At 49.2% G+C, this 140,885-nt stretch overlaps 4 protein-coding genes across 6 annotated transcripts; 1 reads left to right on the top strand and 3 right to left on the bottom strand.

The window, feature by feature from the left end:
- Nucleotides 1–27,974: 27,974 nt before the first annotated feature.
- Nucleotides 27,975–80,865, top strand: RIMS4 (regulating synaptic membrane exocytosis 4). Of its 2 annotated transcripts, none has more exons than XM_069872080.1 (6): nt 27,975–28,227; nt 62,545–62,686; nt 75,291–75,403; nt 76,018–76,119; nt 76,377–76,516; nt 79,309–80,865. In XM_069872080.1, the coding sequence occupies exons 1-6, from the start codon at nt 28,131–28,133 to the stop codon at nt 79,444–79,446; spliced, it is 732 nt and encodes a 243-aa protein (XP_069728181.1). In that variant the 5' UTR covers nt 27,975–28,130; the 3' UTR covers nt 79,447–80,865. The 2 variants fall into 2 exon arrangements, with proteins under 2 accessions (XP_069728181.1, XP_069728180.1); XM_069872079.1 differs by having other exon boundaries at nt 78,227–79,454.
- Nucleotides 80,866–88,188: 7,323 nt separating this feature from the next.
- KCNK15 (potassium two pore domain channel subfamily K member 15) lies at nt 88,189–93,473 on the bottom strand. Its single transcript, XM_069872068.1, has 2 exons — nt 93,151–93,473; nt 88,189–89,351 (listed from the first exon to the last, which is right to left on the bottom strand). Exons 1-2 carry the CDS (start codon nt 93,431–93,433, stop codon nt 88,438–88,440), a joined length of 1,197 nt encoding a protein of 398 aa, XP_069728169.1. The 5' UTR covers nt 93,434–93,473; the 3' UTR covers nt 88,189–88,437.
- A 14,204-nt stretch (nt 93,474–107,677) lies between these two features.
- LOC138728474 (P2Y purinoceptor 1-like) lies at nt 107,678–109,044 on the bottom strand. The gene has a single exon (XM_069871862.1). The coding sequence runs from the start codon at nt 109,042–109,044 to the stop codon at nt 107,989–107,991; it is 1,056 nt and encodes a 351-aa protein (XP_069727963.1). The 3' UTR covers nt 107,678–107,988.
- A 1,769-nt stretch (nt 109,045–110,813) lies between these two features.
- On the bottom strand, nt 110,814–117,118 carry CCN5 (cellular communication network factor 5). 2 transcript variants are annotated; one of them, XM_069872073.1, is made up of 5 exons: nt 116,816–117,118; nt 114,319–114,535; nt 113,702–113,953; nt 113,328–113,521; nt 110,814–112,798 (listed from the first exon to the last, which is right to left on the bottom strand). In XM_069872073.1, exons 1-5 carry the CDS (start codon nt 117,101–117,103, stop codon nt 112,775–112,777), a joined length of 975 nt encoding a protein of 324 aa, XP_069728174.1. In that variant the 5' UTR covers nt 117,104–117,118; the 3' UTR covers nt 110,814–112,774. The 2 variants fall into 2 exon arrangements, with proteins under 2 accessions (XP_069728174.1, XP_069728173.1); XM_069872072.1 differs by having other exon boundaries at nt 110,814–113,521.
- Between the last annotated feature and the right edge of the window lie 23,767 nt (nt 117,119–140,885).

The raw sequence follows: 140,885 nt of genomic DNA, 5'->3' as shown, positions 1-140,885 counted from the left end.
CATGTGATTTGTGATCGGTCACAATTAAGCAATAAAGCTCATTTTTTGGCGTTCATTCCTGGTAGTAAGGATTAAAGAAAAAAACATATTCCTGATTAGTTTTGGAGAACGTAAAGGAGTCTGCAACCTACTCACAGAGAGAGGAAGGCAAATTAATCCAGAACATATTTTTTTTAAGCTACCCATGGCACTGCTGGATGAGGAGGGAGAAAGGGCCATCTCCTAGTACTGAGGTGCTGCCACTTGACTCCTCCAAACCATCCCTACTGGAAGGTATAAAAATTTTAGGAGACAAGGCTGGATGTGGTAGAATAAGGTTCTTGAAGTACTCTGATCTCTTGTTTCATTCTCCTCGAATACATCAGCTACTAAGCAGTGTGAGATAGAGATGGGTGTTTTGAGGGGGGTTGGAGGCAGGAAAGTCTATTCTGGTGCAGAATGGGTGGTGTCATTTGTGCTTAGCAGGTCCTGAGGATGAATGAGAGAGGACTAATGAGAACATGAGGAAAAAGCCATCTATTAATGTTTCCCTTGGTAGGAAAATCCATCATGTTCTTCTGTTCTTTCTACCTTACTTACAGCTCAGTGACGCTGGGTGATATTTTTTAGCTTAGTCATTTTATCAAGCCTGTGGGATAAATCACTGCCCAGTGAGGGAAGAGAGCTCAGCAACATTTATAACACTGCGGGGTCTCATGAAATCTTAATTTAATGACCTTTGACTAAGAATAGAGGCAAGTCTACACCACTTTCAGGGGACTGTATCCCATCCTGCCTAGGAAATGGATTCAATCAAATCCTGTCATCTGCATCTCTGGCTGTTCTGAGCCTCTACTGCAAATGGGCCCAGGCTGTAAATATTCCTCTCATTTAGTCTAATGAAAATGCACAGAGAGCTCATTTCTGCAGCCAAAGCAACAGACAGAGGGATAAAGACGTTATCCCAGGGTGCGGGCAGCACTGCTGAAAGAGATGTCAGTAGTTCAGGACAGGCACAGGCTTTTAGGTGGATGTTCTAATGTCATCTAAAAGCAGGCAGGGACAGGAGCAGGACATGTTCCTGTTGCAGCACTAGCAAGCTACATTCACCCTGAAAAGCTGTCACTTTTCAGCTCAGTCCTGAAGAAGCTGTATCAGAGGCAGGAACGCAGCCAAGTCTCCATCTTCATATGAGGTGACAGCCCCTCACAGCCTAGGAACCTCCTGTGGGCACATGTAGCACTGTGGTTCATGATATTAACCCAGGCTGTAATTGTAATAGATCAAGACAACGCAGAAGCACAGCAATGAAGAATTTACACTGCAGCTGCACAGAGCTCATGAACAGAAGGCAGCAAGACAAAGCGCAGGGTGAGCTTTTGAGCAGGTGAGCTCAGAGTGCCCAGGCTGTTATGCTCTTCCAGTCTTCAGAGGACTGATGTTACTGTGCTTCATAATATATTCCTTCAATGCTTCTTCATATGCCTACTTCTTCTTTACACGGCCACACATCTGTGGTCTTCTCTGCACATATGTTTAAACAAAGGAAGAAGAAGCTGTGATGCCACCATTCCCATGATCATCATCATATCTACCATAGGTTACAGCTTGCTTTTGCTGAATTTTATGCAGAAACATGGGAATAAGATATTCCCCACTGGAAGGAACACACAGTTTAAGGTATGATGCAGCAGATGAGGGTGGTCCAGACTGGCAGAAGATCATCACTCTCCGTTGAATTGCATGGATTTTGCCATGGTGGCAGATTCCTCTGGTCCTGGGCAGAAGGCAGCTCCACCAGCCAATGAGCCTCTCACCTGCAAGAAAGCAAGGATAAAGCGTTTGATGCTGGCTCTGCCTGGTGACAGGGAGGGGAGCACTCCTCAGAAGTGGAGAGATGGCTTTGCCAGAAAGCTGAACTCCTGGGGAGTGGAACGCGGCTGTCGGGAAGCCTGGCCAAATGTCTCAGAGAGCTTGTGACGTGGCACTGCTTCGCCATCACACGCACACCATCTGCCACCAGCCGTCCCCAAGCACAGCCTGAACACAGAGCCGCTCTGCAAAGCAAGGCTGCAAATTAGCTCAGCGAGAAGGCGGCCGGTAATGAATGCCACCCCACGCAGGGGGACTGAGTGTGGTCTGTGGAAAGTGGCAGGCGAACTGCACAGCATCCTACAAACGCTGAGTGTCTCCCACAGCTGAAGCCGCGGGCTGCTTGGGCTGCCCAGCACACAGCGTTCACACAACTGCCACCTCCATGGAGCAAAGTGGCTTCATCTTCTGTGGCTTTCTCACTGCCGAGGGTTTGAAGAAACCTTCAAAAAGAGAGGAGGCAGCCAGGGCTGTTTTCTGGCTCCCAGTCACACAATAAGCTCCGCGCTGTGTTGGCCTGATGGAGCACATGCATGTGCTCGAGTGGGTTTGGGGCACGACCCTCTTGCCAGTGAGGGGTCGATCAAACTGCTGACTCCTCTGCTGACCTTGTTCATAGAATCATAGAATCTTAGAATAACCAGGTTGGAAAAGACCCACTGGATCATCGAGTCCAACCATTCCCATCAAACACTAAACCATGCCCCTCAGCACCTCGTCCACCCGTGCCTTAAACACCTCCAGGGAAGGTGACTCAACCCCCTCCCTGGGCAGCCTCTGCCAGTGACCAATGACCCTTTCTGTGAAAATTTTTTTCCTAATGTCCAGCCTAAACCTCCCCTGGTGGAGCTTTAGGCCATTCCCTCTCGTCCTGTCCCCTGTCACTTGGGAGAAGAGCCCAGATCCCCCCTCTCCACAACCTCCTTTCAGGTAGTTGTAGAGAGCAATGAGGTCTCCCCTCAGCCTCCTCTTCTCCAAGATACATTTTCCATGGCCCAGATACCCTGGTTCCCCATAAGACGCTGTAGGACTAAGCCTGCCTTCCATCCACAACATCACCAGGAAATACACACTGGTCCCTCACGGGTGCACAAGAAAACCTGGAACTGGTGTTTGTTTCTTACAGGGTCAGTCTCCCACTTACAGTCTATTGCCTTCTTCACTGCTCAGTACAGCTTCGTGGAGCAGGATGAATTTGTCATTTTAAGAGGGCACAGTTACTGAGGAATGCTAAGAGAGTTTATTCTCCCCCATCTTCTCCCTCTCCTCTCCTCTCCCAATTTTCTTGCTGCTGAAGTCAGCCATCTGCTCTGCTCGCCCCAGGGCTCAGCCCTTGGGATAATAATATCTCCAGCAGTCCTGAGCACAGGGAAGCCATGAGCCAGTGGTGTCTGTGAGCACCAGGATGAGGAAGGCTGGTGAGGACTGAGTGAGAAAATAGCAAGCCCAGCCTAATCATCCTCTTGGAGCACTCCCATCGCTTGGAAGGCTGAGATGGTGGAGAGAAGCTGCTCTGGGCTATCATGGCTGCACACGGTACAAACCTGTGCCAGGCATCTTTCTTGATTCCCAGGCTGCTGGCACCTGCACACCACCCAACTTAAATTCAGAGACTTTGCAAAGTAAGAATGCCGATCTTATGAAATCCTTACTAGTCAGTTCCTTCCCAGGAAGCAAAATGTAGCTTTATAAAATGCAACTCTCACATCCTCTAGCGTTTTACAGTCATCAGCTGCAACCCAACAGCACTGTGACGATGTCAGCAAAGCCCAGAGCCGTGCTGCAGTCAGCACGAGCTGGACAGAAGGAGCTGGCAGCTGTAGGCTTGCCCCTTGCCTGGCCCTCTGCAAACTGAGACTCGAGTGCAACTGCATGAGGCTGATAACATATTGCATTTCTTTGTGTGCACACCACAAAGCAGAAGGCATTGAGTCCCAGGACTCTTCTTATCAAGAAGCTGGAATGTTAAGTCCAGCCTGGCCAGCAAAATTGATTCTTTCCTCACCGAGGTCAGGGTGTGCTTAATAGGCTCTGCAGCGGTCAGGGAGCACAAGCAAAGGTGGCTCCTTGCAGCACAGGGTTGAGTTCCACCATCCAGGGATTTTCCCCTCTACCCTCAGGAAACAGGACTGTGCTCCACTTTTTCTCTAAGAACTTACTTCTTTCTTCCTGAAGTGCTGCAAGCCTTTAGCTAATGAGACATCCCCGCTCTTCTTCTTCTTTCTGAAGAAGAAAGCAAATTGCTGCCAACTTTCTGTGAGGTTCCTTTACAGGGAATCCAACAAAGCACAAGAATAGATCTGATCTTCTGGAAAGTAGGACTTCTTCCTCCCTAGAACTTGTTCTTACTGCCATGGAGCAAGCTGCAGCACGGTGATCCACCCGCGCCCAAGAGCGGGATAGAAACAAGCCCAGAGGAAGGTGCAGGATCATAGAATCATAGAATCACCAGGTTGGAAGAGACCCACCGGATCATCGAGTCCAACCATTCCTATCAAATACTAAACCATGCCCCTCAGCGCCTCGTCCACCCGTCCCTTAAACCCCTCCAGGGAAGGGGACTCAACCCCCTCCCTGGGCAGCCTCTGCCAGTGCCCAATGACCCTTTCTGTGAAAATTTTTTCCCTAATGTCCAGCCTAAACCTCCCCTGGCGGAGCTTTAGGCCATTCCCTCTCGTCCTGTCCCCTGTCACTTGGGAGATCTCCAGCTCCTGCTCAGTGGAGCTCCTGGAGTGCAGAAAAGGGGCTCAAGGCTCCTGCTCTGTTTGTGATTCCCTGGCAGTTTTTAAAGCAGGGTGGACATACATTAACTCCGTTTTTCTTACCCTCCTGCCAGGTATCTGCTGTAAGTGCTGGAGATCGCTCTGTAAACAGCCTAAATGGGAGGGAAAATTGATAGCAAACAAGAAGAGATGACAGGTTGTGGGCCACAAATAGCTTTTTACAGAGGGATCTGGGAGACATGGGGCTTTCTCAGCGAATCCAGGTTGAAGGGGGTCCTGCTGAGGTGGGGAGGAGGCTAGTGCTGCAGCTCCACACCCGTACAGGGCACTGTGTCCAGCTCAGGCAGTCCTACAGCCCAGCTGGGCTCCCTGGGGATGGCATCTACATAATTCCATGTTTACAAAATACTCACTTAGTGCTGGAGCACACTGGGATGACTGCCTTTGCCAGGGAAATATGCTCACTCGGGGCGACAGGCTGCCCGCGGAACTGCACAGGCGTGTAGGGCAGGAAATCAGGGAGAACAAATATCCTGTTCAAATACCAGAGGACAGCATGTAATTACCTGAGCTGGGAGCCAGCCAGGACTCCACGAGTAATAGTGCTGCGAGAGCAAAAGAGCTGAAAAGCGGGAGGGAGGCAGGGAAGGTAGGGGAGATGGGTACCAATGAGCCAGGAATGGAATTTGACTCTTTTTTAGGAGGTCAATAGCACAGCATCCCTGCATTGTGCCCCTCGCTGGGGCTTTGATCCAGCATGGATGGAGAGAGAAACCAGCATGCCTTCCGCACCGTGTCTTCCCCAGCCACTCCACTGCCCTGCAGAGCTGGGGATCTGCCCTGGGATGCTATGGCCCATGTTCTCCTCATACCACCCCTCACTGCTGTGACCCAGCTGTAGCCCCTTGTCCTAGAGTCCACAGGAGCTCCACCAGCTTCTTTCCACTGGGCTATTCTATAATCCGTGCGAATCCCAAGTTTTCACACTGGCACAACTTGTAAGGACTTGAGCCCAAACCAGCCCCAGAACCCGATGAGGAAGATGGAGATAGGTTAGAGCAGTGCACCATGAAATATTCAGGGACAGAGCAGGGAGCTGTAAGTTTCAGCTGGTGGCCAGAACCTGCTGTGGTGGGAGCAGCAGCAGGAAAACATTGCCAAGGGCTGCTGTGCATGCAGAGACCGACACACAGTGATTTCAGCCTCACAGCCATGACCTTCTCAGAGCTGGATGGGTCCTGCTGAATCCATACTTCTCCAGGCTCCTCAAGGCTGTCAAGCACTGGGTCAGGCTGTGCTCTTTAACTCAATAGCTGACAGCTGTGGGCTTGAAGATGGGCTGGTGTGTGTGTGCATCAGGAAAATGGCACTGCAGGACTCTAAACCAGGAGGGAAACCTTTGTGCTTTCTGAAGAAGGTGGTACTGGAGTCTCTGCTGAGGAGCTTCCTGAAATTGGGCCAAGTCCTCCTGATGTGATTTTGTGCCAAATTGAAGGAATCTGCATGCACACAGGATGATGATTTGCCATTTTCTCAGGACTCTGCTGGGTTGCCTTGTGTGGCTTAAGCCAAACTTCAGTCCCTGAATCTCTACTGACAGCAGCTTGATTTTTAAAAAAGCAGCTGTTACATGGCTGGTGGAATCAGACTGAGAAGCAGCCCCAGGTGTCAGCCTCGTAGGTCTGACCTAAGTGCAGCCTGTCTGGTGGACCAGGCTTCTTCATGGAGGAGCTCCTCAACCCACAGAGCCTGGTCTTACCACTTGTATATGCTTTTCCAAAGACTTCTCTCTGCTTGGTGCTTCTGGACCTGATCTACAATCCCCTTGGCCCAGTGGAGTCACTGGCTTTGACTGAGACATGGGACCAGAGCCACGGCTGGGGTTGGAAGCAGTGCCTGGGACAGGCAGGTGCCTGGTTGGCATCAGGAGATGTGTATTGGGGATGTGCCCTGAACTTCTCTGTCTCCCTTGGGCTCTCACAGCTGATCTTAAAGTAATTCAAAGACTAGCCTGGTCATGGGAGCTGCATTTTGGTGTCCCCTGGAGCACTGGGCTGAGCAGTTCTCCCATCTGAGAAGCAAGCAGCCATCACCATCTCCTCCTTCCCATCCATATCCCTGCATATCCCATCACACTTTTCAAGAAAAATTTTTCTGCTTAACCACCAGCCCCAACTTTCAAAGTTAATTGGGGCTGGTGAGGTATAAATAGATGCTGGGCCAGATGGAAACTCTGTCGTGATTTGTAGCTAGCTGAGCCATCACATGTTCCACTTGTACTCCGAGCAAGGGCACTATTAATTATGGCACTGCCCAGGCAGATCGTATGGGAGGTTACGACAACGATATTAAAATTGAGGACTTAAATATAACCTGGCTGTGACGTTTGGCTGAGTGAGCAAGATGCAGAGAGGACCTGCCTGTTGCAGCTGCACGCTTCTCAGGGCGTTTCTCCAGCAAGCTCCAAGGATGCAGGTGTTTTGGGGAGCTTTGGATGGAGAAAACCAGCGTGGCTGCTTCTTTGCAGTGACTGTTCCTTTGCTTTTGTCCAGGCAAAGTGCAACAAAGCTGAGGGATGTTTTCTCCATGCTGAGGTTGTGTTTAATCACTGTTCCCCAGCAGCTGCTTTGAGAAGAGCCCATGTTACAGGCACCCTCTTGCCGATGTAGTCAAAACCTCCTGTTCCAAACAGGGAATTAGGATTGATCTTCACTCACAAGGCTTTCCTTACAGTAATTTCCCATTCCTGTGCTTCTGCTTGGGGCCCCAGCAATGTGATTCTGGATTCTGAAACATTCTGAAACAAGAAGGAAAAGGGTCCTGTTTGAGACCTCAGGAAAGGGAGGACTGGGATAAAGTAGCAGGAGATAAGGGAGGCCAAGTCCTGACTGTGGCCGGCCTCTCCTGCAAGCTACCCTCACTGTACAGGGCACACTAAGCCCTAGGAAGCGAGCATTGCACGTTCCTGGTCTGGGGAAGCCCATAGAAACCAAGTCAGTGTGAGCATCCCACCCCACAAGCCCTGTACCCTTCGCTCTGCAGCTCCAGCTGGATGGGGAACATCATCCTGCCGGCACCGAGCGCATGCGTCACCCTGAGGGGCTGCGGTCCAGGCTGGCAGGAATGATGGAGAGGGATGGCTCCTTAATGGGGTTTCCAGAGGGGGTACAAGGATCAAAAGACTTGCTGGAGGTCATCTGGGAGAGCATGGCGCTGCACCATGTCTCATGAGTTTCAGGCCTCTTTTCATCACTGCCAGTTTCTCCTTGTAGCCCACACTTAAAACATCTATTCAGTTACCCATTGTGAATTGGGATTTTGCTAATTACTGGAGGAAAATGAAGCCCGGGGCAAGTGGGGGTGACTATATCTGCGTTTTCCCAAGCCATTTCTGCCTGAGGAACAGGTTCCCCATCATTTATGAAGCGTTTCCAGAACAGTTTGCGAATGTCCTCGTTTTTCTGGGGCCTGCTGCTCAGTGATAAAATGAGAACAAGACCCACAGCCTCCTCTTGCTTTCAGAAACCATCGACCTCCTGCATCCCCCACACTGCCTAACTTTCAAAATACGTCCAAGTGTCACACTGTACTGTCAGATACGAAGAAATCTTTGCAGAAGCTTCCTTAGGAACTCTTTGCATGACAAACTAAATAAGATGTGCAATTACAGAGCCATGATTTAAGAACTTAAAACCCGGCTAAGCTTGATGGGAGGTATCAGACTTACAAACAATATGTAGGGGGAATTTAATCTTGCAAAGACTGCAGTTATTTGAAGGGAGAGATTGTGTTTGGGATTAAGAGCCAAATTACTCTACAAGTTTTTATTAAATCTTTATATTTTCAGCAATACATTATTGTGGCTGCTTCGGGACAGGAGCTTGGTTTTATGATGGGCATAAATCCCGAAAAATAGTTCAGATTCTCTGAAACAGGCAAAATGGGAACAAAATGGACTTGGACCTTATCTGGGCTGCTGGCTGCTTAAAGCTCACACAGGAGATATTTCATTAAGGCACACGATTTTCCAGAAAACTCCAAAAGGAGACAAAAGATATCTAATTTTTCCTGTATTCCTGAAAAACCCAAAGAAGTTCTGAGTGCATATAGGCACCCCTCACTGGGAATCTTCCTTTTCTACCTGCACTCATGCTGGGAAGTGCATCTCTGAGCATCCCTATTTTGAACTGATCTCAGTATTAATGCACCACAGAAACATTTATTTGGGGAAGCAACATCCTCGTTATCTTAGAGCTCAAGGGACCAAAGCCCAGCTCCTCTTGTGGGTTGCTGGATGGGCATTAATGCTCTTTGCAGAGCTCTGCCTGTGCCTGAGTGGCTGCAGCCCCAGCTGGACACATGTGGTGGCTTTGCAGCAGCTAGGGCAGGTGGGGAATAGGGGGTTGGGGGCTGCTGGGGTCTCACGCCTGTGGCTGAGTCCCCAGATGTGCATCTTCCACCTGACAACTAAATCCAAACACACTGGTGCCACATCTTGGTGGGCAAGATGAATGGTTAGAGTTAGTATCCTCGCTGTAACAGAGGAGGGTAGGAGCTAGGACAAACACTTTTCCCCCTTGATGCCTCAGATTTAGGTGGCTTTATGCAGCTGCCAGCCGGCTTGAGGACCGGGAGCTGAAGTGGGAGCTGAACGGAGCTGGTTGTCCCCAGCAACAACACAGCATTCCTCTCCTGCTGTGTGATGGGTAATGCCGTGTTATTAGAATTACACTGCCTGCAAAAATACTTGGGGATGCAAATCGGAGTGTCCCTGGCTTTGCTGAAAGTGATGCTGGGTCCTTTGTCCCTGTGCAGCAGCTCCCTGCAGCTTGTCCTTGGTGCCAGTCACCCAGGTTTGAGTGCACCGACCTGATGTGGGTAGCAGGGAGCTGCACCTGCTGAGAGCATCGCAAGCACCACAGATGTTTGTTTTAAATCATGTAATCACAGAATGGTCTAGGTTGGAAGGGACCTTAAAGATCATCCAGTTCCAACCCCCCTGCCATGGGCAAGGACTCCTCCCACTCAATCAGGCAGCTCAAAGCCCCATCCAACCTGGCCTGGAACACCTCCAGGGATGAGGCAGTCATGACTTCTCTGGGCAACCTGGGCCAGTGGCTCACCACTCTCATCACGAAGAAGAATTTCTTCCTAACATCTAGTCTAAATCTTCCCCCCTCCATTCCCGCTTGTCTTCTCACTCCAGGCCCTTGTAAAAGGTCCCTCCCCAGCTTTTCTGTAGCCCCTTCAGGTACTGGAAGCTGCTCTAAGGTCACCTGGCAACTTTCTCTTCTCCAGGATGAACAACCCCAACTCTCTCAGCCTGTCCTCATAGCAGAGGTGCTCCAGCCCTCAGATCATCCTTGTAGGCTTCTCTGGACCCTTTCCAACAGTTCCGTATCCTTCTTATCATGGGGACTCCAGAACTGGACACGATACTCCAAGTGGAGTATTGTTAAACACTATTTGAGGAGTAATACGGTAACATAATGCTGTGATAGTGCCCTCCCTGTCACCACGGTGGTCACCTGCCACCGATCCAGGCAAAGTCCCATTTCTGTCACCCAGCTTTGTGGACACTGGTTGCTGCTCCCAGGCCAGCCGGGCTCACCTGCAGCATCCTCCCAGGACCAGCACCGTCCTCCCTGCCCGCTGCTCTGCCCAGGCAGCAGGGAGACAACGGGCAGGGCTATATTCAGCTAGTTCAGGGCTGGTTTCTTATTAGAAAGCGGCCTGTTTCTCTTGGCAGGATGAGTGCTTCTAATTTATTGTGACAGGGGGAAGTCATTTGATGTTTTCTGGCAGCCGCACTCTCCTATCAGCCATAACTTAATCCCCGTTGTGTGGAGCGCTGGCTCTGTGCATAGGGAGCTGCCGGATGAGGTTCCCTGATGGGAGATGGCCCCGCTGAGGCTGAAGCCAGGTTCTCTACCAGGACACAGAGGGCTCGGTGCTGGCTCCCACGCACCCAGTGCTGTTTCCCCAGCACTGCGATGCAACCTCCGCAGGGATGCAGCACCAGACCACCTCACCCATCTTACTGTCACCCCCTGTTCCCCGTGCTCTCCCAGGAGGGAAAACCAGCTGTGTGCACCGCTGTGACCTCTGAACGTTGCACACAACTCCTGCCACAGCTTGCACCTTGCACAAGCCCCAGGTCAGCAGCAGAGGAGGCAAAGCCATGGCCCTCCAGCGCCTTTGCCCAGGCAGCATCATCCCTGCTGCAGGGCTGCTTCCCCCTCCCCAGCCGCCAGCTCCTTCCCCAGTGACCCTGGCTTCACTCCCACTGCGGTTCTGCCGTTCTGGGTGATTAATTCAGTGTGAGTAATTTTGGAGCAGATGATCTCATTCACGTGGTTCCTGCTATTTCTCCAGCAGAGCAGAGGGAAGGAGAGGAGAAGAGAGGAAAGGAGAGGGGAAGGGGTGGGAGGGGAGAAACACAACATCCATGACAGGTGCCCCTCCATGCATGCTCAGGAAGCCTGACACCAGCCTGCACACCACTTAGTGCTACAGGCGGAGCAGAAGGAAATTTGCTGGCAAATTGGTTTCTCTCAACAGAGGGCAATTTAATCATTTAAGCTAATAAAGGCTCACTTCTGGCTTTGCAACAGCGCCAGTGTCTGGGGCAGCAAGTGGCTGCTGTGGCCAAGGAGCAGACTGGCTTGCTGGGTTCCTGGGGCACTGGGAAAGGTTCCTGATGTGGGATGTGTCACTGGAGAGCTGACCCATCGGGCACTGCCGAGCTCTGCAACGGGGAGGCTTTGTGAGGCGTGGAAGGGACTCTCTGCTGTCCCCACCTTTCCCCTTCCAATGGAAAACCCCAGTGGGTTTGGCACCCTCTGACTGCCTACAAAGGGAGTTGAAGACATTAAAGGACCCATGTTTGGAGGAATGGGACCTGCATGGAGGTGGCCACCCCACTGTGGGTCCCTGGCTGATGGGAGGACAGCCATCAGCCAGTAAGGGCAGCAGCATTGCCCTGTCCCAGCCTGCGCTGCAAGGAAACTGGAGGGAACCCCGTGAAATGAGATGAGATTAGCAATGCAGCTGAATAATTCTAAGCTAATAAAGTACCTGGTCCAGATGGCTCCCACCATGGATACTATTAAAGAGAAAAACTCAGGGTAAATTAGGAGATTTGAGGCTAAGGCAGAAGATGGTCTGTGGGGTGGGGAGCAGACCTCTCGCCGCCGGATGCCTCCAGGGACAGAGATTTGGTGATTCCTTGCTGCCCTGGAGAGATGTGTGTGCTCCTTCTCACCCAGTTTCTCTTTCTTTCCCTCAGAATCCCATGCTGCCCATACAGGCACCACCAGACTTGGAGCCCTGGAGATACTTTCCTGCCATGTACGTGCCCACACAAACCTCAGCTGCTTGGAATCCACTTGCAGAATTATTTCCCAGCCCTCAGGGTTCTCCGAGCCCCCAGACACTTTCATGCTGGCCCCCTCCCACTGTCTGATGGGAGCCCACGCTAAGATTCGACTAAGGGAGCAGGCAATGTGAGTTTGCTCCTTAATTTTGGTGCTCGAAATAAGCTGTAAGCAGCAATGAGACCTGCACTGTGTTTGCTTTGCAGAGGGCTGAGCTGCAACCCCAGATGCAGAGGGGTTCAGGTTGAAGCTGCATTTCAGGGCTAACTACAAACTGCAGCGTGCCAGGTACGATCCATCGCTCTCTAGCCCCGGGAAATGGGTACCAGAAGTGGTAAGTGAGGTGGTGGAGAGCAGGGACCGATGCAGCCCTGTCTGGGATCCAAAGCACCTGGTACATCCATCCACGCAGAGGAGAGGCACAGCTCCTGACACAGGCAGCGCGGGGCAGGGAAGCAGAGCAGGCAGGACCCAGAGCGCGCTTAGAGGCACAGAATTTCCATCCCAGCAGAGTATTTGGCTGAGGATGGACATATAAAGCACATCCTTACTCCAAGAGGGAAAGGGAGGAATTATTGCAGGGAGGAAAGAGTTGGTTTTACTCCATCTGCAGGAACTGGGGTGATAGATGACCAGTGTGTTTAGTTTTTGAATTATCCTGATGAGATGTATAAGCTTGTTATTTGTTTTAATTAATGTGAAGGAAGCTGTCAGTGTGCCAGAAAGTGATGAGAGAGGGGGAGCAGCGAGGGGAGATGGGGACATTTGGAACTGAAGCTTTCTATTAATATCCCCAGTGTTGTAGGAGAGGTCTTTAATGAAGCAAAGAAAAATGAGTGGGGAGGGAAACGAGATTTGAATTGTTCTCTGCCTCCTGCTGTCTGTGCTGCCACCAGGACACCTTCCAAGTGCTGCTGAGCCCTGCTGCCCCTTGTCCCATGCCTTGCTGTGCTGTCTTTAAGCTGCCGGGGGAGTCAGAGCTGGACAGGGTGGGAGGGTTTCAGGGAAGATGAGAACTGGTATCTCATCACACTGATATGAAGCCGCTCAAAACTGCACCCATCTGCTGGTATCCGGAGCAACATCTCCTGCCTTTGCCCCTGGACCTCAGTGGGACCCAGACTTGCACCTGCAGCGCTGTGTTGAGCAGCAAGGATGCAAAACGCCTGCTGACAGCATTGAAACCCCAGCCTTGGAGCGATGCTTGGCAGGAAGAGGTGCTGCAGCAGGCAGTAAAACCTCACTCGGTTTATTTCTCTCATTTTTTCTGCTCTTGTGGAGGTTAACATGACTGTTGTGTGTTCCCAGCCCTGTGCTGAAGCTGTGCTTTCCCAGGAATTGATTTGCAATGCTTGAGATAGAAGAAAACAAAGATTAAATTTAAGCTATTTGTTCAGTATCTCAGTTACGCAACTGGACAACGTGGATTTACGAAGGTGACCTCCTGTAGCACAGGGGGATTTACTGACATGTCCGAGCAAATATTACACTCCCTGGGATGCAGCACAGCTCAGGATGGAGGAGGAAAGGGTTCCAGCCCAACTGACCCGCCTGCATGCGTTGCCTCCCTGCACAGGTGCCCAGACCCTGGTGATCTCCATCTTCCCCTGGAGGACCCAGGATCTCTGAAGCAGGGTCAGCCCTGCTGCCTCCAGCAAGGAGGAAAGAGTGGAAAAGGAAAAGGAAGAAATACAAATGGGAGGAAGGAGGCAATGAGCTTTTGCAGGATCTCCACCACCTGCTAAGCATGACCAGACCCAAGAGGAGGAGGATTTTGTCCTGGTGACCATCTCCTACATATCTTACCCCTGAAGGCTTTGTGGTCTTGTAGGAGCTGAGGCTTTGGGCTCTCAATTGCTGCAGGGAGGTGGCTTTGGGCCAGGACTAGTCCTGAGGGCTGTGACAGTGAGCAGGCAGAGGAGAGGATGCAAGACTAGAGACGGGGGGAAGGTTCTTTTGCTCAGGAGGCCAGCAGTGGAGCAGCAATTTAAAATCTAAGTCTGTGGGCTTAGAAAAAGAGTAGAAGGGAAAGAAGCTTGTCTGGGATTGGTATTTGCATTGCAAACTGTCACTGTCTCTGTTTATGAAAAGGCTTTTGACTGACAGCAAGTTTTGTCAGAGGCGTCTGACGTCAGAGCTCCGCGCAGCGAGCTGTCGGACTGACAGTTTGCCAATGGCAACAGCAGCATCAGCCGCCTCTGGGTAGCTTGGAGCTCTCCTTCTTCTCCTCCTCCTCCTCACCAGGCTCTCAGAGCAGACGAGCAGGCTGCCCTGGCATCGACCTGCCGGCTCCCTGTGGAATTCCTGGGTGGGTGAGGAAAGGAAAGATGCTTTCAGTCTTACGGGATGCCACATGGCTATGGAGCATTTGTACCACCTCTGACATGACCTAGATGAAGCGAGGGCTCTGCCTGAAGAAAACCATCAGGAGATAAACCCAGTTATTGCATGCTTTGAGACTGAAACTGTAGCTCTGGCAGTGGCAGGGTGAGGCCAGGGCAGAGATAAGGACAGGAGGATGCTGGGGCGAAGGCAGCAGGAATGGCTCATGTTTGCTCTCTCGATGTGAGATCTTGCAAATGGAAATGAATCTCTAGGAGAGCATCTGTTCCTCAGGCAGGGGCTGTACCACTGCAAGCACCCTCCAGAGACATGGACGGCCCTTTGTATGAATAAATAAATCAATAAAAGCAGTGGCTACACTGAGGGATTTGGTTGTCTAGGCTTGGAAACTCCTGAGACATCCAAGGTAATTGCTCTGTGGCCATGGACCGATGGGTTTTCTAAGTCATGGGAGACCTGCTTGCTGCTGAAGTGGTTTAGCCCATCAGTTTAATGCTGTGCAAGAGGCGAAATTGTTTCTCTGCTTTGGCTTTAAATGATGAACTGTTGCCTGAAAGATTATCCTTTGTTTATCTCTCTCTGTTCCAGTGACTCCCTTTGCTGCCCCTCCTCTCACCTCTGCTCTGGTGCTGCAGGAGTGACCACTGAGGGCAGAGGGGGCAGGAGAGGTGATCCTTTCCAGACCTGAATATCAGGCTGCTCAGCTTTCCTCCAAGCCATCCATCCTGTCCCCAGCTCAACCCTGTCTCTGTCCAGCTCATTCTCCAAAACGCAGAGCGGGTCTGGGACTCCTGAGACTAGAAAGGAGCATGAGAAATACGTAATAGCTGGGAAGAGAAAGGTGCGGAAAGGTGAGAAAGAGCGACCTCCACACCTCACCCTGCTCCTTCAACTCCTGCCTCTGACATCCACTTCCATGGAGAGAGCACAGGGCTGCTCTCTGTGCTTGCACAGGAAGGTCTGTGTGTGCTCAGGGATGTGGCTGTGGAGGCATCACCTTCCTGCTGAGATGTCCAGGGATGGAGGGACACGTGGATGGTCCAGCCTGGCTTGACTCAGCCAAACTCTGGTGGGATTGAGCCAGGCTTTTGACGTGCTCGGCTGCTGCTGGTGGGGCTGGGACCGGGTGAGATGATCTGGGCTTTGGGCAGGCTGCGAGACCCTGCATGGGTGCTCCCCATGTCACTCCAACACCCCAAACCCCAGAACTATGGGCACCCAAACGCCCGCAGGGTGATTCCACCTCTGTGGCTTTGCTCACATGACATCCTCTGCTTTCCATGACTCCAACAGAATGATTTGTAGAGGAGGAATTTGCCAGCTTGATCTGTGGTTTGGATAATTTCCCTCAGAAAAGTCCCTGGGCCGTAGCTCTCTTAAAACAGCCAAATATTGTCGATTGCTGCTGTCAATGCAGCGTGCGAAGCTGTTGAACACCCTAAGCCAGCAGGGGCCCCTACTCTAATAGGAGCAGGGACCTCAAGCCTCAGAACCCCCTGTGAGCAGCTCCTCTTTCATTTGGGTGTTTCTGAGAACTGGAGCCTCAATTCCTCTCCATTCCCTGACAACACAGACCCACCACTTGGGAACTGGGCTTTCATGCAAATGGATTCACAGAGGAAACAGAGCTGTTATAAAAGCAAGTTGAATCTCACTAAGGAAGCTTTGCAGCATGAGCCCAGCTCGGTGCAAGAGCCAGGATAAAGCAAAGAAGTGACAGGATGGATTCATCTGTAATTTGATTTGAGCTGGCATGAGAATTCTGCAGAAGGTCACAGTGACACTAAACAAGTGTCTTGTATTAAACCCAGCTCAAGTTTTTGTGTCTCAGTAAAAAAGATGGAGCATCTATAACTAGTAGCAGGTTATTTTTGGCACCCCAACCTATTTTGTAGCTCCCAGGAGGACAAAACTGCTTCTCTTTGACTTTGCAAACCTGGATTTCTTTTTGTGTCTGCAGGATGCTGGGATCTGCATTTAAATTCTTCTGACACTGCCTGTCTTTAACAAAAACTCACAGGTCCAGGCAATTACTGTTCTTGCTTGCTTTGCACAGAGCAAAGAGCCCCAAACTAGATGAAGGCTGCGTTGTTCAAGCTGCTGTTCAAAATAACAATGCAAATGGGCATTGCAGCCTTAAAACACCTAAATTCTCAGCAGACAGAGAGGTCCGAACGGTCACACGGTTATTGTTTTCTTACGGATCACTGAGCCAAACACATTTGCTTGAGGTCACTTGGAAAGTCAGTGCCAGAGGCTGGTACCAGAGCCAGGCCATCAGTGGTTTCCTTGGACCCATCATCAGACAGGTTTCCATCACTCTCCCTCTTCCTCAGCGTGTCCGTTCCCGAGCCCTGGATGCACCCACACCATGTTCCCACATTTCCGAAGGCTGTTTGTCAGCTGGGTGCCAGATCTCCAGTTCTGTAACACGTAGTAGGACATCTGGTCTGCTTTCCCTCCGGCTTCTCCAAATGGAGACAGCCAGAAAAATATTTAATCCAGCACACACGGACCCATCAAAATCAAAGTACTTCACAAAACTGACTACATTTAACTGGAATTTTGTTTTGAATCGAAACAAACAAACAAAAAGATCTGGCAGCATCAAAACATCTTGTTTCAGCATTTTCAGGACAAAGAAAACCTTCCTTTTCTATTCTGAAAAGGCTCTTCACTGATGAGATTGTTTTAGGAAATAGCTAAATCAAGCAGAAAGCAAATTAAAAAATCAAAGTCTTTTTGGACACGGATCCACTTTCCAGATTTTGCTCTGGTTGGCAGCCAAGGGGGGTCACCTCTGGCTCCCTGTGTCTGCACTAGGGGGACAGCAGAAGACTGGGGAGGTGACCAGGGCTAACTAAAACCTAGGAAAATAAGGCAAAATCAGGGAAACCCCACTATCTGTGAGAAGATGCTCCTCCTCTTATCAAGGGCCAGCCCCCAGAATAAAGCTGTTGACCACAGAGGGACAAATAGGACTTGTGATGTGAGGTATTGACACCATCTCTGCCTCTGTCTCCTGCAGGAGGAAGAACCGAGCAGGTTCTTTTGTTGCATCAATGCACCTAACACCCACAGCATGTACCCAGGCACAGGAGTCCCCTGCAGCTCTCCCTGCACGCCACAAGGCTCACAGGCACATGAGTTTCTGCTGCCAAGTTCATTATAAGAGCTCTCAGGGGATTCAGAGCTTTGTGCTTAAGCCTCATCTTCAATCACTTCAATTACCCAAACATCTCTTCTCTTCATGAGTCAGTATGTCACATTTCCTTCAAACTCTTGGATGCACAAGGCCACTCTAACTCTTGCTGGAGCTCTCGAAAGTGCCCTTGTTAAGGAGTAGAGCACAGGGAAGCTGGGCAGATGCCTGCAGAGCCATCAGCTGAAGACTGAGAGAAGTGTGAATGGCGGAGCACCTCCTCCAGAATCCATCCAGGGCTCCAGCATTGAGTGGATTTTACCTTGAGAAGCAGAAATAAGCAACTGCTCCAGTAAGTGAACTCACCCAGGGCAGCAACGCATCTGGGACTCGATAATCCGGTGGGTCTTTTCCAACCTGGTGATTCTATGGTTCTATGATTCTGGAGAAAGCTCTTCTGTGCTTAAGCTAAAATCGGAGCAGTCAGTGCTGCGGAGAACCAGAGCGCACCCAATGCACCAGCCCTGGGAAACACTAGATTTCCTGGGTGTGGAGATACATCTCTGTCAGAGCAGACACATGACGTGAAATCATGGCACATACAGGTTTATTTAGACAATTTGCTCGAGACAGGAATGAATGTGTTACCTACTGGCTAACCCCAGCGAGGTGGTACGGATGCTGAGAAGCATGTCACCAGTGCACTGGAGACCTTGAGCAGATGCTTCGAGATAAGCAAAACTCCCATTTCCTTAGAGATGTGAACTCTAGACAGGCAAGAGGGAGGAAAAAAAGACACAGTGTTTACAAAACTAACCCCCACCCCTGCTTAAATCTGAGCTTCCAGGATGGGTACTATGCTGTCAGCCCAGCCCACAAGAGCTGGTAGAGCACGTGCTGATGCACACTCAATGGTGAATACCTCCTTCCCATATTTCTACATCCTCCACAATTCTATTGAAATAAACTAAAAGCAATTCTGGGACCTTGTAAGACAAGGTAGTTATGTCTACAGCCAGCCAGCAGCAGATTTATTGACCTCTGAGATGCTTTCAAACCATATTTTCTTTCATATGACAAGTATTCTGCTTTATTAAAGCAGTTTTTCAGCAGTCCCGAATCACTGCTGCAACTCCATTTGGTCAAAAGCAAATTGAAGATGTTTTCTGCTAGAGCCAAGGAACCTGAATGCAGCACCTTCGTGAAATGGGGAACATTAAGCCTTTAATATTAAGAACTAAAGTAGAACAGGACAGGTTTTCAGGCAATAATGCTAAACGCTTTAATAGTTGAACTTGAAAATGAGGGAGTCTTTTTGGCAGCAAAAGTAAAAAATCAGGGTAAACTGTTTTTACTGAGTATTTTCACTGAGTATTTGAATGAACAGGCCTAATATTTTGAAGATTTGAAGCAATTTGGATGAACTTGAAGAATTCTTCATGGCAAAAACTGTGAAACTCACTCTGAATTGTATTAGTGATTTTCACAATGATGCCCCCCGAAAGGTTGACAAAGGCAAATGATTTAATGACTTCACAAATATGAAAAAAGTTGAAATTAAATGTGAAGAGCGGAATAAAAATAAGACTAGTGAGATAAGAAATGGAGTGAGATATTTAAGTACTTGGTGTGGGATATACTCTCAGTAAAAACATGAAAACATTATCTGGGTTTTTACTGATAGTACCAGAACCAATGTGTCTTTAGAGACAGACGATAAGAAATGTAACAGCTCTGTGACTGCTAAAGCAATCAATGTAAAAACACATTTTCAAGATATCTTGGTAGTGAATTTTAGCATATTCTTCTTTCATTTTAAACTTTCATAAGATATACATTCTTCCCAGTACAAGATCCCTCATATTTCCTCCTATAGTTTCCTATAGTCAGAGCATTGAGAGAGGAATTACAATCATAGGATCATAGAATCACTAAGGTTGGAAAAGACCTCTAGATCACCCAGTACAACCATCAATGCAACACAACAGTGCCTACTAAATCATGTCACAAAATGCCACATCTATATGCTTTTCGAACAACTCTAGGGATGGAGACCCCGCCACTTCCCTGAGCAGCCGATTCCAAAGCTTGAGTGCTCTTTCAACAAAGAAATTTTACCTAATATCCATTCTAAATCTCCCCTGGCACAACTTGAAGCCATTCCCTCTTGTACTGTCACTTGTTACTTGGGAGATGAGACCAGCACCCACCTCGCTTCAACCTCCTGGTTGCAGAGCGATGAGGTCTCCCCTCAGCCTCCTCTTCTCCAGATTAAACAGCCCCACTTTCCTTAGTCTTGTGCTCCAGACCCTTCACCAATCTCCTTACCTTCTCTGGACACGCTCCACCAGCTCAGAATCTTTTTTTGTAGTGAGAGGTCCAAACAGAACACAGTATGAAAGAGCAGTTTGTTGACAACATACATAGATAAGGCATTTTGGAAGGTAAAGCACATTATTTTTGGTTTTAGGATGACTTATGTCAGAAGACAGGAGAGAGTCATGATGCTGAATGGGAGCGTGCTGGTGAAGAGTACAGCAGGTTATTGAGATCTCTGTTTATTTTCAAGTTGCTGCAATGTTTTAGGGTAGTATGATAAAACTTGTGTTATCACTTGGTTGATCAACACTGGTCTTGCCTCCAGTTTGTAGTTATACAGTCTGAGTCACAGCTTCAAATTATTTGCCTTGTACAGCCTTCTTTAAACAATCTGTTAGGGGCTCCTTATGTAACATTCCTCTCAAATTCAGCGAAAAATGTGCTGCATCGTGAAAAATGTGCATAATGTACAACAAATTTAGTCCCTTTGGAAACCACAGACTAGAGAATCTTCCTTTCATTTTGGAGCTTGGCTATTGCAGCCTGGAGGAAGGAAGGAGGGAATAGGCAAGGCAAAACAAGAGAAAGGATAAAACCAGACATTGTGGCAGTACGTAAAAATCACAAACGCATTCTGCTAAACTGTTTGTGGTTTTGAGGTGAAGAAAATACTTTTTCAGCAGGACACAAAAGCCATTTTTGGCTGAGAGCAGCCTCAGCACAGGTGCAGACACAAGATGGCAACACATTTGAAGTATCCTCAAGAGTTTGCAGTGATTTCTCCCTCTGAGATGCAATTTTGCTGTGGCAGCGATATTGCATCACCTCTCATTCTTTAAATCTGTCACCGTCTATCCAAGCCCGGAGCAAATCCATTTGCTACAACTTTTACAAGTACTAAAGCCCATCTGTAGGAAGCCACATGCAGGATTATTTCTGTCCTCTTCTTATTACAGACTCAGCAGACTCATTTAAAAAAAGATATTTCACAAGCCTGTTGCCTCCCAGGCTGAGAGCGTGTGTTCGAAAGCCACCAACTTCAGCAGCGTTGATGACCCCAATGTGCCACTCCTGCAGAGGGAGCAGAAATGCTGCAGCGAGGAACATTGTGTCTCCACGATTATATGTTCCGGCAACTAAAGGACTCAAATCCTAAGATTAAATCTGAATCAAATTACCGTTCACTGAGCTGCTGAGAGGTATCGGCTCCAAGGGAGGGTTTATGGCACAGACTGCAGCAAAATCCAAACAAAATCAGCTGCCAGTTGCCTCAAGCACCAGCACGGAGCTCGGATGCCCTTATTTGCTGGGTGTTTCGGCCTCTTGACGAGGGGCTGAGCTACTCAATGTCTGTAAAGCTGGCTCAGTGCCTTGAGGCTGCCCAGGGCATGGGACGGTCCGAGGTATGGGATGGTACTCAGGGGAGACTGGGAGCTGTTATCCCCTCAGGGCTGCCAAACTCTGGCATGTGGGGGTAGCCCACGAACACATCCATAGCTAAAAAGCTAGATTCACAGTTTCATAGAATCATAGAATCGAGGTTGGAAAGGACCCACTGGATCCTCGAGTCCAACCATTCCTATCAATCACTACACCATGGCCCTCAGCGCCTCGTCCACTCATCCCTTAAACACCTCCCTGGGCAGCCTGTTCCAGTGCCCAATGACCCTTTCTGTGAAGTATTTTTTCCTGATGTCAAGCTTGAACCTCCCCTGGCGGAGCTTGAGGCCATTGCCCCTTGTCCTGTCGTTTCAAACTCAGAAGAAGGCTATTTTCTGCATTCCTTCCTGGAAATGGTTTAGTCACACAGGTAGCAGAACTTCCCAGTCTTGGCACTGAATATTGACGTTACAACGCATTTAACATTTACTCTCCTTCCACACGTGCAAACATAAGCTGATGCGTGTGCACAGGGGATTCAGGTGGAATCAGTGCTCATTTAATGTTAGTGAGAGAAGTAAGCCTGAATCTTTCTAAGTGTGACCTGCGATGAGTGTCTTACTTTTGCTATGTAATTTGGATGGATAATTCTAAGCCATTTTAATCCTCCAGCCATCATTACTTTGCTTGGTTATCATTCATACATTCCTATATGCTAGTTTGCTTGGAGGAAAGAGGTTGGAAATTTACAGTGGCTGAGTCTATATTTTTGGAATTGGAGCTAAATCACCCACCAGTTGAAGCATTTTTGTGTTTTACAATAATTGCTGATTAAAATTCAAATGCACTAAATTCCAACTGTCATTCCCAGCATTGCCTCCGCTCGTGACAATGCCAAACCATAAGTGGGTATGAATGAAAGGACTGAAGGAAGAGGTTTGTCTGCACGATTCCATGCTTTTATTCAGCCACAATCTGCTCAATCTCCTCTCCAAAACTCTTGGGATGATTTCCACAAAATATCTGCTCTACGGGATGCTCTGCTGAATGAAGACACTGTGGTTCAGGTTTTCAGAAGCAGCCTCTTTGTTTCACACCCAGGCAGGACAGAAACCCTCCCGCTTGAGCTGTAGCCCTCTAGCATTTGCGGCCACTCAACCTGCTACTTTAACACACAAATATTTGTGACTACTGATGGGGTTTCCAGGTAGGCTTTACTCTTATGAAGCTTTTTAGAGGAGCTCTTAGCTGGGGCTGTTCCTGCATATGAGTCCTGACTTAGTGTCTCAGTTTTGCTCTTGGCCATAGGATGTGCCCTAAGTACATTTCTCCAGCTCTCCTGAACTTGCTGTAGCTGCAAAACTCCCCAATCCTTTCCTTCTCCTCTTGCGCATCCTCTAGTTCAGCATTTTTTGCCTCCTTCTTGCTTTTGCCCTTCCATCCTCTTTCTGCCAGGTCTCTCAAGTTTTTCTTCACTGTGCCAGGTATTTCCCAGCCTGGAGAGCTGGGGAATAGCGAGGAGGTTGTGTGTTTGTGATAAATCAGGGAAGTGAATAAGCAAGTACCTGCTCTTAACAGCATTTTTTTTTAGGTGCAGGTGTTTCCTCTTCCTTTTTGCTTGTGGCTGGATAATGCGACAGACAACATGTGTCTGGAAATTACCGCTACCCTGCACTTCATCAGTCTGGGTTCACATTTTAGTCATTAGAAAACAATCAGCCTGATTTAACATCCTTTTATCCATCCTGTCTGTCCGAATAAAGAAACCAAAAAAACCCAACAAGCCGAACAAGAAATGCAACATTTGGGAAGGTTATTGAAGCAGAATATGGTCTGTTGAGCCCAACCCATTCCCACACTCCTGCTTCCAGGGGTTGGAAGTCACTGAATGGGCTGAACCAGTCCACATTAAGTGAACGCCAACAGTAAAAAGCAGAGTGCAGCATGTGCTGTGAAGCCTTGAGTTCTCTGAACCCTTGGGGAAAAGATGGCTAGACGAAGCACGGCTAGCAAGAGGCTCAAGGCTGACAGCTCAGCATCTCATTACTCAGCCCCTCTCGTGGTTTAGCAACTCTGGAAAGAAGGAGGGAGAGAGGTGACTGCAAGACAACAGGAGAGAAGGGTGGAAGAACAGCAAGACTGAAAAAAATCTGCTTCTAGATGGGGTTTTGGGTGCCAGTAAGTGCAGTGTTATTTTGAATTACACTGCACACAGGAGCGTTCTGGCTGAGGCTTTAGGGCAGCGCTGGTTGTGCCCCAGCAGGGCGTGTGTGCGGCGGGGCTATCAACAAGCCGGAGTGCTCCTGGTTGCCTGGATCCCAGCTAGCAAAGGATGCTGTAAAAGCCTGGCTGGTTTACAATGCAATTTTGCTATGGTTAGAGCGTTGCTTGTATTAGTGAAAAGCAGAAGGTTGTCTGGAGATTAAGGCAGGAAATCTGTATTCTATTCCTAGCTCCAACAGAGACTTTGCTTATGTGGTCTTGGGCAAGTGAAGTAAAACTCCCTTGCTTTGTATCCTGAACTTGCATAAGAAAAATTATACTCACTTCTGTTCTTTGTCTTGACTGCTTAGACAGTGAACACCTGGGGAAGAGAAAGGCTTTCACTCTTTTTATGCTTTTCCCTCTTTTCACTCTGTTTATGCTGTGCCTGGTTTTTCAGGGCATCAGTCAGCACTATTCCCTCAATACAAATAACAGGAAATAGTAAGTTAAAATCCATATTGTCATACAAGCATACAACAACCAAGCCCAGTAAAACTGTGGTGCTCGATGTAGCTGGGCACGTGAGTCAGTACCTCCCAGCATCATCCTGTATTGCTGCAACGGCACAAGGCTGGAAGTGGCAATGCCAGAGCACTCTGGAGGTGATTCACTGGCTGAGTGTATCCATGCCCAGCATGTAAAGACCAAGAGGAACTCAAATCAGGTAAAGGAATCAATTAGAACCCTGGAGAGCAGGGATGATCAGATTTGTATTTGCTTTTGCGTGCTGAAGAGCCTTCATACTACCAGCTATGAACTGCCTGGCTCAAGCATCAGCTTCGCCAAGAAAAGAAAGGGGAGCATGAGACAGGGAGGAGCTCAGTTCTCCCTGCCCTCAGGGATGCAGTATTTATTCCAAGTAGATTAATGCATGAGGTGTGTTCTCACTAGCAAGGTTTGCTTCTTTGCTGCATTCATGTTCCCAGCACGTGGACTATTTATTTTTTGAGCAAGCAGTGGGCAGACAGGGCAGAGACAGCAATATACACAAACCAGGGAGCCTGGATTTATTTCCAAACAGACATACACAAAACTGTAGGGGAGTACAAGAGGGAGAGGGCAGCATATCCTCTCACTCCAGTGTATAAAACCCAACTTCCTATGCTGACCCAGACACCTAAGACTCAAGGCAAAAATATAAGCTACGTGACTAGAGGGAAGAGAAAGACCCAGCAGGAAAAATCTATCAGAGCTTTCCATGGTTCAATCAGTCAGAGCCTGCTTCACTGGGGAAACAATCAATTAACCACTTCCACTAGAGCAGCCACAGACGTGCTGCTCTGGAGGTAGTAAATCTTTGAGTTTATTTGTTCTCGGTTGCACTTTCCGCTTATTTAAAACACCACATGAAAGTTCCTCCTTGCTTACCCTTACTTCTCTAAGTTTCTCCCAAGGATCTTTCTATCCATGACAATCAGTGACAAAGAACACATATGGACTAACAGTTTCCAGCTTCACTGCAAATCCTTATTTCACTTACACATGGTAGCCAAACCAAACTGTTTCCTCCAGGCATCTGGAGGTCATTAGCCTTTAACTGTCCATCTGATTTCCAGCTGTCAATGCGTTTTGCCTCACTTGAAGGCAGATGGTTTTGGTTTAGGATGCTTTGGCCCAACCAGTGGTCGAAGAGCCCTGTGGTACAGAAATCAGGCAGGTCCTTGCCCTGAGGAGCAAAATGTTGTAGCAGGCAAGTGGGAGGCAGAGGACAAAAGCTAAGGGCGCTCAGCCCAAGCCGCTCTGCTGCAGAAGGGTGCGGAGAGGGACTGGGGCATGGCCAGTCCCACAAATACAGTAAAAAAGGAGGTGTGAGACAGCTTGGGAAAAAATTCACAAAAGGAGCATTGAGAAGATGTGAGCAAGTGGTGAAACTGCAGGCACAAGGGGTTTGAACTGCACCTGCAGAGGGAAAGGAGGCTGAGAGGTGGGTGGAGCATGGAGAAAGGTGCGTCTGGTGAGGCGGGTGGTGGTCTTCCTCAGCACCTTGTAGGTAGATCTGGAAGCACTCTTAGCAGAAGGGTCTTCAGTCCTGGTGAAGAAAGCAAAGGACAGAGAAGAGCTTTGGGGACAGGAATCAGCTATCAGCTATCCAAAACACAGGCTTGTGCTGCGCATTAGGCACTGGCACCTCTGCCACCGCTGTGCTTTCAAGCTGTAGGGAAACGAGAGACGTTTAGATGACCGCAGCATAAAGCCATCATTAAATTTCTATTCCCCATTTAAATTTTTCCTTGCGTGCTTTAAATGAATAGAAAGCAGCTCTCAGCGCTTCTAGGTAACTCCTGTGTTTGGGAACCTGGAAGCAGCTTTTGATTCGCAGATGCCTCTTGCTCCGCCAATCCAATGTGCTGCCAGGACTGATAAACAGGAGCTGTCTTAACAGCTTTAATGCACCTGGATTTGTCCCTATAGCTGCTGCTAATGCCTTGATTGGTGCTATTGAAATCTCTTCTTATACATATGGTAATGCATTCCTCACTGATGTCCCTGCCTTTCAAATCTCAGACCTGGAGCCATCATTGTCTGCATTAAGTTCATTCTGTTCCTTCTGCTTTACTGTCTGCCCATCCTAGCTTTGATGAAGGAATTCATGTAACCCACTAACTCCAGAGCAGATTTTGATTAGTTTTTTGATTAAAAAACATATTTTCTATTGGGAAGCCCTGCAAACTCAGCTTGGCATCTGATATTCAAATGACCTCTGCTATTCTGGATTCATCACCATTAACAAAGACTCTGGATGTTAGTGCTGGAGTGCACTGAGTGGCCTTAATTGCCCTGAGGAGCCTCACGTGGGGTTCACATCCACATCTCTGCCAGAAGCCCCATTTAACCTCCACCCTCAGGCCCCCCAAGTTCTTGACTGGGCCATGTTGTAGGTGAGCCTGTCTCAGACCTGTTCTTGAACTGGTGCTTGGCTTTTCTTGGTTGACCTTGGAGCTGGTGTGCGGATAGGAGCCATTGCCATCACCCCTCTGCTCTGCATCCTGCACCGTGGGGCTGTCCCTGGCTGGTGGGGTAGGGTCTGCCCTGTGCCCTCGCTGCTCCAAACACTCTACAGCTCTGCTAGGGTTATTGGTAGATGGAAGGCTCTTAACAGATTGATGTATTAACTCCTTTAGAGAAGAGTACAGGTAATATTATGGGCTATAATTCTTACATTGCTTGCTGTGTATGGAAATAAAAACGAAAGTATTATTTGTAAGTCGAAGGTGTCTAGCTCTGTTACTATAGATTTGAAGTTCAAGTGAGCTGAGTGCCAGGAACCACTGACTGCAGGATGCCCGGTCTGGTCACCTTCTGGTGTCTGCAGCTGAGCTCCAGCACTGAGTGGGAAAACAGTTTTCCACTTCAGGCTGTTGTCCTGCAGCACTCGGTGTATGGTAGTTTTAGCTACAGTTTTCCTGACAGCCCTGCTCCCTCCCATCCCACCCCACCCCATCCCACCCCATCCCATCCCATCCCATCCCACCCCACCTCGGTTCCCGCGGAGGGAGCATCCCGCTCCCTCCCGTCCCTGGTCCTGCGGGTAAAGCTGCCCAATCCCCCCCATCCCAACCCATCCCTGTCCCCCGCATCCCCCCGTGTCGCTCGAGGGGAGCATTCCTGTTCCCCGCATCCCGCCCTGTGTCCCGCGGGGGAAGCATCCCCATCCTCCGCATCCCCTCCAGGTCTAGCAGGAGAATCATCTCACACCCCCCCATTCCCCCTGTGTCCCGTGGGAGGAGCATCCCAGTACCTCGTGTCCCTCGGGGGAAGCATCCCCATTCTCTGCATCCCCCCCGTGTCCCTCGAGGGGAGCATCTCAGCCCCCAGCATCCCTCCAGTCTCTCGCATCTCCCCAATTCCTCGCGGGGGGAGCATCCCCATCCCCCGCATCCCCATCCCCCGCATCCCCATCCCCCGCAATCTCCCCCGTGTCCCTCGGGGGGAGCATCCCAGTCCCCCGCATCCCCCCCGTGTCCCTCGGGGGAAGCATCCCCATCCTCTGCATCCTCCCCGTGTCCCTCGAGGGGAGCATCTCAGTCCCCCGCATCCCTCCAGTCTCTCGCATCCCCCCAGTTTCTCGCGGGGGCAGCATCCCCATCCCCCGCATCCCTCCCTGGTCCAGCAGGACAAGCATCCCCATCCCCCGCAATCTCCCCCGTGTCCCTCGGGGGCAGCATCCCAGTCCCTCCGGTCCCCGGTCCAACGACTACAGCCTCCCATTCCCCCTCACCCCAACCCATCCCTGTCCCCCTTCCTCCCCACGAGGGGGAGCATCCCCATTCCCCATATCCCCCGAGGGACACGAGGAGCATCCCTGTCCTCCGCATCCCCGCCGTGTTCCGTAGGAGGAGCATCCCCATCCCCCGCACCCCCCGTGGTCCAGCAGGACGAGCATCCCCATCCCCCGCATCCCCCCGGTCCCTCGGGGGTAGCTCCCGCGGGCACGGCCGCCCGCTCCCCCCGGTCCCGCCCCCGTTCCCCGCGGGGGGCGCCGCTCGGTCCCGCCCCGGGGGCGGCGCTGGGCCGGGCGCTGCGGGGCTGGGGCGGCGCCCAGAGCGGCTGCAGGTGGCTGCGCTCGGTCCGCGCTCCGCTCCCGCCTGGCCCCGCCGCTCCCCCGCGGCCCCCGCCGCAGCCAAGACGCCGCGGGCCGTGCTCCGAGTGAAGAATGGGGCGGCCAAGCTGGCCAAGCCGCCGGCGGCGGCGGGAGAGACCCCCGGGGCGGCGCCGGGGACCGGGCTCTTCATGGAGCGCTCGCAGAGCCGCCTCAGCCTCTCGGCGTCCTTCGAGGCGCTCGCCATCTACTTCCCCTGCATGAACAGCTTCGACGAGGAGGATGCGGGTACGGGGAGAGCGGGGGATGTGTTTGTGGGCGGGGGGGGGCGCCCCGCGGAGGGGTGGGGGGTTCGCCCTGAGCCCACTCGGGCTTGGGGTGTAAAGGGGTGAACCCCTCTCCGGGGAGAGGGTGTCCGGGGTCCCCATCTGCCCCGGGTTTGGGGTGTCAGGGATCCTTTTTTGCCCTGGGTTTGGGGTGTAAGGGGTCCCCATCTGCCCCGGGTTTGGGGTGTAAGGGGTCCTTCTCTTCCCCAGGTTTGGGGTGTAAGGGGTCCTTCTCTTCCCCAGGTTTGGGGTGTAAGGGGTCCTTCTCTTCCCCAGGTTTGGGGTGTAAGGGGTCCTTCTCTGCCCCAGGTTTGGGGTGTAAGGGGTCCTTCTCTGCCCCAGGTTTGGGGTGTAAGGGGTCCTTCTCTGCCCCAGGTTTGGGGTGTAAGGGGTCCTTCTCTGCCCCAGGTTTGGGGTGTAAGGGGTTCTTCTCTTTCCCAGGTTTGGGGTGTAAGGGGTTCTTCTGTGCCCCAGGTTTGGGGTGTAAGGGGTTCTTCTCTGCCCCAGGTTTGGGGTGTAAGGGGTTCCCCATTGCCACCCAGGGTTGGGGTGTCAGGGGTCCCCATCTACCCATGTTTGGGGTGTAAAGGGTGCACCCCCACTGCCAGAGTTTGGAGTGTAAGCCTTCCCCCACCTCTGCCCCAGATTTGGGGTGTGAGGGGTGTGTCCCCCACCCCACCTCCTGGGTTTGGGGGTGTAAGGGGGTCCTTCCTCCCTCTTACCTCCTGGCTCTGGGGTGCAAGGGGTCCCCCTCCCACCTCCTAGGTTTGGGGGTGTAAGGGGTCCCCCTCCTCCCCACTGGTGCGGTGCCCAGGGCTGGGGTGCTGAAGGTTTTGTGCAGGGAAGCGCGTGCCTGCGGAGATTAAACGGGAGGATTTATTCATGGTGATGAAACACAGCCCTGCTTCTAATCGACAGCAAACCTGGGGTGTTTGTAAACGGAGCGGCTAACACCCCAGTCCTCCTCTTGTGTTGAGCTGTGTAGGATGGTGACGGCAGGAGAAATCATCCGTTCTGCTGGACAGTGTGTCCAATCTGCCACTGATTTGTACATGATGAACTCTTGGGCTAATTGTTCTGACGGGCCATTAGCACGATACACCACGCCGCTTTCGGAGAGGAGAGTAATTCCATTTAAATCAGGGCAAAGTAGCTCACAAAGCATGTACAAAAGCCTTTCAGGATGGATGCAGTGATTTTTGCCTGCTTCATAATGACTTTTCTGTCCTCAGAAAGTTGGTGGTGGTTATAAAATAAGACTGAGCTGCAAAAAGAGGGGTATTAGTAAGGAAAAGTAGGGAAGAAATTCGGTTGAATGGGAAAGGAAGGATGCTGGGTGCTGGAGAAAGTGCTGGGAGTAGAGGGCAGCACAGCAGCTGTGTGGGTAGGGAGAATGTATGATGGAGAGCGATGTGTGAGCACTTTGTCCATTCCTGGTGGCTCATGCATAGATGAAAGGTATTTTTCACAGCACACCCCGTACCAGAGGTTGAACCTGTAAGCGAATCTCCTGAGCAGCAAATAATGCAAGTTGGTAACTGAGGTGTATTTGAACACTGGCTGTCGTGGTTGCATCCCTCAAAATGCCGGCGTGCTCCTTTGTCTAGCAGCTCATCCCAAGATGTGCGGATGCCAGCAGGACTGCATGGGCAGATCAGCCCCCTCGCTGCCACACCTGTAACGTTGTTGTTTTTAAGGGGATTGACGTAAGAATAAATTCATCATCTGTGTGATTAACCCAGGGTTGTCATCAGCATCGCGCAGGGGTGTCAGGCAGAGAATTGCATCCTCCAGCAGATGCATTTGTTAAAATTTTGTTCTCAAGATCTTGCTGATGTTTTATTTGTACTTCGTATTTGGTTCAGATGCCGGGCAGTGTACAAGAATGTATCAGGAGCTTTGGGAAATCTCAGCACTGTTGCTTCTGAAATGATTGATAGCGAGCCATGCTCGAGTATGAGACCCCGACACAACACCCTGAACAGGGTTTTGTTCCCTGGTGTCCGACCCCTCTTGCTCTGAACAGGTTTTAAGTGAACGCTTCCTCCTGCGGTGCTTAGAAAAATGGCTTTACACTTTCCATTTATTCACAGTTACTGAATGCTCATGCATGAATGTTAATAGGCTGCTCTTAATACAGCACAACTACTTGTCTCTGAATTAAATAAAGGTACAATTATGAGCTTATTCTCCAGCAGCTCACTAGCAGATCTCCCCTGCCTAAGTTAGTCTCGTTAGCAGAGCTGCTTGGGGTGGTGTTCAGCACAGTTAGACACTGCAGCGCCGCTCCTATATTTTTGCTTGTGAGTGCGAATCCAGGCACATATGAGCAAGTGGCAAGAAAGAATGTGTGCTGCTTTGTGGTTTTTTTGTGTTAAAACGAGCATATAATTTTCTCAAGAAAATAAATGTCATGAAAGAGAAATGACAAAAGAAAAGCTGAAATAGTGCCAGATGAGATTCCATGTTATTCATACCCGTGCATGCTTTGGAAATTGAGAGAAATTGGTTTGGGTTGCTGTGCGATTTCTGTCAAGAAAAAAAACTAGATCTTGACGGCTCATTCAGGGAGGTGAATCCTGCACTTGGCAAGGTGTTCTCTGTAGGAGATGGCAGGGGAAAAGAAAAAGAAAAATTGATTCCAGGCGCATTGACAAAGTAAACAATCCTATTTCGAATAGACACATCATCCATTTTGTCTGAAGCTGAGAACCACAGCTTTAAGAGAACAATCATCCTACAGAGAAAGGAGAGGAGCTGATAAATGCCCAAGCTTCAAGGGAACTTGATGTTTTCCTCTGAAAAGAGAAAACAACCTAATGAGAGCTCAGATCTGCAAACCAGAGCAAATTCTTCAGGTGTTTCATGGGAGTTACTATGGGTGGGTCAGATTAAAGGAGTATAAAAGGAAATTTGCAGGATTGCCTATGCTGAGAGCCTGGTGCTGTGGAAACATAGCTTGCCACGCCTGGCTGATGATAACGATACCTCTGAGTTGCAGTAATTCCTACTTTGTCTTGAAAAACAGCTCTGCTTTTGAAAAATGCTTTTACTTGTGGAATATTTCCTTTTCTGCCATGGCCCTTTTGTTGTTCTTTACTGTCCACCTTCTGGACATTAGGAGAGAAGACTCTTCTTGCCTCCCACAGTTTTTCTCCCTGCCTTGCTGGGGTAGTCTAGCCTGAGTTCTCGGTGATGAAGCAGATGCAGATGGTACCCACTTACATCTTGATGTGCAGAAGCAGGAGGCCGGCGTAGGCAGGGTAGCGATGGGACTTGGAGCAAGAAACTGCGTCTCTTCTGAATGCTTCTCGAGCTCATCATCCAGCAGTGAGGGTGATTGAGCTTCAGATGTGTCCTCTGGCAAACAGGGCCACGTGCCTGTCTCTCCAAAGAAGCGCATGTGGACTTGACAGTCCTGTGTTTTAATACCCTTTTCATCCCTCAGCTGTGCATACACAGAGGATGCTTTGAGCAAACACTGAGCTCTGTTCACCAGCGAGCTGCAGAAGGGCTTTGGAATAACAGATATTACTGTCTGCACTCAATAGTGTAAGGACTCTAGGTTAATAACTCTTTTCATCTTGGTGATGTTGCTGTCCTTCCTGGTGTCAGAGTGCCACTATTCTTGTGCCGTTGAGGTCCCCAGCAATGTCAATGCAGTTAAGGATTTTGAAACTGCGGTTATTATCATCATAATTGTTGGTTTAACTTATGGAAATGTTTATCCTGAGCTCTGATAATCTTTCAGTTATGGAGTAGTAGACTATAAAGAGGTAAGAATAATTCACGCACACTTTGTGGTCACGCTTCTATAACTGCGAGCCTTAAATTAGTGCTTGTTTCTAACACTGTGAATGGAAGTCTTGGCTGTCCAGACCATCTGCCATACGTTTGGTCTTGGCTGGAATCAGCTGGTTTTCATGTGGCCACATGTCGGAAGGGGCCAAACTACCAAGTAGTGGTCAGTGCATAGGAGTTAAAAATAGGGTGGTGAGGATTCACAGTGAGTGAGGGGATCTGCTTGCTAGGCAGCTTGTGAGTCCGAAGTATGGATCACAATTAAAACTGCAGAATTGTGGACTGGAGGCGTATAAAATCCACCTTTGAGAGCAGCCTTAGCACAGCCTTGCCCAGTCCAGGATGAAGCATGTCCTCAAAGTTAATTGGGATGGTTAATGTTTGCTGGCTTGGAGGAGAACCAGCTTGTTCCATGTGCAGAGCACAGAGTTTGGAAAATCTGGAAAAGCAAAACAAAAAGTGAAATTTTGGTAGAAAGCAACAGCAACTTGGAAATGCATGTGCCAAACCCAGATAGCTCCAGGCAGGAAAGTGGAGGTGGTTGCAGTAGCAGGGACTGTCAGCGTGACAGTGGCAGACCTGCTGGGAGTTGAGAAGACAAGAAGTAGTTCTTGGCTCTGAAGAGGTGAAAGCTTCCAGACAAGGACCCTGCATTCTACAGAGGACAAGGACTCTGCCAAAAGAAACAAAGATGGGGAAATGGCCAAGGTCACTGAAGGGGATGAGGTTTTCTTAAGCCACTGTGCCTAAACTGCAGGATCCAGAAGCACCTCTCAGGGCTGTGTGTGTGTGCCTTAAGTGAGTGTGATGCAGCAATGCAGCAGCTCCTTTCCCTTTTCTTGCATGTCCTGGTTTCCCGAGGAAGGGCACTCACTTGCACTGGCAGAAGTCTTCTGAGGTGTGCCCTGACGGGGATGTGGATGTTTAGGAGACTGTCGCTGTGGGCTGTATTGCAAAGGCAGCTACCCTGAACTCCAGGTATGACTTGACCATGTGCACAAGGGGAAGGTAGTATTCGTTCTAGAATCACTAGGTTGGAAAGGACCCACTGGATCATCGCGTCCAACCATTCCCATCAATCACTAAACTATGTCCCTGAGCACCTCATCCACCTGTCTTTTAAGCACAGGGATCTGGTACCCATGCAGGTGTGGAGAGCAGGGAGGCTTTGATCAGAAAGCAGGGGAAGGTGCAGAATAGCTGCGAGGGATGTGTAAGAGTCGGGACCTCTGTCCACCTTGACAACCCTCTGGCTACGACATGGCAGAATCAAATCATGTCTCCGCCAGCTGGAACCAACTGTCAGGCAGAGAGAAAATGGTTTCCAAAGTCAAAATGTCTCCTAAATACTGACAGTAAGTCTTCTTCATGTCAGCTGCTCGTTCAGAAAGGAGTTGAGTTGGAGATAAAATTCAGCCTCGGCTGCTGCTTTCACATGCCATCAAGTACTGGCAGATGCACTGCGTTACCATCAGTTGCTTTGGAAGGAAGCTATGTGAAATACTAATTTAATGGATTGATGAAAACATTTAAAATGTTGGAATGGAAGAACGTACTGTGAATACGTAGTTTAGTTTGGAATGCACTTTTGTCTGGGTTTTATCTATTAAACTTCTCTGTCATTTCAATGTTTAAAATCACAGAGAAGTTCAATGCTTGAAGTGTTACGAAGTTATTAAATAGAGAGAGCCCCTAGGTGTGTTTTAAGGTTGCTATGGTTACTTCTCGGTTGCAGCAGTGTATTGCATTGGGGTACATGGGATTTTTGAAAATGAGGATTCAAGTCTTAACCAGTCCATTTGTGTATTTTTTAAATGCATATGTATCAAGCATATTCTGTCTTTTTGGTGTTGGGTCTGTTTTTGCTTTGTCCAGAGTTACCTTTGGAGTTTTGTAAGCCTCTGACCACTTTTGTTAGTTGTTCGTTAGGCAGGTGATTGTGTTCGCATGGCAGATGGAGAGGACAAGGGGAATTATTTGTACAGCTGGAATGGTAGCTCTTTTTCTTATTAATATTTTACAACTGAAATGGTAGTTCATCCCTGTGACCCTGCAAGGACACAGGCTGTAGGGCTCGTCTGGCAACCCCAGAGATGCTGCAGGACAAATGTGAATCAGTCTTGGAATATGCAGGTACATAGAGAGTTTGCTTGTGACCTGATCCCTGCTGCGCACCTAGCCAGTGCTCGTGGCTGGTGCAGGAGGTGGCAAAAGCCATGGCTTTTCCTCCTCCTTATACAGTAAGGGGTGTATCCTTGGCCATAGGTTATCCAAGAGATTGTGAGAAATTCCTCTCTCCCCGCTTAGCGCATTCTAGCTCTGGGTAAGCAGATGTTTGTTTTATAAATGGATTAAAATTGAGCAGTTTTAGAAGAGCTGCTGTCAAATCGGTCTTTCATCAGAGGAAAACGTATGAAATGGACCAGTAACCTAGAAGAAGATGCTGCGGATAATACCTGCAGAGGCTGGTGATCTCAAACCCGGTCATGAGTTAATCCAGATCATAAATGCAACTACTGACCCTTACACAGAGGATGTGCCCGGTCGGTGCGGAGATGAACAAGCTGTGCTGTTCCATACGTCCCCTGTGCAACAAAGGCAGCTGTCTGCTCTCTGGATCCGTTGCCTGCATACGTGATTGGTAGCCTGAAATTGCAGAGGATGAGTTTTGTCTTCTGCTGTGGCCATGTGAGTGCAGAGCCGAGCAGGAGCCCTGTGAATGAGTCAGCACTGGAGTAACAAGTGTTTTGAAACCTCGTCCTCCTTTGCATTGGTCTCGGTGTCACGGCCACGCGTGAGAGCTGTGGTCCTTGGCCAAGTTGACGCTGTGCCTAGAATGCAAAGCAAAACGACAGCCTCTGTCGCAAAGAGCTCCCAAGCCCCAGCAGGTGGGTAAGGTTGGACAGATGGGAGGATGCAGGAAAGGCTGACGTGGTATCGGTCAACGCTCGGTGGGACGGGCAGCCCTCCCAGGGCACCAGCTGCCACACGCTCCTGTCTCCCACCGGGCACCGAGTTGCTCAGCGTGCAACGTCCTGGAGCATCCACCTGTGCCTCATGCTGGGCGTGGGCTGAGGAACTGTTTTAAATTACGCAGGATCGAGGAGAAGAGAGGTACCAGCTAACCCTGCGCTCTCGAGCGCTGTGCCACGATGACCTATGTAGACAGTTCCTTTGTGGTCATCTAGATTTACAGGGGAAAGGGCACATGGATAAGCTTATGTGTCTCCTGATGGTGGCACGGTGCTGTCCCCTTAGCACTGCGTGTTGTGGCACACGCTTGATGTAATGGGAAAGCACTTTCTCTCCTTCCCTTGAAGGTGACTGCGTCTGTCCTGACGTATGTCATAGGTGTTCAGAGGATGGTGCTGTATTCCAGCTGTGCAGGGGTTATAGAGGGCTGGTTATGTGAGCCTTGGCAGCCACAGGGGAGGGAGAGATCTTTCTTCTCATTTTGTTTTCAGTTTGCTTCCAAATCATAGAATCGTTAAGGTTGCAAAAGACCTCTAAGATCATCCAGTCCAATTGTCAGCCCAACACCATTGTGCCTACTAAATCGCGTCCTGAAGTGCCAAGTCTACGTGTTTTTTGAACACCTTTAGAGATTGGTGACTCCACCACTTCCCTGAGCAGTCTCTTCCAGTGCTTCACCAGTCTCTCAGTAAAGAAATAGAAGAGTCTGTCCCTGGAAAGCTTTCTGTCTAGGATAAATTGTTTCCTTACTGCTTCTATTTCATGTGAAGTTAATTTTAATGCAACATTTATTAATTCAAAAGCACTCTGTTCTCTAGGCTAAAAAAAAATTATCTTTATTCTGTTAGATTCCTACAAGGACAAGTTGTGAAATGCTGTGTCTACTTTGCTTCAACATTTCAGTTTGACAGAATATATGGATCTGCTTTGTGTAAGGAAGAATTAAATTTGATTGGAGTAGTTGTTTTGAGGAATCATTTATCTGGGCGATTATTTTCTGAAGCACTATCTGCTCATATTTGAGTGCCTTCAGTTAGATTAGAGATGCGAACGTTTTAATTTAAGAAGCGGTCTGCAAGTTGCTGGTGTGTTTCAGTGGGGCAGCGAGACCTGGCTCGCATGGGTTTCTCAGCCCTGCCCTCTTCTCCTCTCTTCCCCACAGACATCTGCACTGTTAGCCCCTTTGAAAAAGGATTTCTGGTCTTCTGCAGAACTGTTCAATGCAATTTGAATATCCATCTAGCCAAGTGATGCTCCTCTGAGGCTTGGTTTTATTTCCTTGGAGAGGGTGTGAAAACCATGCTATAGTGTATAAGAACATGTGTTGTGGCACAACACAAGTGATGCTTCGGTAGGTGCCGTTGCTGAAGTCATCTGCTGATGGCATGCATGGATCAGGTATGCTCCACTTTCACTGTAAACTCTGCATGCCTTGGGATCTGCATTTAGGTTAGATATTTGGCTTTGCTTTTGGAAAGTAGCCCGCACGTAAAGGCTGGGAAGCCCTACTACAGCCGAACTTCATGTAGGAATAAAGCAAAGCGCAGCAGCCCTGTCTTTTAACCAGATCCAGCCACAGTTAAATCCCTGTGGCAGATGATGCTTCAGCTTTGTGCCATTGGTGTGTTATACACCTGTGTTCGATACACAAAGAACTTGAATGGCTTTGCAGAAACCAGACTAAAACGTCTGAGTGCTCAATAATTTGGAAAGAACAGTGTGTATAGGGGTAAATGTCGTATTTTTCTCAAAACAGTTTCATGAGGAAGAAGAATTTGTGCTGATGCTCCATGTCCTTATTCTTAGAAATGGAAATGTAGGAGGGGTCCTCAGGAGTCACATGGGAAACATTGGATCACTCCTATCTTTAGAGCAACTCTTCACAAAACTGTTCTTCCCAGTGTCGGTAATTCCAAGCCAGGAGATGACCATACCCATGACCACCACTGTCTGGCATCCTTCTGCATTCTTTCGCAGCCTTTTGTTTTTTGGACCAAAGAAGACTGATTGAATGTTTTGCATACAGCACTTTTTCCAAGCATTGTGTCCCTTCTGACCCAAACCATTCTATGTTTCTGTGGTTGGGAGGGGTGAGCTATTTTATCTCATCACTCTGAATTCTGGTTCTATAGCTCAGCGAGACCTGTGCTGCAGGGATTTTTGTGGGACTGGGAGGTGGGGTAAATGGCTGTGATGTAGACCCCAGCAGACAAAGCACCTTGAATACTACACCGTTTTGTGGATTATTTTGGCGGCTGGAGGAGGAAAGCTCTCATGGATGAAGTGAAGCATCCTTGAAATTCTTTGCTTTCACTTTATCTGACGTGGCTTATTTTCAGGCTTCTCGTTGCCCCATCTTGCAGTGCTGTGTTCAAGGCACCGTTGAGGTGTCATTGGTAATTAATAGCTGGAAAGAAGATAATTGTGGTTAACAGCACTTTTTTTTTTTACATTGGTGATGGCTCAGATTTAAGAGGTGACACTGACTCATGGCACTGGTGGTTGTGTCCCTCTCTGGAGCTGGCCATCCTCTTCAGTGCAGCAGCTCAGCTGTTGATCTGACTGGTGGGATGACCCACCGTGGGAAGGAAACAGCAGCATCACCCATGGACACCGGAGTGTGTGAGCACAGGCTTCCTCTCCCTTGGCTCCGTGGACCAGACTGACGACTTCCCAGTGGTGACAGCTTCCCAGCGGTGTGGGACTGGTGCCAGCTGCCCACCGGCAGTGTCCGTATTTACAGTTAGCAGGGAATGTGTCCTACCATGTGGTTGGAAAACATGTTAGTTGTGTTGCAGCCAAGATGTCTAAGAAGATTAAGATTTTTTTTTTGTTGGAAATCTAGCTCCCTGTTTAGCACTTCTCGGCATCCTGGAAGGGTTGTGTGGGTGGGTGTTTTTTTTCTTTTATTTTTACTATTTACCTTTCCTTTCTTGTATTTGTGACATCACGGTGCTACTGAAAAGTTAAGAGAATGTGATTCAGGATTTTAAGGTTGCTGCTTTATATCCATATTTGGGTTTTAATCACATCGTCAGGAAGATAAATGAGAAGGCTTTTCCTCTTTCTGATGCCTGTTAGACTTCCAGCTGTTGTAGCCTGTTTGCTTCTGGATGGTGGTATCATGACAAATCCTCTCTGGTAGCTCACTTTTCTCTCTCCTGTTCAGCACATGCTGTCATCCTGCTTCGTTCCATGAAATCTCACCAGTGGCCCCTGGGATTAGAGCAATTGCTCTGCAGCAGGTCTGCAGAGCACTTCCACCTTTTTAGTATCACAGAATGATTTGGGTCAGGAGGGATCCTAAAGATCATCCACTTCCACCCCACTGCTGGTTGATCCCTGTACCTTGTGAATCACAGAGCCCACAGCTGCATCCCCTCCAGATATGGGATTTTTGTTTCAATATAAGGAGACAGCAGAAGTTAGGTGCTGTAACTCGATGTGCCTTGAGATAAAAACAAGCTTGCTGCGATGACAATTGTTTTGACAACAAGAGTCTGTGCTTGTTTGAAATATAAAATATGCAAAGTTGGGCATTTTCAAAAATGCCTGGGAGTTTTGGTCTCTAGTATTTGTTGGAAGTGAATGGGGTTTGATGCTGTACTTGCCTTCAGCGGTTCAGAAAGTCACCCTGCAGCCCTGCAAGCGTGGAGCTGAGACCCTGCTGGTCGTGCACAGGCAGCTCGAGCAGAGGAGCAGGCTCTGCCTTGGATTCTACGATTCCAGTAAGTGGATGAAGAAACATTGAAGCGCTGGTCTGGAAAGCAGGGCAAGCAATGCTGAAAGAAGGCGTGCAGGCCAGTGCTCAGCCTGGCAGACGGTGCGTATTAAATCAGGATGATTTATGGACCTGTGTCTGTTAAAAGCTTCCTCGTGCACTTTAGAAAGTGGAGCTGCCAGATTGGTCAAAATCCAATACCCAGACAGTTTGAATTGGCTGCTGGCTGCAGTAATAACCGTGGCGAAGCTCTAACAGCCGTTTCATGCAGGCTTTGCAGGCTGCCACGTCGTTGCTGCTTCTCAGAAAACAGACAGTGTCAAAATGTTACGCGGTATGAGGACATTTCCATGGTAACGTTAGCATCCCATGACACTCTCTCTTGTTCTGTGGTGTCGGAGCATGCTGGCGTCGTTGCACTTTCTTCCTCCATCTGGGGCCTTTAGGAATGCTGTGGTACTGATCCTACGGATTTTTTTCAGTGACTGCTTGCAGTTATGGGGCTGAGGGTGGAAGAGCTGCTCTCTGCGTGCTTAGAGGTGTCTTAAATCATAGAATCATAGAATAACCAGGTTGGAAAAGACCCACCGGATCATCAAGTCCAACCATTCCCATCAATCACTAAACCATGTCCCCCAGCACCTCTTCCACCCGTCCCTTAAACCCCTCCAGGGAAGGTGACTCAACCCCCTCCCTGGGCAGCCTGTTCCAGTGCCCAATGACCCTTTCTGGGAAAAATTTTTTCCTAATGTCCAGCCTGAACCTCCCCTGGTGGAGCTTGAGGCCATTCCCTCTCGTCCTGTCCCCTGTCCCTTGGGAGAAGAGCCCAGCTCCCTCCTCTCCACAACGTCCTTTCAGGTAGTTGTAGAGAGCAATGAGGTCTCCCCTCAGCCTCCTCTTCTCCAGGCTAAACACCCCCAGCTCTCTCAGCCGTTCCTCATAAGGCCTGTTCTCCAGCCCCCTCACCAGCTTTGTTGCTCTCCTCTGGACTCGCTCCAGAGCCTCAACATCCTTCTTGTGGTGAGGGGCCCAGAACTGAACACAGGATTCGAGGAGCGGTCTCCCCAGTGCCGAGTACAGAGGGAGAAGAACCTCCCTGGACATGCTGGTCACGCCGTTTCTGATCCAAGCCAAGATGCCATTGGCCTTCTTGGCCACCTGGGCCACTGCTGGCTCATGTTCAGTCGCTGTCAACCAACACCCCCAGGTCCTTCTCCTCCAGGTGGGTTTCCAGCCAGACTTCTAGTCTGTAGCTGCACAGGGTTGTTGTGCCCCAAGTGCAGGACCCAGCATTTGGCCTTGTTAAACCTCCTGCCATTGGTCTCAGCCCAGCGGTCCAGCCTGTTCAGACCCCTTTGGAGCCTCCTGACCCTCCAGCAGATCAACACTTCCACCCAGCTTAGTGTCCTCTGCAAACTTGCTAAGGGTGCACTCAGTGCCTTCATCCAGGTCATTGATAAAGACATTGAACAGGGCTGGACCCAGCACTGAGCTCTGGGGAACCCCACTTGTCACTGGCCTCCAGCTGGAGTTAACTCCATCTCCCACCACTCTCTGGGCCTTCCAGCCAACCAGTTTCCCCCCCAGGAGAGTGTGCGCCTGGCCAGGCCAGAGGCTGACAGTTTCCTAAGCAGAATGCTGGGAGAAACTGTGTCAAAGGCTTTACTGAAGTCCAGGAAGATCCATCCATAGCCTTTCCCTCATCCAGCAGACAAGTCTCTTTGTCATAGAAGGCAATCAGGTTAGTTTGGCAAGACCTGCCTTTTGTGAACCCATGTTGACTGGGCCTGATTACCCAGTTCTCCTGCATGTGCTTCATGATCGCACTCAAGATCACCTGCTCCATGACTTTCCCTGGCACTGAGGTCAGACGTAAGGCAGTAAGGCAGGTATTCCTACAGGTCTTTGTGTAGTCTCACTTGTGGCTCTCTCCTGGTTTTATTTGAGTCTTGCTCAGTGATTTTGACCTATAAATGTCAGTAATCTACACTGCATCTACATTATCCTGCTAGGATTCTCAGACTTCCCGTGTGGTTTTTTCTCCTTCTTTTTCCTGTGTTTCTGTATTTCTACTAGGTGATGTTTTCCCAAATTAGCATCATGTTTTTTTTCTCACTGTGGAGGCAACACATGTTTATTGGCTCACTTCCCTTGACATAGAGAAAGCTGTTCTCTGTTTTATTGATAAGCTAGAGCTTTGGCAAGAAATAATAAAGGTAAAGATGTTTTCTATATGACAGCCAATGACCCTTCCACCATGGCACGTTTGTCACTTCTGCTCAGTACTTCGTAAGAGCAGTAGAGAGATCTTGGGTTAGTTATTGTGCACGTGTAGATTCTGAAAATTGACTGCAATCAACTAACAGTTTGCCTGCCCAAAATGCATAAGCTACGGGAGCGCAAACTAGGTATGTGAGTGCACAGCAAGGCTGCATCTCACCCAACGGTGCTGTAAAGGTTCACGTATGGTAAAACTCCAGCTTGTGATTTTTAACATCTTCTCTAAAGTATTTCCCTTGATGGGACTGAGAGGATAAGTGGGAGACTTGAGAAGGAACAGGGTAGTAATAAGGGAAGGAGCAGAACCTGACTTTTGATCATATCTGTTCCTCAGGGCCCACTTCTGGACTGCTTCACAACAATAATTCCCAGCTTTCCCGTTTTGCCCAGGGCTCCGCTTTGAGCTATGCCAGAGTCCCAAGTTATCTTTCTATAAACTCGCTTTTCATCTGCTTCCACTAATTCGTAGCTTCTCTAGTAATCTGTTCCTGTGACCTGTCTGCTCTGTGTCTGCACAAACACTCTGACTGCTCCTGGACAGGAGACAGCCGCTTCCTCCTAAACTCCAATTTTCCCAACACCCAAGCCAAGTGCCTCTAAACCTGGCATCGTGTCGGCCCTATTTCAATATTGTTCTATTTCTGTCTCAGTACTGCCTGGCGCACCTTCTAGAGAGCTTTATGAAATATTGCATGGTCGGTTGAGGTGAAATTTGGCTTGCTGCTCTAGGAATAATACCAGGGAAATTATCCACAGTTCATTTTAGTTGGTGAATTTGCCTCTCTGTTCTCCCAGCCATCTGCTCCAGAGAGACAGCAAGCTTGTAGGACAGATTATGAAAATCAGGAAGTCTTATTTTGGGCCATAATTTTGTTTAGTTTCCTGAAATCTAGGCTGTTGGTTTCCTTAAACACCTTTCTGCTAGAGCCCTAGGACTGGGTTTCTAAAGGTCAGGTTGTTAACTGAGTGAAAAATGTTTAGGGGGGAAGTGAATCCTGAAGGCATGACAGCATGATGACCTGAAAATGTTTCACTGATGAAAATTTTCATTAATAATTTCCAAGTTTTCTGTCAGTTTTGCTAAGAATCTGCTTTTATGCGTGGGTTGACCTGTGTGAAAGTGTTCTGTGAGTATCAGTAATGCAGGTTCAAGCAGCATTTGGCCTCTGATACTCGGTAAATGGTTTGGAAACTGGGTTTTGCCTGATCTAATGCTAAACTACCGTCTCAGGAAAGATTCTCAGCCTTTTATTTCACTTTGTAAGAAGGGGAGGAATGCTTTAACGTCTTGGTATGGGTACATCTCACAACGTTTAGACATTGTAAAAGACTTAGTGACCTGCTTTCTTAAACTCTTATAGTCGTCAGATTTGAGAGTAAATTGCAGTCAAAAGTGAACATTTTAAAACTTGCTGATATAAGTGGTCTAATAATTGCCCTGTTTTTCCCCTTGATATTCCTGTGCTTATCTCTTCAGACCTGCAGGTGTTCAGTCCACTAAGGCTGCAGTGCAGGGAGGGGAAAAGAGCTGCAAAACTAGGACAGACTTGGATTATATTTAACAGTGTTCTATTTCGACTTGACAACCAGCTATCGAACACCTACAAGTTTGCAACTGTGATTCACTCGGAAGCTGGCATAACTGATGTCACGTTGTATTAATAGCTACAGAATTGTAACTGCTTTTAGCAATGAGATTCATTAACAGTTTCTACAAACACAGTGACAATGGGTTGAAAACTTGAAAATATTAGGTGGATATAAAAATGGATTGTGCCATAAAGGACTCCCTGTGCTGCCAAATGTGTTTACAGCAAGTTCTTGCAGGTGTTATGCATAATGATTCCTCTTCATCACTTTCAGTAGGTCTTACTGATAGCAAAAGGTGTTTGAGGACTGATCACACTCTAAATTAATTAGAAGCTCCTGATCTAATGGGATTACATGATGTGAATGTACTTTGGAGTTACTGTGTCCACAGTGTTTTTCTTGGCAAGTGGAGGCTGTCCAACCAATTCCTTCATAGGGCTGAAGTTGTTTTTGGAGATGTTTGGTCCTTCACTTGTTTTAGTTGAATACTTTGGCTTCAGCGGTAAGTGTTGTAATAATGGTACTCTCCAAGTTGTACTATGTGGATTGACTTCAGCTCCCCTTTGAGCTTTGCGTGCTTTCCTCAGTGTGAGCTGCTAGCCATCTCCAAGGAGACTGGCACAGAGGAGATGGACGTGTTCATTTTTTCCTATGGTCTTCTGTGAAGATACTGAATTAGTAGCTAATGATGGTCCTCACCAGCCTGTTATCTGTCCTCCGGGGTGAATGAGTCAGTTACTCTTCCAGGCTCTTGGTAAAATCATCTCTGCATTATGTATGTGCAGTTTTGGAGGTTTGCATCACCGGTCAAGACATTGTTGTAGAAGTGAAATGAAAACTGAGATTCAAGAGAGGAAGTGTTCAGGGATGGCGTTGGCTACATGTTGAGTTGTGCAGTCAAACTTGTCGTTGGGAGTGAGTTTGTGGATGTGTACATTTGGGCAGAGATTTCCAGTGCTCTATTTACCTCTGAGAGCCAGTTCATTGCTCCTTACAGCAGTCAGTCATCTGCTTCCCTTGGTTCCTTCTTTCTCTTCCCTTTGGCCACAAATAACTCAGTTGTGTTTAAGTTTTCAGGTAATATCTGTTCTGTTTCATTCATCTATCACCCATTTTTGGTGTCATTCATTCAGATGTGACTTTGTTCTTGCTGGCCTGCACCTCTTAGACTGGCCTCGTGTGCTGATGAAGCATCTCCTGGGACTGGCAGGAATAACTGGCTCAGGGTGCAGCAACATTGCAAGTTTCCTTTGAAAATGGTGTTGTCTGACAAAGGAGCAAAAATCCTTATTTTGAGAAGATGGAAATCCTAGGCGTTATTTTTTTTCCCCTTTCTAATTGGTTTTTTTACAAGTATAGAAACCTTCTTTTCAGGTACACCACCAAATGGTCCTTCACCCTTGCTGCCCCGGAGTTATAAGCAGCTGTCCAGATAATTCAGTACATTTGATCATCTTCCAGTCACACTGTTTATATTTTGAATATCACAATAACAAATGATTCATGGGGTGTATAACGCAGCAAGTGATCAAACCACCTCTGGCTCGACGAAGCAGCCTATGACAGTGAAGGAGTGTAATTAGCAAGACACATAGGATGGGATTGAAAAAGATGTGAAAATAAGCAGAAGGATTTGAAAAGGATTAGGAGAGTAAATGACAAACCAGTAGTTAAACGGTGCATGATTAATGACTGTAGAAGTAAAAGGTTGACTAAATATTGTGACTCTGTAATGGTTGCCCCAAAGTAATAGGAAACAGTTTGTTCAGAAGACTCCAGAAGTGATTTATATTGACACGTGTGCTGGCTCTGTGCTTCTTAGACTTGGCTTTGGTCAAGCTAAACATCCCCTGAAATGATTTCCTGCTTGACTTGATGACACAAGGTTCATCTTCCATCTTTAAAATATCAAAAAGGAAATGCTGTGAGAGAATTTATTCCTCTTCTGCACCTTGGTACGGGTGAGGGTATTGAAACCATCTGGAGTCACATAGGCAATTGGTGGCTCTTTCATATTAAGGGAAATCATATCTGTACTGGAACTGTTTACCTTAGTGCTACAGAACTGGTTTGTGTATGCAAAAGGAATCTGAAGAAGGTGCAGCTTCCACAGTGTTTACTCCGAGTTTTCTTTTTTCTGTGCTATCTGTGTGTCTGCTGGTTTAGGATCAGTATTTGCATTGCTCCTGGCCATGTTCTGCCTCTAAGTCTGAGCCTACAGCCATTCTCAGATCTGCTCTCTTGTGTCTTAGAGGAAACAAAGTTATATATTAATGTGTTTTTAAGTTCACGATTTATCTTGAACTGACAAAAGCCAACAGAAGTGAAAGTGCCACCCTCATACTGAGATGCTTTGACCAAAGATTTGTGGTTGACGTAATTTTTTGATTGGGAGAATTGAAGCAGAGCTGGATAGGGAGATTTTGAATGCAACTGAGAGCATGGTTTTGGCTGCTGTGAAGAACGTTTGTGATATGGAGTCTCAGCGAAATTAATCTGTAACCTTTGATTTGTGGTGTGTGTGCTTCCCAGAGGGCAGGGAGCTATGGAGGACGACTACTCTCCATTCCTTTCTTCAAAGGACACAGCCAACATTGGAGGAAGCAGTTTCTCTGACTTGGTTTGTTTTTTAAACAGAATCGCATCACTGTCAAAAATAACATTTTTCCTGTTACTGTTTATTTTTGAGGAAGGAGTTGGACATAAGTAATGGCGTGCAATTGTTAGAAGTTTCTTGAGCTCCACTTCTGTTTCCCTGCAGAAAATTTGCAGGTGAGAAATTCCTCCCAGTTTCTTTGGGGCATTTGTTGGGAAAAAAGAGAAAAACTTTTTCAAATAGGTGAATATGGCTATAAAATCACAGAAATTGGAATAATGCGTGAGTGGGAAGGGAAACAGATTTAGGACTCTAAACTGACTCATTTTTGGAAGTCTGCATTTCAATTGTGCTCCTCCCCGCCTTTTAAGGACTGTTGCAGGCACAGCTGAACTAATTGCTCCTCTCCTTCCCAGCCACCCCCACTGGGGCTCTGCCGTCATCCACAGCCTCTTCGGATGTGCAGGCTGTGATGTGGACATTAGCTGGAGCATCTGTCCTTGCTGGTCACCTCGCTCTTGCTTCTTGTGGCAGATAAGAAGCTGAACTGTAGCAGGCATTCCCTTCCGTGGGGACATCAATTTGATTCTTTCTTCTGTCCATGGGTGCTACTTTCCATGAGACTTTGGGAATATGTTGCCTCTGAACCCAGACCTCTCAGTCCAGCGTAGTTCAAAGTTCAGAAGTTATGGAGGATGGAAAAAGAGGAGATGCCAGTCTGGTTTGCAGAGGCAGCTCTGTTGAAAAGGTTCTCTGTGCTCCTGGGTTGTATGCTTAGAGCTGCAAAGGTGTTTAGACACCTGAAGAGACCCCAGAACTTTGGAAAGTACTTCATGAGCCAATTCCCACCAATCTAGTATTTATGTTGTCAGGAGACTAGACGTCTTTGAGAGTTTACCTTTACTTGGAAGTGATGAGGGGCTGGGGGATGTTCTGTGTGCAGGCAGCCAGTGCCCACCTTCCTGAGGGACACGAGGGGCTGTGGGCAGATTGAGCCCTCCTCACTCACCGTGGTGGGAATCCTGCAGTCTCCTGCAGGCTGTGGGATCAGACAGCTCCAGACTCTTTGCAGTCAGAGGTGTGAAGTGCAAATAGTCTGAAGCTGCAGTTGATAGTCAGCTCTCAATAAAATGTCTGCAGTGAATTTCATCTTGTCAGTGAAGTTATTAGAAGTGTGTATTAAGAATCTGATGATCTTCAAAGAGAAAGCCATCTGTATGGAATGTATCAGCATGAAACGTATTCCAAACAAACGACAGTATGAGAAATGGATTTATATTAAACACGGCTTTATCATTGGGGTCTTTGAATACAGTTGTGTGTGTTTGTTGGTCGCAGATGTGGAAGAAAAGAGATTTTATTTAATGCAACTGCTGTTTTATATTTGTAATGTTTTCAATAGAAAAATACTCTGTGCAAAGTCCTTTCAATTTTAGCAGGTAGGATTTAGAAGATTTCAGTTCTCTCCTGGATACCTATGACCGTGCTGCATTACAGCTGTCCTAGTGCTTTATCACAGCAAAGTGGCACCAAGGGTAGCGCTAAGCACAGATTGCAAATGCAAGCACATATTGGGTGACCAACACACCATTTCCCTGTCACTGTTCCCAGAGGGACAGTGTGGTTGGTAGGTTGGGCATTTGGGAGTTGGCGATCCTGAACTTTAACCTTGTTCTGTCTGTCAGTGTCCCTTCCTCATCTTCCTCTGTCTTTCTCATCATCTCACTCATGTGTCTCTGTCTCTCTTGCTGTAGAAGAACTTCAGATCATGCTTTCTTTGTTTCATAAGTGGATTGTGATTCTTAATTAGATAAAGTTTGTAGAGCAGCATACAAAACCTGCCAAGGGTTACAGTCCTCCCTGGTATTATTAGAGCTGGGCAAATGCTGCCAGAAGGTATTGATTACTTGGTAAAAATAAACCCTTCCAACTTCTTCGGTCTTTATTCATTACAGCTTTCATCTCTGCATCCTGCAAACATTTCAGAGGGAGGATTTGTTTCCTGGAAGATCAAACGAAAATTTTGAGGACTACTGGTGCTAATTTGTAGCCTCCTGTGTGGGTGACATCGGAGGAATTTATGCAGTGCTCTGGAAAGTCTTTCTAGGCTTTAAATCCACTTGGATCCTGGAACTGTTGCGTGAACAGTGTCCAGGTGGTCAGGTAGGGATAGCACATCAAGTATCATAAATAACCAAGTATCATAAATATCACCAAGTTGGAAAAGACCCACCGGATCATTGAGTCCAACCATTCCCATCAATCACTAAACCATGTCCCTCAGCGCCTCGTCCACCCGTCCCTTAAACCCCTCCAGGGAAGGCGACTCAACCCCCTCCCTGGGCAGCCTCTGACAGTGCCCAGTGACCCTTTCTGTGAAAATTTTTTTCCTGATGTTCAGCCTGAACCTCCCCTGGTGGAACTTGAGGCCGTTCCCTCTTGTCCTGTCCCCTGTCACTTGGGAGAAGAGCCCAGCTCCCTCCTCTCCACAACCTCCTTTCAGGTAGTTGTAGAGAGCAATGAGGTCTCCCCTCAGCCTCCTCTTCTCCAGGCTAAACACCCCCAGCTCTCTCAGCCGTTCCTCATAAGGCCTGTTCTCCAGCCCCTTCACCAGCTTCGTTGCTCTTCTCTGGACTCGCTCCAGAGCCTCAACATCCTTCTTGTGGTGAGGGGCCCAGAACTGAACACAGGATTCGAGGAGCGGTCTCACCAGTGCTGAGAATATACTTGTATATACTTCCTAAAGATGACATTTTGATTTGTTTAGTGACCTTTGTTGGCGAGCTGAGTACAGGCTGCGGCTTGCGATGCATGGCGGGTGCTGTTGGGAGAGCTGTGGCTGACTAGTGGGAAAGGCTTGCTGTGTTTTCTAGTTCGTCTCACAGTGATGGTGTACAGCTTCTCTCCTACCTCACTGTGGAAAACAAAATGTCACACTTTGAATTCATTAAGCAGCTGTGTAAAGTAGGGGGAGGGCTGTTGAAAGGGAAAGCTGTTATGTACAATAACAAAATACAAGGAGAAGAGTCACAACTCTGTAGCAGAGAATCCACAAAGAAGAGAAATCGTGTAACATTTGGGAGAGCCGAGTCATGCTTGGTAAAGTGACATTTCAAAGGAGATTGGATATAACAGGAGGACACTTCAAACAGCATCTGGCTTGCAGCATACTAGAAGGATGCACTTAGGCATTCGTGGATCCCAAAACCTAAAATTTAGTAGCGACTTCAAAATCAATGGCTTACTCTGACTGACATGTGCAGTCAGAGCAGAAGGAAAGCATAAGGTTTTTCTCCAAATCAGGCCAAGGACAAAGCACAGGCCTCCAAACATCTGCATTTGCTGTGATCTAGAAACTGCTTCAGCAGGGAGATGGAGGCCAGGCTTCGGTGGAGACAGCAAAGTGCTTTCTGTGCCACTGTCAGAGTTGCAAATGGATACGCTTTGGATGTCCTGAGTCCCCCTTGTGCTCATTTTCTGCTATTATTCCAATCGTAAAGCTTCTTTGAATGAATAGTTGGCTAAATAGGAAGTTTTTAAGCAAATGTCAGTGACTGCACTTAGTGAGAGTCACACAACAGCCCAAGAACTGACCTGTCATGAAGCAAAGGGCACGTCTTGTCCAAGTCAGGGACAGGACGAGAGGGAATGGCCTCAAGCTCTGCCAGGGGAGGTTCAGGCTGGACATCAGGAAAAAATATTTCACACAAAGGGTCATTGGGCAGTGGAACAGACTGCCCAGGGAGGGGTTTGAGTCACCTTCCCTGAAGGTGTTTAAAAGAAGGGTGGACGAGGTGCTGAGGGACATGGTTTAGTGTTTGATAGGAATGGTTGGACTCAATGATCCAGTGGGTCCGTTACAACCATATGATTCTAAGTCACCCATTAGTGCATGAAGGTCTCATGCTGGCCTGGTTGCCAACCTGCTTGCTTGGGAGCAGAACACCCTCTGGGTGCACCACTCAATGTTTCTCACTGGTAGTATCAACTGCGCTTGTTTTGTTTTACACAAAATGGCTTGTTTTGTTTTAAAACTCAGGACAATTCATGAGTGAAGGAAGGGCAAGAATGATCAACAGGTCCTATCAACTCATTCCTCCATGCTAGTTGCTTAGATTTCCTCTAGAAGTAATTAAGATGTGAGAAACTATTCTGGCTGTGTGATGCATGAAGTATGGGCGAAATGGCTTTAAAAAAGAAAAAAAAAAGCAAATGGCAGAATTAATGTGTAGCTGTGTGGGTACATACCAGTGAAAGGGAAGAATGGGACCAGTGCTGAGAAGTGGCGAAGAGGTTTCTATTATTGAAATGTGCCATAACCCATCAGTAACTTGGAGATGGAAGAAGAGCAGTGGGACATGGAACAGTAAAGACCTCACAGTACTATTTTAATGGAGCTATTTGTGTGTAGTTACCCATTTGAGGAGACCATTGAGTACGGGTTTGATGCTGGTGCTGCTGTGCAAGTTCTCGTGTGGGCATTGCACCATCTTCCCTGATGGTCCAGGCACGTGTAGGGTTAGACATGAGCATGTTGAGTGCGTGAGTAGGAGCAGATGCTCTGCAGGAGGACAGGGTCTGCTTGGGTGAGCTGGGCATAGGTGGAGCAGGGAGACCATGCTGGACATCCAGTAAACCTATCACACAAGCTATAGAGGAGGAAAACTTGGAAGCAGCTTAGGAAGTGACTGGGAGACTGCTGCAAGGTGAGAACTGCAATCAATTGCTGATTGATGAGAAGCTTGACGTGACCTGGCAATGTGTACTTGCAGCCCAGAAGGCCAACCATTTCCTGGCCTTATGAGTGGCCACCTCGTAACCCTGCGAGTAGTAGCTGCCTAGATTTATTAGGATGCTTCTTCAGGACGCTGGCCCAGCCTCCACTGACTCATGGCTTCGGGTTCTTCCTCTACTCCTGGCATGTTTTTTTGTCATTAATTTTGTCTGGCTGTTTTTTGATTCCTTGTTAACACCCAGCAGCACCACAAAGTCCTGGAGTGAGGAGGCACCAGCTCCTTGGCAGTATCCATTGCTCCTCTCACCTCATTAGCATGTCTTCTAAATTGTTGGCATGATGAGTTCTTGGCTGTGGGTTGCCACAGAGCAGACCCTAATTTTAGCACATTATGCTGGTTTAATGGCAGTAATAGAAAGTTAATTTATAGGCAAGAACAAATTGCCTTTTTTTATGGGGAGGAGGATAATTCCTCCCATGTGTTACATTATTAAATTTGTAATCTTCATTTCTAATGCTTTTCAAAAGTGAATATTAACAGAATCTAAAATACAGATCTTAAATTTATGAGCTGCGTTTTTTTTCCCCAAACTCTTCAAGTTCTGTAATTTGTCTTTAAAGATGAACTTCAGCAAGGCATTTTTTTTTTTAACTTAATGAATTAAAATCCCTTACTCACTACCTATCTCTGGACAAGCTTATAGACTCCAAAGATCCTTACATTTTAAATAGCAATAATGGATATCTATTTCCATCTTTGCTGAGTGCTGAGTTCTGGATTCAGTTTTACTCCCTAGCGATAAAAGATACCAGAGAGAAAAAAAATGACACATTTTCATATGCCATTTGCTAGCGAGGAGGCTGTTGTGATGCTCTTTTTTGTTGCCAGGGAAACGGAGCCCTGAACTTGTGTCTCTGCAGGGAGGAGGAAAGGACGTTATTTCACTCCCAAGTTTCCTTCATAATTTTGGTTTCTAACTGGGAACTGTGACCGAGTTGGGACTGAGGATCCCCCTCTGAAGTTCACTCTCAGAATTGTGCGTCTTGCCTCCTTGCATTTGTTTCCACGTCAAAATGCATGTGCAGGTTGGAGCTCTGCCTTTGTACTGGTACCGTGGGGTAGGTGGCCGTGCACATGCATGACCTGTTGTACGCAGCGGTGTGAAACGGGGTGCTCGGTGATGGAAGGGGATTGTGCTGCATCTGAAACAAACTGCTCTGACCTTGCAGTACCATCTGGAGAAATCCCAAGGCCTCCTTATGGTCTGAAAGCATGAGAATAGCAATGTAAAGGTTAACTGCAGGTGTAAAAAGGAAGCAAGTGCAGATACAGGTTAATACACAGTGTCCTCTTCTGACCTTGTTTCAATACTGCTGGTCAGTAGTTGCCTGTGCATCTTATGAAGGGGTTCCTATCAAACATTTTTTTTCTTTTAATTATGTTAAAACTAATTTTTTCACTACTAAATAAATATCCATGCTCCTCTGCAATGCATGTTTGATCTTCCTGAACTGGCAGCAATGTCTGCAATACTGGTGTTGGCCATCTCTCAAGTTCATGTTTCTCTTTTATTCTTTTATCAGTTCTTTTTTTCTGCTCTCATTACAGAGAGACAGAAATCAGCAAGATGCTCTAAAGCATTTTGTTCGTCCTTACTCCTCCTACAAAATATATTTAGAAGTATTTGGCACAAATCATGGGATTCTGGTGAACTTGCTGCCATGTCATGGGGCAATCGTGCTACAAACAGCCACCTGCTTTTAATGAAGCTGTGCTGGTGTGTGGCTGTTCAACACTGTAAGTGATTAACAAAAATTCCATTCAGTACACTATAGAACACTGTAGTGTGTCTCTTCTTGACAAAGGACTGATTCTTCCTGCATCTAATGGATGGTAATTGAGGAAATTAGATCTTGCTATTGTTCCTAAAACATATTAATCTGCTCCATTGATGGCTTTTTTTTCACTAATCCTCAGTAATCTTCAGACAGGCATGATATTGTGGTTGGTTTCCCATGTTTTCCAGTATCTTTCAGCATAGATGAAGATGCTATCTCCATTTTCCAGCTCTGGCCAAAGGGCACTTTTTTTTTCCTCTATTGGAAGCTCAATATTCTGCTTGTACAAATGGTGAACTGAATTTCCCAATGGACTTCAAACAATTGGGGTGTGTTTATATCCGCACACTGCTTTTGTGCATGCTGAAGACGGGTGTAGAAGGAGGCAGTTACCTGTCTGCCGTGCTCGCCTGTGGAAGAGTTCATCCCTCGGGTGAGAGCCTGTGTGCATCTCTTTGGGATTCAGGCTGTGCAAATTTTGCTTGAATGTGTTTGGGGCCTTTTGTTAGGACACTGCTAGTTAAACTTCAGCACCTCTGTTTTAGTATTGGATGGCGTTTTCTGTGTTTAATGGCTTGACTTCTCACCAGTTGAAGACACTCCTGGTGTGTGCTTGGCAGGGCTGTTTGCTGTGAGGTGAAACCCAGAGCTTTGACCGCTTTGATTTACGTGTCACCATTAATCACTTTCTATTGTAAGGTACTGCTGCAGCATGATGGCTGGTCCTCTCCTGCTTTTGAGCATTGAAGCCTGACCCTCTCCTCCAGCTGTCCAGAGATGCCTGCAGCCTAATTCTCACAATCATGAATGGCAGGGTGCTCTCATTTCACTCCGCCCACACAGAACTAGGCACTTGAGCTGTATTAAAGTGATCCCAGATCCTGACAAGGACTCTGTAGGAGAGAACTGTTTGAGTGCAGAGGATCTGTTTGCAAGAGCAGAGCTCTCGTTCGTGGGTTGGAAGAGTCAGTGAGCGAGTTTGGCTGCTGCTGTGCCAGACCCTCTCTGCCTGCCAGAAAGCACTGGGCTCTTCCCCAGGTTTCTGGGAAACACAGTCACCATCCGCACTTGCTCCATCAGCATCGTAGGCGTGCTGCGAGCAGAGGTCTTCATGCTGTTCCACATACCTCTGGGAAAGAAAATAGTTCCCTTTGATGCACTTGTGGTGGGATGCGGTCTCATGGCCATGGACCTGTCAAAGGGTGTCAGCGTATTTCCAAGCAATGTGTAGAATTAGAGAGGAAAAGTGTACTGGCTTGATGGCTTCAGCTATGCTACAGGTATTCCATGAAAGCAGCTTTGGTGAAGGCTGACATGGATAATTGTATTATCTAGTGGAATTGCCTGGAATTAGAAGCTGAATGCCTGAAATTGCTTGACTCCTCTGGAAACCAGACCATCATCTCCCTTCTCTGCTTCCACAGTGGATCGAATAATTGCTTCCAAATGGACACGAGTTATTAAGCAGTGTGTATAATTAAAGTCAACTCCTTGTGAATTTGATCATTCATTTCCTTAAGGAAAATATGATGAAGTAATTACAACCCAAGCTAAACACAAATCAAATGCTATTCTAAGCGCGGTTCTGCACTGTGATTCTAGCTTATGAATGACTCCAGGGTTCTGTGGCTTCATGCCTGTTAAAGAAATGTAGCTGTGTTTTTAATTGTGTTTATAACAAATGAACAAAAGGTTGCATGAGTCATTCACTGTGCCAAGGCTGTTGCTCGCTCTTTATGTTCACACACATGGTCTTGACAAAGCTGCTTGCTCCTAAAAGAGCATCAATGGGACAGAAGAAAAGGGGAAAGCTTTGTAAATAAATCTGACCTTGTCAGCTCTTTCCCTCAAATTTAATCAGTACCAAAACTAAACTTTACCTGCTCTAGCTGTGAATTTGAGGGAGGCAATTATTTCTTCAGTACAAAAGTCAGAGTCCTGTCCTCACACACTCTCCATCATTCCTATGAATACAGGACGTACTTGTCCAGGGTTGGCCAAATTTAGTGGAGAGGTGGAAGGTGTGAAGACCCTATGATGGCTCTGGGTAGAATGAAAAAATCGAATTGGTGTTCCTGAAAAAAAGGTCTCGTATAACCTCAGCTTAAAAATAATGTTCTGAGTGAAAACAAACCCCCTGGAGCTGAACATTATAAATCCCCTGCATGGAAAGGTTGTGTCAGCTTCTCTGTGGAGCTCTGGTTGTTTCAGGAGGCTCGTGACCTCAGAGACCTCTTTTACAATGCAAGCAACCAAAGCTTGCAAGCAGGATACCTCAGTTATTTTGTCCACTGCTTTTTTTCCCAAGCATTACTGAGTGCTGAGCAGGATGATGGGAATACCAGGAGGTATAGTTGGTGAGCAGACAGGTTCGGGAAGGGCAGGATGGCCTCATGTAAACCCTCCTGGCTTAGCAAAGGGCGCGCAGGTCAGCTCTTCCACGCTCTGCTCTCCCTTCTCTTGCAAGGACGCTTTCTGGCTGCTTTATTCTTGTGAACACACCTCATTTTTATGATCCTCTTGTAAATTGGGAGGTTTTCTACGGCTCAGGCTCATTCATATTTCAGATCCTGAACTTAAGCAACATCCGCAGAGTTATTAATAGTGTGAGATGGACGGCAGAATTGGGACAAAGTGCTCGGGTTCAACTCTCTTGTCATTAAGTAGAGAACCTGACCTGCCCTTCATAACTTAAAATGTTGGTCAGTTGGAGGACTTCCAGCCACAGGGACACAAATGGGCTCCTCCTTGTGAAGAAACAAAGCCCTGGGATGGCCCTAGCAGGTGAACTAGCCACCCAGCTTTAGGCTTTTCATATTTTCCTGGTGTCTAGACCTCCATAGCTGAGAACATTTTATCTTAAAGCACTGCTGATTGTTGGTGCTATGTCTGACATCTCTCTCAGCTTTCTAGGGAATAAATATTCCAATGTAGTACTTGGAATAAAACCAGTTATTTGTAGTTATTAATGGGCTGTGGCTGTGCCAAACCTACCTGGTTTCTGAGCCCATCGGCTAAACTTCCCTCGGCGTATACTCAGATAGCAGAGCCTGATCACAATATCAGAGTTAAGAGGAGTTAAGCTTGTAGAGAGACTTAAACCACCCAAAAGATTGCATCCCCTCATAGCTGTGCAATCAGGATGTGTGTATGTGTACAATGGGGTTTATTGCATTATAAATATCCTAGTAAGATTGTTTTTTATAAAGTCACAGCTCTTGCTCAAGTGCCAAAGCGGCAGAAGATGGAGTCTGTGTTTCATCGCTGAGCTGCTGAAGGAATATGCTGGCAGTGAATTTTCTGTATGCGTGTGGACATCTCACTTAATCAGGCTCTCTGGCAGATTGGAGGAAGAGAAGGGGGCAGCATGTTCCATTTTCTTGTAAAAATAAAACTGCAGAAGCTGTTTAGATCCTGCTGCTGCACGCAAAAGGGAGATATGGAAAGAATTCTGAAGAGTTGGATCTAGCTGCAAAGTAGTTCCTATGAAATACTCTAAAAGAAACAAACGTTTTTGTTAGCGTTATGGCACTGTATCTCTCTTATGGTGAAAAGCTAAACAATTTTTTATAGTAGTCAAAAAATCTGTTTAAAAATCATTGACAGTGGAATACAAATGTTTACCTTTTAGTTTATTGCCTTGCTTTTGTCAGTGAAGGAAAAAAACTGTGTGTTCCTGCCTATGTGTTATTTGCAGAACTTTTTCTTTAGACATTTTTTAAATGAGAATTTTGGCCATTCAATTATTTCATAGAGATGAATTATCAAAAAGGTCAACTTTAAAAATAGTTTCATCGTTTATCTGTTTTTAACCTCAAAAGGAGCAGAAAAAATATATCACACTTTTTGAGTTTAAAATATGAAAATAGATCTCATGAAGATAGGAAGCAAAAGCGATGCTTCACCAGGGCTCCTCCCAACCTACAAGAGTCGATAACATCTTACAGGTATGGAAACCTGCTTAAACACAGACATAGCTGGATTTAAAACAAACTGCAGCTCAGAGCAGCTTGGAGGAGAAAACAGTTGCTGCCTTGGAACGGCTGGGGATCTGGGCTGGGTTGCACGGTTAGGAACTACAGGCAAGCCTCAAAACTGATGTGTGGGGGTTTGGTGCTTCTCCTGCCCACACTGGTGGGGTTGGAGAGGTAGAGAGGGTGGAATGTTTTTCTTCCAGGGTTGTTTTGCTGGGTGGTGGGAGGGAAGGATGGCTGGGAAGCAGAGCAGCGAAACTATGCTCTGGATTTAGCATTTAAGGGAGGAAGAGAAAGGAGGTTATCCTTGTCCTACCTGAGTTAAGCTACTGTTAGGCTTTAATGATACAACTCTGAAGAGTCACAGAGTTTTATGCCATATGCAGCTATGTGATGGGTCACCCCTCTGCATCCAGAGGGAGTTTTCTGCGGTGCATCTTGAGCTCCATGGGTGAAGAAGGGAAGGCAGCCTCTGAGACTGCTGCAAGGTGCCTACTTAGTATAAGTAATGCTATGAGTGAGTTTTGGTCCTCTTTTAATGGTGAAGAGCAAGAAGAAAAATTATGGTTTTGGGGAATGTGCGTGCCTGTGGGCAGGGGTGTGACCAGTGTGGGTGAGGAGAGGCAGAGCTGGATTCTAGGGCAAGAGAGAGCTGGTTTGAGGTAAAATACTATAGTGACCCAGTATCAGTGGGACATGTGGGTGACTATGCCACTGGTGGGAGTTTGGAGGAGGCTTCTCTGTAGGCTGTTAGGGTGTCCTGGCCCTGCTCTGCCTTCAGCTGGGGGCTGTAGCTGTCACGGCAATACAAATACTGCTGATTTTACTATTTTCTGGCTCTTGCAAGAAGAATTGTCTGACTTTTTCCAATCCTTTGGCTGTACGTAATCTGCAGATTAAGAATTAACATGTCGAAATATTTTTTTTCCCATCCCATAGAAGATTTCCTGCTTAATTTGGAAAGGAAGGGTGTGATTTTATTAGTGTCTAAAACTAGGACAAGGGGGACGAAGCAAACAGCCTGATTACTGCCCCTGTTTATCACCAGCCATTTTCTGTTGGATTTTCTGGTGGATTGTTTGTGCTGTGATGATAGTCTGGCATGTTCTGGAGCATAATACAAACTGCTTCTCTTTAGGTGCTCATAATTCACACTCCATTAGGATGTTGATGTAGGGAATACTTGGCAGGATGTCAGAGCTTGCCAGGCATGATGAGATTGAGTTCATCTTATTAAACTGTGTTCTGAAGTGACAATCCAGTATTTATATATATATTTATTATTTTTTCCTTGCAATAGCATCCTCTAAGGAGAGCAGCACGGCTTGGTCTGAACACAGATACCAATGTAAAAGAGCCTGCGATGCCCACCCCGACAGCCGCTCTGCTCAGCATGTGCCAGGCTGTCACAGGTGCTGGATATTCATGCACGGCTGTGGGAAGAGCTTTCTTTTTTTTTTTCCCTTTGAAGCTCAACAGTGGAGTTCTTTTATTCGCCTCAGAATTGATTCATGGCACACAAATCTTACCACACATCTGTAGGGATTCGGCATCTGACTAAACAGAGAGAAATCTCTTAAAACCCATTAGGAACAACAATGCAGAGGCAAAGTTTGAAGCAGAGAAGCTAATGCACTGGCTCTTTTCTCAGAGTATTTTGAAAATAAGAGGTAGGTAAAATGGTCCAGGGCAGCAGCAGAGTCCTGCAGGGTGCTGAGGGTGCTCCCACTGCTGCTTTTGCCCTGTGCCACGGACATGCTGAACACCAGATTGTGTCTTGGGGAACTTCTTTCTAGTCTCAGCACCTGATAATCTCCAGATAGGTGTGTGGTGTTTTTCCTTGTTCATTTTCAGCCCTAAACTAACCTGCATCATCTTTTTTTTTTTTTTTTTTATTGGGGCAAACCCTCATGGAGAAGAAAGCAAGAATCAACTCTTTGTTTCTGACCTGAATAGCAAAGTTTGTGGCTGTGGGAAATGGCAGGGCTTAAGAGACCACATTTGAGCCAAGGATAGAGCAGGCAGATCTGGTGCAAACTGCTGTGTAGCTCAGGGCACATCTCCTTTGTGGGCAGTTGGGTTGTGTCCCCTGGTACCGCTTGGTGCTGGCTGTAGGTGCATTCGGCTGCCACAGATCTTCATCCCCCTCATCCCTGCTTCTACATTGCCTACAACATGCTCTGCAGGGTTCATTGAGTCTGTCAAATAGGTTTTTCTCCATTTCCCTGCTGGGGTTCTCAATTCTCCATGCCTCTTACACGCTGCTTTGTACCTGGACCTCATTTTGGAACAAAGCAGATAATTCACTTGCTGAGGAGCCCAGGTGAGAAGCCAGAGAGCAGAGTGTGCCCAAATCAATACCCTGCAGCGTCTGTGGTTGCAGATCAATACATGCTGCTTGGCTGTGGTAAGAAAAGCAATAGAAATGCAGTCTCTTCACTCAGGCTTGAACTTGTATTTCCTGGAAAATACAAAATCTTGTTTTTTCCAGAACTTTGCATTAGGAGTAAATGCTCCCTAAAAGCAAGCATCCAACTGATTTCCCTTCCTGATTTTCCCCTTGCCTCCCAAGGCAAGTTTGAGAAGGTAGTAACGCAAAGCAGCCTACTCTGCTGGATCCTCAGTGTATGTTGAGTGCTCTGTGTTGGTGCTGCCTGGCTGTGTGCTTTGGGTACCAGCATGTTCCACACTTGGAAGCACTTTGTTAATTTAGGAGCAAAGTTGATTGAGTTGAAATTCATCAATTCCTAATTTCAGGGTTAAATCAATACCAATTAATTCTAAAGTGTGGGAGGGTCCATAGCACATGTATCATGTTGATTTCTTCTGTGTTGGTAGCATCCAGAAAACTGAGTGAACATGGAGGAGAAAAATGAAACCAAACTGAAAAAGAGAAGGAAGGTACCAAGCATCTGGGCTGGGTAGTGAAAAGGGAGGTAGTGAAAGGGGCACGCTCCATCAACTCAGTAAACATCTACTGTGGAGTAATTCTGTGTAGTAGTAATAATTAAATAATCATGACCTTGTGATGAGTTATTACGGTATTCACATAGATTTTTTTTTTTCCAAGACTTGATGGCCTCTGAGCATGGAGAGACCTGCCAGTAGAGAGAGCAAAGTCTTTGAGGAGTCATGGATTAGATGGACATGGAAGGGGACATCAGAAATGGTGACTCTTTTCTTAGGGGAGAGAAGGGACAATGCCACTCTTACTTTTCCTGCCCCCAAGTTTTAAGGCAAATACAGTTTTTGGTGGCAGGCATTTCTGCCACAGGAGTGGCATCATCCCTGAGCAGAGCTGCCTCTCGATGCAGTTGGCAGCTGAAAATATGTTTAAGGAAGGGAACCCTCTAAAGGATGGTCTGTGCTGTGCAGGGCACCTGCACGGTCACCTTACTCCTCTTCATCCATTACTGGGTTATCTGGAGGAAACTTTTGGTTAGTTGGTCTGATATCACTTACTGAATTAGGGGAAACATGATAATGAGATCCGCTTAATAAAGAATAAAATGATGGAGTATAATTAATACCAGTCAAGAAGGACTTAGGGAAAATGGGTCTTGTCAGATATTTTCTTCCTTGAGTTTTAGCAGAAGCTGTTTTCTGGGTAAGTGTGATAAGTATGAAAGGGTTTTGTCCTAGAACACCATGACCCTAAAAAATCTGATAGTGATAAATAGATTAAAAACTTACTTCACATCTCAAGAAGCAGTTATCAAGGAAAAACCTTGGAGGCAGGAGGCTCTTTCGAAAGTATGGTGCTCTTCAGCTTTCTTATTTGATTTGGAGCAAGTGTGAGTTTAAACCTTGCTAAACTCACAGGCAATACACACATTAGCTGGATAGTAAATAATATTTTGTTGGGAGAGTTGTATAGAGCTGTCTGGACTTTTTGCTCTCCAAGTAAAATGTGTTTTCTTACCTATTCCTTAATATAATGTTCTGAAAGGTCGTACCAGCAGGACAGGCAGGGGCTGCATAGCATCCAGGCAAGATGTGGTGTCTTGGGAGATGCAAGCACAAGCAGTGCAGATGAGAGTACAAGCCGATTCTTACCTCTGTACATGTTCTTGCACTAAAATGTGGTCTCCAATGTCACTGTACATGTTCTCAAAACGGAATTTACAACCTTGGGAGGTCATAAAAAAGGTTCAAAGGCAGGAGAACAAAACGCCAGAGCATGAGAAAAATAAAGAGCTCAGTCTGTTTAACTTGTCAAAGCAAATTGAGACATGACTTGATTATGTTGCAGAAGAGTCTTTAGAGCGAGAATACAAAGCAGCCCTTGCAGTGGAGAAGGGCATTAGAAAAAGTGATGTGTGAAAGCTGAAACCAGACAGACTTAAGTTGCATCTCTAAATGTCAGGTAGTAAAATAAACCACACAAGTAAACGGCAGATTCTGCATTTCTCGATATCTTCAAATCTAGTGGGGATAGCTTTGTGGAAGATATTCTTTAGCCAAAGGTGAATTGTTTGGCTGAACAGAGTAAAATCGAAGCGCCTGTCTGCACAGAGAACTTGGCAAAGTATGTGCTGGTCCCTTCTGGTTCTTGGCGCCTGTGAGGTGCTGAGTATCTTCATCCTGGGTATTTGAACAAAAAATCTCTTCCTCCCAAGGTCATGCTAAAGCAGAATCTGCTCTTCAGTTGTGCGTTGCACTGCAGGCTGGACTGGTTGATTAACCTTTGTTGTTTACTGCTAAATTGGAAAAGGTTCGGAGAGTAGATCTGATGACGCTGCAGAAAATATCGATACTACTCTTACTTGTTCTGAATACCACTAACAATTAAATCAAGACAAATGGTTCTGCAAGGCAACACCCACGTAGACATGTGTCATTTACCTTCTTGATTGACAAAGGTGTTGAAGCATAAAGATTTCAGGTAAGAGAGGAGCAACAGTCCCTGTGCAATGCTCCACGCTGGCAAGGCAAGGTTGCTAGTAGGTTACTATTGCTTGTGGAATGTTTTCAGTCTGCAGATGAGTAGGTTTGTCCCTATCTATTTCCTTTCTGTGCTGACCCTTTCCAGGTGTGCTACACCTGGTAGTTACTCCAACCAGTCTGCTGGTAAGGCTGTAGGATACTCTCTGAGAGTAACCTACAGACGCTATCAAAGGATCCACCAAGCTCTACAAGGCTGTTTCACAAGCCTTTGCTTTTATTGATGCCTTTATTGTTATTCTTGCCTGAAGGTTTGGATTTTGAAAGCACATTAAAAATATGTTTTATGTTTGTGTAACTTCCTGATTTGTACAATGTGCTTCTTACATTGCTCTAGGCACACAAACAATACAAACTGTAGTTACTGTTAACCCAGAACGTGCATATTCCATCCTCTCAGCCCATAGGGACATCCGTACGCGTGCTGTACCAGATGTAGGGACAGCAGCTGGTGCACAGCCCTGGGGCCAACACTTTTACCCAGTTGAAAACATCATGATACTGGAGGAAAAGGGAATTTATAGCTGTATGTATAGCAGCATTTTTGTCTTTGCATTTCAGTGTAGGTTTAATTTGTGAAATAGAATAAGAAGCATTTCTGATCTCTTACTGATTTTTTTTTTTTCAAAAGCGCCTCTTCACTCCAAGATCTAAAGGGAAATATTTTAGGTCAGGCAGCTTGCTACACAAATTAACAACGTTCTGTGTATTTTAGGTTCTCACAGATACACTTGTATTTCCAAAGTGGTTGGGAACAACTCATTTTCTTTAATATCTGAGGATCCTGTGCTCTCTAGACTCCATCCCTGGGTCGTTTCTCCACTCAGAAAGCTAGTGGGTTTCTGAGAGCACCGAGGTGTGTTGCCTGTATCCAGGTTAATGGGTGGGTATCTTGAGAGGATTTAGATAATTCTGCTTTGTTCAGAAAACTTGTAGCAGTTGTGTTTCAGGATGAGTGCTGTATGTGGGATGAAATCGAGCTTCCTAACACCAGCTAAAGCAATTAATAGTAATGGTATTCATTACATATTCATTGCATAACGTGGTTTGTTCTGAGAAACAGACTGTTAGAGATGGGGGATGAAAATAGCAGCTGTTAATTTCAGAAGGCTGAGCCTCTGCAGACTGCACCCAGGAGGATCCAGAACCTACTTAATTCCCTTTGCACTGTGGCTGAGGGCGTGTACAGAGGGGAATGGTCCTCTCTGGGATTTTTCCACTACCGGTGCCTTTCCAGTTGCCACCAGGGGATGTTTTGGCCGTGCCCAACTATTCCCTACAGCCCATTTGGGAAGGGTCCTGTCTTCACAGCATCTCTGGTGCATCTTGGCCTTTTCCTCCCCTCTGCACCCTTGGTGCTCACCAGGACCTGCAGCTCTTTGCTGCTTCACACAATCTGAGGCAGCAGCGTGGAATACAAGAAATGTTTTAGGCATGGTCAGGCTGAAACCTCAGCTCTGCTTATGGTTCCTGCTGCTGTGTTCCCGAACCGGGTAGCTCCATGCGTATCCAGCTTGTGTGCCTGTATGCTCAGTGCATAATTAATTGGTACAAATGGTTGCAGCAGGGAGGGTGGTATGTATGTTTTGAGTTTCTGCTGGGCCCTGGCTTGCTGAAGCACCGTGTTTGTTCCAGAGATGACTGGGAGCTATTGATGAAGCAGGGCTGAGTAATGAAACACTGTGTGAGTGCAAGATACTGCCCAGCTGTCAGATGCTAGGCTGATCTTCTGAAAGACCTTCTCTACTTCTCCTCGACTCTGCCATTGGGAAAGGCTCTGGGCACAGTAGCTGACTATCTTGTCTTCTCTTCTCTTTTGTTTCTAGATGGGGATGGTCGCAGACTCAAAGGAGCCATCCAGAGGAGCACAGAAACTGGGCTGGCTGTCGAAATGCCCAGCCGGACCGTCCGTCAAGCCAGCCATGAGTCCATTGAGGACAGCATGAACAGCTATGGATCGGAGGGAAAGTAAGTCATCGAGACGGGTCTGGGTAATCGCTTGTGGGATGTGCTGTTCTTCTTACACCTATTAATTTTCGTCCAACATGATAGATGATGTGTTTGTCTGACCTGTCTATGGTGCAGGTGTACTGCCTGTTCCATTAGCATGGAGCAGATCGCTCTGCGTGCATAGCTGGCACGTTCTCTAGCTGTTTATATACTACTTTTAACGTCCTCATTCCTTTTAACTGCTTTGGCTTTAGAAGAATAATTCAAGGTGAATAGCTGAGGCTTATTACTGGTGATAAATTATAAGCCAGTATTCTTTAATGTTGCACGATAGCTGTCTATCCCCCTATTTCAAAATAGTCTTTTGATTTGAAGGGAAAAAATGCTGAGGTGTTGAAAAGATGCAAGGAGCAAATTAATCATTCTGATATGAAAAAATCCATAATTAGAAGCCTATGTGTACTTTTGGTAACAAAACATCTGAGTTAGTGTCCCAAAACAATGTTTTTTAGAAACAGGTTTTGACCCAAGAAAGTTAAAACACACTTTGCTGCACTTAGGCTTTAAACCAAAATGCAAAACAAGGAGAGAATCCTTAGTCCAAAACTTTGGGGGCTGACTTGTTTCCAATTTGTGCTTTTCTATTTCCATTATTTGAAGCCATATATGGAGATTATCATCATTTTATTAAGATGACCATTCATGGGAATCTTTGGAGGCCAAAAAATCCCAGGATTTAGAAAAGGGGGCGATATGTGCTATCATATTCCGCGCTTGTAGGTATGAGGCCAAAATGTTTGTATACCTAAAATGTGCTCTGTTGAAGCCAAATACTGTGCTTGGCATCACTCTGTACACTCTCTGGTCCTACGTGATATTCCAAATTCACTGTACTGCTAAACTGCAGGGGTAGTCCAAAGGCGGTCTCAATTAACGTGATTCTGATGTTAAATAAGTAACAGGCTGTAAATTAAGAGAGACTTTCTTTAGCTTCAAAAGTAGGCTAATCCTGGAAAGGCATTCTAGATCTGTGCTGAAGGTTGGAAATAGTAATGAAGCACAGGCTGCGATAGCAATCTTGTCGCTCCAAAGCTGTGATTGTACCTTATCTCTCCTGTGAGCTGCTGTCTCCAGGGAAATATTCCTGCTACACCAGCACAGTCCTGTGGCTTGGAGTTCTGCCTCTGCTACGAGAGGCAGAGGATTAGTAATTAACTTAAGTCCCTTGGCAGTGTGGGGCAAGAATCTGCTTTCATGCAGAGTAGAATTCTTTCCGTTTTATATTTACATAGCTTACCCTCTTGGGAAGGGGTATAATTCTCTAAAAGCTCTGCATCCCATCATTGCATACGCTGGCTGCTTTGATTGTGCTTTCCTGGAGAGAGAATATTGCTGCCAACAAAATGTTGCACCCATACAAGTGCTGTTCTACCCTGAAGGCAGGCCGCTTGTAGCATCAGCTCAACAAAGAAAAAAACATCTTGTCTTGCAGTCCAAATGTCTTTATTAGAACAAGTCTAACATTTAGTGTTTGATAGGAATGGTTGGACTCGATGATCCGGTGGGTCTCTTCCAACCTGGTTATTCTATGATTCTATGATTTGGTATTGCAGCCTTGAATACTGCCGGAACATCCTTGCCAGCCCCTCTGTGAGGCATTAGATGGTTTCTCCTCTTTCTCCTCCAAAAAGTGTGATTAAGTGGTTCTGGGATTCTTTGTTCCTAGGTGGCAACATTGATCTCTTCTGGAAAGCCAGTGGGAATTGCAGCTATCTGTCTGAGCCACAAGTGATAAGCAAACAGGACTGAGCATACAAAGAGCTAAGAGCTGTGATTCTCTTGAAACATGGTGAGAGGGGTGTTCATCTGCTTTCTTTTCCTGCGGGAAAGAAAGGAAGTGTTTGGGGAATAGCTTCAAGGGGCAGAAATATATTCCCCTGAATCAGATCTTTTGACCTCTCTCCTTTATTGTAGCTGTGTTCCCAGGGAGGCAAAATAAAGATTTATATCACTGTGTTAGCTATGGCAAGTTTAGGGGTTTATTAATGCTGGGTTTCTGACTGATGTAGATACTCCTAGGTCAGAGACAGTTTTCACCAGTGACTGCTAAAAACCCAGTTTTCAGAAAGATAAGGTTGCCCTACTTCTTACTGCATCTCTTCGGTATGTTCACACAGGGAAGAAAATGGATTCAAAACCTCACCTTCCAAGAGGGCTTGTTTCCTAATTCCGTATGATTTTTGTAATCCTTTTCAATTTAAGGACAAAAAGGACAACTTCCAAAGGTGGCACACTGATATGATCAGAGGTCTGATGAAACTTTGCTGCAGAAGGTCTTAAAGTACCTGCTCTTAGTCATACAAACGTGCTTTTAAAGCAATGCTGATTGTCTGCTTCCACGTTTGTTGTGGTGGGTTTGCTGCAGCTGCTCAGTGCCCCTGCAAACTGTGCAGGCTACGGATTTGCTGTAGTGCATGATTCTGAATAGTGCTGCTTTTTGCGTGACTACCAGAGAGTGTAAAATCCAGATGTTTTTATGGAAAGGTTTATTACGGAGGGATATACTCCTCAGATGTGCTAAGCCCTCCTTCAACAAAATACGCCTTTTAGATTTTTACCTGAAGATGACGTACACTGCAAATTACTTGGTTAAAGGGTGTGTATCCTGGAGTTTAAGCTCATATGGCATATGAGTAAGTGCTGTCTGTGTCAACATGCAGCTCCATTTAATTGTTCACCATACAAAAAGTCCCCAACCATATTACCCAGCTTTTATACTTCACAGTGGCAGTGCAGTAGCATAGGAAATTAATATAATAAAACTCAACGTGAGACCTTATAGAAGGGAAAGGTGATATTTATTCTAAACAAAACTGGTTTTAGTCATTTGGGCTTCTAGGTTTCACTCACTGGCATTCTTGCTGCTCCGTGCAGGTTCCAAGCCTCATACATCCAGGTGCTGGAGCCAGGCTTTTGCTGCTGGGAGCGCCAGGGACACCATCTGTCAAGCTTTGCTGTGTTTTCCGTGTTGTTCTTCACCACAGACTGGCTCTTGGACTTATTCAGACTTTCTAGGATTTACCTGTTATTATGGGGTGATCTTGCACCTCAGGGTCTTGTGTTTTTCAGCTTTCATAGATCACAAGCAGTGCTGCTACCTTTTTGTTTCCTGGTTGGAGGAATCTTTGTGGCTGTAGTCTGCCTTCAGACAGGCTCTGCAAGTGATGTGCTCTTGATCGTTGTTGTCCTCCTCCTGCTGTCAGAGGACAGGTCTGCTGCTGACAGGTTGGTTGTGCTTTCATGCACACAGATGTTTCCATTCATAATTCATCCAGACCAATCTTAGTACTGGCTTAAATCTCTACAGCAGCGGGAGTTTTCTTCTGTCTATGTGCTCAAAAATCTGCATGAGAGGACAATTACCCTCTTGGGTACTCTGAGGACACCAAGATTACTGCAAGGATAGAATTCCCAATATAGGAATAACTCACAAGCAAACCCATGAGATTTGCCAGAGATCTCCAGCTCCATCCTGGCTCTTACACAACCTACATCTTGTTTTGGCTAGGTTTTGCTGCAGCTTCATGAAACCATGTACAACATTGAGAAAGCAATAGGTTCTGGACTTAGACATAACTTATTCCTGCCAACCACTTTTCTTTCTGCAAATGGAGCAGGAAGATAAAAATGGACTTGGAACAAAAGGTTGCTAGCTGCCATAGTCCCTACTAACTGATACTCGTTCTTGCTGACTGCTGCTGAGATGATTAAGTTATGGAGAGCTAAGGTGGTTTTTACTTTAGAAAAGCACAGCAGGCAATGACTAGCAAAGACTTAGAGGATTGTTCTTGTATTATCTGAGTCCACCTGTCCAGCAAGGAAGCATCTCGTTGTTAGCTGTATTATCTCTCTCCCTGCCTGAAGCCACTGTCGTGGTGAGTGCTGGAAGCAGAATGCAGCCTGGCACCCATGCCACCAGCACGAACATCTTGTACCTCTCGACTCTGTTCTATCTTGTGCTGTTCCTGCAAGCTGTGGTTTGTACCAGTTCTCCCATCTGTGTGTACAAGGCCGTTGTGAACCAATGCTGGGACTTAGGCTGGGAGAGCTACCTGCCCTCCTCTGCTATGCTATGGAACAGTAAATAAAAGGGAGCTGGAGAAAATACTGTCCTGACTTGTGACCATATGAAAATTCACTTTCCTTCATCAAAAAATATCCATTGTCATTTGAGAATTACTAAAAGACTCGATTCCTAAATGCAGCATTTGGAAGATTGATGCTGTAGCTCTTCCCTGAATGTCGCTCTCTCAGTATCCAAAACCAGAGGACTTCTAGGCTCTTTTACAGCAAATTATCTTTAGGGCTCTGCTTTTATCCAAGTCTGTTAAAACTGTAATGAAATGTGTTGTTAATATGGTTCAGGCTGTAAGAAGTCAAGGTCTTTCAAGATGGAAACAAGCAAAGGCATGGAGATTTTCTGTAATACGCCAAGAAATTAGTCAGCCTGTTCAGCAACGCCCCGTCCTTTTGTGCTGTTAAGCCTGACCAGGACAGCCCAGAGAAGATGGGACCTTGAGAGCTGTAGTTACAGCAGTAAATACAGTGAATCCCACCTTCAGCAACCTCTTGGGAACAGGTAGAATTGCTCTCTAAAGACAGGTAGCAATCATTCATTCCGTGCACCTGAGATCACTTGTGATTGCTAAAAATGGAGCTAGCCTGGTAAGGTGGGGAAGGCAGTGGGGGAGGTCTTGGTACATAATCCACTGCATAGTTTTTATAGCTCTGTTTAGGTGGCAGAATTCATACAGCAGAAGGAGTCGCATACATGAGCAGAGTAGTGTGTTACAGCACATAAAACAGCAATGTCACACTGCTAAAAACATCACAGAAAGTGGAGTGGCCAGGAGAGAAGTGGAGCTTGTTGAGAGGGGGAGATGAGGATGCTGCCTGGTGGAGGAGAGGGGTGCGGTCAGTGGGGTCAGGCTGAGTTTGGGTCCTGCAGGGATCGATGCTCATGGAAAATGTTTCCAGCCAAAGTGAAGGCTCCTGCAGCATTCACATTGACGTTGACAGGGTATGGGACTGTGTGCCCAATCCCATGCCAATGTAGTCAGATGCACATTGCATTAATAATTCCTCCTGTGCAACTTAAATATTTTAAAGATGGGGCAGTGGATGTTGAATTAACCAGTTCTGCCTTCCTGCTTAGCTGATGAGATATCTACTTGGTTTCTACGTGTAATATGCAATTTAAAAGACCTTAACATGCGGCACAGATGAGTGTGATTGTTACACAGTACATTTTTGCTTCCTGAAATTGGAGTTCTGATGGCTCTTTTTTTATGCTCAGATAAAACTGTCAAATATGTTATCAGTCTCAGAGGAGATTTCTGTCCCCGTTCTTCAGCATGAAGGAAGTACGATTGCTGTCCATGTTTTTTTAAAGACAGAACTGAGGAACTTAGCTATGCGTTAGGTGTAGACATACAGTAAATTTGTTGATTCAGCTGTGCAAGTCAAACCACTCAGTTGTATGGCTCTATTTAAGCAACTTGCTCATTAATTGCAGCTTTGTGTGCTGAATGGACAAAACACATCCTTTTAGAAAATGTTTATGAGAACAGAACAATATTCTGAGCCCTGGGAAGAAACACATCCCAGGTACATACTAGACATGGTGGAGCACCCCTTTAAGAGACTATCACTGCTGAAGGCTTGAGTTGATGGCAAATAGGCATTTGTGTGGACAGTGTGAATAAATCCATGAAAAGCTCAAGACAAGATGTTATCTTCTGAAAACAGATGTTCTCTGAGTGTGCTAGGGGGTGGCTGTGCTGAAGCTGTCTGGTTTCACCGCTACCCTGCTGGCTGAACCCCCAGCAGTGGAGCTCTGCAGAAGTCAAGGTGTGCAGATGTCATAGAGAGGAGTAATGTGGATTTGGTCTGAGGGGGAGGACACAGAGTCATCTCAGATTAGTTGATCTTCAAGGTCCCTTCCAACCCAAACTATCCTATGATTCTATGGATACCCCTCTTCTTGCCAGATCCCCTTGACAAAAGGGAGTTAGTCCCAGCCTGTGAAGGGAGCTGGAGATGAATGCCTGCTCTGCATTTCTTCTTGTAAGACACAACTACAAAGTACTGTATTGAGGGAAGAAGAAAGGTAATATCTTGGTTTGTGATTCAAACTGATAACTCTTAACTGGTAATGAGGAGTGATATGCAAAGGGGAAGGACTGGGAAAAGATTGGGAAGGAAGGAGTAAAGCAAAGTACAGAAATAAATTCTCCAGGAAGGAATTTTAAGAACAGGTTAGACAGGCAGCTGTCAGGAATGATGTAAATAAAGGTGCTCTGCCCTTGGGGGCTGGGTGTGGACTTGGCGACCTGTGGAGTTCCTTTTGTACCACATTCCCAGCAAATTTAGCAAGGTTTTGACAAGCTGATTCTGCATACGTGTGCAGCAGCATAATGGTATACCTGGCATACAGAGTCCCAGAAGCAATTTAAAAATAGATTTAGAAAAGAGGTCAGACAAACTCCGCACGGACAGGAAAAGAAATTAATGATACATTTTCCCTAAATGTGTCTGTGCTGTTCCATGCTCTGCATGCTAATGTGCAGCGAGTGATGGGTGGGGGTGTGGAAGAGGCTGAGCAGAGTCACACACACAGGAGGTATGAGAGGGATCAGCCTTATTAGACTATTTTGTGTTGAAATCAGCATTGTCCATCTGTGTATTCAAATCCTGATCAGTTTACAAGCAAACTTGGAAAAGCTAGTTCTCCATTCAAATATAAATTAGGTGAGTCAACCTTGCTGTGAAGGACTGAGCCGCACGGTGCTTTGAGTGTGGAGAGGACGGGCACAGATCTTTGCAGTGCAAGGTCAGGAAATGCTGCTGCCTTGAAAGAGCAGAGAAGCAAGCAGCTGGCAAAGAGCCTTTAAGCCACTCTTAAATTACACTGCAGAGGACAGATTTCATATATCCTGACCTACAGCGTACAACGCAGGAGCAGAGTCTTCAGAGACTGCTGCACAGATTCCGTGAATAATTGCAGGATTACAAATGTTGTGTTTAAAAAGAAGAACATCTAGGCAATAGCAGCCCCAGTTTGAGCATACAGTTCCTAGGACGGAGTGAGCACACAGTTTTATTTTGCATATAAATGTGTCACAGAAGAAATATATTGTTTCTGCAGTCACCTTTGTAGTGAATTCGGGGGTGGTGATCAGGTACATGTTGTGTCTGGGGATTTTATGGCTTGAGCTGCTGGGCTGGGGCTCTGCCTGCCCGCTGTGGTGTGGGCTTGTCTCCCTCTCGCGGTGTCCTAGCGACTGCAGCATCAGTTGTGCCCTGCTCCATCTGTGCTGCCATGCCTTCCGCAGGGCATCGGAGCATCCCTGCTGCCCCAGGGACACGTTGGGCTAGAAAGGGCTGATTTATCCATGTGTCTGCGATGCAGCCTCTGTGGAGCTTAGGGTGGAGCTGGTACCTCTGCAAACAAAATCAATGTTTGTCCGGGTCTCTGCTGATGCTGCTCACGTTGATGGGCTTGGAGATCCCCAGATCAATAGTATCCAGAGTGTTTTCCTGCTGCTGCAAGGCTGTGCCTCCTTATCTACAGCCATGCCCTTCATTTATCCTTGAGACCCTAGAGTTGTTGCTGATCTTCCTGTGCCTTCAGGTCAGTAAGAGTCACATTTGACTTACAGCCAATTTCACAGCAAAATCCATGATCATTTTTGCCAAGAAATGCTGGACCAGGTGATCCTTGAGGTCCCTTCCAACCTGGTATTCTGTGATTCTGTGATTAACTTCATTAAAATAATTCTCATTCAGCTGTTGCAAAGCAGAGCCCATGGATCGTGATTAGCGAAAGCAGAGGGACAGAGGAGAAACAATTAATTTCTCTTTACTGTTCCAAGGGCTGCGCTGCCCTCGCTCAGAGGTGGATTTGTGTCCTTTAGACAGAAGGCTGCCAAGTGTCACCTGTTAATCTTCCCCGAGAGCCACTGTTTGTCAGCACGAGGTGGTCCTGCTGCAGCCCTGCTCCCCAGGGCACTGCTGGAGATGACAGCTGCTATTTGCAAGTCAGCTGCAAAATGCTCCCTCTTTATTCCTCCAGCTATTTTTAGCACTTCTTTTTAGATGGCAATAAAAAAGAAAAAGACATCTCGTATTGATGATAACCAGGTTGTAGCAATTTCTTCCCTTAAGGGTGATGCATGTTTGGCAATAGAAGAGGAAAGGCTTTCTAGGGCTGCTTTGCTGCATGTGAAACACGTGCTGGCTGTGACCCGAGGTGGAGCTGCCACTGGCACCTGCAGTGGATCCCTTTGGGAGCACATCTCCCTGCCAGCACATCCAGTGTGTGAGGTGGTTCAGCTGGAGAGCAGGTTGCTGACTCAAAGGCAGGTGAGAAATGGCTCGGTGTCTTCAGAATTCAGGCAGGAGAAGTCTGCTGAGTGTGCAGTGTGTGGCAGAGTGGCAGGGAAGGGCTCTTGGGAGCACCAGAGCTGTGTTTAAAGACCTGTGGGAAGTCATAGTGGTCCCTGGAGCTCTTTTCCTCCCTGCTTCAGTGTCAGGAAAAGCGCGTGGGTGAATGGGGATGGTCTGTCCTACCAATCTCAGAATCACACCGTATGTGGACCCCTCACCTTGGCATCCCAGCTTCTCTCCAAGCACTTGACAGACAGAACTTACTAAGTTGGACTTGAGCATCCTAAATTTAGCTGATGCAGTTAAATGGTTGCTGCTGCTTTTAACTCACATTCATACTAAATTTTTGCAGTTTTATTTTCCTCTTCTCTCTCAGGGGAGAAGCAATGGTTTTCTTGGAGGTAGCTCATGATTTTTCCAGACAGAAATGCTTTCCATTCCAGGGCTATTGGCAATACCCAAATATATGTAGAGGAATCGGTCAAAGCCAAGGAGCCTGATTTAGAGCTGCTGCTTCTAATGTCTAATAAAGCAGCACGGCAAAAGGTCAGTGTCTGTGATGTAGCAGCCAGGTTCCAGCAGCTAATGGCATAGTCTATTAAAGAATTAATTCCCTACATCGTTTCTTCCCAGTCAAATACAACAATGAGGGACATTAACTGTCTAACCTAATATTGAGTTTCATATAGCGCTGGCAAACCTATTAACTGAGGCTGTTATCCAAACTGCCAGAGTCTTGACCTTGGCCTGTGTTCTTAAGTGGGCTTTTGCCATTCCTGTCGATCAGCTTCCGTGCTAAAAAGCAGCAACAGCTTCATTTGAGCAGTAGCTCCACTGCTCTCCTTGCAAGGGTCCACGGTTGTGGTGCAGCCCTGGTGTCCCTGCAGCAACATCCTCCCCTCTTGCTGTAATTTGCACTGAGCAGCATTCGTCGTTTGAGGTCATTCTGAGCCTTCTGTCTCTGAACCTGCATGGGCTAACAGCAACATTTGCTTTGCTGTACACACTTCCAGTTGCTGTTGGCTCACCTTTAACAGCTCTTGTTCTTCTGCTTTTAATGCTCTTCTTCCTGCTCTCCTGCTGTTTTGCTCTGTATCATTGATGTAGGCTGCCGCATCACTGCTCCATTAGCCAGGTGCTTTTGTTTTCTGCTGAGCAGAGCCTTTGCTCTCAGGGTTGCCCAAAGAAGAGGTGAGCTGCTGTGTGAGAGCAGGGGTGGTTTCTCTCCATGCATATATCAAATGCAGACAAGTACTTGGCGTCAGCCTTCCATCTGGTCTTTTCCTGGCAGGTAAGGGGAGATAGTTTCCTGTGGCAGGTTTTGTGCATTATTTTGAATATTTGGGGGCTCAGAATGGTGTCTCTTCTTTGCTGTCCTGCATCAAGCGGTGTTTCTGTGGGTGGTCTTCTCCCAGCTTTCTGTCCTCACTGCAGTCACGCAGCTGGACTTCAACCCACCCCAGGCAGGGATCACTCCAAGACCTGTGTGTGCTGCAGGCTCTTGCAGGGCTGGGCTTTGCTCAGTCTGGGGTTTCCCTTCCACTTCCCAGTCCCAGGCATCTTGTTATTGAGCCCACGCATCTGGTTTGAGCATAGCAGTGAACACTTCCCTGAAGGGCTGTGAGTTGTTTTGCCAGCTTTTTATTTACGTGCTTGTTCAGGTCACATACTCCCCTGGGAAGGAGCAAGACCTGAGCTCAGCCCATTTATCTTCCATGAGTTGAAGAGAATAAAGAAAACATTTACTTTCTGGCTGATGGTCCATTCATCTCCTGCTGAATCTTGTGTCTTTCTCAGTCAGGTCTCCTTTTTCTTGAACTATTTTGGGTTGCCAAAGTACTAGTTTTAATCCTTTTTTTGACTGTCTTTGGGCAGCTCAAAATGCCTCATCCAGGAGGCTCAAGGAGTCTCAGTGCTCCTTGTGTGCTCACTTTTCCCTCCTTCTATGGGCAAATCGTGAGGCTGATAAAGCCCATCTGGCTCCAGGCTCCCCCTTCCCCCTGCGTTCCTCACCCCTGTCCCTGCAGATTTACCAGCCCTGGGGATTTCTCTGTGCACAGTCTGTCCTCAGCAGCCATGCTACACAGGCAGCATCTCTGCCCTGGTCCTATGCTCGGCGTGCTGCTCCCAGAGAGGATTGACCCACCGGGGCTGGAAAACACCAGCTGGGTGGTGGAGCAGAAGCAGGGTGCAGCCCCTCTGTGCCTCTGCCCCAGGAGGGATGGTAGGACTAGGGGTGCATCTTGTGCATCTGAAAGCTAAGAAGAAACTTAAGTCCATTATGCAATTAATCTCGCTGGTTTTGTTTTATCTCCAAATATCACCTGGAGTGTTTGTGCAGTGGATACAGGGTGAAAAAACACTGACCCAGGGAAAAATCACCCTGTGCAGAGCCCCTTCTGAGCCTGTCTTCCAGGATACCAGGGCACCCTTGTCCCTTTTCACAAAGGTGACATTTGTAAAGAGCTCAAGGGTGGGTTCTTCTGTGCTGAAGGCTCAGCAGCTTCTTGTGTAGTAGCGATAACCAGGTTTCTTGAAGAGCCAGGTCAGCGCAGAGGGGAGGTGCAGCACTCTGTGGAAAAGTCTGGCTGTTTAATTTGATCCCCTCATCACAGTGAGCTGTGATGAACCTGCCACAAAGGACATGTGCTAGTGACATGTCCTTTCAGTCACGCGCATAGTGAGATGCTGAGGGGTGTGTGCTGGCTCCCTCATTCCTCATCTGAATAAATAAATATTCCTGTGGGGCTGAGACCAGTTCTGCAAACAGCTAACAGGAGCTGAAATCCCAGCCTGAAATTAACACTCTTCTGGCTGAATAAGGTTTAAAAAAAATTCTTTTTTTAATGCCTTTTAAATGTTACTGGCTTGCAGGGGGGAATCAAAGAGTCTTTGTGGCTGACTCAGGCTGCGTGAGAGCCTGTGGTCCTCAGCCTGCCCTGCAGCCTGCGGCTTTGCTTGTACCGAACACACAGCCTCCTTATGGCATCCTTCTAAGAAACGAATTTGGGGCAGCAGGGAGCTGTATCATTACGTGGGTGATTGTCCCCCTCCAAGGATGTTGGAAAAGTGCAGGAGGTTTGTAATTGTGCCTGACTTTGGCATGTAGCAGCTTCCCTGGAGGCAGCGCAAAGCCCCGTGCGGCAGCGTGGGTACCCTGGCGCAAAGCTCCTGACGTGTGTGTTCCAGTAGCTGTGTCATGGTTTGGCAGATGCCTGCGGGGCAGACGTAGGTGTTGAATGGTGGCCTCAAGCCTCCTCCTTACCCTTTGCACCGAGTTTTCCCACAACCTCCGAAACAGCTGCATAAATCAGGGTACAACTGGGTACAGTCTTGGTTTGTATCTCTGTACCACAGTGTTTGACCCTTTTGTGTTGCTTCACCCCTGTGCAGTGCAGCATCCAGCACCTATAGCCATGCCATAGGCCAGCCTCAGGTGCATGGGGTGTAGATCTTGGGACTGATTCCCCTTGACGACTTTTATTTCGCTGTGGTGGCTATGGCAAAGGCATTCCTGGTGTTAGAGGGTGTTGTCCCTTTAGCTTTGCACCAGTATTCAGGTCCTCTTCATGATCACTTCAGACCTGGTCATGGAAACAGGTATGATAACCGCACAGTGGATGTGATGGATGCTTCTGATGTTGAGTGGTAGAAAATGGGGCCCTCTGATCAAGAAAGAGATGCATTGTTCTGTGTGTGCCTAAGAAATAAATAGGAAAGTGAGTCCCCAGGGGATTTGATGCCAGCAGCCCTTTTAACTGCTGCTATAGATGTATCGTCTCCTCCCCAGAAATGAAGATAGAAAAGGTACAGCTGCCAAGAGAGATCCTATAAGCTGTGCTAGGAAGCTGTTTAGATTGTAATGCGACCTGGAAGAGGTGACAAGCTGCACAAGAGCCAAATATGGCAGCGAATTTCCTTACAGACAGTTAGTTGTAGTTAAACAATTATTAACCAGCTGGTGACCACAACCATTGCTGGGTTTTTTTGTATGAGGAAAGGGATTTTAAATGGAATCCATGTCACTAAACTGCTTCCAGTCAGTGAGTTTTATAGGCGAAAAAGGCTTCTGTAGATGTCCTTAATTTCAAAGATCTATTAAATTTGGTTCTTTAGTTACTGGATTGCTTTAAAATGCAAATTAACCACTTGCCAAAATCAATTTCTTTTGCAGCTTGAATTTCAGTGGAGTCCATCTGGCATCTGCGGGGCGGTTCAGTGACTTCCTGGGGAGCATGGGCCCTGCACAATTTGTTGGGCGTCAGACCTTGGCCACCACTTCAATGGGTAAGGAACACACAGATATTAAGTGGCTTTAATTTAATCTTCAACAGACCACTCACTCAAGCCACCTAATAACATATCCAGCGTCTACTGATCTGCCACTCCCCCACTCTGCTTCTCTGTTAAATCCAGTGAGCTTGCCTGAAAGGTTTTGCTGGTTGCTGCAAATGTGGCATTAGTAGGAGAGCACTAGCTTTATGCTTTCTTCCATCAGACTGAGTAAACCACAGCTGACATCCTGAAGATGCATTCTGTGCATCTTCGTGTTTTTCTTCATTTCTGAGGCCCACTGGGCTCTGTAAAGATTTTCTTACGGTCCACCATAAGTGCATTTTCCAAAGCACCTTGCAGTTCACTTTGGGAAAGGTGAGGAAAGCAGAGACTGAGTCACCAAAGCTGTGTTAGAGGGCTGACATTAGAGATTTTCTTCGTAAATGTGGGCTTGACTCATGGCAGAGCTGCTCCAGAGTAGAAGAGGAGGGGATCAGGCACTCCGGGCCAACGGGTTGTTACAGTTCGTAGTAGATGTGATGTGAAGATTGTTTTTTATAACATTTTAGTAGCCCGCAGATGCATTGTTTTCAGTGTCTTTTCTCTATTTTGACATTTTGGTTTAGGGGATGTGGAAATCGGCTTGCAAGAGCGAAATGGGCAGCTAGAAGTGGATATCATTCAAGCTCGAGGACTGACACCAAAACCCGGCTCCAAAACACTGCCAGGTAGTGTGCTTTGACCTCCTAAAGTAACTCACTGAGCCCCAGCCTCCTGCCATGCTTGTGAATAGGAAAAAAATTAATTCCACTTGGCTTCTGCAGGAAGAAGCGGTCTGTATGCGATATTGAAAATAAGGCTGATTGAGCAAATCTTTTCACTGCTGTAAATGCCTTCTTTAGAAATACTTGAGCCATGGCACTCTTGTCTTTTCTAAAGCGAGCGTGAAGATTTTTTTATGTTTGACCATATTTATTTTTTCCAGCTGCTTACATCAAAGCTTACCTGCTAGAGAATGGCGTGTGCATTGCGAAAAAGAAGACAAAAGTGGCTCGCAAATCATTAGACCCCTTGTACAATCAGGTGTTACTGTTTGCTGAGAGCCCCCAGGGCAAAGTATTACAGGTAAGATGAGCAAGTCTCAGGTCTGCCCATCTCTCTCTTCCACTTTTGCTGGAAGATATTAAGTCTGGCAAGGGATCTGGGTAATTAACACAGAGATGAGAAAAAAACCCAGTGTTTTCATTGAACCAAATGCACTCTATCTGAATGTTACAAATGGAAAGAAAAACCTTTTTTCATACTTAGACTGATTATGATTTGACACCCTGCCAGATAACATGAGTACCTACCACGAAAAGGTTGATTTTTATTTTTTTAATCCTTTTTCCCTCTGACCAGTAAGGAGATACATAGAACTTATAGATGTTGAATGATCTTGCAATGTAGGTTGTCTCCTGTGTTCATACGTATTCAGAGCACTCTGTTTTAGTCATCACCCAATCATATGTCCTACGCTTTTTAGATCTCTCTTCTTTTTTCTGTCATACATTTTGTGCCATACTCATATTTTCAATTCTGCACCTGTGTTTCCACAGGAGAGAATGATTTTCATTGTTAATTCATACCTAAATCATTGTCATCCAGTAAAGCTGGCTAAAATCCACTTAATGTAATTAATCTGTGGGTTTCTATTGCTTTCGTCCACTGACATATGAATTGGCAGCTAACCTGCTGGATTCTTCTCATTAGTGAACTCTTCCTTATTTACCTTGATTAGAAGCATTTTCCCCTGTAGCAAAGAGACTGCATATTTTTGATGGAAAAGGGGTGGGACCTGGCTTGGTCTCCTCTTGCCTGGGTTTCTGTACCTGCTGCCTCACTGCTAGGAAAGGCATGTATTCAGAGAGAATAAAATGAGGATAGAGAATAAAATGCCAGCAGCTGTTGCACCAAAACAAGTTTCTGCTCTATCTCATGCTGACCTAGAGTTTTAATTTTTGTCTTTAGGTCAACATTCGTTGTCTCTCCTACTTAATTTTACAGAAGATTGTGATGTTGTGGTTATACGGAGCCTAGGGATAGGAGGTGTCAGGATTAGCCAGAGATTACTTGTCACCATCATAAACCATACTCATCCCCTCCTCAGAACATGGGCTTGCTCTGGAGTCAGTCATCACCTTTGTCTTGAGCCTCACAGGGCCGTTTGGTCATGTGCAGACCTCCAGCATGCCCAAGCCTTGACCCTCACTACATCTGTTGTTCCACCCACTGGTCTCCATCATGTCGTAAGTGTGATTCAGCTTTCCCTGCTCGTCTGCCAGCTCTCTTTCATTAGACCCTCCTCTGCATCTGCAAGCCTTTCTCAGCAGTCTGTTCTGCTTCCCCTGCATGCCACTCCATGTGTGCCCCTTGCGTCACCGCTCCCACTTGCTGGCACTCGGCTCCTGCCCTTTCTCCAGGTGAGTTACCCTGCCTCGGCACCATCTGCTCTGTGTCACGAGCTCCAGCCGCAGAAGTGAGGACATGCCCTTTTCCTCACACTGTTGGCTCTTGACCCAAGCTATTGCCCACCTGGTTTTTGTTGGTGTATTTTTCCACGGGGTAAAAAAAAAAAAATGTCTGATAACATTAGGATTTGTAAAGCTGTGCTTAAAAATTGTTATATCATCAGCCAGAGTTTCACATCACCTGTTGGGAGTATAAAGCTCTTCTTGGGCTGTAGTAAAGCCCTGGGAAGCAGGATGAATAGAAGGAAGGATTGGTCAGACTTGTGCTTCCCAAGCGAGTGTGCAAGTTGGAGGATTAACTGTGCTCCCCCCTCTTGTTCCGAAGGTGATAGTCTGGGGAAACTATGGACGCATGGAACGCAAGCACTTCATGGGAGTCGCCAGGGTCCTTCTGGAAGAACTGGATTTGTCCACTTTAGCAATTGGCTGGTACAAGCTCTTCCCAACCTCCTCAATGGTAGATCCCACTACAGGCCCGCTCCTGCGCCAGTCCTCACAGCTTTCCCTGGAGAGCACAGTGGGACCCTGCTGTGACAGGTCTTAGTGAGTAAGGAAGGGGGAACTGCTTTTGTTTTTTAAACATGCTGTCAAGGTTTTGTTTGCTGGAACTCTGACCTCAAGCGCAATGCATGTTCAATCAGTTCTTGTGGAGCTGGAAGAGGAGGATAAACCAGTGACCTTAGACAGAAGACGAGGGGGAGGGCGTTGTGCCCTCTCCGTCCGAGGAGGAGGTGCCGCGGGGCATGAGTCCTAGTTGTCAAATTTAGACATACACCTCTTGTTTCACTTCTCTCGCTGTCATTCTTGGACCCTTGTTTCAGATCAGTATTAACCCTGGAAAGTTGCAGCATTTGAAAGCATTTTGAGGGAGTAAGGAAGGTATTTCTCTTAACTGCGTGTCTTGACAATTTCTAATACAGATTCCTTCATGAGAAGGTACGTGAAAAGTTCTGAGGCCGATACCTGACCTAAAAGAGCAGGAGCAGAAAGTGTCAGAGGAAGCATTAGGGTTTTTATAAGGTCTTTCTACTTGAAAGGAAGAAAAAGAAAGAAAACTGCAACTCTTTCTTTAGAATCAGTTCCACATCTGAGTCATGTTAACTGTCACACTGTCATCGCTGTGCTTTCAACCTGTGCCAAAATACCAGCAAGTGTCTTTACTGCATTACTTGTCTAACACTGCTGCTGAAGCATACTTAGTGGGAGAATAAGTAGCGCCTACTTAGACCAGACAGTTGGAACAGAGTTCGAGTTTAGCAGGCTAATTAACTGCAATTTTGCTCAGAAAAAAACCCACTGGAAGTGGGAGCTGAAAATCAGACTTGCAGCTTGATATATGTTTTGTATTGTCAGATGCAATGTTCTGCAATTTACTGACTCCCTTACTTGTTGCTGTGCATCCTTCAGTTACGATGTCTTCTATCTCCTGCTTTTCTTCCATCTCCTTTGTACTGGTACATATCTGCTGGAGATGCTGCCCTTCCCGTTGTGCTGTGGACTGGCCTGAACAGGACTGTTTTATTCTGCCACAGGAGAGGAGATTGAGGTTTCTAGGGGCACAGAAGAATGAAAACCCAGTTTGTCACCTGACAAGAAGGTGCTGGAGAGTGCGTAACCTTCCTTGTGGAGAGAAAGGTGCTTTAGGCAGTCTTGGTAGTGCACAGACATTGCCAAGCGTCCCGAGAGAGGAGATGCAACCCCCAAAGTGTGGAGAGGTAGTGGGTGAGGAATCTGAAGACGCAGTGATCACAGCGTGTATGTTTTGTTCATTAAACTGCAACACTAATTGTACACGACTCTTGTAGATTAAGCCAGTAAAGCACGTTCTCTGAGCCACAGCAGCTGCTCTCAGCAGTCACGTGCTGGAGTAAGGTGAGCTAGATCCTTCAGGCAATTAAAAACTCAATATCCAAAATCACAGAGAATCTCTGAAGATTTTCTTTGATTGACCTGTTTTGGCTAGGTTTTGTTGTAATTCTTAATAAGGATTTGATGACTGTTGTTCCAAAATAAGCTTTAGGAGATGCTTTACTTTGTGATTTAAAAGTGAAGGTCCCACGCCACGTTTAGGAATGAGCAGATTCTTGACCTGCCCTAGAGGTAAACATTTATTTCTGCGTGTGGACCTCAGCTTTTTTAGGATAAAAGCATGAGTGTTGAGTGGATGATAAAAGCAGTTGCTTTTGGTCCTTGCTCGTCTATGGCATTTTAAATTATTTTGAGATAAATTAAAAGTTAGATGCAAAAATAATAGGCCTTACAAATAGTCTCTGTAAAAATTACATAATATAAAGGAGAGGGAAGGATGAGAAGGAGCATGGAATGAATAGTATTTTGAGTCTTCGGTGGCAAAAGCCTCAATGTTTCAGCTAAATCTCTTAATTTCCTTGATCAAATACATCTCTGGCCTCTCGATAATTATTTTTTCTAATTGTATTAGGCAATTTCTATATATTATCTGAAGAAAGTTTGTTGCATGCTGGTCAAACTATGTTGTGGCTCTTTTCTTTTTATTTTTTAAACAAAGCACATTTACTGTAATTCAAGTCTGCATCTTTTCCTCTTGGTATGTAGTGAGTACTAGGCAATATTGTACAATATGTGTATGAACTAGAATAGATTAGGTAGATTTAGTGGTTTGTAGCACTGGATCTTTTAATAACTGTCTTTAAAAGGACTGCAGGGAGCTGCAGGTACCTGCCAGACCTGACAGCTGAGTAACAGAGCTTCTGTCTTAAGGTATGCCGAAAACTTTATATTGGAACTTAGTTTGGACATTATGTACCAGTAACAGCTAGTTAATTGTGGTTTTCCTGTGTCCAATAAGATGAATGCAACATTTCTGCAGTCTTTGAGGAGGAGTAGGAGACTTTATATGCCAAAAATATTCCCCCCCACCAAGAACTTTGTTTAGTGACTGTCTGTTGAAAAGCGAAGTCCGTGTGTGCCTGGCCAATGCGATGTGTCCCTCCAAAAGATCTGCAAGCTCAGAGATGATCAATTTAGTTACAATAGGACTACTCCACACTGAGGACTATCTTCCGTATGTTTTAATCATGCTAAAAGGTTGCTGTCAGAGTGAAAAAAACCCCAACACCTGACACTTCTCCTTGTGTTGTTTTTGTTAACATCTCAGATTCTGAAATTTGGAGGCAGTTTTAACCGTCTGCTCCGTCCTGTTTTCTTCTGCATTTTTTACGTGGTTGATTGTAGTCCAGTGGTTCTCGCTTTTGTTTCCATTCACTTCCAAGTCCTGTTTCTCCCAAGTAAGCAAACGTTGCAACCCCTGGCTGCCACACACAGCAAAGTCACATGAACTGGCAAGTGCAGATGCTCTTCCTTTGTAAAGCAGACTCACAGGAGCCCTTCTGAGCTGGCCCACAGGTGCTGAGCGAGGCCAGCAAAGCTGCACCATACCCTGCGGCCTGAATTCTTGTTTCACTCATGCCTGTGATTCCTGCGCTGACCATGGCTGGTATAGGTAAAAAGTAAGTCTTCTAGTTACCCGTCAATTTGAAGACTCCCAATATAATATTCAAGGCAAATCTTAGGCTTGTAATAGCTTATTTTATGAAGCCTAATCTTTCCCCCTGTGAATTTGACTCACCAGTTTCTAAGGTGATGTGATGTGACAGTTGGGATTACCAGTGTAGTTGTGTAGAAAGTACCGGTTTGCTAGAGTGATGAGCAGCTGAAAACTAAACTTTGGTTCCCTTTGCGAGTCCTGAGTGATTTTTTTCCTGTGTCTGAGCCCAGCTTTGGCTGTAGTCAGGGAGGGGAAGAGAGAGAGGAAGAGCAGGAGACTTAAAAAAGCCCCAGACTTCATAGTATTTTTGGTCTGAGTGTGATGATGAGGGATGAGACTGAGGAGAGAGAAATACCTGCCTGGCTCAGGATTGATTCCCTGGTCCTTGTGCAGGAAACACTACATTTTAATAGTAATGGGAGGATTGCTTGCCATTTAGCTGGTCCATAAATGTTACCTATATTACTATTACTGTGGAAAGCAAAGAGATCCTGTGAGCAGAATGATCTCTCTCCACCAGGAATCCCCTGTACACAGGGAGAGCAGAGCACTGAAACCATGCCTCGCATACAGCTTTGTTGTCTTTGTGGTCTGAGCAAAAGGCAGCCGTGGCTGTGATTAGTCCTGGTTTGTTCAGGCAAAAAATGTGATATTTTCCCAGGCTCCTGGTGTTGCTTTCCCCTTTGCCCCTACACAGCTGGGATGTCACAGAGTCAACACGAGGTCCTTGCTCTGCAATTCAACCTGTGGGTCCTTGTCCTGCAGCTGAAGCCGCGTGGGCAGGGTGGAGCATCCCTTTGCATTGCTTGTGAGTGTCTGTACCTGTGAGTCCACAGGCAGGGGAAGGGCCAGGTGACTTTATTATTTAGCCAATTACATCCCCACTTCTTGGCCATGGATTGTTTCAAAGGACATCGCAGAATTATTTGCTTTGGATGAAAATATATATTTATTGTTTCTAGCTACCGGATCCTTTAGCAATGTACTGTTCTAAATTTGCAGGTCTCCTGGAGTCAGAATATCACAAGTTCCTGTAAAGGAGCTGTTTTTAAGATGTTGAGGCAGTTAACAGAATCTCAACCTAAGCATGTTTAGTAACGTTTAGACAGCAAGACAACTTTTTTATGAAACTCATTTTAAGTTAGTTTATTACATGCTGTTGGTAATATTTTAAAACAGGAAAAATATTTTTCTTTAAAGACAAAATGATGTATGTTTTTTAACAGATAATATAATTTAGTGTTTTCAAAAATGTTTAATGTTCTTGCTATGAAGTTTACTCATTCTTTTGATTTCTATGTTCCTTGTTATACTTTATCAACTTTTTTTCCAAAAGAAGAGGCATATGTAAATAAACACCAGAAAAGAGTCCTATAAGAAATTCTGTTCAAACTGGCCATAAAATTATTAGTAAATATTTGTTATTGTTCATTAACTCTCAGCTACTATTCAAGCCTTTGTTGAAAGAATTGATGTTGTATTTTCAAGATGAGAACTACTTAGCTAGTTTTGTCATAATCCTGTACTCTGTATAAAAATCTTTTTATAAAGAAAGTCTAATAGGCTAACAAGCAATAATATATTCCATTTGGTGTGCACAGATTGTGACTTGCAGGCTGTAGTACATATTGTTGATACAGTTTATAATTGTCTTCAATCTCAATGACATCACTTTTGAAAAAGAACCATATTAACTTTGATTGTAAAAATACAAAGACTGGGCTGTTGCCTTGTGAGATATATTCATCCTTTAGACTTCTCTGTGAGCATATGTGCCCATCGACACAAAATCTCTCTTAGGTGAAGAATGAAACAGCTGTAGGTGACTTCATTCTACTGAGGTAACGATAGTTTCAGTATAAACTTCATGACTGTTTGGATCTCCCTGTTTTTCTTAGGCTATCTTGTATTTGTAACTCAATGAGAATGGTTCCCACTGCCACTGTAGCCCTGATAAAGCAAAAAAGCCTTTGCACTCTGGGGCCACACGAGTTCTGCTTGACAGCTGCCTATTTTCCTTGAGATACCAGGGGCAAGCTAAAAAGAGGTGTTTATTTTCAGAGCAGCAGATTGCGCTGCTCTTCTTTAAAGGCTTTGTGGGTGATTTTGTCCATTCCATAGGTGGTACTTGTCCATTTTGTTAGAAAATTCCACCCAGGGCAGAGATTGCACCTTCGCAGGGCATCGTGGGGACCAGCGTGTAAAAGAGGAACAGGCTGTTGTGAGCTGTTCTTCAAAGCTGGCTGATGCTGGGCTCATCTACAGGATTTCCAAAGTGGCAGGATCGGGATATTGGATTTTAAGTCAGCTCTATCATTGATGCAGTGCATAAAGCAGCTTCAAACCAGCATCCCAGTTCATTGCCTGTTGATTTCTCGCAGCATTTCCCGTAGGAAAAATCTTCACGTTATTCTCAAGATTGCCAGTTGGCTGGCCATGCAGGCAGCGGGTGGCTGGCCCAGTGATGCTGGGAGCCCCAAGGGATGATGAAATAATTCATATTTATTTGTGAAATGCTTGGAGAAGAGAGAAATATGTAAATGCAAAGTGCTGTCAGTAGAGAAGTCTAGGGCATATTGAGACCTGGTGTGAGCATCTAAAATGAAATTGTAGCTACCCAATTTGAGCCAAGCAGTTAGCAAAGAGGACGATCAGCGAGAGTGTTTGCACGTTGACCCCAGTGCACTGCCAGGGTGTGTATGTTTGTGGATGTCCACATGTGTTGTCCGTACGGATGTATACAGGCACACAGTGGACAGCAATGCTTTGGAAAATGCCAGATTCCCTTCAGGAGGTGAAATCTCTGGTTGGTTGTGCAGTCAGTGTCTGATTCCCTTGTGTGAGCCCTTTCCCCATGTGAGACCCACCAGCTGAAGCTGCGGGTTGTTGGTGAAAGCAGAGACCCAGTGCTGTACTCCTGCTGTGTGCTGCATCTATCTGATGGTCTGCCTGGCTTCCCAGCCTGCGTATGTGAACGTGGCAGCTCCTCAGGGGGTTTGCAAGTGATTAGATATTCTCAAAATGTGGCTAACGAGTCTTAAACTCACACTGTCAGACTCTTTGCTCAGAGACTGATGCCCCAGTGACCAAGAAGCTGCACATCCATCCCTTGCCCCAGCTGCTTGCACATGACATCAGCATCAGACTCGCTCCTGGGGAACCTCAAGCTCCTCTCCTGGTGTAGACACCCTCCTGCCCTCCCTTCCCTGTGGTAGCTGCTCTCGTCCTGATGGAGGAGAGGGACCGGGAAGAGTTTCTTGTAGCATTTGGATCTTTGCACTTTAGCAGCTGAAACTGAGAAGGAGCCAGCACCAGCCCTTTACAGAGCACCAGCAAACAGAGGCTACGACCTAACAATTTACCCTTCATGACTTCTTGGTAGCTAAAATGGCAACCAAAGCCGTGTTGTTAAACCCCACTCTGCCAAGTCAGGGAACAGCCTTTGCATTTACACTGCATGCTGGGTGCCTCGGGTGGGCATGAGACCCCCTTGTGTGGGCAGCAGAGGGCTTTGCCTTGCTGAGAGGCTGTTCGGGCAGCGGTGAGCTCTGCTCTCTGAGCAGTGATAGGGTGGAAGCAACCCAAGGGAAGACTTAAGACACACCTTCTGCTGAAGCCATGCCCTCAAACTTTCTGGGTTTTTGTAGATGTTTGGGCACCACAGACTGGGATAGCTGTCCACTGGGGCTCCACTAAACACCAGCCTGGAACTTTAAATCCTACAGGAGTTTTTTTTTCTTTAGGGCTGTCGCTTCTTACCTAGTGCTGCTCACTGGTCTCTGCTTTGGTGGTTCCATCTTCTTGACCTGGAGCTGGTTTTGGCTTTGTTTGGAGCAAGGAAGAGTGAGATTTGAAGGGCGAATCCAAGGCACGTTCCCAGAGCCTCACCGAGCTGGGCTTGCCTTCCTCCTGGGAGCTGCAGGCTGCTCCCTGCCCCTGGCAGAAAGGGCGCCCTGGAGATGCAGTGCCTGACCCAAAACCCCTCCTGCAGCACTGCCGTAGCCTGCCACCACCGGGGATGCCCGTGTCCTGCTCACATTTTGTGGCAGTCCTGAATTCAGGCCACAGGGAGTCTTTCTTTTCCTGTTCTTATAGCAGCTAGGGGTCTTCTGCAGGGGCTCTGCAGCCTGCGCAGGCGTGCCGTGCTGTAAGGATGGGCAGGAGATGGCAGGGACAAGGTGGGAGCTGCTTCTGTGCTGGCCAGGGAGAAGGGGAGCTCCCAGCGAGCTCTCCTCCAGGTTCTGTTTCTCTTTCCCCTGCGCCCACTGCTCCCTACATGGGTTGCCCCTTCCCTCTCAATATGAGGCCTTATTCCAGCCCGAGGGGACTGAGGCTACCCGCAGCATCTCTTTGCACTGAGGTGTCCATCCCATGCTGCCCGTGGGGAGCCCCAGGGCTGCTGCAGAGCTGGCCTCTGCTTGGGGACGGAACCATCACCCCAGCACATCCACGCTCTCACCCTCCCAGCGTCAGCGTGCCGGCACTCTGCCTTGTACCCGCGCTGCCCAGGGGCCTGGCTGTGGTAGGGAAATCTGCTTTCATGGGGTCAAACCTTTTTACTTCATTACCTGCTCCACAATAGCTTTGCAGAGGCACCACAAGGCTGCTACCTCTCCTTTTGCCTTTCCATAGGAGTGGGGGCAGCCGATCTGCTCTTTTTGGCCTCTGTAATGCTCTCCAAAACTTTTTGGAGGTTTTTAACATCAGCTGGTGAGATATAATCTCCGTGGAGCCAGAGGGAACACAGGCAATGGAGCTGGGCAGGCTGCTTGCCACTGCGGCGAGTTGTTTGTGAGGTGCATGGGCTGCTTTGGGTGGAAGGTGAGATGCCGTCCCGGCAGCGCCGGTGGGACGCCGGCTGCTCATCTGTAGTCAGGAGAGGATTCTGCTGTACTTTTTTCCTGTCTGTAGGTTTTATTCAGACAATATGTAATGATTGAGTGATTTACAATTCAGTGTTAAGCTAATGAAAACGTTGATAATGGTGACAATAAAACTTTTTTTTTCCTATGATGTGTTGAAGTGTTTTTGTGGAGTGTCTCTGCCTCTGTTGCCACCACCATTATCTCCAGCCTGAGATTTCAGCCAGCCTGTCCACTGGCTTGTAGGGAATGAGAGGAGCTCAGCCCAGTGTGTCTCAGTGCTGGCCCAGGTTCCTTCCCAATGCTCTTCATCAGTGGGCGCTCTCTGAATCCACCCCAGCATCAAACCTGTGTTTCCCTGTGCCATTTCCAGCTGTAATTCAGCCATGGGCATCTCCAGGCCCAGAGCTAAGCTTGCTACCACCTTGTCCAGTCAAAATCCTACTGCTCTGCTTTCTCCATAAGAGCCTTTGTGGTTGACACGGGCCATTAGAGATTGGTTTGGAAATCCTGGAAATAAAGGTGCTGCTGGCAGAAAAACTGCCGGTGGCTCAGGCAACCGTGCCAGAAAGCATCTCCCAAATAAAGGCACAGGGTGAGGAAACCCCCTTCCCACACCTAGGAAGTGCAGCTGCCCCCCAACAGACCTGTCCTGCCACCACTGCTCTTCTGCCAACTTGCCTCAGGAATCAGAGCTCCTGCCTGTCCCTGCACACACCCCCCTGCGGCAGGAGAGCCAGCAGCCAGGCAGGAGTGGGGTCTGGGGCTCGGACACATCCCTCTGCTCCCCTTCAAGGCAAATAACTGAGCACCACCAGCTGGATTCACCTTTTATTAAACTGACCAGAACAAAGAGACGTGAGAGCAAAGCCTGCCCTGAAGCCCTTCCAATGCTGGCACTCTGCATGCCTTCCCGACCAGGAAAAAGGGATTTTTTCCTCTGGGGAACCCCCCTCAAAGGGTCTTTTAGGTAAAATTAAGGGTGAAAATGTCCCTTTACTGGAGAAAAAAAGCAAAATGGAGCTGCTGTCACTGCCAGAGCCCTGTCCTGTTTTCTTGCAGTTGAGGCAGGATGGAGAAGAGCCACAATGGGGGAGAATCAGCTGGAAACAGCCCGGGGGCTTCTGTGCCAACAGGTACCGCATCGGGGGCACACGCTGAGACAGGATCACGTTTCTTCTGATAATCCCAGCAGCAATGAGCCCAGACCCACGGGAAGAGGGAAGGAGCCGGCAGGCTTACTGGGCTGCCAGGTGGAGGAAAAGTGGTAAAGGAAAGGGTGATTTTAGCTAATGATTAATCAGTGGCAGGTGGCTTTCTGTGGCTGAGGGAGACTCTCCCTGGGGCTGTGCCTTCAGCACACTCCGGGGTCATCCCAGAATGCTGTGGCTGGGCTGGAGGAGTGGGACACAGCGTTCCACCAGCCATCTCAGCCTGAGGGACCTGGTGAGGTGTGCTGGTGGGTAACTGTAGAGGGCTCAAGCTTCTGAAAGCCCCGAGCCAGCCACAAGCCTGAGCTCAGACCCAGAGGGCTGCTCACTGGAGATGCCACGAAGCCATCCCCATGTGCTGAGCAGCAGGACTGAAGTCCATCCCCTCCCACCCACCTCTCTCTGCCCATCCATCACCTGCAAACCTGCTGCGTGGCACCGACTTACCTGCACCCACGGTTGGGGGACAATGTAAAGATCCCCAAGCCTGCAGGGCTCACTAACACAGGCTTTGCTTTTGATCTGCCCTCAGCAAGTGCAATCCAGCCCCCGTAGCATGTGGTGGCAGCAGCCACAGCCAAGGTTAGGCAGGGTGGGAGGGTAGCAACACCTCCGTTTGGGGAGCAGGGAGGTGGGAAAGCAAACCTGCAGCTTTCTGGACTTCACACTGGTAGGTCAGTGCCAGACCCAAATGCTTGAGCCTACTGGGGAGGAAAAAGCAAAAAAAACTAACAATGTCATTCAGTGCCTGCAAAAAGGAATAATTACTTCTCAATGGGGTTTAAAGGCTCCTGCTGGCCCCTGCGTGGGGCTGGCTGCCAGCTGACAAGGCAGAGGAGCAGAAGAAATGAGAGCAGTAAGAGGGACCTGACGTCTCTGTTCATTATTTATCATCATGGTAAGAGTGGAGCCACTGAGTACAGCTCAGCACGTGCTCCTAGATGGATTTCCTCCGCAGCCGTGGGCGATGCCGGCAGCGAGGGCTGCTGGATGATAAAGTGCTCCCCGGGGAAGAGCCGGTCTGACCCCGCGTGCTCAGGGAGACCTCGTCGATTTTGTAGGAAATGGAGTTGTAATAGACGGGGTTGGTGTGGCAGCTCAGGGTCTCGGGGTGGGAGGGCACGGGGCTGCCACACACCTGAGGTCTGTAGCACAGGCAAGTGCAGAAGGAGGGGACCGCGGCTGCCGAGTTGGCTGACTGGCGCCTCTGCCTCCCTGCGTCCTCCTGGATGAGTGGGATGAGGTTCATCTGGCTTGTCCTGTCCTCCACGGGGAGAAAAATGGCATTGCTGCTCCTGGTGTCCTCTTTTGGCTTGAGGTGGATGTTGTTCTGAGCTCTCCTCAGCGAGGCACGCTCTTCAGCATCCCGCCGCTCATCCTCAGAGTTCATTGTCAGGAACCGCAGCACCACCAGGTTGAGGAAGGCGCCGATGACAGTCAGGCCCACCAGGATGTACATGAAGCTGAAAGCCACGTACGGGGGCTTCTTTTGCAAAGCCTCGTTCTTCTGCAGAGCCACAAAATCTCCAAAGCCGATAGTGGTCAAAGTTATGAAGCAGTAGTAATAGGCATGAAAGAATGTCCAGCCCTCGAAATAAGAGAAGGCCGCTGCGCCGATGCACAGGGTCCCCATGCAGGACAGAAAGCCGACTAGGACCATGTTCTCCATGGAGACGTTGGTTGTCCTCATGCCCAGACACTTCTTGATCTTCTTCAGCAGCAGCCGCACGACAGTGTTCATGCGCTCTCCCAAGCTCTGAAACATGACCAGCGTCAGAGGGATGCCCAGGATGGCGTAGAACATGCAGAAAACTTTGCCGGCATCTGTGCCCGGAGCAGCATGCCCGTAGCCTGCGAAGGAAAGAGTTGTCAAGCCCTCACTGGGGTTTCCAGCAAGGCTGCCCTGGGACCAAGAGAAGCGGTAGGAGAAAAGGGGGAAAACGCAAGAGGCTTCATGGGATGCTGAGACCAACAGGACCGGATCACCCTGCAGGCAGGGATGCACCCTACCGATCCCATCTACAACTACCCTTGCAGGGTCATCGACACCTCACCGTGTCCCCTCCAGCGTCACACACATCTTGGCTACGTTCTGCAGGAGCTATAGGTCCCCTGCACTGTAGGGTCGGTCCCCATGGGAGCAGCTCAAGCTGGGAAGGCTTCCACAGAGCAACTTCAGATTTACTCCGGTGTTGCCGGAGACCTAAAGCACTGCTGAACCGTTTGGGAGGAGGGATTGTGCTCTTCCAGATACAGGGATGTATTTATGCCACCGCAGCCCTGTCAGCCCTTGTCCCTGGGATGAGAAGCTCAAGGAGGACAAGGTTCTCCTTGAATGCCTTCTGAGATTTAATTTCCCCACCTTGCTCCAAGTTTCAAAGCTGTGACTCAAGGACACACAATTAGACCGTGAGTCGTAATGAGTTATTCACCACAATCTTCCGGACTTCAAGTGATTCTGCACCCACCTTACTTAATTATAGAGGCTTACAGAAATCAGTGGCCTCTGACCTCAGCGGATGAGTAACTAACTGCAAGGGAGTCACACAGCGTGGGAAGGAATGGCATCCAAAGGCATCCAAGCCTTTCTCTTGAGTTTCTAAGAGAAACTACCAGGGCTGGAAACTTCCTTTCTGAAGGTGCCTGCAGAACAGCACTGGCTCCTTCCCAGGTTGCTGCGTGGCCTTTTCCAAACATCTATTTATATTTCACTTTCTCCAGGTGACCATGTGACTTTCACATGAAGGTATATGGGAAAACCCCCCTTTCTTTTATTTCTCAGTCTTGTTCAAAGCTGCAACTTGGCTCTGTCTCTGCTGCCAGTGGATTTCCAGGGCTCTTAGGGAAGCTGTTAGCTAACGGTGTTGGGAAGACCTGAGGATGACACCCACGTTGTCCCAGGCACACCTCTCACTCCAGGGAACTCCTGCAGTGGGGGACAGGGCTGGGAGGCTGAGGACAGCGTTTTCCTCCACTGTGCTGTCTCCAAACTGCGAGCAGGCAGGAGGAGACTGGTTTCTAATTGCTCTGTCTGTTCATAAACCCATGCAATCCAAAATTATAAACTTAATGCCTGCATGCCACATTTCCCAGAATACAGAGCAGACATGAGACTGCAGTGGCGAAAAAACCCAAAAGAGTCAGATCCAAGCTTAATAACCGAGTGCAATTACCAGGTCCTAGGCTACAACGTAATACAAGACAGCAATGAGGAGGGAAATATAATGACCCAGAAGAGTAGTAAGTGGAAAAACAGTTGCTGTACCCTGAGAGACTGCTGAAAAAGCAACTGACTGATGCTTTCAAAACGACAAAGGGAATTAGAGTAAACGCAGCTACATTAATGTTAAAAGTGAGATTTGGAGCACAGCCCAATGTAAAGTGATCTGATGTGCCAGTGTTTTAGAAATATGGCACCCAAGCCGAAATTATTTATTGCAGGGGGGGTGTGATAAGCGCAGCAATTGTTTGTCACAGTCAACAGAAAAATAATGCAAACGAAGCTATAACCTGTCACAAGATGATGGAGATTTTCACTGAAGCGATTCATCCTACCCTCGTGCTGGGGGCTGACACTAACCATGCCCTGAACCTGCTGCTGTTTGCTGGCCACGTATGTCACAAACCCCACAGAACATCTCCGGGGGGGCACACGGAACCCCCCAAGGCAGGACCTGTGGGGTACCTGCCCCTCCACCACCTCTTGTCCCTGCTAACACAGCACAGTTGATCCCACCAGCCCTTGTCCTGAGGGATGAAGCTTTCAGCTGCCAGAGTTATTTCACCCTTGCCAGCCCCCTCAGTGCAGCTGAGCCCCATCCCACAGCTGCTGCCGTGGAAGGGCAGGGTTCAGCCTCAGGGTTCCTACCTCCAAAATGCATCTCCTGACTGAATTCCCAGCACGAGCAATGATATGAGCATGGGATCCTGTGCCTGTCTACCCACACGGGATGCTAAGGGCTCAAGGATTAATAGAAGTGGATTAATTAAACAATGCTCAGCTCCCATGTGGCTAATCTCACCTCTAATTAAGGCAATCCTCATTCAATTTAGTTTCATTCTCTTGCGAAGCAGAAGTGGGCAAACCAAGGCTGGGCTCTAGTATGGGTAAGTGTGTCTAGCAGGGGCTTAACGCGATTCATTCTCTTCCCAGCCAACTGACACCTACCTCTCTGCAGGTTCCCGTGCAGGTTCAGTGCCTGGAGGCTGTCTTGGCTCCCTGAAACAGGTCTCGTACAGCCAAACATCCAGAGTTTGAGCTGGCAAAGGAACCAACAGTTCTTGCCCAGCTCTACAACCTGACTTGCTGCCTACAACACTGCACAGGGATGGACATGGCTCCCACCGCTGCCCTCCCACACCTCCATCAACTCCTACAGCTGCCTGCTCAAGCTCCACGTGCTGCTGCCTCCCTGGGACAATGTGCACATCACATTTTGTGTCCCCAGCCATCACTGCACCCCGACATCCTCCACAACAAGTTGCCCCCCACTCTGCCCCGAATAACCCCTCCCACTACAGGGCACTGGGGATCCCACAGGGTGGGCTCAGAGGGTGGCCTGAAGAGATGTCCTGGCCTTGTAAGGATGAGACCTGCCTCTCCTGTGCAGGCATCACCCCCCTGGGCTTCCTGGGGCACCTAGAGGTGGTGGAGGTGCAGAGGTGAGGGGATGGAGGGATAACGTAGGGATGGAGGGGTGTGGGGAGAGAGGAATAGTGTGGGGATGGAGGGGTGCAGAGAAAGAGTGATAGTGTGGGGATGGAGGGATGTGGGGACAGAGGAATAGTGTGGGAATGGAGGGATAGTGCGGGCACGGAGGGATATTGTGGGCACGGAGGGATAGCGTGGAGATAGAGGGATGTGGGGAAGAAGTGATAGTGCGGGGATGGAGCAACTGTGGAGATGGAGGGATGTGGGGAAAGAGGGATAGTGTGGGACTGGAGGGATAGTGTGGGAACGGAGGGATAGTGCGGGCATGGAGGGATAGTGCGGGCATGGAGGGATGCAGGGAAAGAGTGATAGTATGGGGATGGAGGGATGTAGGGAAGGAGCAATTGTGCAGGGATAGGGGGAAGGAGTTATAGTGTGGGGATGGAGGGATGTGGGGACGGAGTGATTGTGTAGGGATAGAGGGATGTGGGGACAGAGGGATAGTGTGGGGATGGAGGGATGTGGGGACAGAGGGGTAGTGTGGGGATGGAGGGATGTGGGGAAGGAGCAATTGTGCGGGGATAGGGGGAAGGAGTTATAGTGTGGGGATGGAGGGATGTGGGGACAGAGCGATAGTGTGGGGATGGAGCGATTGTGTAGGGATAGAGGGATGTGGGGACAGAGGGATAGTGCGGGGATGGAGGAATGTGCGGATGGAGGGGTAGTGCGGGGATGGAGGGATGCAGGGAAAGAGTGATAGTATGGGGATGGAGGGATTTGGGGAAGGAGCAATTGTGCGGGGATAGGGAGAAGGAGTTATAGTGTGGGGATGGAGGGGTGTGGGGCAAAGCAATAGTGCGGGGATGGAGCGACTGTGTGAGGATGGAAGGATGTGGGGAAAGAGTAATAGTATGGGGGGATGGAGGGATGCGGGGCCGGAGGGCTGCGGGGATGGAGAGACAGCGCGGGGTCGGAGGGCTGCGGGCTGCCGGCGCTCACCGATGGTGGTGATGACGGTGATGGCGAAGTAGAAGGAGCCGGCGAACTTCCACTGGCGGCCGGCGCGGTGCGGCTCGGCCTGCAGCACCAGCCGCTCGAGCTCCCGGTAGTCGTCGGCCGAGAAGCGGTATTTCCTCCGCAGCTCCCCGCGCTTCTGCTCCAGCAGCCGCTTGCGGCCGCTCTCCGCCTCCGACTCCAGCGCATCGAACACGGCGGCGCCCACCAGCAGGTAGGAGAAGATGCAGAGGATGAGCGCGGCCGTGCGCAGGTTCTGCCGCTTCATGGCGAGGGGCGGCCGCGGCGCCTCAGCCCGGGCTCCGCATGGCCCCGCCGGGCACCGGCTCCTGGGGGCACCGGCTCCCGGGGGCACCGGCCGCGCCGCCCCCTGCGCCCCCGCGCACCGCCCCCTGCGCGCACCGGGCACCGGCCGCACCGCGCGTACCGGCTCCTGGGGGCACCGTTTGCACCGCGCACCGAGCGCGCCGGCTCCCGGGGACACCGGCTGCGCCGCCCCCTGCGCCCCCGCGCACCGCCCCCTGCGCGCACCGGGCACCGGCTGCGCCCGCTCCCGTGGGCGCCGGCTGCACCGTGCGCCGTTTGCACCGGCTCCTGCGGGTACCGTGTGCACCGGGCACCGTGTACCAGCTCCCGTGGGCACCGGCCATCGGCTGCACCTGCTTCTGCGGGCACCGTTTGCACCGGGCACCGTTTGCACCGGCTCCTGTGGGCACTGTTTGCACCCTGCACTGTTTGCACCCTGCACTGTTTGCACCGGCTCCTGTGGGCACTGTGTGCACTGTGCACCATTTGCACTGGCTCCTGCGGGCACCGGCTGCACCAGGCACCAGCTGCACCATGGACTGTTTGCACGGGCTCCTGTGGGCACCGGGCACCGGCTGTGTCCGCTTCTGTGTGCACCGTTTGCACCATGCACCATTTGCATTGGCTCCTGTGGGCACCATTTGCATTGGCTCCTGTGGGCACCATTTGCGCTGGCTCCTGTGGGCACCGGCTGCACCAGGCGCCGGCTGCACCATGGACCATTTGCATGGGCTCCTGTGAGCACCGGGCACCGGCTGCGCCCACTTCTGCGGGCACCGTTTGCACCGTGCACTGTTTGCACTGGCTCCTGTGGGCACCGTTTGCGCTGGCTCCTGTGGGCACTGGCTGCACCAGGCACCAGCTGCACCATGCACCATTTGCACCGGCTCCTGTGGGCACCGGGCACTGTTTGCAACGTGCACTGTTTGCACCAGCTCCTGTGGGCACCGTTTGCACCGGGCACCGTTTGCACTGGCTCCTGTGGGCACCGGCTGCACCAGGCACCAGCTGCACCATGGACCATTTGCACGGGCTCCTGTGGGCACCGGGCACCGGCTGCGCCCACTTCTGCGGGCACCGTTTGCACCGTGCACTGTTTGCACCAGCTCCTGTGGTTACCGGCTGCACCGGGCACCAGCTGCACCAGGCACCGTTTGCATGGGCTTCTGTGGGCACCGTTTGCAACGTGCACCATTTGCACCAGCTCCTATGGGCACCGGGCACTGGCTGCACTGGGTGCTGCCTCCTGTGGGCACCAGCTCCTGTGTGCGCTGGGCACCTGCTGCTCCAGGCACCAGCTCCTGGGAGCTCCGTTACCGGTTCCCGTTGGCACCAAAGCTGCGTGTCCTGCGTGTCCCAAGCTCACCCGCCTGGCAAGCCCAGGCTGCAGGTGTTCCCTAGCGAGGCCGTGCTCCCTCCCGTGCTGATGCCATTAATAACGGTGCCTTTCTCCAAAGCTGCACCCAGCTGCCTGCTCCCAGGCTGCAGGAGTGTGTTGTCCCTGCTTTTTCCAGCTGGTCACCAGAGCAGAAGGCCTGATGTACCCAGTGCTGTTTTAAGAGCACAATGAAGCAAACTGACCAGATTTGGTGTTTCTGCTGCTTTCTCTGGCACGTTCATCAGATGCTGCAGGCGCGGGGGATGCGGGGCCCACCAGCTCTGTGCTGGTGTTGGGGGCAGCGGGTAGAACATCCCCACACTGATGTGCTCTGGTCAGCCTGGGTCGGCTCGGAGGTGCAGGGAAATCAGCTGTGGTAGGAGACAGAGCCCACAAAGTGAAGACCCTGTTTTTCATTACTGGTTTCCTGAGCTTTTATGTAACCCTCCTGTTTCACTTTTAAAAATAGAAAGGTACTTGTCTGAATTCTATGTTGCAGGAGATAGGATCTCCTTCTTTTGGCTGGGAATAAAACAGACGAGGAGAGCAAACCAACAATCAGGCTTACATCGCTCTTCACTCTACCCATTTCACTTCTCTCTCTGGAGAGACAAAGGTGCTTAGGGTTTTAATTGCAGAAAAGGAGGTCTAAATTGGACGTAAGAAAAGCTTTTTAACCGTGAAGACAGAAAAACACTGGAACAGATTGCCCGAGGAGTGTGTGGCAGCCCTGCCACTGGAAGAGTTTAAAAATAAGATAAGCGGATGTCTGGTTATCTCCTGGAAGTGGTCTGGGTACTGATGATGCTCTCCTGGAGCAGGGGATGACTTGATATCCTCCTGGAGCCCCTTCCAGCCCTGTCCTCTTTATTTCCGTGGCCAGCACGTGGAACACAGTGCCTGTTCCCGCTGTAATCGTGAACTCTTTTTCACCCTGGACACTTGCCACTTCCCTCCTCCTTGCCGAGTCTCTGTGCCAGTGCCATTAGTGAAAGTTGTTATTGAAGAAAAAATACAGGCTCCGGCATCCATCACCAGCAGCACAAGCTGTCGGTGGGTTGCTGTTTGACATTGTAGCTCTTGCAGCCTTCTAAATCACACGGAAAAGCCTCTGCTGGAGGAATGTGTCTGGTTTATGTTCTCTGTGGGGTCATTTGCAGTCCTGCTAATGGGGCCTGGGATGCTGTCAAGCCTTTGGACTCAGAACAATGTGGGGGCTGCTTGCCAGAGAAGACACGCTCCACCTGTGGCCATCCAGCTGCTGGAGAATTTTTCCACTGTCAGCAACAACAACCCACCTCGAACACAGGACACAGTGCCGCTAATTGAGCTCCTATTGGTCCTGTTACAAAGGAAGCAGATCTCACAGTGGTTGTATCGCTGGGTGTCTGCCACACAACTTCTAGGAGGGGATCTGGGCCTCCAGGGCCTTGCAGGTCAAATTCTGGTGTCCCCAGGTAGTATTTGGGGCATGAAGCTGATGTTGTGGCATATTGTGCAAAGCCAGCTGCTCTGTGCAGACCTCGGGCCGACATAGAATCATAGAACCACCAGGTTGGAAGAGACCCACCGGATCATCGAGTCCAACCATTCCCATCAAACACTAAACCATGCCCCTCTGCATCTCGTCCACCCGTCCCTTAAACCCCTCCAGGGAAGGGGACTCAACCCCCTCCCTGGGCAGCCTCTGCCAGTGCCCAATGACCCTTTCTGTGAAAAATGTTTTCCTAATGTCCAGCCTGAACCTCCCCTGGCGGAGCTTGAGGCCATTCCCTCTCGTCCTGTCCCCTGTCCCTTGGGAGAAGAGCCCAGCTCCCTCCTCTCCACAACCTCCTTTCAGGTAGTTGGAGAGAGCAATGAGGTCTCCCCTCAGCCTCCTCTTCTCCAGGCTAAACAACCCCAGATGCCCGTGTATATTCAAGCTTGCAAAACCCTGGGAGATGCTCTCCATCCATAGGAGAAGAAGGGCAGAAGCTACATGCACAGTTCCCCTTAGCAGCAGCATCAGTCCTGTGTGGTCATGGGTTACCTACATCCTCCATGGTTTGTTTCCACGTGTGTCTGCAATGACAGCTAGCAGTGCTTGGACAGAGAGGGTAGAGTATATTCTTCTCAAAGCACTGCCTCCACAGAGAAGGGGTCTGTCAATGGGATTGCACCTTCCCTGGAGCCATTTGGAGCAGGAGTTCATCTCTGACCCTGCAGTATGAACAGCTCTCAGTGCTTCCTCAGCGTGGTTCCTGCTAGCTCTGTCTTCTTCATGTCTTGTGGTGGGTTGACCTTGGTTGGTTCTAAGACCACAGAGGAAATCCTCCCTTGCCAGTGTCTGGTGAAAGGCAGAGCCTTTGGCACAGCCTTTCCCTGCTAAGTTGGGAAATACGGAATCATAGAATCATTCACAATCATGAATTGTAGAATGGTTTAGGTTGGAAGGGACCTTGAAGATCATCTAATTCCACCCCCGCTGCTGTGCAGGGGCACCTCCCACTAAAGATTCAGGCAAATCCTTTTTCTGGAAATGGGGATGCCACCAATGGAGAAGCATTGGAAGAGGGTCTCATTTGGCAATGAGCATGACAAAACGGCTGCTATCACTCCCACGGGTACTTGGGACATCACCATTTCCTCCTTTTGGGGTTTAATTAGACCTCATGCAGGTCACAGGCCCCCATGGAATCAATGCTGCTCAGCAGGATCCATCTCCAGATAAAAAAACACCCAGTAACAAACCCAGCACTGATGAAACCAGGACCATGTGGGCAATAACGTGCTCAGTCTTGTGTTCTAAATGGGGACATAGGCTTCAGAATTAAGATGATGCTGAAATGAGCCAGCTCTACTCTCATATTGCTGTTTCTTGCATGCAGCAAGAACAAGGGGGCATGAGTGAGACCAAACTGTGTCAGATCACTGTTGTGCAGGGCAGTCCCTCCTGAGGTACTGGAGTTTCACACTTTCCCACTGGGAAGCTCCCTCAGTTCAACCTTTGCCTTTCCCCTGACTTTGCTGCACTTGAGAAAGGTCAGGCAGGAGCCACGGGATCAGGCCAGGCAAGATAATGTACTTCATCATTGATTTCCAGTGAGAAGTTGCATTATGAGATTAAATGTCTCATTTTTATTGCATGGGGAGGCAGAGACAAAGCAAGAGCTCTGAAAATAAAATAGAAGTTGAAGTGCTGTGTTTCTGTTGTGAGGTGCTTGTGACCGGGAGCAAATGTCCCTTGTTTGTTCAGTCCTTTGGAGGTGAACTTGGAGAAGCTCCTTCCTTCTGAGGCTGGTAAACAAAGTCAAAGCTCATCTGTGTTTAAACCAGTGCCTAATTAACGTGTCTAATTGGCCCGCATCTAATTCCAGGCTGGTGGGGAATTTGTTAAAAAGCTTTTCTAGTTTTAATGGATTGAAATAAGCAAAGCTGCTTAATCATCTCAGATGAAAGACGCTAAATAGACACCAGCAGTGTGGGGCTGTTTGAGTCAGTCCCGCGTAACAGCATGTGTGGGGAGAGGTGGAAGCATCCTGGCAGCTTTGGGCATCGACGCTGCCCCGGTTTACACCCCCCTGGGCTGGCAGCTCCTGGTCCCTCAGGAAAGGGGTCGGTGTTAGGATGTGTGGTACCAGCTGCCAGCGTAGCCCAGGGTGGCAGCCAGGGCTGAGGATGGGGTCTGGTAGGCATCAGCCCCCTCTCTGGCTTTTGGCCATGGGGCATTCAGCTCTCCCAGGGGCTCTGGGAGCATCCTGGTGTGCTCTGCTTCTTTTGGTTTATTTTTAAGGCCAAATAGATGTTTTGTTTTGCCTTAGTAAAAGCATCAGCTATTCTGGCTTTAATGCCATTTAATACCCAGATTATAGCCTCGCGATGCCAGAGGATATTTTTAAAACAATGGATTAGTTCATTTCTAAAAAGGATTAGATTCTGAGATATGAATAACAACCAGCTGCAGCTGCCCAGATGAGAATGGGACTGCAACCACTGCCTGGCTGTCCCAGCACCCTGAGCTGGGCACGGGGAACCATCCCTCCTCTCCGTGTGAGAGGCCATGGCGATGAGCTCTTTGCACACGCAGTCCCTGACCGAATCCAGGTTGGATGTAGCAATGACAGAATCACAGAATCACAAAGTTGGAAAAGACCCACTGGATCATCGAGTCCAACCATTCCCATCAATCACTAAACCATGTCCCTCAGTGCCTCGTCCACCCGTCCCTTAAACCCCTCCAGGGAAGGTGACTCAACCCCCTCCCTGGGCAGCCTCTGCCACTGCCCAATGACCCTTTCTGTGAAAATGTTTTCCTAATGTCCAGCCTGAACCTCCCCTGGTGGAGCTTGAGGCCATTCCCTCTCATCCTGTCCCCTGTCCCTTGGGAGAAGAGCCCAGCTCCCTCCTCTCCACAACCTCCTTTCAGGTAGTTGGAGAGAGCAATGAGGTCTCCCCTCAGCCTCCTCTTCTCCAGGCTAAACACCCCCAGCTCTCTCAGCCATTCCTCATAAGGCCTGTTCTCCAGACCCTTCACCAGCTTCATTGCTCTTCTCTGGACTCGTTCCAGAGCCTCAACATCCTTGTTTGCTTCTGCCTCATGACTCCATAAATCTTCCTGCAAAATCCCTTCCTGCTAGCCAGGGTTAACTTGTCTGTCCTACAGGCCATGCTCTGGGTTGTTGAAAGCTCAGGACCCTCATGGCTTTCTCTTGGCTCTGGGGTTTCCCTGCTGTCTCTCTGCTTGACTCTAGCTCAGACAGCTGCAGGCGCTTTGCAATTTGGAAGCTCAGTGAGGGAATTAATGAAGCATTGGATATAAACTGGTTGCAAATGCCAAGTGCCTCCACATGGTCACCAGGGATGTGGCTGGCAGGTTTCAGACCCCCCAGGGTAGGTGGATGCAGCTCCACGTATGAGTCTTCAGCCACTTTGTGTGGTACCAGCCGTGCTAAACCTCAGCTGTGCCTCCTCCTGATACCCTGTTAGTGAGCCTTCCCCAGTTCCAACCCCAAAATGGGTCCTGCAAGATGCTGCATGGCCCATTCCTTCCCATCCCTGCTCCCCCCAGCATCCTGCTGGTGCCTGTACACAAAACAGACCAGGGCTGGAAAGGCTGACAGTACTTTTGGCAGTTTATGGTCACAAACTCTATTTTCAGCCTAATAAGTTTTTTATATGCTTGGAAAGCTGTCAGTTGAACATCAGCCAGGCGCAAAGTACCTGCCATAAACTGGCTGGACCGCAACCAAACGGGAAAGGTGCTGCTCTGCTTTAGCAAGTTCTTGATCTCAGCAGCATTAACTGGTTCATTCATTTGGTCTGAGGGAGCTTTAATAATAAAATAATAGGATAAAATAATAATGACCCTGCTTAATAATTTGTAGAAGTATGTGCTGAGACCTTGTTAAATCAGAGCTGGCAAATGATTTGGATTGGGGCTCAGAGGTAGGAGGCTCCGTGGTGCTGCTGTCAGTGCTGGGGGCTTGTCCCTGTGAGGAGCCACCGGACCCCAGTGACAGAGGAGAGAGGCTTTGGAAGGTGTCTGGAGAAGGGTTGTGTTCGCTGGGGAGGTTAATCTGGAGACGAGCAGCTACATCCAGGACTGCAGACTCACCTTAAAATGCTCCCGAGCATGTCTCTGCTCCCACCACAGCAGCATCGCGATGGCTTTAAATGACTTTCCAGCATCACAGCCCATGGGGTTGCCAGGGAGGTCAAGGATGGGGGGAGACAAAGGGTCTGGTAATGAATTGCAAATATGCAAGGCTCGTTCAGAGGGCATCTAGGTGGCAGTTTCACCCCTGTCCTGCGAGGCGGCCCCTGCCACGGTGGCACCACGGGGACAGGAGAGGTCCTGAGCTGCTGTAGGGCTCCCGTGGGACACCCACAGGGCTGGTTGTGATCAGAACCGCAAGAAATGGGCTCTGGTGTTCTGTGTGCCACATCGTAACCCATGTGGTGCCCGGTGAGTTTCAGTGCCGAAGTTCCCTGGGTGCCATGGGACACTCCTTCCCACGACCGCAGCAGGTCCCACGCGGGACACCACGGGCTGGCTGGGGCAAGAGGTGTGTGTGTGACAGCCTGGGCATCATCTGTGTGTGCTTGAGGGAAGAACAACAGCAGCTCCCATCCTGCTGGAGAGCTAAGCCATGCTGTGAGTGAGATTTGCCCGTGACCTTGCGGTGCGGGAGCTGCGGACGCCCCGTCTGCTGCCCTGGGGCTTGGCTTCCCAGGCAGACAGTTTACAGCAAATGGCTCGTTTCAATCCTAAAAATAACCTGGTAGAAAACAAATTGGCCCCAGCACTTCAGCTGGGGAAAAGTATATTTGTTAGTAAAACTCAAGATGTCCTTTCCTGTTCTGCCTCTGAGGCTCCAAGAACTGATGCTGAGATGCTGACTGTGCTTCCCGGCCTGGGAAAAGCTTGCTTCGATGCACTGTTTCATTCCACCAAGATGCATATTTCTTTCCCTGCTGGTGAGACTCCGTAGGCTGTTCCCAGCCTCTGCCAGGCAGAGGTGGCTCCGACTTTGGGGCCACAAACGATTTCCCAGCTGAGGGAGCTGCGATTTGCCCTACCTGGGAGCACAGCAGGTTCCCAGTGGGGAATGAATACAACAAAATGAACATATTTGTTTTCTCTCACAGTGAAACCACAGTGTTTGGACCACATTTCTTCCTCTACCTCAAAACTGCAGATTTTACTGAGTCTTGTTTGTATGCAGAGATTTTCCAGCTGCTTCTCTGCAGGCTTTGCTCTGGCAGCATTAACTGGGGAGATGAGACACATCATCTCTGAATTGCAAATCTAAAGATGCGTCTGTGTGTGCCTGCCCCAGCTGTTTGTGCCCTGCTCCAGCCCTGGCCCCTTCTTTCTAGCCCCAGTCAGGGGTTGTGTGATGTCCGTGGGGCTGAGCAAACGGCAGCACAGGAATCACAGCTGTTCTGGGCATCAGGATGCCAGATCAGCCATGAATTGGTTATAGAGAATCAAATTAACAGTAGACTTCTCTGGAGGCAGGCAAACCACCTGAGTCAACTGGCAAAATAAGCCAGAAGCGTCTCTGGGTTCTGAAATAATTACCTAGCTTTTAATTCCCTTGGTTGAGGGTCTCTTGGGGTGGGAGCTGAGGCAGAGCAGCGACAGGGGGTGATGCTCTTGTGGATATCTCCACACAGAGCCAGGTAATAGATTCAAAGAGTGGCCATTTTTGGATTTCTGGCTTGGGAAACATATTTGAATAGTTCCCTTTATGTGGGAGGACTGGGAGCTGTGAGCTGTCCCCCAGCCTGATGTGGATGCAGCTGCAAGTCCATCACTCATAGCCGTGTTGTGCCTTTGGGAGAGGATGCTGCTCCGTACTTCCAGCAGCAACTCATGTTTGCTGCTCGAGTTCATCCATCAACAGCTCTACTCCTCATACATATAGCACTGGAAAGGAAAATAAACCCTCCTCTTGCCTTCTGTGTTGCTGGGTTTGGTCACACAGGAGCTAACCAGAGCTACTGGCAGTAAATACGGGGTTATGAAATGGAGACCTGGCAAGGAGAGGGAAGAGGCTTACACTCATCCCTATGGGCAGGTGGGTTAAACACAGACTTCTCCCTAATATTTCAGTTGATGGGGCCCCTCTCCTTCACTGTGCACCTTGTGCCATTTGTGTCTCTGTCCTACAGCTGGTGCTGGGGCAAACCTGCCTCAGCTCTTCCCCACCTCCCGGCTCAGTGCAGTGGGATAGTGGCTATGGTGATGGCTCTATTGTTTTCTGCTTTGCACACAGAAAGATGCGTTCCCCCAGCAGCCCTAGGAAGGCTGCAGCACCTCCTGCTGGGTACTGCAAACCCACTGGGGTCTTTGAGAGTCTCAGGCAGCCGGATGAGTTGCATCCCAAGGGCTCTCTGTGTTCCCAGCTCTTTGGGGCTTTCAGCTCTGCAGTGTGTTGTCATTCCAGCACCGCACACACTTTTATAGGGGGATTTTCTCCTTCATGACCAAACAACACCTCAACCAGTGACAGTGCGTGGCTCTTGGCATCACCTCCCTACCCCTGAGCTCTTCTCCATGCCAGCAGCTTCCCATTGCCACAAGACCTGCCTACCCTAAATGGCCTAGATTGGAGATACAGTGGTGCTGTAGGGTGGTCTAGGCTGGTAAGTGCTAACCAGGAGCTGAGGTGCGTGGTTCTCCTCCAGTTCTGCTGAGCGGCATCTCCCCATCAGAGAGGAAAGGCAGCTAGATGGAGTTAATCTGCCTCCTGTCCCTGGATGCACTCTGCACAGCATAGAAGTAGCCTCTCCAAGAAGGAGCTGTGGTGCTACTGAGAATCCTAGGAGATTTCTGATGCTCCTTAGGGTATTCCTTTTGTTCAAGATCTCAAACAAGCTGGCTGCATTGTGCCCTAGTACAAAAGGCTCTTCAGGGAGCCAGATCCAACCTAAGCATCTCTCAGTTGGAGCAGAGAGGAGGTGTCGGAGGAAATTAAAACTATGTTCTCCTGCCAGGTTGCTGAGAAGGCGGCACAAGTCATGGTGCACAGAGCAGGTCCTGGGGGTTTCTTGCTGCTCTGCTCTCTGTGCTGACCCCTGCCTTGATTTAAAAAGTGGCCCATCTCTCTTAAGCCTGGGCTCACCGAGTCCTCCAGGACAAATCCCTGCTTGCAAGGCGCAGCTGCAGTTGCTCTGTAACACACATACAAATGTGTGTCAGCGCTGCAAGCTGCGCAGTGCTGCTGAGCTGCAAGTACATTCCCCAGCTCCTGCTCTCCCTGGGTCCCACACTACATGGCATCACCTATTTATAACTGCATGCTCTGCAGGAATAATATTAGACTGATGGCCTCACACAGTCACACTAAATTTTATTCTATTTATGTGATGTGCTCTTCTCTACAAGCTGCTGGTCTCCCAGACGCCAAAACACACTGCATAACATAGATTTTTCTCTTTTAATAAAACCTTCACCAACAGCACCCATTCCAGGTATATTTACCATTTTTTCCCAGGCCACCGGGAGTAATTGCATCTACTATTCCTTCCCTAGTCTGATCGATACCCTTGGTAAATAAGATAACCTGTCAAGTCTGTTGTCCCTGTAGCCAAAGGTACTTGAGCAATGAAATTGTTTTGCTGAAGAAATAAATGCCTCTCGCAGAATCTGAGGATGCTGTGACCTTTCATTAGTGACCTGAGTGACTCATCCCTTTCCGTGTGCGCACTGCAGCCTCCCGCCACACTGTAAAACCTGCACCGCAAAGTCTTGCTGCCTGGTGCCTGGCGTAGGGAGCTATGGAGCCTCCTGCTCATGCTGCTTCTCCTTCGGCTTCAGACACGCTCTTCACACCTCTGACTGGTCCTAGGGGCTCCTGTGTTATAGAGATGCCCTGTTTGCACCCTTTGCTCCATCTCAGTCCTGCAGTGATGTCCCTGGCAGCCCCAGTCCTTGTCTGAGCAGCAGCTCCTGCTCCCACGGGCTATGGAAATCTCTGACACAAATGCATGAGATTTTCAGCACAAGGCAGCCAATCTATGCTTGTTTAGTAAACAGGGCTTTACTGGCCATACCTCCCCTCTAAAATGAGATGAGCAGCTCAGTCAGAGCCAGATTTTGGCCAGAGGCCACGTATCACGTGCTATGAACTCTAATCACAGGCGGGAGCAAATCCTTCTGCTCCAGCAGGATAACATCATGTAGTGCTGCAGCCTGCAGCTGTCAAACATGGCCTGGGAATCATTTTCATAGAATCACAGAATCACCGGGTTGGAAAAGACCCACCGGATCATGGAGTCCAACCATTCCTATCAATCATTTTGCTGAACTCAAGGAGTCTCTGCAGCTCCTGCAGCACTCACTGCTCACTCCGATCCCCACCATGGACACATGGGAGCCTCTCACCCTCTCACTTTGCTGGGTGCCTCTGGAAACACGAAGACCCTGGAAATGTGACTTCTTTAGTCTCTTTTCAGGAATCTGTGCAAAGTGAAATAAAGACTTAAACAGAGTAGAACACTCTGCATTTATCTACTACTGATAGTGATATTTTCTTCTTGAGAATGTTTTTCATGCCAAGGAAAACAGTTTTTCATTTTAGGGAAAGAAAGTTATCGTACATCTGTGCATCTGTACATGTGCTTGTTAATTCTGCCTGAACAGCTTCCCAGGGCTGTCAGCTCAAAAGTTCTCTTTAACATAACAAATCTTGACTTTGTTTGCAACAAATCCTCATCCAAGAGTAGTTTATTTAATGTAGCAAGAAATGCTGCCAGATTTCCAAGCATGATCCCAGTTCCATTAATGTCAGCTAGAGAGTTTCCACCATTTTTGGTTTGTTGGTTGGGTCTAATCTGGGTAAGGGAGTTAAAAATCTGCGTTGAGGTCAGACTTGTAGACAAGTTCATTGCTCCACTTTGTTGTGCCAGACAGTCTGTGGGAAAAGCGACAGTACAGGTGGGATCTCTCTCCCCAGATTTTAGGCATCTCCAAGTCCAGAAGCAGATAGCCAAGGGAAGGAAGAGGAATATTCAGATCATCTTAAGCCAGAAACCAAAAAGAGATGAAATTAATTTATTTCTTCCTGCAGAGCCAGCTCACCCCATGAGGATGCGCGGCTCATGTAAAGGAACCTGAAAGCACTGGAAAGTCTCTGCAGCAGAGGGGAAAGAACCTCACTGAAAGCCAGGACCTGAGCAGGTGGGTGCTGACCCCGGCACTGCTACAGGTCCTGTGCTCAGGTCTCCTCACTGTGCATGTGCCAGCCAGGAACCGATTCCTGGTTTGGGATGCACCCATGGGCTGGCAGCTCCAGTGGCTGCTTGCTATTCCATCACCCGCTGCAAAAGCTGCCATGCAGGCTCATGTGCCAGCAATCGGGTCTTAATTATACGTGGAGCCAATAAAGGAAGGAACTCTTTTTTTTTTCTTCTTCTTCTCTATTTCACAAGGAGAAGCAACGTTGAGGGTGAGGGGGTTGCAAAGCATGAGATACCAGAAAACCCCATATCTCAGGGTCATCATCCCAATGCACAGCTCCTCGATAGCTTTTGCTGATTTGACAGCTGCAGAACACAGGAAAATGAGCAGATTTATGGCTACAACTGTTTCTGAGGCTCAGAGATGCTTCTAGGGATACAGATCTTTAAATCATCATTAACGATGACATAAGGGGTGTCAGAGAAGACAAGGTTGGGCACGGCAGTGCTAGATGGTGAGAGCAAAATTGCTGACTTCTTATGCAGTGCTCCCTCCCTGGGATGCAGTGATGCTTTATTTCAATCAATCATGCAAAAAGCTGGTGCAGTGACAGGGTGCTGCATCTCCTAGGGGCTCTGGGGAGCTGTAGCATCTTGGGTGGGATAGTGTGTGATGGTGGAAGAGCTGGACGGCTTTGGGAGGAGTGGTTTCAGGAAAGGAAAAGACGAGTTCAGAGCTCTGGAGAAGCTCTGATCTGGGAAGTTTGTGCAAGCAGCAGAGGCAATACCTGGTCCTAATGTCCTAAAGATCTTCCCTACTGCAGAGACAGAAGAGCATCTCATTCAGGAATTTAAGCTTTGTCTTTGGATTTCCTCTGGATCAGGCGGGAGCTAAAAGTTTCAGGGCTTTTCTGTACACCTGCCAGGTGCTGAGCAGACTCTAGAAACCAACCTTAGTCCATGCCTGGCCCAGCACTGAGCTCCTCCGGCTGCCTGCAGTCTCGCTGCACTAGGAGTGAGCTCCCCAGCTGCAGAGCCCTGGGAAACTCATCACTGCTCCAGCCCCCAGGCCAGGTGGCTCCTGTGTTCCTATAAGGCTTTAAAACAAGCCAGATGAGTCACAACTGAAAGCATTAGGTGTTTATTTGCACTTTAGACAAATTAACTCCATCTGAAAGCCAGCTGTGGCTCCTTCTGTGCAGCAAGGAAGGTGGGTCCATGCAAGGAGCAGCTGACTGTGATAAATATTGGGCTTTGGTCCAAAGAGTGCAGCCTCCTGGGTCAGCAGTTTCCCAGAATAGGCAAATTTTAACTCAGAATCCACTTCAGCTGAGCTGTAAGATCTGCTGTTGCAAATCACATTGCTCCTTTCACAAGGATCAAAACGTTCAAGCTGTTCATAGCAGGGAACACCACGAGCAAAACTCAAAATACTGCTCAGGTGCCTTAGCTTACCTCGAAGCAGAAACTTCCTTGGCTCCCCTGGCGACAACAGACGGATTGTCCTCGCCATCGAATCTTGCCTTCACAAGCCTTCAAACCAGCATTGCTTCTCTTCTTTTTGCGTGTCTGATTTTCGATGGATGTATCTAATCCCCTCACGAGGCTGGATGCAAGAGTAAGATGCAGCCACCCACCCAAAGATTCCAACTCTCCTGGGATTTGCCTGTTGAAAGCAGCTGTTCAGGCTACTGCAGTCATTCGCCTTGCAAAAAAAAACCCCGAACCCAACCAACAGCCTCCAGAAACTTTAAAATGCCAATTTGTTGTTGTCTGCTCTGTGCTGTTCCAGAGAGAGTGAGTAATGCTAGAATTCTTTTTTAATTCTGCAGAGGGGGTGGGCAGGAGAGGAAAACACAGATCCTGAAGCAGCTCAGTCACCCAGGAACAACGAACCTAGGAACTGGCACAGCTTAGTCATGTATTTAAAACTTGATATTTTTATGAATATTTCCATTTCCAAAGCACTTCCCTCTTATAAAAATTCACCCTCTCAATTGTCTCGTGATGCAAGTATTTAATTACCATTGCCCTCTCCTTGGGTGAAGGGGAGAATCCTGTCTTAAATCTCTGTCCAGTGGTGGAGAGGGCATTCAGTGGTGGGGACAAGGCATTGTTCCCCCCATTCCTCACTCACTGAGCAGCTCTTTGAGTGGCCAGGGAACCAAGGGGGATGTTAAACAGCTTGTACCACTGCACTGGAGGCTGGACTTCAGGACCGGAGGAAACTCAACGTTCATCTCTTTCCAGCTCCAGGTGTACTGTAGGCAAAATGGTTGGGTTGAACAGATTTGTTCTCAAACCTGGTCCTAGTTTGCTCTCTGATGCTGGCAGTCCTGTCTATACCTTGTGTGAGATTGGAAATGGTAATGCTGCAGTCACCATCTCTCTGCAAAACAGGCATCACGGTGTTCCTGAGAAGGGGACAAGTGCAAACCGAAGTGGTGCATCCTTTGGAGGGGGTGTTGGGTACCTCAGAGCTCATCAGAAGCCTCCTCCTCACAAAGAATGATGTTCGTCGTCTTCTCATCAACCTGGCAAGATGTTTTCTTCCTGAAGGAGGACCCCAGAGACTGGCTGGCTTTTTGGCAGGTAGTCCTCATACGTGACATGCAGTCTTCACTGGTCATCATGTAGAGCAGAGGGTTGAGGGCACTGTTGAAGCTGGCCAGACCCCGGGTCACCTGGTAGGAAACGTAGATGTTCTTTAAAGCCTGTGTGCAGAACCCTTGGAGCTGCCAGCTTCGAGACAACAAGTTGAGGTTTCTGAAGATGTGGTAAGGGAGGAAGCAGATGGAGAAAAGGACCATCACAAGAATCACCAGTCTGATGCTTCTTCTCCTGAGGCTGAGGTCCATGGTGTCATTCCTGCAAAGCACCACAACTACATGACAGTAGCATCCGATGATGATGAGGAACGGGATGATGAACCCAGTCACAGAGATGGCCACGGTGTACAGCAAGTAAACACCCAGCTTCTCATGTCCCGTTGTGTCGTGACACTGCATCCCTGTGTTGTCCATCTTGCTGAAGGCGAAATCAGGAGCTACCTGCATGATGACCCACACCCAGACCATCGCGCTGAGCCACACCGAAGAGGTTGCCCCTTGGCACCTGCCCCGTGCTTTCAGCGGATGCACGATGCCCAGGTAGCGGTGGACGCTGATGCAGGTGAGGAAGCCGATGCTGGCGTAGAGGTTGAGGTGGAAGAGGCCCCGGGTGATACGACACCAGCCATGCCCGAAGAGCCACACTCTGCCCCGCAGGTAGTAGCTAACGAGGAAGGGCAGCGTGCTGACGTACAGCAGGTCAGCCAGCCCCAGGTTGCCCACCAGCAGGGCGAGGGGATGGCTGGGGACCGACCGGCGCCCGCTGCAGAGGTGCCACAGCCCCAGCCCGTTCCCCACCAGCCCCAGGGGTGTCACCACAAGGTAGACGGCAGGCAAGAAGCGCTGGGCAAAGGTGGTGTCCACGGGGCAGAGAGCTCCGCTGCCGTTGCCGGGCCAGGGGACAAGAGCCTCCCCGGCCATCGGTCGCAGGGGTGAGGTGGCTCTGGTTGTGCTGTGCCCAGAGCCGGTCCTGGCAGTGGGGTGTTTGGGGCACAGGGCTCTCCGCCGGAGGACGTGGGGAGGGCTGCCTCAGTGGAGATCCTCAGTTTCCGGCAGCTTCCACTGCGCTCGCAGTGCCTGCCGCCAGCCTACTTGAGATATTTTGAGCCGAGCGCCAGGGACACGCAAGCCCCAGCTATTTTGGAAGCTTTGCGTGCTGGGAGGGAGCTGGAGGAAGGGGGCAGGGAGGCAGGAGGACGGCTCTGCCTCAGAGACAGCAGAAGATGCCTGCTGATGAGGTCCAAATCTTTCAGCCTACTTCTGTTCTTTTCCTCTCGGAGTGAGGAGCAACCCCCTCATCCTTACAGACCAGGAGCTGGAAGCCTGTACCCCTCACTTCCACTCACTCAAGCTCCACCAGGGGAGGTTCAGGCTGGACATTAGGAAAAAGCTTTTCACAGAAAGGGTCATTGGGCACTGGCAGAGGCTGCCCAGGGAGGGGGTTGAGTCACCTTCCCTGGAGGGGTTTAAAGGACGGGTGGATGAGGTGCTGAGGGACGTGGTTTAGTGATTGATGGAATGGTTGGACTCGATGATCCGATGGGTCTTTTCCAACCTGGTGATTCTATGATTCTATGATCTACTATTTTTTATTGAGCACTGCACTCTTGTGCTCAGGGAGGCGTGTGACAATGTTTAGCTTTAATGAGGGGCTCATCCAGCCCTTTCTCAGCCAACTCCACGCTTTTACAAGTCATCAGTACAATCACCAGAGAATGGCTTGGAAAAGAAATTCTGATGCACGTTGTTTACGCATGGAGTTTCTCCTTCAGCTGCACACACTTGCCCTGCCATGAGCTGTGATGTGTTGCTCACCACTGGCTTGGGAAAAGGATTGTCAAATCACATGCCATTTGTGGGTGTAGATGTGGCAGGATGCCTTGAGGACAGAGGTGAGTTGTCTTCTGGTTGGGGTTTTGGTTTTTTATCTTTATGGGTGACCATAATTATCTGTGGACGCAGACTATTTATCTGCCACCCCACAAGAGCAGGCAAAGCTTAGGACCCACTGCGTCAGAGGCTGCAATAAATGTGATCCTCAAATAACTACATGTTTCCAGGGTAGCAATCCTTTAGAGGCAACAGCAAATATTGTGAGACTGGCAATCAAACTGCAAGAGTTGATTTCCCTGTATTCTTAGTGAAAAATAACTCTGAATTATTTGGATTCATTAATTCATTATTCAGATCTTTTCTGCTTAGTGAATCAGGGAGAAATGACATTTTGAAGGGGAAAAAAAAAAGAGAAAATTATAGCAGAGGTGCATTGAGTCATTTTTATTTGAGATGAGAATTACAGGTTGCTGCTTAAAAAGTGGCCTTTTGAATTTTGCCATCACCTAGAGGTGACAGGGCAGGATTTGGGAGGCAGCGAGAGCCCTGGCAGCGCTCCCTGCCAGCAGCTGACCCGGCCTTGGTAGCTGTGTCCCAACGTGCTCAAACAAGAACTGGCTTAAAACCAGGATTTTCAGTACACAGAATGTCTTATTCATGTCAGTCAAAGAGCATTGTGGTTTTAAGTTTACATGAAGTGGTGGCTGCCCCATCCCTGGAGGTGTTTGAGGCCAGGTTGGATGAAGCTTTGAGCAACCTGATCCAGTGGGAGGTGTCCCTGCTCTTTGCAGGGGGATTGAAACTGGGTGGGCTTTCAGGTTCCTTCTGACCCAAACCATTCTATGATTCTGTGTCACTGGTGCAGCCGTCACAGAGGTGAAAAAAGTCAACAAAAGTTACAGATCAGGCTATGTTCATTCTGTAATCTGCTGCCTGCCAGAGATTAACCACGTCCCCCGTGTCAAACTGTATTAGTGATTTGTATTCAGGCAGAGCGCCAGATGATCACAATAAATAATTCTCTTTGTAAGCAGTGTTTTCTGCAGGAGCAGTGAGAATTTTTTAATAGTTTTTTCCCCAAAAGAGGTGACTAAAAAGCATCCTTGACTTTTATTTTCAATAGTTATAGTGGCTAGGAGAGCAGATGAGTAGCTGCCTTGGCCCTGCTGCCTTTCCTGCTGCTTGCAGGGAGTCTTTCCCCTGGGCAGGAGAGGGATGTTCCCCCTGCCACTCATTTTTTTGCCCCTGCACCCCTAAATCTCCCCTGCTATGGCCACGGTTGGTCCCGTTGGCTGAGTGGATGTAGTCCATGACTGGGTAAAAGGTGCTAAGGGTTGAGGTGCTAAGGTGCATGGTTGAGGTGCTAAAGGACATGGTTTAGTGTTTGGTAGGAATGGTTGGACTCGATGATCCGGTGGGTCTCTTCCAACCTGGTGATTCTATGATTCTATAAAAGGAAAGGAGCAGAATTTAATCCAGGATATAATACACTGTAATAATGGTTTGGGTGCTTGGACTCACATTTTCTTTCTTTTTTGGTTTTCTTATTCTAAGCAGCCGGCACTAAGGTGCCTCCAGTCTTCCCCACCCCGGGTCAGGCTTTTCTAGCAGCAGCCAAGCTGGCCATGAGCAGGAGGGTTCATCCCGCACAGACAAGCCCACGCAAGCTCCACACTTACGTGACCACATCTTTATTTTCAGTTCCATGAATATGCATTCTAAACTGTCCAGATCTCACCTGGACGTGTCATCTAAACCGCTGCTCCTTTCCAATCGTCCTTCTTGTCCTGCTGTGGGACGTATGTTCTCTCTGCATGCTTGCGTGAGGCCGTTAGAGGGCATTTGGGTTTCATTTTTCAATCATCCAGAAGGATTATTGCTGTGAGAAAGTAAAGGCAGAGCTGCCAAGCAACTCTCCTGCGCTGACTCTCACATAGCTCGACCAGCTCCAGCCTGTCGGGAGACGGCCCCTACTCATCTTTGTGATTTGTTTTCTCTTTTTACTGTTTTCCTTTTGGCCTTGGCTCGCAGGGTATGTGCTTGGATGGCAGGCGGTATGTCTGGTGCTGCAGAGCGATGTCTCCTGTGTCTGAGCTCCTCGCTCACTGCAGCCCTGCCAAACCGCTAGCGCTTTGGAGAGGAGGAGGCCAGGCAGAGCAGGAAGGTTCATGTTTATTCTGGAGAGATGCGAGGAAGGTGAATTAGAGCTGCCATCAGGAGGACTGCTCTGCCTATGCCCAGGAAGGCAGCTGCCAGGGTGGATGTCGTGGGATGGCTGAGCTCGTGAATGGTGGAGCTGCTCAGCCTGGCACAGCAGAGACTTGTGCTCTGCAGCCCAATGTACCTGCTCCTTCCCCAGGGAGGCAGGGTGTGAGGGTTCCCCCTGCAGATTTGGGCTTCCAGCTACTGGAGACAGTCTCTCTCACAGCCCTCTGCATGCGTGATGTGGTGGAGGAGAAGCATCACCTCTCCAAAAGCCCCGCTGCTCTGGGAAATGACCAGTTCTTGATTTCTCATGTGGATTTATGCTTGAGGCAGGGTTTCCCTGTTTCCTCTTTCATTCCACTTAAGAAACTCTGTGATGCTGCCCAGTAACCCTGTCTGGGGCAGTGGGGTGCCCAGAGAGGGCAGGTGCTGGGTGACACAGGGATCTTGTTCTCTATTTCCACCCTCCTTTGCAGCCAAAGTCCATCAGTTCTTCCCCAGTTCTGAAGAGATGAGTCCTCTATCTCCACCAAAACCACAGTGCCATGGGCTTGTGCCAGACTCTTTGCCAGGACGAGGTGTTTGCTCTGGGATGAAACTGGGGTAGGCACAGCTACCAGCGTCCTCCTCTTCCCCTCTGGAAAGGCAGAGTGGAGAGTGATGGGGAGGTGGAGGGGATGGTGGCATGTCCCCCACACGTAGAGAGCAGGAGCATGTGGCAGTGCAGGTACCTGGCCCCAGAAAGTACTATCTGCCTGCAAGCAAGGGAGTTTTTGCACTGTGTCCACACTGGAGGCTGTGCCAGGCTAATTAAAGGGGCACTGTGGAGCCAGGGTACCCAGGGAGTCAGCCAGGAGCATCTCTGATCACAGGGGCAGGTCGAGCCCACCTGTGTGTCTCAGGGTTATGCGGGATCCACAGTGCTCTCAGATTCAGATATGCAGAGATCCCAAAATCCAGGTCTGCACCTGCCATCGACTGTTTTCCAGGTGCAGTTTCAGGAGGTGGTTTATCTGTCCCTGAGACATGCTCAGGTCATGGCTGGGGAGGGCTCATGGGTTGCCCACAGGTAACTGGGGCTCCAGTGGCTCGCGTGGGCTGGCACTTCCCTCTCTCAATAAAACCTGTTGCTCAGAGGCACCAGCTTCACTGAGGCTCTCACTTACCACCGGGGAAGCTGCTGACAGAGCCGGGCAGGGTCTGGCCATGCAGAGCCGCCTCTGGGTCTCCAGCCTGCAGTAGCGGTTCTGGTTGGAGACGCGAGTAGAAAAGCCCACGCCACAGGTGACCGAGCAGGCGCTCCACTGCGTGCCCCACTCCTGGCAGGGGTATGGCAGTGACGGGGACACTACCGCAGGGGCTGGAGGAAGAGAGATGAGGGGAGAAAAAGTAGTTGGAGCCAGGCACTGTGCAACAGCCACTGTGGGTGCTGCAGGCAGAGCCCGGCATGGTGGAGAGACGAGGTGTCTCCTGTTGGTGTTCATGGTCTGGAGTGAAGAGACCATCTCTAGAGACCTGTATGGCATGTTCTACATCTTACCTGTCCCAGCAGCCCGAAGGAGGTGCTGGTCCCTGGCCTCACAGATCCACTCAGGGCAGCACTTCCCCGGGACCTCCACGCGCCGTGGGTTCGGGCAGTCTGGGGTGGGCAGCCGGACATCCTCCTGGCAGAGCGGGATGCAGGTGAAACCCCCATCCAGGCAACGACACTGGAGCTTGCAGCTGGGCTGGAAAACCTCCCCATCTTTATAGACCTGGCCATTCACCTCACAGCCCTCCTCGGTGTCTTCAACTGCAAACAACAGCCAGGGAGCCCATTAGGGACAAAATGACAGAGATGTGGATGGCAGGGGAGGGAATTGGTGGGGCTGACACAACAGGACTGAACTGAGGATGACAGAAGTGACTGAGAGGTTTGTGGGGTGGACGTGGGTTTGCAGCAGCATGTGCATTGCCCAGCCTCCCCCTCTTCTCTACCTCCTCTCCTCACCATCTCTCTCTACTTTCCAAGCAACACCTCACTAGTTAAGCTGCTTTTGGAGCCTTAACAGCTTCCCTGAAAGAAGTGAGGGATGCAAGGGATGCTTGGAGCTGGCTGGGCCCCAGCTGGAGTCAGGGTGTGCGCTGGGTTGGGGGCATCGCCGGCAGGGAACTCACAGTTGCAGGTGGCTCCTGTCCCTGTGGGCGCTGCACTGTAGTCGCAGACGAGGCCCTGGCTCTGGTCGCAGACGTGGAGGAAATCACAGGGCTCTCCCAGGCGCCGGGCACAGATCTTGCAGCAGCCACAGCCATCCAGGACCAGCGGGGACCCGCGGGGGCAGCGCGGTGGCACCCAGGGGCAGTAGCATGGTCTCCGGCACAGCTGCGCACACACCTGCAGAGGCAAAGCCAGCACTGGTTCAATGAAGGTGTTTTTTGGTTAATGGCTGCTATTTCTCTGCGACAGCCAGGTAATCCTTTCTCGGTCATGTGAGCAGATTTTTGGTTGGAGGGAGGTTCTGAAAGTCCTTGAGAACACGGCGAAGCAGCCTGGAAAGCTGTTGTCCTCCATGGAAACCAGGGAGAATCAGGGATGCTCAACACTCCAAGGATGGGAACATAGAATCATCAGATTGTTTAGGTTGGAAAAGGCCTTTAAGATCATCAAGTCCAGCCATAAACCTAGCACTGCCAACTCCACCACTGAACCATGTCCCTAAGCATCACATCCACGTGTCTTTTAAATACCTCCAGAGATGGTGACTCAATCACTTCCCTGGGCAGCCGGTTCCTGTCCTTGCTTTCAGTGAAATAATATTTCCTAATATCCAGTTTAAACCTCCTCTGGTGCAACTTGAGGCCATTTCCTCTCATCATATCACTTGTTACTTGGAAAAACAGACCAGCACCTGACTTGCTCCAACCTCCTTTCCAGGAGCTGCAAAGAGCAATGAGGTCTTCTCTGCTCCAGGCTAAACAGCCCCAGGTTCCTCAGCTGCTCCCAGAACCCCTGGGCTCCAGACCCCTCCCCAGCTCCATTCCCTTTCTCTGGATGCGCTCCAGCAGCTCAATGTCTTTCTTGTAGTGAGGAGCCCAAAACTGAACACAGGTCTTGATAACCATAGCTCATTCTGGTTGCACAATTACCCTGGCACAAAAAACTTCTGCAGGCAGCGCTTGCGCTGCCATCCTGTCGTATCTGAGGGGGCTGTTGCAGGTAGGGCCTGAAGCCAAGGGATTTGGTCCTGCAGTTTGGAAGTGAATTCTTTGCCTGTACTGGGCTAACAGTGTGTGTACGTGTGAGCCCCTCGCAGCAGCTCTGACCCACTCTCTGACAGCCCTGCTGCTCTGCTTGCCCCACAGCCAGCACGTGCAACGCAGACAGCAGTTCAGAAAATGTGCAACCAAACAACTCAGCCCCGTGCTGGTCCAGATACTGATGTCTCTGCTGAGACTGCCAGGAGATTGATGGGTTCAGATGGATGGGATTTTAGATACCGTTTCTCTTTCTCTTTTAGTTTCTCCCAGTAGCTTCAGACCTGACATGACCAGTTAGGCACAGAAGGTGTGCTCCCTGGTCCCCATTTGCAGTAATTTAGATGTTCTTTCATGGGTCTGTAGAAATGCCAGTGCCAGGAGATAAAATATGTCTGAAATGGGCTGAGTGACCTGGGTCTTATTGTAGTTTTATCAATGAGCAGTATTATTACTGTGGCAGCAACAAGAGAGACGTTCACACAGGGACCAAAGGACTGGCTATGGTGGCCAGGTTTGGGCTGGGGGCACAAGGGCCCTTGGTTACTCTCCAGGCACTCATGAGCACCTGGGGCAGCAATCAATTCTCTCTCACAGCTTACCCAGGCAGCCAAGGGCATTTTTCATCTTTCAGGAGGTTGCTGTTACAAATCAATGTTTTAGAAAGATTAGCCAAGCCAACTCCATTAATCTATTTCCCTGGCTCCTTGTAATTAACTTGTCTTTAGATGACAATGTGGCTGCTATCTTAACTGTCTGGGAAAGGAGTCAAATATTCACCACACTGCCACGATGTCCCTGCTTGCAGGTCTGCATTAGGATTCAAGCACTTGGAGATGAGATACCCCAAACTGTTCAGATTCCTTGCTCTCTGCACAGGCAACTATTTTCACGCAGAGGCCAAGAGAAAAAAATAAAATCACTACAACAATCCAAATTCTGTTGGAGGCATTGGCTTTGCATGAGCATCCCAGGGAGGGGAGGGAGAGCTGAAGAATGCTGAGGCTGGGGCTCGCCGCTTGGCCCCCTGCCTCAGGAGCCTGGGCAGGGACCAAGGAGTTTGCAGGAGCCGCTACCGCTGAGCTGCTGCTCGCTCGCTGTCGGGGATACATACCACAGCCCTGGGTGCGGGAGAGCTGGAGCCATGGGCAAGCAAACAAGAGTGCATTGCTGTCATTCCTGCGTGCTCCGTGGACTTGCACAACAACTTTGGCCCATGGATGTTAAGACCCTGCTGCTTAATTGCAAATGTCTCTCCCAACCATAGGTCTGTCCCTGTGGGACTGCAGGAACACAGCCTCTCTGCCAGCCGGCGTTAGCCACCAGGCTAACACCCCATTCCTCCCTGCATCTCACTTTGCAAGAACCGGGTGCTCCCCGAAATAAGGCTAAAGCTGCCCCAGGGCCCCGTCTCCCTTACCTTACAGAGGATGCAGAGGAAGGAGAGGAAGAGGAGCTGCTTCTCCAGCTGGAGCCTCATGCTGCTCTCCCCCTGCCACTTCAGCACATCACCCCCTGGGCAGTTTGGAGGCAGTGGCGTGTTTGCAGGTTTTAAAGCCCCGAGTAGGTCCTGCTGGTGTTTATACTCTCCCTCTCTGATGTCACTCACAGGCTCCAATATAAACATGAGCAGGTTTGGACAAGCCTCAAGATTTTCTTTTTTTTTTCCCTTTCTCTTTTTTTTTCCAGCCCACATTCCAGCTGCCATTTCCACTCCCTTCAAGGTGAGAATGTGCTCTCTGCTGAGACAGCAAGCAAAGGAAAGGGATGCTCTCCCCAGGGAGCACAAGAGAGGGGCTGGGGAGCCAGGTTGGTGGGGTGAACTGTCTCCTTGCTGCTAGCTGCATCCAGGAAGGAAAGTCAATTCCTCTTGTTACTGATTAAGGTCTGCCCAGACAGAGCTGACATCTTCCTCCTGGGTTTTAAAGCATTCGGCAGGGCTATCCCTGCCACCATCCACTCTGGGACAAAGCCACAACTGTGCAGTTGCTGGGGACACACTCATGCTAAGCACAGCGCCTGGCGGGCTGTGGGACAGAGGTGAGTTGCCCACACTGTGCAGAGTCCTGAAGTCAAGGGCAGGATTGTGTCTCTTCATCACTGAGGACAGTGTGTGGCTTGGTTTTGATTCCCAGCAACTGGGGTTGCAGCAGTTTGCCAGGCGAGCTCTCCAGGCAGTAGAAGTGCCCCTGCCTCTCGATTTCTCTGGCACAGCAAGAGCAGGAAAGGAATTTGCTGTGGTGGTGGGGTGCTACAGCATCCCCCATCCTGCACGGGGCTGGGGCTGCCCCGGGAGGTGCTGGTGCTGCAGTGGTGGGTGTCGGATGCACATGGTGTTGCATTGCCCTGGTATGCAAGGCAGAGAGGGCTGCAGCATGGTCCTTGCCAGAGCGCTGCTGAATTCAAGCCTTGTAAACCCCAGCTCAGCTCCTGAAAAAATATGATTGGTTTAAGCAACGGTGAGAATTTAAAATCCGTTTTCAGGGAAGAGGAGTGGGTGCTGAGGTTTTGCCTCCCAAGCTTTTATTGCTTTTCAGCCTGTCCTTCGCAAGCTTTCCTTGCAGCTGCTGTGTCTGTGCAGTATGGGATGGCTCTTTTTTTTTTTGAAAGAAAAAAGTAGACATAGAATCATAGAATCACCAGGTTGGAAAAGACCCATCAGATCATCGAGTCCAACCATCCCTATCAAACACTAAACCATGCCCCTCAGCGCCGCGTCCACCCGTCCCTTAAACCCCTCCAGGGAAGGTGACTCAACCCCCTCCCTGGGCAGCCTCTGCCACTGCCCAATCACCCTTTCTGTGAAAAAACATCTCAACACCTTCGGGAAACCAAGTCCCTTCTCCATGTTCCTGTGCCTAGATCTTATCACAAGGGGTAAGAAGGGGAACTTGTGAGTCCAGAGATTGAGGGGAATGCCAGGTAAGGTGCGGGATGTCCTGCAGCTCCCCCCAGGCTGTGTCCTCCACTCCCTTGCCTGCAGGACGTGGTCTGGGGGCGGGGAGCATGGCTCTCACCTTGACCCAAAGCAGTGGATCCTGGCAGCTGTGCACAGACCCTCTATTTCTTGTAGGCACAATGGGAACTGCTGCTCTGCATCTTACATTATATGTGTTGGCAAACACACAGGAGGAGCTGGGTGGTTTTGCTTCGTTAGCTGCAATCAGCCTGTTAACGAGGTCATGGCAGCTTGTGGAAATAACAAGCCACCTTCCAAGGGCGGCTGTCACTTCTCCTGGCACTCACATTGAAGCCCCAGCTCCCTGCATGGCCCAAGCCCTGCCCAGATGCAAATGTGCCCATCACAGGGGTGGCCTGAGGACCGAGCATTGCTCCATCCTCTCTGTCAGAGTGGTTCAGGCACTACTGATGGGTTCTTACAAGCCGGAAGGTTCGATGCCAAGGCTGGAGGCGCATGCCATGCTGCCTTTTTCCGCTCCACTCCCCAGAGCTGATGCCCTCCCACTGGCCACACATTTCAGAGGCTGCAGCCCAGCTAGACATCCCAGAGGTGGCTGCGGTGCCTGTATCAGCCACGGCTCTAGAGCAGCCAAAGCACCGATCCAGCCTTGCCGCAGGCGGATGGGGAGTTCAATTAATTATTCCAGGCTTGTGTTTATTAGGACTCCTGATTAATGGGCATGACTTCATTTCCCAGTTAGAAACCAGATGACAATGCTGGTAGGGGAAATAAAAACCTCTCGTCATCCTCAGTGAGCAGCCAACAACCCTGGGTGAAGCCCTGGGGGGCAGTGTGGCTCCCCTCTGTGGGCTAGGGCTCAGGTTCAGCTATTTGGGGTGGGAGCCCCTTCTTTACCCTGTTCTTCAGCTTGGGACAAGAGTGGACATTGCTTCCCCCCGCTAGCTGATGCCTAAAAGGAGGTTGTGGAGAGGAGGGAGCTGGGCTCTTCTCCCAAGTGACAGGGGACAGGACAAGAGGGAATGGCCTCAAGCTCCACCAGGGGAGGTTTAGGCTGAACATTAGGAAAACATTTTTCCCAGAAAGGGTCATTGGGCACTGGCAGAGGCTGCCCAGGGAGGGGGTTGAGTCACCTTCCCTGGAGGGGTTTAAGGGACGGGTGGATGAGGTGCTGAGGGACATGGTTTAGTGTTTGATGGGAATGGTTGGACTTGATGATCTGATGGGTCTTTTCCAACCTGGTGATTCTATGATTCTGTGATTGAGATTTCATTGCAGTAAGGTCAGACTGTGATGTTCTGACATCACTAGGAAATCAGTAGGGCCCAAGCAGGGACAGAGAACCACGGCACCGAGTCGTCGAGCAGCCACATAGGGGCCAAACCCACCATCTCACCCCCAGCCAACTGCCCATCCCTCAGATGGCATCGCAAATCACTGCATTTTACGGTTGCCCAGAGGAGCCAGATGGATCCCTACAAAGTCTCCCATGGCTCTGCCTTCCCAAGGAGGCTTTCCCATGTGTGACATCGTCTTGAGCTTCCCTTCTCCAGGCTCTCAGTGTCCCATGTGCCCACCCTGGTAGCCGTGCTGAGGGGGGCAGGGACTGCAGGCAGAGCCTGGTAAAGCAATACAGCCCTTGCACAGGCTTTGATTTGCAAAGCGGCACGAGAGCAGCACATTAGCAGTTCATTTTATAAATACTCCGTTATAACCCTTCCCCTCTGGAGCATGTACCCCATATGTGTTCTGTACCATATGTGTGATTTCATAGCTAGTAATTAAGTCCATATGTTGTGCTCTGCAGTTTCCATGGTATTATTGTCAGGATTTTTGGGGGTTGTAATTTCTTTTTTTTTCTTTTGTGGTCAGTTGTGCAAGAAAATAGTTGATACAGGGATCTGAATCCATCTCCTTTGAGTTAGCCGCTGGCAAGCTCTGCTGTTTCTATAGGAATGAAGGAACTTACCCAGTGAATTTACATTTTAGACAGCTGTTTGTTTTTTTTTTTCATGTCTGTGCCATTTAACGTGCCATCGTGAATAACACTGCAAGGCTCTCATTTGTGCACCCTGCTTAGCTGAAATTGCATCCATCTGTGATGGATATAGACTGTATTCTCCCTCCATCCCTTTCCTTTGCTGGAGACTCTCTCCTTCTTTACTCCATGGTGTTTATTGAACATGCTCCTGAAGTCAGACCAGGGTCTGGATGTTCATCTCTGCTGGGGAGAACCTAGGCTGTCTTGGGTCCTTGCTGGCTCTGTTCCTCTTCATATCAACAGTTAAATCACGGGTCTAGGGTGAGACGTTCTCCATACCTTGAGGAGGAGGATGTTCCCTTTGCTTTTGGGTACCCCTGGCTCAAACCCATGCTGCGGGCTAGCAGGTCTGTGCATGGGGTGTGGACAGCACTTGTGGGAGAGCTGGACAGATACCCAGCTTGGAAGAGCCAAGAGCCTTTAAATGAAAAGGAGGCATCTCAGGTCTTCCTCAGCTGTCGGTGACTCTGGGTTGGCTGCTGGCTGTTTTTCATGAGACTTCTGGAAACACCCCGGCTTTGAGAAACTTTGAAATACCTTTGTTTTTGGCAGGATAGGAAAGTTGTTTCCTTCCCAGAAGGAATCCAGCTCCAGTTTCAAATAGCAAGATCTAAGAGAGGTAGTGATGGCCATTTCCATTCCTGTCTGGCCTTTTTTATTCCCTCTGGTTCTCGCACCTTAACTGGAGAGTGGGGCTGGGCTGGGAGGATTGGCCACCCCGAGGGATGAAGGATGGGCCAGGAAATCTTTTACCTTGAAGTCACTGCTTCCATCCCAGACCCAGGCTAGGAGAGACTGAAAGTATTTACCATCTGGTTCCAGTCCAAGTGACTTGTGAGAAAAGAATTCAGGGCTGCCGTCCAGTTTCTGATGGTCAGGCAACTACATCAGAGAACTTCGGCTTCATCTGAGGCCAGTTGACCCCTCCAAGCTCCCAGCCACCATGGTGAGGCCAGTGAAGGAATGAGCAACAGCCAGGCATTGCCCTCACCCAAGGAGGAAGAGTCTTTTGGATAGGGAGTGATGTGGGATGGCATCTTCCAGGCACTTTTAAGCAGGTTTCATTAGGAGGAAGGGTTGATAAATGGAAGTCAGTGCTGATTCTGGTCTCAAAGTCTGACATTGCCAAGAGGAAGAAGCGGAGAGATTAGACAGGGAGCAAATGGATTATCACAACCTCGCTTAGCCAAAAGTGTAGTGAGATCTCATCATTCACACTAAGGGTTTCTCATTAGTGCAGTCCAGCTTTATGTCAGATGTTGTGAAAGGACAACACTTTTTCTTGATAGATGTATCAAACCCTGGGCAGTCATTCTGTGTGGGATTTTTTGCCATAGTCCAGATGAGAGCAATTCATAATTGTCCCCCTAAGTTAAACATTCAGATAACCCAAAGAGTAAGACTTTTATAAAACAAAGCCTGGATGGAAACTTCAGCCAAATGAATCTTTCCACTATTATTCGGAAAACAGCGTCAGAAAACATCATGTATCAAACATTGTGATCCTCTGAGAGTTTATTTTTGGTATCAAACATCATCAAACATAAATTTATTTTTAAAAATCTCACTAGAATTTTGTCTTTCAGACAAGATATAAACCCAGGATCTTGACCTTGTGTGGTTACTGACAGGCCCTTGGTGTTTTCTATGGAGCTGCATGGCTAACTCATGCTTCCTGATCAAATTGCTCATTCTTTTTGACTATCTCTGTTTTTCTTGTGGTTTCAAGCTAAAATAGACCGTGTTGTTCCTTCATTCTTGTCTTGCTCAAGTGTGCTATGTGTTCCCAAGCAGCTGCCATGTCCCTTGCAGCATCAAATAGGCTGCAGATTGAGGCGTGCACTGAGGTGCAGCCAGTGATGCCTTTAGGTCTCACCAAACACACCTGGTAATTGCAACCAGCTCTGCTCGATGAAGGCATTTGAGAATGCAAGTGCTGCAGCCAGGCAGCAGCTAGCGTTGTGCCTGAAAAGTAGGTGATGCTGGGAGAGGCTTGGGAAACATGATTTTTGTCTGTTCCCAGCGTCACAGCCCTTCACATCCCCAGAGCTGGCCTTGGCTCACCATCAGCAGGAGCACTGAGAGCCAGAACAGCCCAAGGTGTTGATGGATTCAGGATGCTGGGACTGTGTGCAGGGAAGGGAGGGTGAAGGTGTTGGGACAGGATGGTACTGGGGAAGGAACAGTGACCTGGGGCAAAATTAACCCTCCTTGGCTGGCATATCTCCAGTGGATGCTCTGCACATCTTTCTTGCAAGCCTCTGGTTGTTGGTGGTACCTGCCCAGAGCCCTTGTGCAGCAGGCACTCCTTAATGCCCTTGTTGACTGGTAGGAGTTTAGTCCATGCAGGGAAGGGGCTTTCAGCAGAGACATTGGGCACATTAGGAGAGCTCAGCAGTTGGCTGGTCTGGGGAAGACTGAGGAGCTGCCAGTTCACTTGACTTGCACTAGTGTTTGGTTCACACACAGCACTTAAAAAGCCAAAATGTCCAGCCACCACCCAAGACCAGCTAGCAAAGGACCTGCTGCTAGTTCTCAGGGCTCATGCAGAAGGCTTTGGGAATGAGTCCCACTTCCTATGTCTGCCCATGAGAGTAAAACAAGTGCTGGGCTTGCTCTCCACTCCAGAGTAAGACTACAAAGGCTGAAACCAGCAATGCAGAAGGATCCCCGGCCCTCAACACACCCCTCAAACTCCACTTCCCGACACCAGAGACATCTGGAGACATGTCCCAAGCATGCACTTCCCATAAACCATCTCCTCTAGTCCACATCCCCAGCCAAATCAATAAAGACATGACCGAAACCTTTAGAGTGTGTGTGGGATCCAGTTGAGGAAAACAAACCTCTCAGTCTCACAATGGTTATGAAAGCAACGATGTCGCCTGGAAAGTATGTACCAGTGAGCAGAGAGCTGCCTGCGTCGAAGGGTGAGCAGAGGAGGTGGGCGCCAGCTCAAGTATGACTCAAAATCAAGGGAAATTATTTCTGATGAACGTAATTACTTCGGCTCCAGCCCTGATCAATATGAGGAGCTGAAACACTCATAAACCGGCCGAGAATGTGAGCTATGCAGAATGATTTGTAAAAGGTGTCTGGCTGGGCCAGCTCTCTCCTGGCTGTCGGGCTGCCCACTGACCGGCTGCCGTGGGAGGTGGGAGAGTCACAACTTGCAAATTGCAAGCTGGTGGCCCCTAAATGAGAATCCCCCATGAAGGAACAGGGAGGCGGCTGCCTCACGCAGGTCCCAAGCCTAATTAAAAGCAACCAGCCAGCTTGGCGGGGCTTCTTTTGTGCTCTGACCACAAAGCAAGAGCCAAGACTGGCCCTCTTAGAGTACGGAGAAGTTTTAGTGGCCTGGCACCCAGCACAGCCCAGGCAGGGGCTCTGCACGGGCCCTGGGGAGGGACTGGAGACCTGCAGGACTGCAGGGAGGGAGCTGGAGGGGATGGTGTCCTCCAACCTCACGCTGGCTGAGCTTGAGATGTGTCAAGCGTGGTGTCAGTCTGCACAGAAGAGATGCTTCTTCCTCAAGGGCATGGCTGTATCTTTGGGAATCGCACCCACAAAAGCAGATCTAGAAGAGGAGGCACAGCCTGGGACATCCCCTGCAGCAAGTCCCCATGGAGCTGGTGCCTGTGGCCATCTGGAGATAGCAGGGATTTCCTCCTGCGACAGCAAGCAGAGGCTAAGGGATAGTGTTCTGGGGCATCGAGGTCTCCCACGAACTGGTGTTTTCCACACTGAATTCAGAAAAGGAAGGAGGAAGGCTGTGACAATTTCATTTTTGTCCCACTGTTCCCCAGGGAGACAGGAAAACCCCACCATGAAAGTGTCCCATCACCCGAGGTCCTTCTCAGGAGCTCTCCCCAGACACTAGGATGGCAGAAGGACAAAATTTGGAGAAGATGATGAGGAGAGCCCCTGGGCTGGGAGCTGCCCACGCCCCAGCACCACGGTGGGAGGAGGAGATGGAGTGATGGGTGCTTCATCTTCCTGCTTGAGCTACTCTGCAGGCTCCATGATGCCACTGCTCATCAAACAAGGTGATGTCTCCATCCTCTGTGGTGACATTTTCATCTTCACCTGGCTGGGTAAGGCTGCAAGTTACAGCCATGCCACCTCACTCCCCCAAGACACTTGATTAGCACTTGCAGGAAAACTCACCAGTTCTTATTCAATGGAACTCTGTTGGTTTTCAACTGTGCAAGCCCTGCCTGTGTAGAGTCCCTGCTCTCCAGCCATGGGAAGGGAGAGTGTTCTGGAAAATTTTCCTTTCCTGACTAAAGATTTTTGAAGAATTTCTTTAAAAAAGGGGGGGAAGAAAGGAAAAAAAAAAAAAAGCCTGTCCATGACTCGTGACTCACTGGGACGTGTCAGGTTCTGGATCAGCATCTGCTCATTCTGGGCTGGTCCCCTTTGCCACGAATTGCCTTTTCTGCTTGCATAACTGGTCCAGTTCTGTTTCTGGCACAGAGATCAGCACTTCCCTGAATCCAACCGGGAACAACTCCTCCAAGGAGCCTGCTGGTGAGCTCTCTTTGAAAGCTTAGACAATCTGGGGTAAGAGGAGCCCACCGAGCATTGCTGCCTTGCTGAGGTGGCCAAAGACCTCTGGGACCATCTGCAGAAATGTCTCATCAGAGCAAGCAGGAAGGTGTTGTGAAATCCATGTGTGTCTTGACAGCAGCCCAGATCCCTGCAGCTCCAGTCAGAAAATAGCAGGAGCTCCTGCTGGGGGTCACCAGAGCAAGGCTCCCACCTGTGGACGTAGCCTCCACTCTGGGAAAAAAGCCCAGCAGCTCGTGGTGGAGCTGCAGCAGGACTGCCTCCTGCCCTCAGCTGTACTAGGAACTGGGCTGGACTGGGCTCTACTGGGAATTGCAAGGTATTCTTCATGTAATCCTTAAATCAAGACCCTTTGAGGTTGGGTTTCCATCTGCTGCAGGGAAAGGAGATATAAAAAAGGAGTGTTTGACCAACAGGACTCTGCAGCTGGTTGCCCAGGGCCAGCAGTGGCAGCCTGACCCATGGCTTATCTTGTCCCAGAGCTTTCCTCTAGTTTGGAGCCAGCCAGATCCCCTAGGGAGCATCTCCCAAGACACCTCCTTTTGTAGACCAAACTCCAGGAAGGAAAATAGCCCAGAAGCTCACTACATTGGCCAGGACAGACATCTGCTCTCCTTGCACTGGCTGAGCCCAGAGCCCAGTAAAGGACAACATCTCTTACAGGTACTGCCAAGGCAGTGACTTAGAGCACGGAGGGTTGCGTGTGCATGGGGCAACACATACGTACAGCCCTTGCTAATTGACCTAGGCTGGAGGAGATGTTTTGAAGTGCTTTTGGTGGCCTTGCATGCACATTTATGACATTATCTACATCTTCTTCCTGGGGTAGGGAGCTCCCTAGGCCACATGGAGAAATCCTGGTCTCCCTGTGCTGTGATTTTGCTGGAAACCACATCTAGCGCAGTGTGTTTGGGATTAGGAGAGCCATTTATTTCCCCAGCATCTGGCTTCGTTCTCCACTGCCAGAAGCTGACCGCATTCAAACCCCAGTTTTCTTTCCATCTCTTGGTCCTGCTGAGATGTGGTCTGCTGCCTGCGCAGGCAAAGCCTCTCTGCTGGCCTGCCATGCACAAAACATGCTCTGGATTGATTGTATGAGAATTAAATGCAAACACTTCGCAAACCACAGTCCTTGAGTGTGAGGCAATGAGCCGAGAGCTGTCAAAGTGAAGAGGAAGATCCTCCGAGCCACGCAGGTGAAGCTGAGCCAGGCTGGTACCTGCAAGTGAAGAAGCAGCAGCTGCAGAGGCTCTGGCTCCAAGAGACACTAGACATCTTCTGTATGCAAGCCTGGCTTTAAGATCTCCGTTGCTGCTGCCACTGTTCACTGGTCTCACGTGTGATCCCCATCACAGAGGTGGCACTGGATGTGAGAGGAGAGTGGTGGTGCAACCCCTGCTGCAGAGCAGCCCCCTTGTCCTGCAGCTTGTCCCAGGGATGCCCTGCTTATCCCTGGGTCCTCACAGCAGGGCAGAGCCATGCGTCCAGCCTTGGCTGCTGCAGCCTCTCTCCCTAACCCCACGCTCACCTTTATGCCACCTTTGATGGCACCAAAGGTGCTACAGCTTATGGAGACACAGCATGAAGGTTCTGTGGTAACGTGCAGCTTCTGTTTGGATCTGGCTACGTCCTCCACAGCCTGGCTGTCCTCCTCGTCCCCATGCAGGGCCACGGGCTCCTGCTTCAAGCCAACATTCTTCTCCCAGGACCTTCCCCTCCTTGGGCTGGTCTGTGGGGTGAGAGCCCAGCCTCTGTTCTCCTGCCTCTGAGCCCTGGCCCCTGGAAACATCTGCAAGGAAATAGCTGAAGGTATTGAAAGGGGAGACAGGAAACGCTCAGAATATTTTTTTTTCTAAATATAATGACACCAATGTTTTTTGCAGTGTTAAAAATAGAAATCAAGGGAACCTGCCTTTTTCCTGTTTGCTTTCAGCTCTCACTTTCTTGCCTGTGTCTGTGTTCTGGGGATCTGGGTGTAAATAAATTCAACAAAAAAGATCTTGGCAGCTTGCAAAGCCAAGCCAGGTGGGTTTGGCCTTGGCTCCTGCTTCCCCAAGCAGGGCCATGCTCCCCCGTGCATCGCTGGCAGCTCCCCACCTTGGGCAGCTGATCCTGCAGGCTCCAGGCTGCAGTGGGACCCGGCACTGACTTGGCTGCTGGGGACCTCTCACTGGGTGTCTCTAGGAGTGCTGTCACCCTCTTGCACCCCATGTCCTGGCTCCAGTCACTCTCCTGACTTTCCCAAGTGTCTCAGTGACACGACTCAGCTCCAAGCACTGCTGTTGCTCTCCCTCCTGTGTCTGGCAGAGCTGTGCTTGTGCTCAAGGCTGGATCTGCTGGTTTGCTACCAGAAGAGCCCTATGCAAAATCCCTCCTTTTCCACCTCTCCCATTGAAGACATTTCCCCAGATGCCTATGGCTGGATAGGAGCACATCCTTCCACCATGCCCTGCACGTGCCATTTCCCAGGGCTCCCTCCCAGCCTCCATCAGTGCATTGGGAAGATTTCATTTCCACTCTTGCACCAGCTCCTTAGAGAGCAAGTTCAACACCTCAATATCAGAGGCTGATGGATTCGCACTTGCTGGGACAGCACTGAACTGCACCAGGGCACCCTGAGCTCCAGGAATCAGGATGCAGGAGCAGCTACCTGCCCTGTACAAGGAAAAGAAAAACACTGGAGTGCAGCAGGAGACAGTGTTTGAACAGCAACGTGCCTTTCATTCAGGAGGTGATACCACACTCCAGGTCAGCACAGCTGCCTGCCTGCTGCAGGTGTTCAGATGAAAAGGTAGGCACTCATTTTTCAGGAGAGCAACCTGGGGTGCACGTGTCTTGGATGGAGGCTGCTGCCTCATTTATTACAGACTCAGCTCTAGGTGCCTCAGGAGAGTAAGTCCTGACAGGGGATGAGAGGCGAGCGTGTGTATGGATGGATTACAGCACACAAAATGCTGCATTGTAGGAAGATGGTCTGGAAAGTGCTGAAGCTGGGAGTGGGAAGGGGGACTTACTCTGCTGTGCTGCAGGTACCACCCTTGTACAGCATCCTTCAAAAGGCTGATTTTTGCAAGTTGTTGTATTCCATGCGGTGGTAACTTACCAGGTTGACCACAGGCTGTTCTTTCAAAAGTCTTTGATTAGCTAGACACACGGTGTTTAAACTCGCTCTCTGGGTCACTTTGGTATCACAGAGCCGGTTCTCCTGTGTGTCACTGGAAAATCTGCGCTTCAACCTGGCATGATGTGATTTTAAAACCACCTCCACAAGAAGCTTCCCTGAGTTTCCTTCCCAGCTCCAGCTGCTTCCCTGGCACAGCCCTGGCCCCTGGTTGCCAGCTCACCTCTTCTGCTGCTTTTTGGCTGCCTCTTTCCTGCCAGGCATGTTTGGTCCCTCTATCCCGCAAGCTCTTTGCTGTCAGTGAATGTTTGGGTCTTTCAGCAGTGGCGTGTCAGCAGTATCCAAAGGGGCTATTGCTTTGCAGAGGGTGACAATGTCCTGGGCTAGAGGATCAGACCAGCTACTAACAGGACACTCCTCTGCTGATGGGGTTTCACTGGGGGCTCGCTGACTGTGCTTTCAGGGCTGATTTGGGCACCAAACTCACACCAAACCATGGTGTGAATGGGATCCTGGCCCCAGCTGGTGCTGAGCAGCAACCTGTCATGGTGTTAACTGTGGCTGAACCAAAACCATTGACAGAGGATGGACAGACAGGCATGGGGACTGACAGCCCATTGTAAGCGCACAGCCCCCTCTGTAAGTCACCGCAGGTTGACTGCTCTTGATTTACATGTGGGAGCTGAACTGCAGAGACTTCCCAGGCTTTCTCCTCCACCCCATCTGGCTGCTGACCTGCAAGATATCCCATCCACAACTGCTATCTTCAGCGTGAACAGGGACTAGGACACAGCCTCAGCATCTGGGCTGACACCGCTGGAGAAAACAGCCCTTAAGGACTTCAGCCATAACTTGTGTATTCAAATATTCATCCTTTTCCCCAGCCAGCCCTAGCAGGCAAAACGAAGGTGCCTGGGGTGGTGGGCAGCAATCTCTCCCAGGGACCACTGGAAGTGGCTGGCCTTCCCACAGCTCATGCGCTTCCCTGATGAATCGGGGCCCATCGTCCCATATCGCCCCAGCTCTGGGGGGACTGGGGCTGTGGTCTGGGGAGAGACGTGGTGATACTGCAGCCCCCCAGCTCTGCAGCCCCCAAGCTCCACAGCCACCAGACCTTGCAGCAGCTCCCAGCCCTGCAGCCCCCAGCTCCAAAGCACCCCAGTCCTGCAGCTCCCAGCACCACAGCCCACAGCCCCGAAGCACCCCTGGTCCGGCAGCCCCCTAGGTCCTGCAGCCCCCAGCCCCAAGCCCTGCAGCCCCCCTGGTCCTGCAGCCTCCAGCCCTGCAGCCCCCAGCCCTGCAGCCCCAAGCCCTGCATCCCCCTAGCCCTTCAGACCCCCCGCTCTGCAGACCCCCAGCTCCAAAGCCACCAGACCTTGCAGCATCCCTCAGCCCTACAAATCCCCTCGTCCTGCAGCCCCCAGCCCCAAAACATCCCTGGCCCTGCAGCCCACAGCCCCACAGCCCCCAGCCCCGAAGACCCCTGGTCCTGCAGCCCCTCAGCTCTGCAGCCCCCAGCCCTGCAGCCCCTAAGCTCTGCAGCCCCTAAGCTCTGCAGCCCCCAGAACTTGCAGCAGCCCCCAGCCCCGCAGCCCCGCGGCAGCTCACGGGCTCTGCCTCCCTCTCGTGGCCGCTCTGCTCCAGCTCTTCCCGGCGAAGGTGAGGGACTGCACGCCTGGCCCCGGATCTCCCTCCAGCATTCCTTCCCCGGCCTCCTTGACTGCCCCCCAGCACCCCCACCCTGCACCCCAGCACCCCTGACTGCCCCCCCATCACCCCCATCCTGCCCCCAGCATCCCTGACTGCCCCCCAGCACCCTGACAGACCCTCAACATCCTGGCTGTCCTCTCAGAACCCCTGACCACCCCTTGGCACCCCCTGACTGCCCCCCGGCATCCTCACACTGGGGGCACCCCTACCCTGATCCCCCGGCTCCCCTGACCATCCCCAGCACCCCGCCCTCACCCTTGGCACCCCCACTCTGCCTCCCAGCACCCCTGACTGCCCCTCGTACCCCCAAACCCTCGCCCTGCTCCCCAGCCTGCACCCCCCTGTGCCTCCCCAAGCCCCTTCTCCAAGTGCTGCACAGGTTTGTCATCGCATCGCGCCCGTGGGTGCTGGAGGTGGGAGCAGGGCCAGCAGTCTCGCAGGCAGACCCTGTTCTTTCTTTGCTCAGCACCATTCCTGGGTATTTACCTTTTGCTTTTAAGCAAAGTTTTTCTGCTGCCACTGGGGAAAAACTTTTTATAGCCAGACTTGCATCACGCCTGCGGAATGATTGGAAGTGAAGCCAGCTTCACCAGAGACAGCTGTCTAAAAATTGAAGCTGTTTTCTTCCCAATAACCTGTTTTCAATTTCTTCTGCAGCCCTTGAAGCCAAGAACTGAACAAAACAAGAGCTCCAGGAGATCCTATAGAATATTAATTGGGTCAGGGCCCTGGATTAGATGAGTTAAAGCGTCTCCAGAAATTTCCAGCTCAACACAGTGAGGATCACTTTGTCTTCAAACATCTTTTGCTGGAGCAGGGGCTGTGTCCAGTCTGCCCTGGGGCTCACAGCCGCCTTTCCCTGGGGCAGCAACCAGGCAGGGTGCCTGTAGCACTGGGGAGATAGGTGAGAGCATCTGGCTGTTCCTCTGCTTCTTCTCCCCTTCACCTGCCTTTCTCCCTCTTCCTGCTACTTTTCTTTTTAATAGCACCTGGTGCAATAGCCTCTAGTGTTGATATTTCTACTGGTGGTCTGTCTGCAAGCCCAGTTTGAGGAGTAAACATCTCCTGGGACCCCACGTGCGAGTGCTGTGCCCCTTGGTTTGGGGTCAGCCAGACCCTCTCTGGTGCAGCAAGGTGGGTGGATCTGAGCATCCTCGGGTAGCAACCTTGAGCTGGGACCAGGGAGAACAGCCTAAGTTATTGCTCTCTAGGCATGAAAATACTCAAAATCAACTCCAGGCAGGGGGGAGCAGTAGCAGGGATGGATTAATGCCAGGAAGAAAGCCTGCCATCGGCCAGGTTTAAGGGCTCCACTAGGGCCTCACTGTGCCCTGGGTCAGGCTAGTCAAGGAGTGGGGGCAATCCCCCAGCTCTGCCCTGCAGGATGGGTCACTGGAAGTGTCAGAGCACTGGAAACACTGATGGACCTTAATGGCCCTGACTAGCATCACCTGGCCCCACACCATGAGCTCTATTTAAGCTCAGCCCAAGTCCTCCTGAGCTGTATTATGGGTTTCAGCTTCCTGAGCTATGTTGGATTTTGGCTTAGCTACAGCAGTGCCTGGCTATGGGATGTTTGATCCTGACCTCAGCCTGCTGCCTGCCTTTCTGGCTTGGTATCAGCTCTGCCCCATCACTATGGACTTGCCCGGTGCTTCTGGACCTGAGCATAGCTCTGATGAATAGACTGATCTCCTGGATTGACCTGAAACGTGTCTCGCTGCTATAACATTCCCTTATGACCTGTGCTCTTGGTTGAGCCTAGCTGCCACCTCTGGGTCTGTGCTGCTGCCCTTGGTGGCCCAACACCTGGCTTTGGGCACTGATCCAAACGTCTGACCTGGACTGGGATGGAGGCACAGGTATGAGACAACAGGCTCCTTAGCCCTGGCCCACGGATGCTGCTGAGAAGAGCAGGGATCCCCTTTATTTCTGGCACTGCTATGTTGCAGCTTGAGAAGGATGACTTGCTCAGAGCACGAATTAGATCCCTGATGTGGTGGGAGTTTGGATGGAGGGGATGTCCTTTCCCTGTGGCACTGGGGGGCCCTACAGGCAGCACCTCCCTGCATGTGACCTCTTCCATGCAGCAGCTTCTGCATCCCTGCAGCTACTGACCAGCCCCACTCCCATCCTTGTTCCCCCCGTCACACCCTGAAAGACTGTGCCGTGAAGGGCTGAGAGCTTGGTTAAAACTCCTGAAGAAGCACAAAGCTGAACCTGTGGATCTCTCAGGGCAGGTGTAAAAAAAAAAATAAAAAAAAAAATAGCATGCTCTGGAAGGTGACACCCTGCGGAGTGGTGAGATGTGGCATGGGGTTCAGCAAGAGCTGGGAGCTCCCATGCCTACCCTGGGCAGAGTAGCTGTACGGGGGATACTGGGGACCCTGAGGATGCTGGAGTTTTTCTGCTGTGACTGCATCCTGCCTGTGAGCTGAGACTGTGATATTCTAAAGAGCCTGAAGGAGGCAACATTACCCTGCTGTATTCTGCTCTGTTCCAAAGTATCCCTAGGAAGGTCAGGTTTTGCATTCTCGCTTTCTTTCTCTCTTTTTGCTGTTGCAGAGAAGATGGGGCACATGGTGCTGACCTGCAGGATCATGGCCCTTGTGAGAAGTGCTGTCCTCAGTTCCTCTCTGTCCTTTAGTAGCCCGGGTGACAGTGTCTGGCCGAGCACTTCTAATCTAATTACCTGCTTATGCTGGGGGCTGGAGGGCAGCTGAGCCTGGTGCAACACGTGCAGCTAAAGTCTGGGCATGCAGAGCCTCCTCTGGTGCTGGAGAAGCTTGTCCCTGATGGTCACAGCTGCCAGGTGTGCATGCAGCACTCTGACCAGAGGTTTCACTTGGGACCCTTGTCACCCTGCCCCAATGCAGTGACTCTGCAACTTTTGGAAGGTAGCATGGAAGGACAGGGTGTGAAACCTGATCTAGCTCCTTCATGGCTGGAATGGCCTGTGAGGATGGAAATCTGCTCCCAATGCAGCCCCTGATGATGAGAGGAAGAGCTGGGGAAGCACTGTGGGTTTGAGGTTACTGAGCTTTGTGCATGTGTAAAACTGCACAAGCCCGGAGCCCCTGAGCCCTGCCTTGCAGAGACCAAAATTGGAGGTGTCAGCCCACATGTCTCCTGGTTATCCTTCAAAAAATGGATTTGAATGGAGCCACAGCTGGGCTTGCACTCAGCCTTAGGAGCTGTGTCTGCCTTGTTCTGCTCAATGACCCCCACGCAAGAGCTGAGCAGCCTGCTTGGAGTGGAATTTCCTTGAGGGGAGTGCTGCAGGGGGGTGTCATTCCATATGGGGCTTGGCACATTTTCCTCCACTGCTGGTCCCAGCGCAATGGGCTGCGCTGCTAGCTCAGGATGCTCTGAGCCAGACCCACAAGGTCTAATCCAGCTCTGCAGGAGAGGACAGGTAGATCTGAGCAGGTTACGAGGACCATGTTCTCAGCCCCAGCCTGGTCACCGTGCTGCTGCTCCTGTAGAGGCTTTGACCTGCAGGAGAGCTCTGCCTTTTGAGATGATGCTGAAAGCACTCGGGAGAAGAACACTGTGCCAGGTTGAACTGGATCTGTGTGCAAATCCTGGTCTCTGTTGGTGCATGGTGCCTACAAGGAGGGCAGCGACCTCAGCAGATCAAGAAGGGCTTAATCCCCTTTGCCCTTGCAGGATGGTTCTTCCTCCTGCAGAATGGCAAGGATGGCTCTGTCCTGCCTCAGCCCTTGGCTCCACTGAGTGTTCCTGAAAGGGTTTGCTCAGGGCCGCAGAGCTGCTGTTCTGAGTCCCACCTCTGTTACACCCAGTGCCTTGAATAGAGGATGTGTTTATTTAAGGAAGAACATAACAAAGGAATATGTCCCCACCCATCTCCTTATTGCTGGGAACTGGACTGAGCTGTACTGGGATCTGTCCCTGTGTGGTGTGGGGACCTGCTGGAACGTGCCTGGCTCACATCCCTCTCTTCCCTTGGGCTTTGCCTTTGTGAAAGTCAGAGCCAGGGCAGGGAGGCACTGGGGTGTGCTGGGGGTACAGGCACCAGGAGGGTGTCCTGACCCTACATGGGGGAGGGAGGTCTCTGTCACTGACCCAGACAGCAGGGCAGGAGAAGTAGTATCAGCTTGAATAATTCCCTGGCAGTAAAGCCTTCCTCCAGAACCTGAGGCATCATCCAGTGTGGTGAAAGTGGTGGGTTTTTTCCAGCATATTTGGTTGAGAAGCCTTGTATCCACCTATTCCCTTATGTCCTGGCCTCCACAGGATGCCCTTGGCTGATAATGCTGTTGGTCTTAACCTGGGAAAAGGTCGCATTCCAGTGAGGTTTGTCCCATTTACTATGGCTGGTTCAGACTTTTCTCAGCTCCTTCTCTTGCCAGCTCTGGCACAAAAGAGACAGGACTGTGTTTTTATGCAGGATGCAGTTGGCTTCTCTTTACTTGCAGGAGTAATCAAAGGACAGCAGGAGTCCAAGGGCCCAGGAGATGATCTGCCTGCACATCACCTCCATGGCATGACAACGGGAACCCAGATTCTATTTGTGGTGATACTACCCCTGGTCTTGAACATGCACACTTGATTTTAATACTGTGGAACAGGCTGATGAAGTGGGTACGGCAGAGGGAAGGGTGGTGCTTCTGCCAAAGTGAAGCTGCCCTATGCTGTGAGGACCAGGGAGGGGGTTGAGTCACCTTCCCTGGAGGTGTTGAAGGGACAGGTGGACGAGGCGCTGAGGGGCATGGTTTAGTGTTTGATAGGAATGGTTGGACTTGATGATCTGGTGCGTTGTTTCCAACCTGGTGATTCTATGCTCCTCATGCCTGTGGGCACCAGGTCCATCTGCACCCTGTGACCTGAAGAGCAGGGTTGAGTGGGGCTGTCTTCAACCTGGGATAACCCACAGCTTCCAGGGTGTCTCTCGGAGGCATTTCCAGATCTGAAATGCTACCAGATCCAGACCACTGCTCTTATTCACAAACCAAAGCAAAGACACTGTGTTTCTACCCCTCTTCTTCGCTGTGTTATACCTGTGTCGCGACGCAGCCCAACGTCAATTCAACTCAATTCTACCATCCATTCGGTCCAAGAGATGGTCACAATAGGTTGAAATACAGTACCACGGCCTGATACTTGGTGCAAATTGATGCTCTGTGTTACTGTCTGCCTGGTTAGGGGATCAGCACAGCAGGCTTGCAGCAGCCCACATGGCTTTGCTGGTGGCTGCATCCTAGGATGTGCCTGGGCTCCTGTGCTGGGCACGTTGTCACCAGCCAGGTGTGTATTTCTTTACTACTCAAAAATGCCCTGAAATGGGAAAACGTATCCTGTTTACAGGACAGCCTCATCTATGCCCTAGAATAAATGTTGAGGAACAGGGTTCCAGTGTGGGGGTTAATGTGTCTTTCTATTTCCAGGTTAGTGTTGCATTTAGTGGTGTGAGGGTTGTGGTTTCCTTGGGAGCAGCACCAGACAGGAGCCTCTGCAGAGACCCGCACAGTGGCAGCTGTCAGGCACACCCTGGTATCCATCAGCTGTCCGAGGAGGTTGCCCTAATGCTCTTGGGGCTTCAGTTGTGTGAATAGCCTTAGGAAAAGCCTGTCACCTCCTCCCTGCTGATGGAGAGCTGGGAGGCAACCTGCCTAGGATTGTGGTGCAATTCAGGTGCTACTTCAGCTTTCAGAGGCCAGCACTGGGTCTGCTTTCAGCTCCTTTGGGAGCAGAGGGGAAATGAAGTCCCTCTGGGGAGCAGGGCTGCTCCTCAGCTGGGTTTTTGTCTTTCCCATTGACCGTGGGGTCGCTTGATCCCCAGCAGGAACTGAGCAGGATGCAGCTGAGCTCCCACCAATGCTTCCAGCATGGGAACTGATGACAGCTTGCCCCGAGGCAGAGGTTTTCCCTGCCCTGCGGGAAAGCTGCAGAAGTTAAATGGGAAATGCTGAGATAAGTTAGGGCTTTGTTTCAAAAAAACAAAAATTTTGCAGAAACAATGGCTGTGTTGGGGCTGAGAGTGTCCACTCTTGCAAAAATTCCCAGTATAGCAGTATGTTGTGTTTGTACAGGGCATCAGCATTTGTAGTCCCTTACTGGTACGCTAGATCTAAACACTTTTTCTGCTCTTAGCCACTTACAATAGGCTGTGCTGTGACACTCTGGTATCTCATAAAATCAAACCCATCCAATGAAACAGAAAAACCCCAAACCTGTACAGAACTGCTTTTTTCCCCCCTTGAAAATATAAGCCCAGCATAAGCATACTTTTAGGTGTTTTTTGTGAGTATCAGCAACCCTGACCCAGCTGATGTCACCTGTGGGGGCAAGAGAAAAGGGAATGGAGTAGGTTTTAATACAATCCTTGGGAAGTATGCATTGGAATGTCTTCAAAGATCTGTTTCACCCCTACTTCGCTACCTGGGATTTTCCTAAGAATACAGAAGGTAATTTACAGCAGAGAGCAGAGCCACGGGCAGGCTGTGCAGATGAGCAGTCACTTCCACACATGTCCCCCGAACTGCCTCATGTGGTGCCTTGTACTTGGCCAGAGCACCCCAAGCATGAAGTGTCTTCCTCTGCCTTTTATTGTCTCACCTGTGGTGGCTCCTACTCATGATAGTGTGTTCTGAGGAGCCTCCTGCATCCTCCAGCTCTCTTAGAGTGCACCCTGATCCCTCACTCCAGCAGCTGTGGAGAAGCAGTAGAGCTGGTGCTCCTGCAGTTGCCCAGGTGTGTCTGGACTGTCTCTTCTGCTTGTAAGGACAGGGGAGACTCCCAACTCAGGACTGCTGTGTGAACTGAGTGAGCAAAATCATGCTGGGCCTCCTCATAAACCTCTTTTCCCTGAGTTGCTGTTTCCCAACAATGAGGCTCTGGGAAGCACCTGTCATGCTGAAGGAACAGAGAGGTGTTTTGCCTCTTCTCCACTTCAAAAGCAGCATTCCTCAAAGGTGAACAAGTACAGGGCTGTCTATCTTTACAAGTAACTCAAAGGTATGGCCAAAATGGAAGGAAAAGCAAATGAGTTCTGAAGTGTTGGGCTAACACGTATCTAAGCAAGGGTTTGGGTGGAACAGGGGTCCCTGTCCATGCCCCTCTAGTTTCTCAGGTAGGAAATCACCATCAACCATTAAATAACAGACTCCTGTTCTTGAGTCTTCTTGTTGTAGGGAGATATGGTATTTCTCTGTAGGAAAACATTCATTTAATATCCCAGTAGAGCAGCAGCTGCAACCACCTGATTAAGCCAGTGGTAAAGATGGATCAAGTGGATCAGGGTCAGGTCAATTAAAATCAGCCCAAGACTTACTTCTAAGGCTCTGCACACAGAGCATGTGGTCCTGGTGTTGACACTCCCCCAAAAGAGCTGAGCCTACACCGCACGTGTATTTGCTAAGCAGGAAAGAAAAGCCATCAAAAACCCTTAGGCACCATTCTCAGTTGATGGGGCCAGTTCAGCTCCATTTGCCTCTCTCTGACCTTTACTAACAACACTTCTTCCAGCAGAAAATGACCCACGTGCTAGTTTTACCTTGTAATTTCCTTTAATCTCAAATAAAGGCTCTAAGTGACCTGTGTCCTCCTAGCATAGATGATGCATCAAGCCGGGCTGTACCCATGGAAGACCATTAGACAGCCCTGCGTATTCACACTGGTTCCATTTATGTTAAAGTTGCTTTGAAGCAGAAATTAGACCTCAGGCGTGGTGCTGTGGGACACTTTCCAGGCAAAGCAGATGTTTGTCAAGTGGCTGTTGAAAAAGCCCATGATGTAGTGGTGAAATGGTCCATGTGTGAGCCAGAGCTCACCTTGCCCAGTGACAGTTTCACACCCAGTTGCTAATTTGCACACTCATGCATTTCATTTCTGTCATCTGTGCACACCCAGGGGAGTTTTACCCAAAGTCAGTGCTTGCAAAGCTTTTGAGCTTGGAAAATCTCAACTTTTGGTGGCTTCAGAAATTCCATGTTTTAGCACATAAAATACATGCTGCTTATTCCCACTGGTTTCCCACGAGCCTGCTGCTTCATCCCACAGGCTCTTGAAAGTCCCAGGTGGTGTTGGCACCATACTTGGCAGCTAATAGTTACTTCCCCCTGCCAGCCACTGTTTTGTAAAGAATATTTTTGCCAGTTAACTGTGGCTAATGTGCTTTCATCTCTACAGCATGGATGCAGTCAGGGCATCTCTGAAAGGTGGTACTTAGTAAAAGAGAACATGTCGATGAACTTTCCTCCCCAGCCAAACATTGTGCTTTTCCCACGGGCTCCGCTGCAGTGCACATACCCAATTGACCTTGGGATTCGAGCTGAAAAACTGCTGTTCTCTCAATGCCTACTTGGCTTTGGGGCAGAAATTCCATCACTACTCTCACGGCAAAGCTGTGGAGGAGTGAGAAGGGATGCCGGTGACCTTTCCCTGCAGAGCAACGAGTGGGCAGCACGTTCTGCATTTACTATGCAGTGCCTAGCACCAGTTTGCAGCCCCCAGCTTCAGGGCTGCTCACTCCCTTGAGATGTTTCATGTCACCTTGCTGTGACAAGGTGGCAGCGTGGCTATGACAGCACAGGGCTGGAGGAGCGCCCAGCCCTCCTTGTCCCCGCAGGCAGGGTTTTGGCATAGCTAATCCCCTGCTGCCAGCTTCCACAAACAGCGTCCTTCTAGTGTAAACACAGCTGCGGAAGAAGAGGAAACTTTATTTTCCAACCATTTGTGGTAGCGTTCATGCCTATAGCCTCAAGTGTTTTCTCTGCTTACATGCCAGAGCAAGTAATAATAGTATTTTTTATTGAAATAGTGATTTTCATCTCCAAGGCTCCCTGCAGATCCGGCTTGCTGTCTGAGGATGGCCTCACCTGGCCAGGGCAACTCCAGTCATGCAGAACAAAGCTGTGACCCTCCTCTCTTGCAAACATCACCTCCCTGCTGAGTGCCCTCTAGGTACCTCACCTCACCCAGGGCTGCACCAGGTCCCACAGGGTGTTCCTCCAAGTTCACTCCAGGGAGTGGTTGCACCTTGCAGATTTGCCTTTAGCTAAATCAGGGCGACTTTGTGGGTGCTTCAGGACTGCAGGGGCTGAAAGCTCTGCTTTCTCCAGTATTTGAGGAGTCATGCTAGGTGGGGAGGAGCAGGGCTTTTGGCCACTTGTCCGTCAGTGATGCAGGCTGCCGTGTGCAGCATCTGTGGAAGAGGAAGGGAAGAGCAGCAGAGTAAAACGTGGCCAGGCCACTACAAATAGGAAATTAAATCATAGAATAACCAGGTTGGAAGAGACCCACCGGATCATCAAGTCCAACCATTCCTATCAATCACTAAACCATGTCCCTCAGCACCTCATCCACCCGTCCCATAAACCCCTCCAGGGAAGGTGACTCAACCCCCTCCCTGGGCAGCCTCTGCCAGTGCCCAATGACCCTTTACGGGAAAAATGTTTTCCTAATGTCCAGCCTGAACCTCCCCTGGCGGAGCTTGAGGCCATTCCCTCTCGTCCTGTCCCCTGTCACTTGGGAGAAGAGCCCAGCTCCCTCCTCTCCACAACCTCCTTTCAGGTAGTTGGAGAGAGCAATGAGGTCTCCCCTCAGCCTCCTCTTCTCCAGGCTAAACACCCCCAGCTCTCTCAGCCGTTCCTCATAAGGCCTGTTCTCCAGCCCCCTCACCAGCTTCGTTGCTCTTCTCTGGACTCGCTCCAGAGCCTCAACATCCTTCTTGTGCTGAGGGGCCCAGAACTGAACACATGATTCGAGGAGCGGTCTCCCCAGTGCCGAGTACAGAGGGAGAATAACCTCCCTGGACCTGCTGGTCACGCCGTTTCTGATCCAAGCCAAGATGCCATTGGCCTTCTTGGCCACCTGGGCCACTGCTGGCTCATGTTCAGTCGCTGTCAACCAACACCCCCAGGTCCTTCTCCTCCAGGCAGTTTCCAGCCAGACTTCTCCTAGTCTGTAGCTGCTCAGGGTTGTTGTGCCCTGAGTGCAGGACCCGGCATTTGGCCTTGTTAAACCTCCTGCCATTGGTCTCAGCCCAGCGGTCCAGCCTGTTCAGATCCCTTTGGAGCCTCTCGACCCTCCAGCAGATCGACACTTCCACCCAGCTTAGTGTCATCTGCAAACTTGCTAAGGGAAATGCTGAGCTTGAGTTTGCAGGAGTTGAAAGCAGGTGTGTGGTGGGCCAAACAAGTGAGTCACTGAGCAGCAGCTTTGTGAGCAGAAAAGGCCATGGGGAATGATCGCTCTTAAGCTGAACAATTAAGTCCTTTTTAGGTTAAAATAATATTGTTGCATTGGCTTAAGCCTGCAAATAAAGCTGGAGATCGCATTCCAGTGCTACGAGCTGAGTTATTGTTTTATCATGTTCTATTTCCCTTCGATGTTATCAACAGAGGAGGGACTGTCTGTTCCCAAAGGAAACGCGGGTGGGATTTCGGTGGCTCGGGGAGGAGGGGGACAGCCGAGCCCCCAGGGTTCTGTGGTGGGTCCAGCCCTGCCTTTATCAATGACCTGGATGAAGGCATTGAGTGCACCCTTAGCAAGTTTGCAGATGACACTAAGCTGGGTGGAAGTGTTGATCTGCTGGAGGGTCGGGAGGCTCCAAAGGGATCTGAACAGGCTGGACTGCTGAGCAGAGACCAATGGCAGGAAGTTCAACAAGGCCAAATGCCGGGTCCTGCACTTCGGGCACAACAACCCTGAGCAGCTACAGACTAGGAGAAGTCTGGCTGGAAACTGCCTGGAGGAGAAGGACCTGGGGGTGTTGGTTGACAGTGACTGAACATGAGCCAGCAGGGGCCCAGGTGGCCAAGAAGGCCAATGGCATCTTGGCTTGGATCAGACACGGCGTGGCCAGCAGGTCCAGGGAGGTTATTCTCCCTCTGGACTCGGCACTGGGGAGACCGCTCCTCGAATCGTGTGTTCAGTTCTGGGCCCCTCACCACAAGAAGGATGTTGAGGCTCTGGAGCGAGTCCAGAGAAGAGCAACGAAGCTGGTGAAGGGGCTGGAGAACAGGCCTTATGAGGAACGGCTGAGAGAGCTGGGGGTGTTTAGCCTGGAGAAGAGGAGGCTGAGGGGAGACCTCATTGCTCTCTCCAACTACCTGAACGGAGGTTGTGGAGAGGAGGGAGCTGGGCTCTTCTCCCAAGGGACAGGG

Source organism: Phaenicophaeus curvirostris, chromosome 18 (assembly GCF_032191515.1).
Source record: "Phaenicophaeus curvirostris isolate KB17595 chromosome 18, BPBGC_Pcur_1.0, whole genome shotgun sequence".
Lineage (NCBI taxonomy): Eukaryota > Metazoa > Chordata > Aves > Cuculiformes > Cuculidae > Phaenicophaeus > Phaenicophaeus curvirostris.
Note: the sequence above shows the minus strand (reverse complement) of the source record. Positions and strands in the feature narration are given on the sequence as shown.

Excerpts from the sequence above, each read along its gene's own strand:
- RIMS4 (XM_069872079.1), top strand. The coding sequence starts at position 28,131 with ATGGAGCGCTCGCAGAGCCGCCTCAGCCTCTCGGCGTCCTTCGAGGCG. Across the intron at positions 62,687-75,290 it reads AGCTATGGATCGGAGGGAAA|CTTGAATTTCAGTGGAGTCC; the intron begins GTAAGTCATCGA and ends TTTCTTTTGCAG. Across the intron at positions 75,404-76,017 it reads CTTGGCCACCACTTCAATGG|GGGATGTGGAAATCGGCTTG; the intron begins GTAAGGAACACA and ends ATTTTGGTTTAG.
- KCNK15 (XM_069872068.1), bottom strand. The coding sequence starts at position 93,433 with ATGAAGCGGCAGAACCTGCGCACGGCCGCGCTCATCCTCTGCATCTTC. Across the intron at positions 89,352-93,150 it reads CACCGTCATCACCACCATCG|GCTACGGGCATGCTGCTCCG; the intron begins GTGAGCGCCGGC and ends TTTCCTTCGCAG.
- LOC138728474 (XM_069871862.1), bottom strand. The coding sequence starts at position 109,044 with ATGGCCGGGGAGGCTCTTGTCCCCTGGCCCGGCAACGGCAGCGGAGCT.
- CCN5 (XM_069872072.1), bottom strand. The coding sequence starts at position 117,103 with ATGGCAGCTGGAATGTGGGCTGGAAAAAAAAAGAGAAAGGGAAAAAAA. Across the intron at positions 114,536-116,815 it reads TCCTCTGCATCCTCTGTAAG|GTGTGTGCGCAGCTGTGCCG; the intron begins GTAAGGGAGACG and ends TTGCCTCTGCAG. Across the intron at positions 113,522-113,701 it reads CCTTCGGGCTGCTGGGACAG|CCCCTGCGGTAGTGTCCCCG; the intron begins GTAAGATGTAGA and ends CTCTTCCTCCAG.